The 144,179-nt window shown below is 38.0% G+C and overlaps 3 protein-coding genes across 35 annotated transcripts in view; 1 reads left to right on the top strand and 2 right to left on the bottom strand.

Moving 5' to 3' along the window:
• Positions 1-18,402, bottom strand: part of Pur-alpha (Purine-rich binding protein-alpha) — a 341,292-nt gene extending 322,890 nt beyond the window's left edge. For 2 of the 4 annotated variants that reach the window (XM_067126415.1, XM_067126418.1), the window contains exon 1: positions 18,251-18,402. In XM_067126415.1, the coding sequence (XP_066982516.1) occupies positions 18,251-18,302 (52 nt within the window). In that variant the 5' untranslated portion in view covers positions 18,303-18,402. The remainder of the gene's footprint in view (positions 1-18,250) is intronic. The other 2 variants (XM_067126417.1, XM_067126419.1) reach the window with 1 other exon arrangement.
• Positions 18,403-25,302: 6,900 nt separating this feature from the next.
• LOC136851982 (broad-complex core protein isoforms 1/2/3/4/5-like) lies at positions 25,303-136,418 on the top strand. 30 transcript variants are annotated; one of them, XR_010857024.1, is made up of 6 exons: positions 25,303-25,405; positions 28,814-28,904; positions 30,405-31,133; positions 34,723-34,902; positions 86,387-87,024; positions 87,187-87,325. XR_010857024.1 is itself a non-coding variant. In XM_067126402.1 (6 exons), coding segments are annotated over exons 1-5 (1,347 nt in total). In that variant the 5' UTR covers positions 25,303-25,403; the 3' UTR covers positions 128,295-128,320; positions 128,467-129,978. The 30 variants fall into 30 exon arrangements, 27 of the variants coding, with proteins under 27 accessions (XP_066982503.1, XP_066982481.1, XP_066982489.1 ...); XR_010857026.1 differs by lacking the exons at positions 86,387-87,024; positions 87,187-87,325 and adding exons at positions 80,581-81,014; positions 81,276-83,581; XR_010857025.1 differs by lacking the exons at positions 86,387-87,024; positions 87,187-87,325 and adding exons at positions 76,980-77,514; positions 78,428-79,997.
• Positions 136,419-144,069: 7,651 nt separating this feature from the next.
• The window catches only part of LOC136851985 (uncharacterized protein F54F2.9), a 14,051-nt gene continuing 13,941 nt past the window's right edge, over positions 144,070-144,179 (bottom strand). Inside the window, 1 exon segment of the mRNA XM_067126409.1 lies at positions 144,070-144,179. This exon segment is cut by the window's right edge and continues 3,342 nt beyond it. The gene's annotated coding sequence lies outside the window, so the exon portion shown is untranslated.

Genomic DNA, 144,179 nt, shown 5'->3' with positions numbered 1-144,179 from the left:
AACACTGTCTCATAAGTGAATCCAATCTACACTTTGGACATACCTTAAGCTAACTATTCCAGTTAGGTCTGCATCAGTTATATCTTATTTTTCAGAAATGATGAATAACCTCATTACTCAAGGTGCCACTACAGTACTGACCAGTGATATTTTGTGTTTTGAGAGAACAATCTTACAACACATTGCAAGGGGACTTGCACAGGGTCCATTAAAAAATAAAGCTGGACTTGCCTCAATATGATCCAGCACTTTAGTCCATATTTCATAACACCTAACTTCAATATTTCACAAACTAAGAAACTTGAGAGTTTGCCATAATTGGTACAGCTGAATGCTGTCAATGTAATCCACTTTTCCAGAACAAACTCAACTCAATAACAAAGACAACCGACTCTCCTTCCATACTAAGGGGGTATACTCCACTAACCTAATCAGGATACTACTGCCCAGATTTAAACTGAAATGTATTGCTCTCAGGTTTCTCAAAAACAATAGAGGAACTTTTATCCGTGCACGAGGCTTTTGTCAATAGTGACTGTACCTACTGAGAGAGAATGTTTGTATATTTCTTTTAAACTAATCCTTTATACCTAACCCACACAAAACCAGCAATAACATAGCATGCCGATCTCCCATCAAATGGTGACCAATGTAGATTAACACTTACAAGCCAGGCTATAATATACATTAAGAACACCCCTAGACTGGGCAAACTTTAAGGTTGGCTAATAGAAAAAAAAAAAAAAAAAAAGCATATCAGTGGAAAGAGGAAGATATGCAAATTCTAGAACAAATTCTAAAAAATGTTCTGTACCTTCCATTGGGAAGTTGAAAGTGAATATTTCCAACCCTGTGGAGGCCCTCTTTTCCAAGACACTTGTAAATATATGCTACTTTTATCAAGTTATACATGTTATTTCTAATAATCTTTTTTATTTTGTAAAATTACAATTACAGCTCACATAATATCATAACAGATAAGAATTAAAATCAGTAACAAGCTCTGAGTTTATTTATAGTAAAATATTTATGCTGAGATGGGGAGATACAGTGCCTTTTAGTGAGTTATACAAGTTTTCCTTATATTTCTTTGTACTTTAGTTCGTAAAAGATAAGAAATAAAACCACCAGCAATCCCTGAGCATATTTGTCGGCAAATATATACAAAATGTCCTGGGAGGGGGAGATGTGCATTCCCCAATGAAATCTCTCAAGTCTCACTAATCTATCGGGTATCCTGGACTGAGGTGTTATGTGTTGCCATAAGAGTAGCCATAAGTCATTTACGGTCCATTCAAGTGATATGAACGTTTTCGCGCAAAATGTTTAAATATCATGGAGCAAAATAACAGTACTTATATGACCCAAATCGGGGAGTTTGATATGCAATTATGAGGGTAAAATGAGCCTATCCATCCAGTAAGGGTTAAGCTTCTGATTTCTTGTTAGGTAAATAATTGGCTTGTTATAAATGTTTATATCAGTTTTTCCCCTTTGTGGATTTGGATGCAAAATGCATTCTCCCAACTGTCACTGCTTTGTGAACTTTCTGCCTGAACTCCCATTAGATCTACCTCTTCATCTATCCAAATTCTCCACGATTTCTTAGGCTTCCCTAGAGACCTTTGTCCACCTGCTTCCATACCTACTGCTTTCTTGACAAAATGTCCTTCATAACATGACCAAACCACCTCTCTCTCTCTCTTTGAAATTTCAAGCCTTTTTTCCAGCCTTCTGACCTACACCTCTCTACCAATTTCTCATTGATAACACTGTCTTCCTACAACACACCTGCCATGACCGTTAACATTATGGTCTCACATTTTCAATAATGCTTCCATTTTCCTTGTCACTTCCCATGTTTCTGCAGCATATGTTACAATACAGGCTTTATGTACCCATTATGAGGCTTATTCTCTCTTCACATATCAATATGACTAGCACCTCCCAGGTCCAAACTACAGTTCGCACTATTAGCTCAAAACTTGAACTCCAAACCCAAAAATTATATCACCTTTCTGCAATGACAGTGAAAAGAAGAAATTAAAGAGGTTATACAGCAAGATGAAGAAAAGGTAACTAAATTAAATGAAAACCCAAAAGTGAACCACATAACATTGCTGGACAGCAAGCTGGAAGAGGGCTAATAAATATAGACCTGGAGAAAATAATTATGATTACAGGGGAAACAATACTACTGGCTCCTTATTAAGCCAAAAGCCATCAGGCATCAGACCCATCTATTGGCCTCGAAGCCCTCCTCATAAGAAGAAGGGTGCCAGTACCTTAGCAGGAACCTAAAGAAGATTATCTGTTTGGCTGGCTGGCTGCAATGAGCATAGACCTTGTGTTCTAGGTTGGTAAGAACCTCACTTCTCAAATGTCTACACTCTTGTTAGAAAACTATTTCACCTACTTTTCTGATTCATACCGGATCTCTACGTCCCTCAAGTAGCTGGAAGCAAATACAGAGCTACACCACTGTGCTGCCAAGACCAGACAGTCTAGTGAGAGGTGCTGGTGAAAACTAACAGATGTAGCCGCTGCTCTGACGTCGTGTGGTTTCACCTTCAAAAGGGGACAAACCTCTAGAGAGACTGCATGATGTGCCTCCAGAATTAAGGACTTAATCAAGAAAGCCATGGCATTCTTAGACATGGGAACCTCAGGCTTCCTTACAGGTTTAAGACAGGACGTACAATACTTAAGAGCTCTAACAGGGCAAAAAACCAGCTCTCATTCTTCAGGAGTTATCTAGGAGAGCTTCAGCCTTAACATCATTCTTGGCACGAAAGGAAGCCGGAAAGGATAATTCTGCTCCAGTATGTGAAAACCCTACTAAAGATGATATTGCATGCAATTCACTTATTCTTTTGGCCAAAGTCAAGGCCACCAAAAACTGGGTTTGCAAAGAAAGAATCACGGGCTCAAAAGGAGGGCCTCTTAGGTGTCGTAAGACAACATCTAGGCTCCATAAAAAGAGGTTTCTGAAAAACCTTCGGCATTAACAGTTGAAAAGAGCAAACAGCTTCATGTAAGTCAACATCCTTTGAAATATCCAATCCAGTATGCCTTAAAACAAAAGCCAGCATGGATTTATAGCCTTTGATGGAAGCAACAGACAAACTTTTAGGATATCTTAAGAATCAGAGAAACTTGATTACATTACCAATGCAGATGCAAGGACATGAAATGCCCCTGGACTTGCACCATGGAAAAAGGGGACAGTTGGACATAGAGGTTGAGCTTCGAAATGCCCAAGAGAGGCCTCCAACCTCCCGTTGCCTTTGGAACTAGAAATAGCCTGTTGTAAAAACCTGGTGAAGTAGCTGGTATTTCCTCTATAGTTGCCTTCTCTAACAGACAAGAGACTTCCTGAATCAAGACCCTTCTCTTCTCTGGGCTGCCTTTGTAAGACCGAAAGGCTATGGGCTGGTCTGATAGAGGAGGCAAATTCCTGACACGAATGCAATAGCCTTCCAAAAGTACTTTCGCTACCAAAGTGTCTACCCCTAAGCATTCCCTCACTTGAGCGAAGAGGCCTACCCTGGGCCCCCCAGGTACCTGAGGGCTCCAGGAGCTACTCTTTATTAGGCTTTAGATTCTTGTTATAATAGAGGAGATAAACTTCCCTCCCGTTGCAGAATGGGATTTAGAACTTTGCTGGCAAAAGGATGCTTTCCTCCTTCCAGCACTTGGGAAGGAAGACCTAGTAAAGGAGGTAGCATTACCCAAAGGATGTTTAAAAGAAGAAGAGAAAGACACAGGAGGCTTCCCTTTAGAAGCCTGGGACTGATGGATAAAAGATCTATTCTCTGTCTTCTTGGTCTCCGAGGCTATAGAGACACAGTTTTTCGTCAATAATCTTCCCAAAAGGAAGTGCTGAAATTAAAGACTGTTTGCTAAGGGGGAAACTAAAGGAACCAGCAGAGAGCAAAGCTGCTCTCTTCTACGAACTTTAAGGTTGCTCACGACATGGGATAGCTCGCCTATCACATCAAGAAATGCCTTGTCTAGGGAAGCAAAAAACCCTAAGGCCTTTACAAAAGGATCCTTGGCCAAGGAAGGAAGAAGTTCACCAAACTCCTTCAAACACTGTTCAACTGTGTTCAGTACAATTTCACTAAAAGAGAAAGCTTCGATACCATTAGTCAAACTCTTATACACATTCTCAGCCTCTGGAATAGAGAAATGCAACCTCCCCAACGCAATACTATACCAGCTTTCTTAGTCGGAAAATCCAAGAACAAAAAAGCGCCATCCACTACAGGATCAGAAGAAAAGAGGAGAAACTAACCTGTCTGATACACTAGTGACTTCCTAGCATGAAGGAAGAGACATAAGAGACAGTCCTTTGGAGGAGATCTTCCTAGGCAAAGCACTCTGGCTACGTAACAGGCATATCTTGCTCTGATGAAAACCCACATGTTGTGACCTTTTGACAAAGGCAACCTCTAGAGCCAGGCCTCTAAACCCAGGGGGAATTTCAGACAGGGGGAGGAATTGTGACCACGGATTGGCAAGCTCAAACTGGCTCTGAACCACACTATATAGAGGTCACGCTGGACTTTCTCTCCCCTAGCTTGTGTGTCTGTGTTAGTATTTTGTTGCATATTATTTGGAATGCATCTTTTGAGGCAATTTTGGAAAAGGAGGGATAACATTCTGACATATGGTGAAAGTGTGCATTGAAAAAAAAAAAAAAAAAGTTGAGAACCACTGCTACTGGCAACTGCAAACAGTCTCATGGAGACAACAGGATGTTCTATGGGGTAAAATCTTATATTTACCTCTTTTGGGCTTAGCAACTACAAGCTGGGATCCCTCCTCTTCTAAGACTGTCAAGATCTTGTTCACAAGGTTCCCTTCTTATTCACAGCCAAGTGGTTTTTTGCTAAATAACAACTCGCAGTTCCCTGCCCGTAGCTGTTGCATCGCTGCTCTGCTAAGTTACAGCTGTATGTCTTTCCCAGTGGTGCAGACACTTTCTGCAAACTTTTCTCAAAGGGATAATTTTACATCACCTGGATAAGTTAGATTTACCTTAAGGTAACAAGATAAAAATGGTTCCTAAAAAAAATGCTCCTTTGAATTTTAAAGTATATAGAGATAGACAAACAACTCAAGGTGCTTGTGCATGAGTATTCAAGACATTGCTTGGGGTTGTCCTTTTGGTATGACTTGTTATCTGAGGTGTGATTTATCCTTGTTCATCTTCGCAAGATATTATAAACAGGTTTATGACTGCCACATCATGATGCTTTCAACAATGTTTTTCTTGGTGATGATGTTCCAACTCTGCAATGGGCATGAAACATCAGCAGTCTTAAATAACTTGTACCTGGTCATCCATTGACCCTTGCCATTAAAAGAACAAGGTCCCAAAGGGTGAACCTCACTGTTAGGCCTAATGAAGTGGTTAGCCTACATTCCAAAAGCAGAATTATCATGTTTTTCCAAGGCACAACTCATCACTACATTGTTTCTACATCTGATGGACATATGGGATGGCCTCCCTTCAATGTTAGTAAGACTCAAGAATATCCATTGGCTCAACAAGACATCTCAATGCAACAAACTATACAGCATTTGTACCTGGACGAAAGATGTAGGGGAGGACTACAAATCTGAAGCTTAGAGATTTCAACTTAAGAGGAACTGGGTCTGGAAATAATCAGGCACAGGCAAACAGATGGGTGTTGCATATGTGATTCACATATAAGCATCATATGAATAAAAAGGAGATAAAAATATGGAGAAAAACAAGAAGAAAAACATGGGGCAAGCAATGGATGTTTTGCCTCAAAACTTGCTTCTCACCTGGAGATGGGACCACCTGTGTATCAACCATGCTTTCAGCTGTATTGGTGCCAGACCTATCACTTTACTGGGATTGTTAGTCTGTCAATGCAAACCATCCTCAGGCAGCCCTCTCTGCCTTCCACTACAAAACCCTTTTCAGAAAAAGAAGAGAATCACATGGAGTTTGCAGACCCAGTCTCATTTTTATATGCAAGAGGAAGCTGTTAGCAGTATAGCACATCCTAATGCTTACGCACTTTCTTCCATTCCTCTCTTGGAAGAGACTGGTGTTTTATCCCTGAGTAATCACAAGGAAGTCACTCTTCATAACTTCCCTGGAAGACGGCACATCCAGAAAGACAGAATTCTTGACCTAGACTCTGCTTCCAGTAGCTAGGTAGGCCTTTGTCGTTTCATATTCTAAGTTTACTTTCAATGGTTCAAATCATCAAAGACATGAACTGTCAGTAATTAGCCACCTACAATTATGACCTCTTAATTTTACTGCACGCACAGGGTTTCAACTTAACAGTCACAACTCTCAGTCCTTTAGACTATTACGTTCTTTGCTTATATCAAGTCTATGCACTTTCAGTCAAGCCCTTCCTTCCAACTGGCTAATTCTGGAAGTGTCTTTATGTTGTCTTGATAGGTTTGTTCAAGAAAATAATTTAATTTTCTGTAAAACAAAACTGATTTTTCTAATACAAACCCCTTCACTTACAATTAGGGTCGCACGTACCAACCTTTCATTTCTCAGAGCCATGAGATGACAAATTTTTAAATCAGTTTGTATTTTCATAAGTAACAAATCTGCAGTCTTAACATAAGGGGCAAAAATTCTCCAGCGCCAGCTGGAGTCCAGTTAAAAAAAGTTACAAGGCATTGGTGGCATCGGGAGATGGCCATGATGTCGATGAGGAGGAGCCAACCTCCCATACCATCTCTGAAGCATCGTGTCAGTTTTCTCTAGCCCAGGTACAATATGAGGGGTTGGCTTGAGATGGGCTGTATATGGTAAGACCACAGGTTTGTTAGTTATAAAAAATACAAATTGATTTAAAAATTTACCATTTGTTCATACACAGAACAAACCTTTGGTTTTTACATAAGATAGACTTACTCTTGAAGGGAGGATAAAGAAGCCTCAGAACTGACTGGAGGTCCAGCTCACTTGGGCTGTCTTCCAGGCCAAATAGGGACATAGGGAGGAGTCACATGCCTCTGAACTGTAAAGTAAAGGGTTACTTTCCAGCCAGACATCTGGGTTCAGAGATAATGTGGAATTCCTGTTACACTGTGTCTTGTAGTGAAAGAAAGAACTTTAACTGTTGGAGACAACAAAATTACGTTAGCCACCAGCCTTGTTTGTTGTCATTTCCTCTCTCCCCTTGTAAGAGAGAGGAAGAGACTTGCTTACTTGCTTCCAAAATAGTTTGTATTGTGTATGAACAATCAAGTAAAACTAATGGAAAGGAACACTACAATCTCAAGTATCTGACTAATTCCAGCTCATGATGGATAATTTCTCTCCGCTGTCCACCAGTAGAGGAGAAAAAAGCAAGGAAGAGGAAGAAGACCAGTCAACCCATTCCCTCTCACTTTCAAAACCAACTTCTTAGCAAAGATACAAAGTGTCCCGCTACAGCAGCCACCACCAGCCCCAAGGAAAAGTGTCCAAGAACCTGTGGGCAACGTCCTGCAGAGAGAAAGATGTAAAGGTGGTATGGCGTAGCCATGTACCAGCCTTTCAGATCCTTTGAACCTACTGGTTCTTTTGGAAGGTGATGGAAGGGCCTTGCACGTACTGAATTGGCTTCTGGTTTTGGAGAAGTAGAATAAGCTTGTTTGATTACTTCTCGAAGCCATAAGGAGACTGTATTCTTGGACACTTCCTTCTTGATTTGGCCTGTACTAACAAAAAGTCTTAGACAACCCAGTCTGAGGTGCTGAGTCCATTTTAGGTAGTTACACAGTGCCCTAACAGGGCATAAAAGTAACTCATCAGGGTCATTACCAACAAAATCTGAAAACAAAGGGATAGAGTAAGACTCGAATTCGTCGTCGTGAACAGAGGGATTTTGAGTCTTGGCCATGAATTCCGGGACAAATTTGAAGGCTACTGACCACAACCCTCATGTGTTTAACGTCAAATGATAGTCAGTGTAGTTCACTTACTCTCTTGGAAAATGCTAAGGCTAAAAGGAAAACCGTCTTGAGAGTTAAATTCCTGTCTGAAGGAGCTCTCAAGAGTTCGTATGGACTATGTGTCAGACTGCTAAAGGCCAGTGTTAGGTCCCATCATACCCAGGTAAAGTCTCTGACTTGGAGTGAGGTTTGACTTTTCCACATTTATCACGATGCCTAAGTCGTGACAAAAGTGAAAGCGGTCCCTGTGTAGGATCAACTTCACCAGAGAATCTGCTAGCACCAGCCAGTCATCGAGGTATCTAAGATCCATATTCCTTGAGAATGTGCCCATGTCAAAATTAAGGCGAAGACTCTGGAGACGACTTGTGGAGCAGTCGAAAGACCAAAGCAAAGAACTTTGAACTGGTAAACTATCTCTCCCAGACTGAAGCGAAGATACTTCCGGAAGGATTGACGTATTAAAATCTGGAAATACGCAGCCTTCAGATCTACTGTGAGCATGAAATCATTCTCCCTGGGAATTGACTTTCCTGGCTTTATAAGACCTAAAAACTGGTAATTATATCAATAATAATGGGTTTGTATTCCCATGGATTAGGGTCAGCTACCATAGGGAAATTCCTTCAAGTGTCTAAACACGACAAATTTTTCAAGTGATTTGTATTTTTCCTAACATACAAACCTGAGGTCTTGACATATGGGAGAGATACTTTGTGTCTCAAAGCATCAACCAAAGGAAATTCACATACACTTGAAGAGGTTAGGTTTAGGTAAGTTGGGTACTTAACCTAACTTAGCCTAGCCTGACTAGTTCTGGGCTAACGTTACCACCTGCATTTCAATATCCTGGAACCACTTCTCTAATGGCATCAATCATGAGGTATGTAGTTTCTTACCTCTACAAGGGACTGGGTTGGGTACTTTCCCTAGCTTAACCCTACCAGTCCTGGGACATCTGGTTTAAAGGGTCTGGGTTCGGTTAGGTTAGGTTGGGTACTTACCTAACCTAGCCTAGCCTAAATTAAACCTAGTGTCATTCATTGGACAGCCATATACACTTTAGTAAGCTAAAAGGGCGCTCCTTTTGAATAATGGGAAGACTGACAGCAGGAATGCCATTTGTCAGAGAGCAAGGATTAACAGCTGCAAATGCCTTATATAAATGGACCATTATAAAACCACTACCATTTCAAAGTTTTTCGTCATTTTCCTTATACTATCATTAAGAAAATAAGCCCGATCTCAAGAGTTCCTGACCTAAAAGATCTTTTATTTCAAGTGGTGCTGTATTCCATGTGCACTTCCTACAGTATATTTATTGTAACCAATATGCAAATTTATTAATATAACTGTACTAGAGATTATACTCCCTCCATGATCCAAATGTTTGGCCCATACAATGCAGACCACTGTAAGACTTGTTTTCAACTAGAAAATAAAAGTCTCTACTCAAATGCTGATCCATCCTCTATTTCTCTTAGTGGTCCTTAGTCAATGGAACAAGAACTTGCAAAACTTACCTGAAATTAAAATAAAATAAATTAGAGACTGCGAAATAAAAAAAAATCTTGCATTCAGTACCATGCTACAACAGAGATTACATGAATTTGAGTAATTTATTGCTATAAAAAATCAGAACACAACGTTATTTCATAAAATACAATGGTATAGCCTACTAATGCCATAAGAAATGTGTGAAGTGGTTAACATAAAATACTGAAACATATCACGTTTTAATCCTATACATATTTATATACACATATAAAATAGTAACAATAATGGCAAATATAAATAAATTATTCTATGACTCTAACCTCTTCATCTCTCAGCTTAAGAACTGACACACACTTTCTCACAGACCAATGCTCTATTAAATCATAATTAGCTTTTGCAAACAAGTTGCAAATGAGCAATCAAGCTGCTAAGGCATATAACTAAAACTTATATGCAGGAAATTCAAAGGTATTAAATTAATAGTATGAACCATCTGGAAAAGCAGTAGTTAATGAAAACTTTTACTTATACACTTTTATACACTTCAATATATCAAGAAATAAGACTGGAATAACAGTAAAACTGTTACAGTATATCTATATGAAAGAATCCTGATTACACCAGATGGATGCTCCTTTGTTAGAATCTTTGAATATCCAAGACACCTAAGTCTTCTGTCTAAAAAGCAGAAAAAGTTAAGTATACTTTAGTTTTACCAGACCACTGAGGAGCTGATTAACAGCTCTCCTAGGGCTGGCCCGAAGGATTAGACTTATTTTACGTGGCTAAGAACCAACTGGTTACCTAGCAACGGGACCTACAGCTTATTGTGGAATCCAACCACATTATGACGAGAAACGAATTTCTGTCACCAGAAATAAATTCCTCTGATTCTTCATTGGCCGGTCGGAGAGTCGAACGCTGGGCCAACAGCGTGCTAGCTGAGAGCTCTACCCACCCCGCCTCCAATGAAGAACTTCTAATGAGCAGAGGAGCAAAAGAAGTACTGTACTACATGTCCCATCTGGTTCAAAGCAGGTTACCAACTGCAAGGTCAGGACAAACCTATCACTCATATACAGCCTACATCACTAATATAGTAACGTTTGGGCTGTTGAACATGACCTGTAGGATCCCTGGAGAAAACTTGGGGATTAAGACAGTGAAGGGACCTGAGTCTCTGGCCAGCATATGGGATTAAACAAAAGAGGGAGAGCTACTGTGTGAGTAGCCTAAAATAATGACTACCATATACATTAAACAGTAATGCCCACAACACAGGAATTCTACGTCTCTAATAACGTTATAAATGAAGGGATTTAAAAGTTAGAAAGAAGATTCCATTAAACGTAGTCCTCTATCAAAGCTGATAACTACCCTGCTGTTATTGCCAGTACTCAGTAATAAGTATTCGTCCATTTTTTATCACATCCCTAAAATGAGAATCAGTAAAGTTGACCGGCACCTTTAGGTGAACCCTCTTAAAAAGCACTGACTAAAGATGTGAAGAGAGACCTGTGCAGCATCCTCATCAAACCTGTTGCTACTGGACACTGGGTCTCATCACAAAATGAAGATTGTCCTAATCACTTGAGTAGGAAGCACGGGATGGAGAAGTGTACTGTGGGACAGCCCTGACTATCTGGAGTTGTCTTTCCTACAAAGACAGTTTCCAAAGACAACCTAATGACACTTTATAGATCTTAGTATCTCTCTCCCTGAGAAAGTGTGAGTCACACTAACCCATTTACAAGGCACAGAGACCACAAAGAAAATCTGTATAAGATTCAATAAATGTATAATGAAAGGGTTCATATGATGGCTTGGTAAGGGTCCCGAAAACTAGACACAAATCCCAGTTGGGAAAGTTGGGAGGCAACCGCAGAACTTCCTCCTCATCATGAGGAGTCACTCTTCCAAAGTCAGCTGACAAAGTCAGGAACCAACTTGTTTCTGCTACAACACAATTTCAATCCACTATCTAAATTAGAGGATGTTTTGACATAGTGGGCTGGTACAGTCCTGGCTCTGCACCTGACATCTCAATCTTCGGTTTCTGCTACAACACACCCAATCCACATCTTTTTGTTAGTAAGCTGGTTGGGGATGTAGTGAAACAATCATTAAATCTATCCCAAAATCATGTTTCATTCACTAGCAGAAACATATGACCTTCGAAGGATATATAAAATGACGTCACAGCATAAAATTGTGATATTTTGGGCAAAAATCACCATACTGACTGATACTTATGCCTAATAGTTGTTGTTATGGAAAGGTTCCATGCATGCACAAGTCAAGGGATTGGCTAAGGAATCCTATTATAAAAGGAACTATGCTAACCTAACGTACCCTAACCTAACCTAACCTAACCTAGCAGGTCGTGTTACCTAGCCAGGGGGCAAAGCTCCCAGATGCCCCAGTGAAGGAAACTCCACTTTTTACCAAAACTTCCCCTATAATGCTGAACATGCCTGATAGCATTCCAGGATTGATTGACTGATTGATTATGAAATTTAGGTCTTGAAGACCAAGCGCTGGAACCCATCAGGATTATTCAGCGCCATAATGAAGATGAAATATATATAAGTTAATGATATGACTGATAATGAATAGGTGAATGATGACAGGACCAGCAACAAAAACATATCAGTCCTTATGTTAATTACAGGTTAACTATAGTCAACTGCCAAAAAATAACAGTAAATTGTTAATAAGCAACCAAATTCCTACTGGAAAAGTCAATTTCCGAGGTAATGCCCGATGCGGAGCAACCCTATAGTTCTACTGACCCTTCTTAACTTCTGGAAAAGGTACTACGCTAGCATATCACAGAGTGCCCAAAAAGGATTAAGTTGTATTTTAAATCTATATCTTGGAGATAAGGTTGTTACAGTTCAGGAACTTATAATCATAAAAAAAAAAAAAAACTGATTCTGATTAGATATAAGGTAACTTCCATTTCTAAGGGCAGGTAAACATCATGTGTCAAAATATGGGTTGTGTTTCCCTCCAATGATTTCACCCACTCCTTCTTCATGGGATATAATGGATTCTGTGGACAACTCTTTTCTAGCTTAACTCAAGAAGAAGGTTAGCTCTGTTTTCCAAAACCAGTTCTTGGCAGTGGCCGATTCATCCATGGGCGAGTTAACTGCACCCTTGTTACCCACTGTCTCGCTGTCCATGTCTGCAATTGCAGTTGCTTCAGTGGCATCTGCTAAGTACTGTACCTGCCTTCTGTAGTCTCAACTGCTCCCACGTACTTTACTTTTCCTCCGTACACAACTACTCCTGTACAGGCCACTGCAATTAAAATAACCACCAATCTTGTAGTGGACATGGCCCTACAAGAAAAGTTCAACTGCTTATTATTCACTAGAATGATGAATGCAGTTATGACAAAATGAAAATAAGAAAATATAATACCAACTTCTAATGTCAAAAGTGAGGCACAAGAAAAGCCCTTTAGGAAGGAAAATGATGAAAGCTCCTTAAAATTCCTGATGCTGCAATAAATAAGTACAGTAATAGAGTACACTACAATGGCAGAGATTTCCTTTTTCCAGCAGATTTCACCAAATGCATGCAAGCAGTGCTCATTTCTTTTGCATTTACCATGCATTGTGACAAAGTAAAAAGTTTGTATGTTGTATGATCCATCACAGTTAAATGTCTACCACATAAGCTGATCATGTGCTCAAAATATTACCACAGAACCAAAATTTCAGTAAAATTGGGAATTAAAATTACATTTTCAAGTACTAGGCTACGTTCAGGTACAATTCAATACACTAGTATACTCAAATTCTTACAATAATGAATTATCAAAGAACGAACAAAATAAATCAGACAGGCTAAATGCTTCTCCCTGTTGATAAGTGTTATTGTCACCTCTATTCACTGTGCCACTGCAACAGATATGCAAGTTCATCAATATATTTCTAATTACGCTGTTCCCATAAATATGTAAATCAACTATAGCACCAACTGGTAAATACATAAAAGAACACAATAAGAGTGGGAATTGTGAAATATAATGCTGACCCCTTTGCAACAAATTGCATCAGATTTTAGCTTCTTCCAATTCACGGCAAGCTACCAAAATCCAGGCTCATAACCCAGCTGACAGCACTTGCCGAAATGTAAATAACACCAGCACAGTAACATAATTCAAGACAATAATCTATTTCAATGTGGAACTTCCATCAGCTTCTATTGGGCATTTACATGATATGTCATAAAACTCAGTGCAGAGCAAAGTTTTCCATTCAATCTACTGCAAAATTGTGGAATGGCCTTTTGACAGTATCTTCAATATCTATGTTCATAAATTTAAGAAAAAAGCTGTAATGCTGTTTTAAAATAACAAAGTTAAGTGCACAGTGAGAATCTATTAAGGCCTGAGGTGGACTCAAACTTGGGACCACCCTTGCGGAAAGTTGTTAGTGATATCACAACAGTAAATATTTTTTTTCATCTACCAGAACACTTTAGGTAGCTGAGCCCTTTATGAAAATACTATGGAGGAAACAGAAAGTGATGAATAACATCACAAGATGAGACAGACCACACTGTCAATAAAGAATATAACAAACAGGAAAACAAGGACAATTATCTTAATAGGGCAAACCATTTCTAAGACATTGACAGATCAGAACAAACCTAACTTTTTGGGAGGCTGGTAAAAAGCTGTGAAAAATAATAGCCATAAATCAACGAAAGCTAAAAACATCAACCTATGAGAGAAACAGTCACAACCAACGCATAAGGAAAGTTTCCATTCAACCCCATGTTACAAAGAATACAATACATGAAAACACAGAAACGTACTGTACTGAATACTTTGAATCTTTACAATTCCAAGCCATTAATAAATAATTCTGCATATCTACCTTCAAACCTATAATATACATCTTCACTTAGCCTAACCTGGGAAGCCTTGGCCCAAATTCCCCAACTGACCTTCATAAACATACTGTGAAATCAATAAATGCTAACCTACCCTAAGAGGCCACAACTAGACCTTCTCCCCAACCAAAAGCAATAAATATGCTTTGAAACCAATGCATCTTGCCTTCCCAAAGGATGTTACCTAACAGATAAGGAAAGGAAATGTTCCCTAATCACCCAAGCCCTTTGCATTCTTGCTCTTAACCCATTCCTGGTCTTTAAATCTTCTCTTGTAAACTAAGGACTGGCAGAATAATCTGCTTATAAAAAATACTCAAGTTCCTGACCTCACCATACTCAGCAAAATCATTTGCTAGGTTACCCGGGCTGCTAAACAAATTTGCCGCTATCTTTTGAATATTAACTGTGCCTAAATTATGCCTAAGCCTATGACAGCGAGCAGCCTACTGTACAATTTGCATGTATGCATTATTCAAGTATTTACAAGTGAGTACAGTACTTGCGGATGACAAAGACTTGTTTGGTGCTCTCATTTCTAAACATCAGATCAGGAAAAATACCTGTACTAATTCTTCACACTTTTCATGCATCCTGATGTCAATTCAACACCTCTGAACCAATAGCAAAACTACTCTTCATCTATGCCATGAACCAATAGCCAAAAAAAAAAAAAAAGTTGTGCAAAAGATTTGAGACACGATATAACGGAACAAAATTCAGCGAGTGGTCATTAGCCTGGAGTAAAAGTTACAACGTTCTCTGAAACCAAGTCTATATGAATCAAAAGCAATGTTCCACAAGTGTCAGCTGTAGTTTTTATCCGCCCTGACTGCTGAGTGCTATCACGAGTTCACCGCATTACGTCCTCCCACAGATATGTAGCCTAGCCCAGTCCTGGTCGTTTCAGCCGTAACATCCAGAACAACATAAAATGGTATGTTTATGGTATTTACGGTCATTATTTTATGTTTTACGTACGTCCCCAAGAGGCTGGTGCTAAACGCAGCGCCCATTTTGCACGTAAACGTGCTTACGGCCAAAATGGCCCATACTCGCCCAGCCTAGCACTGCTATTCCAAAATAAAAGCACAATACTAAGTTTTAATTTATATACATTCATAATCTGACATATATATCATGTTTATAAATAATAAACATAACATCAGAACTGCAAAAATTCACCAAACAAGACAATTATTTCCTTTGGTGAACCACTAAGCCAAATTAAATCTTGGAAATTTTTTATTATCACTTCTTACGATGAAAAAATCAAAACCTACGACAATAAATTTCAAACATCATATAATCAGGTTAGTTTGGTAGCCACCTGGCGCAATCACTATTCCACCTTAATTTCTCGTACCCAGCGTCTCTGACAAACGCACTTAAACACTTTGTTTATATATAAAAATTCCTGCAATAACGTCAACTGTCTTCTACAGATCGTCATTCGTAAACCAAATCTCGCTCTACCGTTTATTACAAATTAGCCAAAGAGATTCACAGTTTTTCAACCCTTTATGTTAACTGGGGAAGCATCACAACTAATCTAGCTGACAATAGCTAATCTATCACAAAAAAACCTTAAAAAATTGAAAATCGCACGCAGTAGTCCAACGCAAAAGTTCGTTTCCGGTCTGAACTCCAATTCCAGACGACAAAATTATTTTTTCGACAGTTTTCTTGCTGTTTTCAACTGTCCCTTTCAAGACTTCAACCAGAAATCATTTGTTACAAGTATATTTGTGCAAAATGGGCACCGTGTTTAGTACCAGGCCCTTGGGGTGTACATAAAACATAAAATAACAACAGTAAATACCATAAAATAGTGACGGTATATACCATAAAATTATGATGATAAATACCTTAACATAATGATGGTAAATACCATAAAACAATGACGGTAAATACCATAAAATAATGGAAGTAAAAACCATAAAATAATGATGGTAAATATCATAAAGTAATGATGGTAAATACCATAAAATAATGGGGGTAAATACCATAAAATAATAATGGTATATACCATAAAAAAATGACGGTAAATACCATAAATATAAGAGTAAATACCATAAAGTCTTCCATAGTTTTGGATATTACGGCCTTCATGACTTACAGCCAAAACGACCAGGACCGAGTACTTGATGGTACAGAGTACAGAGTACTTGACGGTACAGAGTATAGAGTACTTGAAGGGAAGTTCAGACCAGAAACAAACATTACCTTACACTTACAACACAGGCCTAAACAAACGTTCATGACCAAGTACTAGCCTACATATTCAAACCCTAACCTAACCTAAATACACTTGGAAATGACCTTAACCTAACCTCATATGCAATCGATCGAGAGTTCGGCATAGTAGGCCTTGGCAGAAGAAACCCTACATAGGCCTATTCACGAGAACACCAACGGCGGGTTTTTCGCAGCATCCCTATGGGGTCTCGACCCCCTAAACCTTCCGAAAAATTTTACTTAGGTCCATTTTCATCTCTAATTTATAAAAAAATCTTTGGAACACGTTCCATCTGGCTTGTAAAAGCAATAAAACAGCGTCTGCATAGGCCTAGTCACCCATTACAACATCATGTGGCCTGTACAACATCATGTGGCCTACGGCATGAGCAAAAAACAGGGATACTGAAGTGAACTGGCGCTGTTATGACTTTTAGCCCCCTTCAGGCTACTAGGGAGGGTTAAAATTCATTTCTTTATCAGGCCCACCTTGATTTTTTAGGCCTAACCCAACGGGTACTAGCCTAGGCTATGCCCAGGCCTATGCTCTGGCATTACATGCCCAGCAAATGACACAAACTGATTGATTTATAGAAAAAACATTATTATTTATATTAAATGATATAAAATAACATTTTATATGCCCATGCCACATAGGCCTAGGCCTAGGCTGCACCCATGCCTGCATGACCTTGGGCACCAGGTGGGTATATGTTTGAGGGGCATTTAGAGATGTCTTGCGGCGAGATACATACTAAAATAATTTAATGGTTAATTTTTGGTATATATAATTGACCTTTGACCTTACAATCACCCTGGGTCAGTCGACACCCGTCCGATGTGGCCCTATGCCCCAGTCTAGCCTGACGTGAATTGCCCGTGAAAACACCCCGGGGCACACGCGCCCCTTCGCTCCTACATTGCCCCACTGCCCGAAATACCCTTGGAAAAGCCTAGGCCTCTGTCAGTGTGGATCCTAGTGCCCAATTGGACTTGACCCGAGTGGAAATACCCCCTTGACATACGTGCCCCTCCGGCCACCTTCGGAGGGCCAAAAAAAATTCACTGCTTCCCATTTCGGGTGCCCCAGAACTGACAGGGTCAGTGTTGGTGCCCCTTAGTGCCTGCGTCAAGCACGTGAGCAACAACGAGCAACGTCGAGAGAGAGAGAGGGAGAGAGAGTGAGGGAGAGAGAGAGAGAGAAGGCGGCGCACGCCCAAAAGGAAAGAGGAAGGCACAGTGGTCAATCTGCCATTAGAGAAATGGGTGAGAGAGTGAGAGTGTGAGAGGGAGAATGAGAGAGAAAGAGAGAGAGAGAGAGAGACAAGAAGGTGATTCTCCCTCACTCTCACACACTCACTCTCTCTCTCTCTCTCTCCCTGTGGCCTCTCTCTCTCTCTGCCATCTTGGCTCCCGAAGAGGCTGTGAGGGCGAGGAGGCCCTTCCTTCAAGGAGGAGCCTCAACCTCCTCAAACCTCAACCTCAACCCCAGCCTCAACCTCCTCCTCGTCCTCTCCGAGAGGCCCTCGCCCGAGAGACATCATCATCATCGGCGGCCTCGCCGAGGGAGAAGAGACGTGCGAGGAGGCCTCGGGAGGCCTCCTCGCACCCCCTCGGCCGAATTCAAATTCGGGTATTCCTGCGTGACACGTACTTGGCTGACCAGCAGCAGGCTGTGGGTTATCCTCCGCTTCTCTGTCAGCCATTTTTCCTCTCTTAAGCTTTTCACACTCGCAGACACACTACACTATTCCCCCAAAACTCAACTCTCGGTATTCCTCCGCCGACCGCATCATAAATCGTCTAGACAATACGGTGCGCGAGGCGAACGAGTCTCCCAGCGCCCCCGAAACGCCGAATTTTCCCCCCTCAGCCCCCCGAACGGGGTCGCCGAGAGGTCATTCGTGCCCCAAATCGCCCAGGGCGGTCGTCCCCCGTCGACCCCGGTCGGAAATCGTTCGGGCGATTTATTTTAGCCCGCTTCCCCCCGACGGCAGAAATGCGTGACGTCATCTGGCGACATAAACAAATCTCCACGTGGTCAGCGTGACCTCTATAAAGTGACCATGTGACACGTGTTTCGTGTCAAATCGGGTGCAGGTGGCACCTTGACACCCGTCGTCTTCGGTCACGCAAGTGTGACTTGTCGAAGCGAAGGGCTTCGTAATGACTACGCCCGTTCCCCCGTCGCAGTTACTGCACTGCCCATTATGAAAGCCTGCTTGCGTCAAAACCAGTTTTTTTTGTGGGTGTTATTGGGCTTTCAGGAAAGCGTCTTTACGGGCATGTCATTCGTTTCCGTTCTGAATGGTGCCGTCGGACACCCTGACGCCGACGGACACCTGAAAAACGTTTTCGTAAACGAAAGGGCGAAGTCCGGCGCTAATTGCTTTCGTTCATGACTGCTGCCGTGAAAGGAGGTGAATATTGTTAAGGTGAAAAACAAATCAATTCCGTCCCAGTTCCCCCAGTCATGCGTTTGCATCTTAACACGAAACGTTCGAACGCAAGAGCTGGAAAAGAAAATCAGGAAACGACGTACGTCATTCCACTGAGAATGACTGACGTAGTCTGAGAGAGAGAGAGAGATGGTTTTAAAAAGACAGGGAAACGTTTGCGTATTACGTAACCGCGTGCATCTACGTGCGTGCTATCTCGCATTGGGTCCAACGTCTTTCCTCCCGTTTGTGGGGCACAGAGAAACGTTTCCCTTCGAGATGCTCGTGTTAGCTCGTTCTCCGTTGTGATGAGAATGAAAGATGCAGGAAAGATGACATATACTGACACGCAGGAAACGAATCGTGCTCGTAATTGAAATGCACTTGAACTGACACTTATTATTAGACTAATTTTGGGTGCCTTCGTTTCACTCGACATTCTAAAGGCAGGTTTCCGGTGTTGTAGAGAGTACGCAGTGTTCTATATCCGTTTCGAAGGCTGTTTGTTGTAGCTTTACCACACAATCGATCGATATAGATAGGTAGTGGGTCCTGGGTAGATGTCTGGGTATGAGGACAAAAGGTTCGTTCGTCATATACCAAATTGTTTTTATTATTATTATTATTATTATTATTATTATTATTATTATTGAAATAAAAACTAACCTAAGTTCAGTGTCCAACACATACTAAACATAGTTCATCTCTCTCTCTCTCTCTCTCTCTCTCTCTCTCTCTCTCTCTCTCTCTCTCTCTCTCTCTCTCTCTTCCAGGAATCGTTTTAATCCTTGTTTTATACTTGTTCTTGGTAGTAATGCCTTGTTATTATTATTGTTATTATTATTATTATGACTAAACTAATTCAGTGTCCAGCACATACTAAATATAGTCCATCTCTCTCTCTCTCTCTCTCTCTCTCTCTTCCAGGAATCGTTTTAATCCTTGTTTTATGCTTGTTCTTAGTAGTAATGCCTTGTTGTTATTATTGTTATTATTATTATTATGACTAAACTAATTCAGTATCCAGCACATACTAAATATAGTCCATCTCTCTCTCTCTCTCTCTCTCTCTCTCTCTCTCTCTCTCTCTCTCTCTCTCTCTCTCTCTCTCTCTCTCTCTCTTCCAAGAATTGTTTTAGTCCTTGTTTAATACTTGTTCTTAGTAGTAATGCCTTATTATTAGTATTATTTTTATTGAGACTATTCACAAATTCAAAAGGACCATGTCTTGCTGTGGTAGATTCCGCAGAAGAGAAGAATGAGATTTGAAAATAAAAAGCTAAAACAAATATAATGAGTAATGACGGCTAAAGACAGACAAAAATAATGAAACAAAAAGCCATATGCTTTTAAATGCAAAATACCAGAGAAATGTCAGAAAATGAAAGTGAAAAGGGATGACACTTCCAGAATTCAATAAATCATCAGACATTTTTTTTTCAACATAGAAAACTCACGCAATGCCATGGGCATTCGAGCGTTGGGTGATTACGTAAGGTTCAAAATAGCGCGTAGGAACGGAAGAGGTAATCGATAATCATTGGAAAAACCGGTTTTAATTGAATTTCCGTTGCTCTCTCGTGCAAAGTACAATATCAGTATGAATCATGAGAGAACTAGATGTGTTTGTGAAACCTGTTGCCTCCTAGTAGGTTTGCGTTTGACCCTTGACTTTTCAAGCTTGACCTTGACCTAAGGGGTGAAAGAAAACAATTTAACTGGGTAAACAGGACATTAGGCCTATACTATATGCCCCGTACGGTAATCTGGGTCATAAAGAGAGTGTGACCTATAAAAAGGTCACAAATTCAACGATTAACTGGTCTGATCAGTCCTTTAATAAAATTCATTTTCAGGATGTTGAATTCTGCGCCTTCCTAAGTAATTCATGAATCATAACATAGCCACTTTTCAAGCAGGGGTTTGTTTTAAGGCACAAAAGCCCTCCTCGGATAAGATTAAAACCAAGAAAGTGCTGTTGGGTCTGCCCCAGTCGTTATACACTAAAAATGTATAAAAAAAAAACAGATATATTTGGAAGCGCATACAGTTTGGGAGCTCCGTGCTCCCTCCCCAGTGTGGAGCATGTCTCCACACTGAAGAGGAAGCATGGCTCTCCGAGACTGTATGTGCTTCTTAATGTTTCTGTATTCTTGTTTGTGGTGTTTTCGTTAAATTTCAAAGGTCGATACTGATTTGTTACCATCTTTTTACATTAACCTTTTATGCTTCTTCCTCTACCATCCGTCCAATACCATTTTTTCCAGCTTTGCTACAACAAGAAGCCCCTGGTAAGAGAGTAGCGCCGCGCCGTCAGAGCACCTCACGGGGTGCCCTAAAGGTTCTAGGCAGCGTCCCTTCGGCCTCTAGCTGCAACTCCTTTCGTTCCTTTTACTGTACCTCCATTCATACTTTCAGCCACGGTCTGGCGGTGGCCTGTGTTGTTGGTATCTATATCAGTACCAGAAGTATGATTATGGCTAATTTTAACCTTAAACAAGCAAAAAACTACTGAGGCTAAATGGCTGCAGTTTGGTGTGTTTGACGGCTGGAGGGTGGATGATCAACATACCAGTTTGCAACTCTCTAGCCTCAGTATTGTTTTTGAGATCTGAGGGCGGACAGAAAAAGTGCGGACGGACAGACAAAGCCGGCACAATAGTTTTCTGTAGCAGAAAACTAAAAACACACACGCACCCAACTGATGGTTTGCAAGTGAATGTCAAAGTGATATGGACGATTGAGTCACCAACAAAAACACGAGCATGACAATAATATTCATTATAGCGAAATGCAAACTAGGTCAGCCTGAAATGATTTTACAGGAGGGAGTTATGCTGTACCATCAGCTCTCAAGAGATACCAAGAGTGGGATTCGAAGAGTGTTACATTCTAGAGATAGGAGGACCAATATATGAACGAAGTACAACAGAACATTTCTAGCGGTCCTCGCTTCTTGGAGGACGTTAGGCTAATGGCCTGAAAAAGAGTTAGAGGGAAAGACATTTGGAAAAATTTATTTTTATTTTTACAAGATGTGAAAACAGCATGAGGTAATACGAAGGGCATTAACAATCAATTTTTTTATGGGCTAAATCATTTATTGTCACAAAGACGAAGGATTGATGACAGACCTACGAATCGCATGAAAAGAATATGGCATTGTACTATTACCCTAGATTCCACGAAAAAATGTATAAAAATTATGTCCTTTTAAGCATTTCAGTTCGTTTGATGTTTTGGTTACCACAAATTTTATAGCAAACACTTTCTACATTGATGTTCAATGCAGTCAGCTGACAAACTTGTTGTATAGTGTCTACTTTATACTATGTTGCTGTTATCAAATTGCTGACTTGTCTGTCATCTATTAACTATTATTCATCTCAGTTTTACAGACTCAAAAGCTGAGCAATTCATCTTCAGTTCCTCAGGTGCTTTGTCAAGAACAGAGACAAGTATTTGTCAGCTCGTCTTAACAGAATTCCACTTTCTGTCGAAGAACTGGGACAGTTTTGACCACACGCATTCCTGAAATATAGTGTAATAGGCCTATACTCGACATCAGTGACGGAAGTGCGGTCTGTCCAGAGATTCAAATGAAAATTTGCCAAATACCTCACATGGCCTAGTCCTTTCAGCCAGTGTTGCCTAGTGAAGAGCAATTATTTTAAAGTAAACTTCCTTTAGGTTGCACGTTTTCTTGTTTTTAATTTGTGTCACTATTTGATTGTTGCATTGCTGCTTTGTGGAAAAAATGCAAGAATTATAACCTAAATTACCTATTCATTGTGTATTGATGGATGTCGAGAAATAAAAAATTTATAGGTCTAATTGTCAGTCAAGCGTTAACTGTAATTTTTTTTTCATATCTGCAATCAAAGAGAGAGAGAGAGAGAGAGTAGGCCTATGTATTCAAGCAGACCTCCGTGCTTGAGAAGACACATGGGCCGGGGTACGGGGTACGGGGTACGGTAGTGCCCAAAAGTCAGGCTGCCCGGCTTAAAGTTGGATTAGTTAACTTACAGCCATACTTATGACCCATTTAGGTCCTATCCTAGCCATTTCAGGTGGACCACATCCACCACAACTCTCAATATTATTTACAATACAAAATCTTCGACTTCATAGCTTTCAGTTTCGCCATTTTATATTCTGAATATGGTTCACTTTGCTGATTCTAAAGGGCTACCAAATTCAGAGCTAGAAATGGAGAATGAAGAAACTAAACTTGATGTAGGCCAAGTTGAGAGTGGTGGCCTACTAGAGGTGTGGAGTGAACTTTGGCTGAGTCAAGCTATTATTATTATTATTATTATATTATTATTATTATTATTATTATTCAGAAGGCTTTGTTGGGTGAGTCGGTAGAGCTGCGGACTGTCACTCGATGGGCCGGAGTTCAATTCCCCGGCCGGCTAATGAAGAGTTAGAGGAATTTATTTCTGGTGATAGAAATTCATTTCTCGCTATACTGTGGTTCGGATTCCACAATAAGCTGTAGGTCCCGTTGCTAAGTAACCAATTGGTTCTTAGCCACGTAAAATAAGCCTAATCCTTCGGGCCAGCGCTAGGAGAGCTGTTAATCAGCTCAGTGGTCTGGTAAAACTAAGATATACTTAACTTTATTCAGAAGGCGTGAATCAGGCAATAAGTAAATGGGATGTAAATAAAATTAGTGCATCTCAGTGCTATGAGACTAATAGGAGAAACTAGCGTTTTGTAATAGGCCCCATTTTTTTTATAGCAGTGACCTATTAAAGGATCAGGCTGAAAATGTTCAACATTATATTTTTTTTAATTAGAAGCTGACTGATTCTTGCTTTCAGGAAAAAAGACATTGCATTGTTCCTCACTCTTATTTTTTCTTTAGGAAGGTTTTGTGACTACTGATTCATCAACAGGGGTCAGGTGAGCAGGGGTGTTTGGGATAAGCTCATATATATATATATATATATATATATATATATATATATATATATATATATATATATATATATATATATATATATATATTATATATATATATATATATATATATATATATATATATATATATATATATATATATATATATATATATATATATATATATATATATATATATATTAAGTGTTGTTAACCGGTGACAGCACTTTGTCTTCTTTTTTTCTACTGAGATATAAATGAAAAGTTCTTTATTAGCTGGTGTTTTTTATATAAAAAAAATGCTTTATTTCTGCAATTAATAAAAGTAAGTGCCGCCGCAGATATTATCATTGATAGTTGAAGAGATATAACAGTGAAGAATGAATAACATGTAAAAAATAAACTGAAATGAACTTCCTGAACCAGAGCAAGAAAAAACCAAATAAAGAGTTGTCTGCATAGTTGCTATGACTGAATAATTTTAAAACCAAGATAGCTTAGTCAAGATTGTTATTTGAAATGACCAGATAGCGCACATGTTACTTTGAAGCATGAATTATCAAAATGACAGAAGTTAAATTTAAACAATTAGTTCGTAAATCCAGCTGTTTGTGAGATATTCCCCAAAACATTTTCCTTTCCATTTTCGATCTAAAGGACCATAGCCTGCCTATAATTAGATATTTTTTTCTGTTCATGCGCACACGATAGCGCAAAGTGACTAAGAAACACATTGCGCCTTGCGTTGTCAGATTTTGTAAACAAGGTTAAATAGCCAAATCAAATTCAATCATAGAAATAGGCCTAGACTCAATGGATAACAGCGAAGACTATTATTTATATATTTCCCATATATATGAAATTTGATTGTGGATAAGACCACGGACATTCCGAAGTGTTTCAAAAGAAAGATCGAATGATCATATTTTTCACACTGTGATTTAAGTCAAAGAGAAACTTACTAAAGAATGAAACACTCCATACAATGTTTTGATAATTTTTATAATAGATTAATGTTCGATCTTTCAGCATCATCTTTCTCCACCAAGACTGAGGGATCTATGTACAGGTTTTATAAATCATCTGAAGAAATGGTTACCGCATCCGTTAGTGATAAAATATAGCTTCGTTGGAATGCGACATCTTTTCGAGGAATCATGAAATAATCAAGTTAATTATGATATTTATGGGGATTTATGGTTTAATATGGTTACTGGAGATACTGAATGTTTACTGACACATCAAATCAAGCCTGTCGAGCGAATATGAAAGTCGAATTTCACAGCATCCGAACGTAAGCCAGCCTCACAACGACGTCATCGCGTCACGTGACCGAAAAGGTTCCCTTTATTGACCAATCAGCTTTAAGGTTCTGGAGCGGCATCAGTCGGGAGAGAAGCGCAGTCGACGCTGTGGTGTCCTAGTGCTTGGAAGATGTAGTCCGCGAAACCCGGAAAGTAAATGTAAGTTCGCCCTAATTGCCTCGCGGGAATCGCGTAATGGCTGCATTTAACCCCGGTGGTTCAGCTGGTACAGAAGTGGCCGTCCTCCTCTGATTCCGTCGTGACGTTTTCCGTCGAAATGAGCGACGTTGTTACGCGCAGCTTGGTCGGGGGGGGGAGGAGGAGGGGGGCATTCTTAAAAGACACCTATGGACGCCATGTTTGCAGATTGATCGCGTTTGCTTGCCGCAAGAAATGGCCTTTTAATCCGTCGGCACATTTGCTGACAAGCGCAAGCACTAGACGGTGATTTGCTCTCGGTGACGGCGAGCAATGGGACCGCTTTTCCTTTCGTTGACAGGGCTGAGGACTAGACCTGTGGGCCGAGGCTTATTAGGTGCCGCATCCTTGTGTGTGTTGTTTAGTATAGGTTGGAAGCCCATCTGTCAAAAGGCGTCTTGTCATATCTTCCGTAATACTCATTTAGGGTTTAAGTTATTTACTTTGTCTAATGCTCCTTCCTTTAAGGCTGGTTAATGTCGTTTGTTTGGACGTGCCGCACGTAAGACAGGTTTATAAAGCGTGAATGTGTTTTTCGGATTTGACAAAAAGGAGGCGTACCGTAGGTCTTAACGTCCCAATCCTTTTGCGTTGCCTGATATTTAAGCATTGGGGTCATCCTACAATTTAGGGGTCCAAATTCACTTCTCCCTTGTGTCTATGTATTTAAGTTTTCCTATTTTCAATTTCTTCTTTCGACAGATCTGCAAGCAGAAGTATATCTGCTAAAAAATGACCAGTTTATCTGCCTACAGAAGCAGAGATTTACGATCTAATCAAAATTCTATTTTGGGGGGGGGGTCCGTAGCCCCTAAGACATGTTTTTGTTTATATTTACACTCCCCCCCTTCATTCCCTTTGTGTGTTTATATTTTTACAATCCATAAGCAGATAAATTGCTCATTTTTTCATTGTTTTCTAAGATTCAGTAAATATTTTTGATAAATGTGTGTGCTGATCTTGACTTTATGTAATGCTGTAAATTTGGACCCCTAAACTGTAGGATTACCGGCCTATTGTACGCAAACCTCTATTTGGGGTCCAAATTCACTGCATTAAGCGAAGTCATGATCAGCACAGATTTATTAAATATTCATTGAATCATGGAAAGCAACAAAAAAAAAAAAAAGTTTTTCTGTTTACAGAACCAGAGATTATAAAAAAAATGGAATAAAGTGGGAACGTAAATAAACAGAAACATGCCTTAGGGATACGGAACCCCCATAGAATTTTGAGAAAATCGTATATCGCCGCTTATGTAAGCAGGTAAACTGCTCAGTTTTTCACATTTATCAAAAAGTGGCTGCTGAAGAGCAAGAGCCCATGCCAAGTTCCTACGTGGGGTCTGGTTCCTTTATAAGTGCTCACTCCACAAACATGGTTGCAGGCACATTACATTATATGTGTGAGGTTCAGGGCTTTGTTCCCTTCGTTTTTTTTTACAATCCCTGCTTCTATAAGCAGATAAACTGCTCATTTTTTAGCAGATGTACTTCTATTTGCAGATCTGTCGAAAGAAGAAATTGAAAATAGGAAAGAAAACCGTAGGATTACTGAAACTTGTGCTTGAGTCTATCGCAAATTTACCGTTAAGCCCACTGGGATAGTTTACCTATGGGAAAGATGGTAAATCTCCCGGTAGCGTAACAGTAAATTTGCGATTGGTTTCGTATGAATTTTTTAAATATAGTAAGGAGACTTTGAAGTATAGCCTAGTATTAAGACTCCAGTATTGAGGTGTAATAATAAAATCAAATAAATAAGGAATTTTAATGTATTTTACACTGAAGTGTAGGTTTGTAAATTATTTTATTCTATGTAAGTACAAATAAATTGAAATAACTACAAGTGAATAGAATGTAATGTAGAGTTCAAGAAACACTTCTTTAGCTCCTCATTTCCATGTCAGTTGGCTGTGTGCATAATAGATATTAAACAATATACAGTACCAACACCTTTACGGTGACAACTTGTCTAATGATGCCCATTTTGTACATTTAATTCATGTTTATCTTTTATATGACCACAATTATTTATAAGAAGTGACAACACACTAGGCTCTATATATACATATTCATGGCTTTGTCCTGTCTGCTTGTACCTTGCCACTTTCTGTGTTGTTTTAATGTTAGATTACCTTTTAACAGAGGTACGTATTTGATGAGGTCTCTCTACCCTTAATCACATTTTGCACAAATTATCCTTTTGTCTGAGTCATCTCCAACACCGAGTGTTTTCTCATTGGTCTGTGTTCTGCCATGTTTTTAACTACATCTAAACAGATGTTCCATTCCACGTACACCACGACCATCAAAATTGCATTTCAACATCTGAACACATTTTTCATAAACTTCTAATCAATGAAAAAAATAATTGCATTACAAGTTAGGGATAGGCCGCAGTATTTTTGAGTCACTTCCTGACAGTTTCTTCATTTTAATTTAGTAGTATCTCTATATATCCATCGAGCAACAAAGCACAGGAATTGTGATGTGTACCAGTGGTATATTTTTGTTTATAAGTTCACCCTTCTGTCTCACTCCATTTTTACTTCCTAAAAAAGTGAGCATATACAAGACTTGAATTGTTTTACTTCCTTTGGATTCAGATGCATTGAAATGGGATGCTAAGCATGACAGTGGGAGTTTTAGGTAAGGTGGTATTTCAGTGTTATTTTAAGAATACGAAGGTTTTTTGCATAGGCAAAAATTTTGAATAAAATACATGAGCAATCACTAATGGAATTTCAACAATCACAGAAGAAATTATATAGCACAACCCAGGGTCATACGGCAAAGAACGCTTAGTATTACTCCAAAATTGATGAGGGCTATATAATTAGATTACCCATGTACAGGCTCTCCCCGGTTATCGGTGGGATTCCGCTCCTGATGGCGTGACGATGACCGATTGCTGATAACAGTGCCGATCGCTGGTTATTTGCGCCGATAACTGCGGATCAGCACCGATGTTGAGTGGGGATCTGCGCCGATAACCAGAGATTTGATGCATATCGGCCCTGAAATTCCAGTTCTCATTGTTACTAGACAAGCATCGTAAAACTGGATCACCGATAACTGGGACTGCCTGTAATGTGAACATGACATTAGAAGATAGGTCACCTCTTAACCTTGACCAGGGCAGAACTTACACAGTGTCAAGTTCTGGTTAGGGTATTTTCAACTTAGCTAGTCTGAAGGGGAACCGGAATGGCGATCAGGCATAACATATATGAAAGAATATTTAATCCAGTAGGGAGTAGTGTATTAATTTAGTTTGTTTCTTATACTGTGTTGTTGATTATTGAAGGAAGAAGCTCTCTCTCAAATTGAAGGGTTCCTGAATTCATTGTATGTGTTTTGATTGCAGGTGTGGCAAGATGGCAGAAGAGCTTCTCTCCTTGAAATGGAATAATCACCAGGCCCACTTTGTGGACATCCTTACTTTCCTGCGGGAACAGGTTAGTTTATACGTGGGCAGCGTCATTAGCATTGTTCATATTTGTCAAGTGTATGTTAGCATTTATCATATATCTCAGATGTCTGTCAGCATTTTGGTAAAATTTCATTTCTAACTATTATCACATTTTTGACTTGAAAGTATTTTCCAATGTTTTAACGTGTGCTTTAAACATTTCTGACGTTCCTTTCACTGTAAAATTTTGTACAGTATCAGCACCACTCCCGTGGGTCCCCATTGGAGTAAATGGTTTAACATGAAAGACTAAATATCTCATTAACTAAATTTGTAATCGATTTTAGCATGAATTTCGTACTAATCTTGTTAAGGAAACTTATGATCACAGCATGAAAACTTCAGTATCAAGTAATGGTTTAAAGTAAAATAAAACCAGCATTTTTAGTTTAAGTTTTTAGTTAGCCATAATCGTACTTCTGGCACCGCTATAGGTGCCAGCAACGCAGGCCATTGCCAGACCGTGGCTGCATTTCATGGGTCGCAGCTAAGATTTGATGGGCCGTGGCTAAAAGTTTTGTACAGCATTATATGATGAACAGAAAAGTTGATTGTGCCGAAGAAACTTCTGTGCATTTTTTACTTGTTTGTATTGAAAGTTGGGTTACAAAGCATAGATATTGTCAGCATCCTCAAAGCAAATGATAGGCTTTATTATATATATATATTTTTTTATGGACTTGAAGTAGTGGCATTGAAGTTAAAATTTTGCCGTAGAGGAAAGGAGACATAATAAATCGAAGTGTTCGCAGGGTTGCTGGACTCCCTAAACTAAATGTGGAATGTGGTGTTTAGCAAGGTGTCCTTAGGGCAGCCAATTTTCTCCAAAGAAACAGATCAGTGGGTTAGAATAAAGTGGTATTTAGAGACGACAAAACCACCGTGTAGAGGAGAGAGAATAATGAGAGTAGTAGTAAAGCCAATGTAAAGATTTGTCATTATTATTATTATTATTACTGTATTCAGGGGCCATTGACGTGAAATTCAAGCTGCTGAAGAATTTTATGTTCATCAGGATAGATAAAAATGTATTAAAATACTTGGAGTCGCTGTCACTATCTTTTGACTGAGTATGAGTCTGGTCATTTGTATTGCATTTGCAAAGAGACCATAGGTTATTTTTGTTAGATTAATATGCTTAACTTTCAAAAAAGAAAACGGCAGTACTTGACAGTAGTTATATTACTATACACAAAGGGAGCATTGCAGGATAACGGGGGTTCGAAGTAAGTTTTATAAGTCTGAAGACCATTAATGTTGGAAATTGTGATAGCAGGTCTATATAAATTTTCAAGTATTTTTTAAATATTTTTCGATTAATGTGGAATTTTTCCATTAATGTGGAATTTTTAAACATTTTTCCGTTAATATACAGTATGGAATAGTAAAGAGTCTTGAATGTGGAATTTTTAAATATATTGATTGTATTTAAGTTTGGATCTTTCGATTCGGTATTTTTACTACAGCGCGTATTTTTTCTTTTCAGGAAATTTTTGTCGATGCCACATTGGCCTGTGGTGGGAAGCTGTATGCCGCACACAAATTTGTACTAAGTACCTGTAGTGATTACTTTAAGCAAATGTTTACAAGGTCGCCAAGTAAACATCCTATAGTGTATATGAAAGATGTTACTGCGAGGGACCTTGAAGCCCTTTTAGACTTCATGTACAATGGTGAAGTGAATGTTCCTCAGTCTAGTCTAGGATCTCTAATTAAAACTGCAGAGGGATTGCAAATTAAGGGCTTAGCAGTGCCCGATGACCCCCCTGCCCCCAAAAGAGAACGTGATAGAGAAAAAGAGCGCGACCACAAAGTGCATTTGGAACACAGTCCCCCTGCTAAGAGACCAAGGCCTCGCGAAAGGTCTCCTCCCCACCCCGCGCCTCCGTCTCTTCCGCAAACACCCTCAGTGCCCAGAACTCGTTCGCCCCCCCACCCCCCAACCCCGTCTGGTGCTTCTCAAGTTAGCATGCCCCCCGTGGAGGCGACGTTAGACGAGGACAGCAGAACCAGTGTACATAGTGCCAATAGTACCTTTAGTGAAAACAATTCAGCGCCTAGTCTTAGTTCTAAACAGCCTAATAGTGGGCAGGGATCCTCTGGGGATACCACGCCCCATCAAGATCAGTTACCAAGTACCAATTCTGCGGAAGAACCCTCGCCCGGTCCCTCTGGAATACAGAACCCTCATCAGTCAAAACAAGAACCTGAGGTTGTAAGTATTTCTTTTCAAGGACGTAGTGATGTGCTGTGATTTTTTGTTTGTTGTGAAGCAGAAGCTTGACAATGTAGAGCCGTGTTGGTATATGTCGGTCTTGTTATCTCTCTCTCTCTCTCTCTCTCTCATTATGTTAATGCCTCTTCCTGTCTGCACTTACTTATTTGCTTTCTTTGCTCCTTATAGTTTTTTTTATATTTTGGCTTTAGTGCTTTTGAACACATTTGTTAAAGTTTATCTTATGATTTTTGTCTCGGCAGTGAATTGCTAAAGCAGTGTTCCTGGCATGTTTCTTATAGTTTTTAATTCCCACAGAAGTGCTTGTCAAAATCCGTCTCATTTTTTCTGAAATTAATGTTGCGGATCTCATGTTTTATGATAATTTTTCATTTTGGTTTTCACAAGAACAATACTAGGAATTTCATGGCTTTATTGCAACATTTTTAAACCTCAGTGGATAAAGTTAAGTTCTCGAAACTGTATGCAACCTGATTAGAAGGGTCCAGCTTTGAGCACTGCATTTTTTATGATATATGATTTTACTGTGCCAGTAAGTACTGTATCCAGTCTGTGCAGTTATATTGTGTAAGACTTTATATTGCTGTTCCCATGAGATTGGATCTTGAATGGTTATTGTACAGTACAGTATAATGAATACGTCATTATACTTACTCAGAAGCAAGCCTACTAGTGTGTAGACATTTGAGGTTGTTAAAGGTAATGGAATTGGGGGCCAGCTCAAACCAGAACCATCCCAACGAGTCTTTTGGGTGTTGTAATTACTCTGTCTTGCCAGGTTGACAGACTTGCCATTGTGGGCAAGATAAAGAGGGTGCACTCAGGAGAGAGGGATATTCAGGATGACAAGCAGATGTTAATTGGTGAGGTTTGGGTTCAGTGTATCCTAAGAAAACCTCTAAAGTTCCAGGTTCCTACCTGTTATGTTGAAATGTGAAGCGAAGCACAGTGGTAGGGTCAGGCCTTCTCAGTTCGCATGCGACCGTAGGCCTAACCGTTAGAATGAAGTTTTTGGGGAAGATTCAAAGCACGCTGAGTGCGAGTACTCCCATATATGAAAGCATAGGTTTGTATGTTATGAAAAGTATAAATTACCTCAGAATTTGGTATTTTTAAATCTAGATTGGAGGATGGCACATCTCATGTGGAGGCTTTGCAATTTGACAACAGCTCTGTAATCCTTCTTAAAGTCTCTGGTAGGAAAAAGAGTAAAGTTACAATAAAATAAGTTGCAGAATAAACAACCCGTTCAGGGTAATTATAAAAACTGGTTACTATAGCTTTAGAAATGCTTGTCATCATCATCATCACTGCCAGTTGCCATGAGAGTGCAGCTGATACTATCACATATTATTCTCTTACGGGAGATATGAAGGTCATGTTTAAACTTCCATCATTACACGTATCACATTTAAAACTATTCTCAAGTTGACAAAACCGATTTTTGTATAGGTTAATTTTACTTTCATATTGAAAGTCAGTTTATTTTTCTTTTTCCAAAATCTTACTCAGCCTTCCTGTTGTTTAATTTGAAAAAATATTTTGAACTAGATACCACTTTAAGAGAACCTATACAGTATTGGGTATCATTGTTCTCAGGTATTTGAAAGAAATACTGCAATACTGAAACATGGTCAAATGTTTGCATAATGGAGAAAGGCAAAAGCAAGGAAGAGTGATGTCTTCAATGCAGTGTATTAAACATTTCTGCAGATTAATGGAGGTTTTTTTTATTATGTATTGGAAATTTTGCCTAACTTCTAAATATATGTAATGTAACATACAGTAAACCTCCCCCGTATTCGCGGACTCGGCTATTTGCGGATTTTTCTGTGGAACGTATATACACATTATTTGCGGAAAATTCGCCCAATTGCTGTATTTTTCACTGAGAATCTTCACTAATTACTGTATTTTCGTATTGTTTTCATGACTAAATGCACTTTTTGTGATAAAACTATTAAAATACGCGGGTATAAGCACTTTTAGTGTTTTTTTTGTGTGTGTTTGAACTGTCAAAATAGGCAGTTCTAAGTGTTTTTAGAGGGGTTTTAAGTATTCGCAGATTTTAGCTATTCATGGGGGGGCTGTGGTATGCGTCCCCCACAACTACAGGGGTTTACTGTAATTTGAATAAAATTCATGGGACTTGGAAGAAATTTTTGAGCTGTTAGTAGCTCTGGCGGTGTACAGCATTTTGGTAAATATGGCAAGAGGTTTCCCCTAATTAGTGGACTTAATGCCAACCCACCAACACGTGCACTTTTGAATGATGTTAATTGGATTCACGACTTCTGTGAAATTATTAACACTTGGTAGATATTCCAACTTGTTAGTGTCACCCACATTCTAGGTGATCACGTTTACTAAATTAGAGGCATTACTAGAATAATCGCTTTAGATTTGAAGCTACTAGATCAAGGACATAACTAAGATTTTAAAAAAAGTGTGTGGGAGAAACAGAGTATGCACTATATTTGATGGCACATCAGAGCCCCACCCAGCCACCCTCAGAAAGGAAAAATAAAAAAAAAATGTTTGGTGCTTACGTGTATTATAATAAGATTTGCCGTACATGTAGTTTGAAGATGTGGACATGCTTGGGTTTTTCCATGTAAAGATTTGTAAGCCCATCCTAAGCTATATCATAAGTTTGTGGATGTATGAATCGCATTAGGGGAACTAGAGACGTAGTGCCTGTGTCTTTCCCTATGGTACAGTATTTTCATTGACGCTGATCGAATTCTGGACAAATTATACTTTATAACAGTGATGTAATGTTACGTATTTTTCAGTCTATATGTACACACATGAATCATGTTATGGGAATATATAAAAGGCAGATAAAACCCTCTATAACAGTTGGAACATGTTTATTTTCCAAAATTTAACTAATGGTAATTGTTTTGGAATAAAGTTTAAGGAAACTTGATCAGAATCTTCAGTATTTTCAGTTGATCCAGGCATTAACTCTGTGTGTGTGTGTGTGTTTTTAATGATCTTATTCTTATTTTTATAGAGAAACACTTCTGGGCCAACTGAATTTGCTGAGAAATTTGATGTGATTGGGTTGTCTAATGTTGGCCTTTTGCTATTAACTTTTTTTGGGGGCTTTCTGTTAGGGTAATTTTCATGAAATTTTCATGGCTATGTAAATTAAACCTATCCATTTAACATTTTTATTGTAATTGTTATGGTTTTGTATGTTATGACTGGTTCTTTGTGAAACTATGACTCATTCAAGTTCAGTTAATTTTGGAGTGGTAATTACCCTTGATGCAGTGTTCAGTAGGTGGATTCCTAAAGAACCAAGGCACCATATGTGGTTGTTGTACAGTAGTAGCTTTGGACATTAAATTCTTTTAGAATCTTAAGTTCTTTATCAGAGACCTTTTGTACTTTACCACATTTGTCAGTATTTGACCTTCATACGTACATTGCAGTGTTCACATCTTCTGCACACTTCCAGAATGTTTAGTGGATATGATTCAGTGTTAGTGAATGTAGTCTGAATTTTCAAGGTTGGAGAAATTTTGGGTGTGCCCATAATTTTTTGTTTTCTTTCCAGGACATTAAACAGGAGGATGTAGTTGACCTTGGTGAAGAGGATGAGGGTGACTGGAATTTGGAGGGCGATGGGGGTGGGGGCGGTGATGCCTCCTTAGGAGGGTCTGAGAATCCTAATTTTCCAGAAGTTATGTTACCGCATGCAGACGGTTCTGTGCCAACAAGTGGGGATCCAGCAATGGTGAGTGTTAAGCTTCACAGAATTACTTGTTTTTGTGTGTAAGCAGGAAGCAAATGTCTTATTCATTACAAGGGAAGGCTTGAGATAGTTAACGACCTTCCAAAAATGAGAGATTATGATGCACCATGTGGGTTCTGCTTCTTACTTGAGAAGGAGGTTTGGGAACGTGAAAAAATAACTTAGTTGAAACTGCCTTTAAAATTTTATTATTTTGACACTTAGCAATACTTTATTCTGGTGTGATTTTTACAAGTGAAAAACTAGATACTGTATAGTCATATTAAATACACTAATTTCTCAGTGAGCCATTTTGCTGAAATATGATTTACTGCCCCCATAAAACATAAATCAATTGAGCTTTGCTTGTGGGGGGGTAGTCCATGTAATGGGTTAGGAGTTGTCATGCTCTTTCAGTGTCTGGTCTGTAGCTACTTTACATTTGTTTCCATTTGATTGGTTGGGCGTGTGCATTCTTAGAAAACAATCTAGAAAAGGCATTTATTATCCAGGCAGACTTGCAGTAAATAGAATTAGAACATATCATTAAAAACATGGAGTCATGATTACTGTAGTAAAACCAAAGGGCTGGACACTGAAATAGCCTTAGAATCTCTTATAAACATATGAGCATCAACATTTGTAAGCCTGCCTGGAAGGCTGTTACTCAGTTGTATGTAGAAGGAATATCTTCACTTCAGCCCCCTCAATCGTATAACGCTCTACTTCTTGCAACAAAACCTACCTGTAGTGGCTTAGGATTTAGAGGGGCCCTGCTGCTTATGCTCAAACCCCACACATTATTTTGCCTTACTCCTTACTTTTGTGTATGATTTGAGTAAGTTTCTCCTATTTTTTTTTACCTTTCTTTTCTGTAGGGGGATATTCACATAATAACTAACATGATTGATGAAATTGACAGACATAATTATAAAAGTGTGAAAAATGCCTGATTTAAATTGTCAAATCCATGTCAGCGCACCTGGCTAGTTTAGGATGTGATGTTTTGTGGTGTCCTTTATTTGCAGAAAGAGAACTTTTGATTCTGCAGAAAACTGGGGAACACTGCAGTCACTGGGTTAGCAGCATTGGCTGGATGAAGACCATATTCATTGCACCAGTTGGCAAATTGTGCCCACTTCCTTCGTTGTAGATTGTTAGTTACAGGTCATTAGGACCTTGTGGTGGCCACAGCAGTGATTTCAGAATATTCTTGCTTTACAAATTCTATAAGGTGTAGTAGACTGTGTCACCCAGCAACCACTCTTGAGGTGAGAATTTACAATAAGCTCAAGGAGTCTGCTATGATGTGAGTACCTAGGATAAGTCTCGCTACCAACATCACATCCTGCCCCAGACGAAAGCTTATAAAGCCAGGGTACGGGCCATGGTGTGAGTGTCTCCTTGATGTGTGAGTCATGACAAATGCTTTGAAGCTGAAGAAAATAGCCCTAAACTCCAAAAAATTTATATAATGATGACGCTTCTCCTGAGAGTAACACTCATGCTTTGAGACCCATGGGGTGAGCACTCTTCACAGAGATCAAAGGCATCCATGAACATCAGATCTCTGGAATTGGTAGGAAGGTTATCTGTTTTCTGCTATCACTCAAGGTCTTAGAACCACTTCCAAAGTGAACTGAGCAATCCTCAGGCATGGTTTGTACTACCATGTGGCAAGTTGGAGGGATTGGCTCATGAACTTGCTGTGAGGAACTAGCTTCTCAAAGTACGGCAAGTGACCTGCGAGGAATATACGTGACAGTGCTTTTTGACGATTTTGTCATTAAAAGGACAAATTGTCTACCTCTTCATGTTGTTGACCTTGCTGCAATAAGTCAAGAGTGTGAGTGGTGGTTAGTCCAACTAATTGATCTGGAGACCTAAGGTATGGCAGAGCTCGAAGAGCATGGACATGTTTTTACAGTTCATCTTTGGAGGGCCCTTGATTAACACGTCATTGAGTAGCTGACATGGGTAGATCCTAAGTATGTCAGCCCAAACCACAGGGGACATGATTTGAGTGAATACACGTAGAGTAGATCTGGACCAGTTATGCCTTCTCTTTTGCAATGAACCAAAGGTACTGCCTTGAGACATGAGGAATTACTGTAGACTGTGGAAATTCGTCTCTATTGTCCAGGAGCAGGAAATAACTTATTCTGTTGGACCATGTCACCAACTTATCTCTATCTTGACTGGATTCAGGGGAAGAAGTGCATTGAGCCAGCATCCAGTCTCAAAACATTTCCGAGTCTTTAGAATATAATGGAAAGGTTGCTCATTGCTTTAATAAGGGGGCCCCACTTGTGTCTGGAAAGAGCAGGTGCTGTCCATTTAAAAAACCTATATAGCCCATGGTTGTAATGGAGGATTTGCCTGAACATGAGGGAGATTGTTCTTATCTCTGACTACCCGTGGTGAAATTCTTTAAAGGCAGACAGCCTCCTCTTTCTATATGGAAGGAGGAGTGGGACATCATCCTTAGAACTGCCTTCTTTATACGATTTGTAAAAGACTTCTCTTGGAAGCCGTATTGAGGCCTCTGATTGGCACTGAGGGAGAAGGGATCTACCCCGGACAAACTCTTCATAGATGCAGTTTGGGATGAGGTGACAGGGAAGACAGTGAAGGTCCCTTGCTAAAAGTGTGGCAATGTTTACGGCTGTGAACACATTTGTCCTCCAATTCCCTCAGAGTCCACCTGTGCCAAATCAAGTTATTGAGGATGTTGCTACAAAATCCCTCATTAGGTCAGTGTCAGCCAAGGAGGTTCAGCAGTCTTGGAAAGGCGACCAGGACAATCTTCATGACAAGCGTCAATGGCAACTGATAGATGATATGGTGTGGAGAACAGTCGTTAGTCCTGTAGAAACCGTGCAGTTATTGATCAGACTGAAAAATGCGACTCCCATGGGTTTGATTGTAATCTGTACATGTGCCTTGAATCTGTGTGTGAAACCTGATTTCCATTGAGATTGTAATGATGAGCTCGGCCCTGTCTATGTCAGAGCTTTGTGAAAGATGTGCCCTTATCATTTGGCTGTAATTTTTACTGAAGCCTCCTTCAGAGGTTGAGAAAAATATTGCGAACCCTGTCCAAGATTGCTGAAAACAAAGCTTCTACCTGTATATCTTGCAAGACCTGTAGACCTTGGTGGACCATCCAGCATCACTCAGAATCACACAAACAAAAAAGAAAGAAAAAACCAGAACACCGAGGCGAAATACGGGCAGGAAGTGCATGTAGCAAGAGAGAGTAGCAGCTAGCTAGAAGCTAGAGAGCTAGCTAGCTAGCTAGCTCTCTCTCTCTCTCTCTCTCTCTCTCTCTCTCTCTCTCTCTCTCTCTCTCTCTCTCTCTCTCTCTCTCTCTCTCTCTCTCTCTCTCTCTCTCTCTCTCTCTCTCTCTCTCTCTCTCTTTCTTTTATTAACAAAAAGAGCAGTGTGGGCTAGCTCAACAATTACTAGGTATATACAGCAAAACCATGAGAAAACTTTTCTTGACGGCAAAAATAAGTCGAGTACAGAAGTATGTATAACTGACATTAATGGTGCTAATTAGATTTAACATGCTAGAATTCATCAGTTACTGCATGGTAGTAGGCCTTCTATTTGGTATTGTTATTTTATATTATTAGTCTCTTCCCTACCTGTTTTCTCTGGTTTGGTGAAACTTGGTAAGTAGGTACCTTTGGCATTGGTGATTATTTTCCTGCAAGCTTCCTATCATAAGCATTTCAAGTAATGTAGTTGAAACAAAGAGTTATTCCTTTACAGTTGGCTCACTCAGCTTAGGTTTTCTGCAGGCGTTCAGTATTGAGTCATCTTGAAACTATGCAGACACCATCAGATTAGAAATGCCTACCTTGGTGATTGCTGAACCCCCATCTTCCTTATTTGTTGAGGTAGTGCTGTAGAAAGGAGTTTCTTGAATCACCATCTCCTTTTTGTTCATTTTATGTTTTATCCTTTCATTATCTTGGGCATTGAAGATTTGAGTTGGTTTATTCTTTCATTATTTCAGTTGATGGTGTGTTTGTTTACTACTAAAGCATACAGTAACTATTTTTGTGTCATTTGGGTGGTATAATCCTAATTTTGCATCATAATCATGTATATCTCTCTGTACAGTTAAGTGCGTGTGTATCGTATATAATTGCTTCCTGTTAACACATTTAATTTCTCCTTAAATTATTGTTCATCTGTTCTTTCTTCAAAATATTCAAGAAAGCATTGCCTTGATCAGTGTCAAATATTATTTGTCTCGCATTCATTCAGTACATTATTGAAGGATAATGAGAACATCCATAGATTGATGGAAAATAGGCAAATTTGGAAATATTTTAAATGTACAGCTAGCCAAAACTAGTTGTCTGGGAATTGGCTCTCAAAAGAAATGGCTATTGGAGAATTTTAATCATTTATGAAAAGCAAAGTCATTTAGGGACCGGCAAAATAGTAGTTTCATCCAACCCGTTACTCATATAGCCCACATTTGTAGCCTTCAAATGTCTCAGGACACTGCAAACTTTCGTCCAAAAAGGTAGAACTTGTAGTATCACCTACTGCACAGGATTCACGTGGAGCCTTCATAGTATCATGTACTGCACAGGATTCATGTGGAGCCTTCATAGTAACTCCTGCACACAGGATTCACGTGGAGCCTTCAGTCGTAAGCACTTGGACATTTAATTTTATGTGGTTACAGTGCTGCTCCCAAGTTTGTTTCCTCACTGTTGGATTGCCTTTCAATCATCAGTGTATTTTTGCATTATTTTGTGGCCTTAATTTATTCATGTTACCATTTTATTTTTGGATATTAGTGCTCAGTTATCAGGTAGTGCTGTCTTCTTCAGCATCTTTAGTAATTATATGTCTTTATGCTTAATTTTTAATCTCTATGTTATGTTCAGCCGCATTGTGGAAGTCTCTAGTTCTTGGTGAGCTCAGCTACGATAGCAGTTTTCAAAAGGATCCATCAGACAGTCATAAGGTATTCCAATCGAATTTTGGGATATGTCAGTGGGTCATAATTATCCAAAGGATTTAGGACTACCAGCCTTTGGATGGTATGTTAGAGGGTCAACCAGATGTTGCTTCTACTTATGCTGACTGTCATGGTTACCATTCCCATCTTAACCACCAATGTCCTTCCACCCCACCCACCTGTTGTTGTCCTTCTGGACTTATTGTTGTAATACAGAAGCCGCTTGTATCTCATGAATCCATTATTATTTTCTGTGCTAGATGCTCTTAGATAGTTGGGTAACATGACTATACATGGCTCTCCACTACAACATCCAAGTTTTTAGGTGTGCCCTTGATTTGAAAATATATTCTGTTCCCAGATGGTGGGGATCTCCTTTTCCTTGACTCTCAAACTCAGATCACCATTCGGTAGTTTTGCACAAGCCTGTTAGTGAAGCTTTAAGGTACACCCTGCTTTTGCAACCTCTACTCTGGGTGTACTGCTAGCTCAGTCACTGACCCTGGAAGGCATTGCAGTTTTTCGGATGACTATTCAGGCCAATAGTAGTCTGCTCCATGCAGCCCTGTTAGTGATCAAGTTCAAGATAGCGACTGGAATTGTGGACTAGAAGCCATGCTCTTTTCTCATTAAAGAAAAAGGGGTGCGCCAATTGTGTCCAAGCTGATGTCATTTTGACATTTTGTCTCTCAAACTGTTGACATATGTAAGTGCCAACAATTCTTTGTTAGCTAAGAAGTAATCTTTATTGGGAGAGATTGCTTGATGAGAAAAGCAGGGCTTACTACATCTTTGTGTTGATTCCTGGTCATAAGATGACAACTGCTAGCTTGGTGTTTTAATGTGTCATCTTTCCTTCCAAAGGAAGAGACCACATTCTTCCACTTCCTCCTTGCCTTTCTTTAGTGAGGGTCCTTTTTTAGAATTATGGAAACTCATGCTTTTTCACCTGAGGTTAGGATGGCTTCTGTCACCTTTGACAGGAAACCACCTAATCATGTTGGGGTGACAGTGAGGTGGTTGCAGCCTAGCCACTCAAGGTGAGACCTGTTTTGCCAGTTTTAGATAGGTTTGTAGTATTTTTGGTCTTCGGTGGCAGTTAAACGTAAGGTTGAGACCAGGAAAAACCCATCCTGAGATGACCCAACCAGTTGTGTGTGCGTGTGTGGCTTTTTTTTTTTTTTTTAATATGAACACTGTAAATGACACTGCATCTGATGTAAAAATTGCAAGGTGGAAAGAAGAACTGTTATCAAGGGCTGCAAATGGCTGGTTGGCACACCACATCTCTTCTTACCAGGCCACCATAGCAAAAATTCTTCTGGGTGCAGGCCTACCCTTCACAGGTATGTCATCCACCTTCTACTGTTGTATCTATTTTGATTATGCTCTCGCTCTCAGAGGCTGACTTTTCGAGCATCGTCTATATGAATTCTTTCCCATTGCCAGCCAGGAGTGGATGTTTGGTGCTGTTACTTATTTAAGGAAGGACCCCAATCTTCAGAGGTTATCTGGAGGCCCAAGAAGCTGGACGGAAAAGAGGGATGGTGTTGCAAGGGAATTTTCCAGCCTTTTGACTTCTGGCATTAGAACCTGATTGTTTCCACATTTGGAAAGAGCATGGGAAGTGGTGACCTTCTTTCGAAGAGTATTAATAAGTCTAAGGACGTTTGTCGTTTCCACAAGAGTGTAACATATTGAAACAGTGAACAAGACATGCTTTACCAATCACCATAAAAATGAAAAGGGCCAGCCTAAAGTTTATAGGTGAAGTTGTCTACTGAAGGAAATTAGATGTGGAAATTAAAAAAAAATTGAAATTCATCCCAGAAAATGCAGCATGCTTTGTGAATGTGCCAAATTGGTGCATTCAACATATATAGGTCGGGATATACAATTGGAATAGGAATATGCATAAAAATGGAAGAAAATATGGTAAAAGAAAAATAAGGGGAAAATCAATCAGAACTTGGGGTGCATGACCTTAGCACTTCTATCTTACCACAATTCTGGTGAGAAGCCTTTGGTATCCCTTTGGACTCAGGAAAGGTAGTCGACTTACAGTGAGATCCTTTGCTGGGAAAGGCAGAAGAATGTGAATGAGAGGACTCCGAGATGGGGATTTCCTCCTTTGTAGGGGCTAAGTCATTTTAAATTGTTTATATTGTGGAACGAGTTAGGAGTTGAATATTGGGTGTTGGAATTTGCCAGGTTTGGCTGTTGTTTTCCTTTCTTAGAGACAAGCCTTCCTTTCATCATGGCTTATGAACTAATTGCATAGTTGAGAGTCGTTAGGGTTTCCAGGCTGATGTTGCAGAAGCAGGTAGTAGAGGATTCACTGGACAAGTCACTGGGTCTTTTACAGTTGACTCTTTTTAGGCCTTTGTACACAGGGCTGCTGTGGTGCTTAATTATCATCCTTATTTCACTGAATGGTATTGCTGTAAACCTACACTGCTGTGTTCCAGATTTCAAGTCCCACTCAAGGCTTGATAACATTTTTTTTTACTGTGTACAAGAATACCTGTAAAACCTCAGCGCCATGTGATGGGCATCCTGCTGTCCCATGCATTTTGAGAGGGTCCTTTGGTGATTGTGTGTATGTGTGTTTGATCTTTAGGACATCATGTGTGCAGTGACCTGTCCTTGACTTACAGATAGTTGGTATACAGTATTTTACTTTCTAATGGGATTCATCATTACAGTAGACATCCCTCTTTCAGTCTTAATTGGTTCCTGAGCTATTCTGTCAACAAGGGCTCTCGTGAATCTTCCATTCCTTAGTGATCATTACAACAGCAAGATCTTCCAGTTAAATTGCAGTTCTGGTTGTGTGAGTGATGGGGGTTGGATGAAAAACAAACTTCTTAAATAATAAGATTAGTTTTTTCATACAAATAAACCCATCACTTATATATGGAATTCACTCCTCCTAGGACTTCAGTTTCACATTTTTATCCAGATTCCGTGAAGTGACTCCAGTGATTGATAACTGAAGGTTTGAAGTGTCAGTTGCGCAGTATTTGACTCTACTGTTGCTATGCTCTGGACCAAAGTTTGTAGTTTCTCGGGACATTTGAAGACCATTAGTGTTGGTTGTAAGAGTGATGGGCTTGTATAAATATAACTTGGTATTCAAAAAAATTCCATTTTGATACCTGTGTATTGTATAGTAAAGAGTTGTAGTGTATTAGTATGGTTTGAAAAAATGATTGTAGATGAAGAGCGCAAGGTGAGAACTAGTTTGCAGGATGTGTCTGTGGTTACATGATGTGGTCCACCATTGAAGTTTAGCAAGAGGCATTCAGAACTGTTAGTGTTGCTGGTATTAGTGGGGTACATTATTGATCACTATTAAATATCATGGACATTATAATGGTCAGTGTTTTATTTTACTGTGCCAGCAAATGAAAAATAGATTTTGGGGTCTTGCCGCAGAATGAATTTAGAATATAATATTACCAGTTCAGAAACTAAAATGTTGAATTGAAATTTCGAATATAATATTACCAGTTCATTAACTAAAATGTTGACATGCTTTAAGGGGTCAGTTTTTAAGTATTTAAGGAAAGTCTTCAGATAAATTTGTAAGTAAATTTTCAAGTATGTATGTAATGCATTGCACGGTTCATGGTTGTCTTGTTAAGCAGTATTACAGTACTGTATGTGTACAATTGTCCCTCAAAATTCACGGGTTTCAGTTTTGCACACATCATTAATTGTGGATCAGTCATCAATAATTAAATGAGTTATTTTAGGAGTTTTGTGGTTTTCTGTGCACACCTGCAGATGAGAGAACGAAAATACGGTAGTCAGCAGGGCGCAAATGCTTAAAATGTGTATGCATTCGTTAATTTGGTCTGTAAAATATACATACATCTAGCTTAAAAATTTTAAAAACAAATCATAGATGATGAGTTGATGACAGCAGTTGCGACAAAATGTAAACCAAACGGGAGGGATTGATCCAGGACTATTCAGTGAAAGGCAAGGTCACAACCACCTGAACCACAAAGGTTATACAAGGAGTTGAACTTAAGTATGTATACTCTGTACCTGGGCAGGCTGCACACCAGCATGCCAGTGAATTTTGCCGTACTTCCTTACCTTCCAGTTACTAAGTTGATAGCATTCCATTCAGTACTTAGGTTCCAGTATCTTTATGGCTTGTTGTTCAGGAGGACCTTTTGCCTTTCAGTTGAAAGTCATGGGATTGATCCGATTGATTTAAAAAACTTTGTATCGCACATGATTGTATGATATCTAATGCGAGGTGATGTTGCAATTCATATTCACCTAAAACAAATTGTGATTGATAATGAAGTAGGTCTGATTTATAGTTTACCTGTAAATTTACCTATGAATTACGCACAAATAAATGATAACTATTAGAAATATTTTACAACAGTTGCATCAATATTATTTGGCATGGTATACACAAATTTGCAGTGTATCACTAAATAATGTTGGTATATATATTTTGTAAAATATCTTTGATAGTCCAAATTTTCTTATTAATGATATAATTTATGGTGGTGAACAGTAAAATCTGTTGGAAACACGAATCTTATGTTATTTTACCTTACATCTTTGTGTTACTGCTTAGGCCGATGGTCTCCTATTAAGGGAAAAGTGACGGAAAAGCAATGATTAATGCCTAAAAAATCCATTGACACAAGCTCCTGGTCAGTTGAAAACAAGAAATATATCACTCATAAAAATATGTTGGCTGAAGAGCCTCTTTTAAGCATGCAATATATTGAAGGTGATAGCTGCATCAACTGCATATGATTTATATAGATTTTTCTCTGTCGTACTGATGATTGTATTTTCGGGGTTACTGCATTCTGCCAGTAACTAGCTGATGTTTGTCATTCATGGAGAGGAAAGCAGTTGCAAATTTGGGTTGTTTTATGTCGGACGAATGCAGTACAGTTAAACCCCCCCTGTATTTGCAGTCTCACTATTCATGGGCTCAAGTATTCACCGATTTCTCTGTGGAACATATCTACCCATTATTCGTTTAAAATTCGCCCAGCCGCAGTATTTTTCACAGAAATATTCACTGATTACTGTATTTTCATATTTTTATGACTAAATGAACTTTTTGTAATAAAACTATGAAAATACTGAGGTATAAGCATTTTTATAGGGTTTTTTCATGTTTAAACTATCAAAATAGGCAGTTCTAAGTGTTTTTAGAGGGGTGTTAAGTCTTCGTGGATTTTAGCTATCCCCCGCAAATATGGGGAGTTTACTGCATATCAGTTACAGAGTAACAATGGCGGTTAGCTGTAACTGAAATTTTTTGAAGTTCATATTCCGTGGAGTTGTCCTTCTTCAGGAGAAATCTTCATCAGCGTTGACCTAGGCAGTGTTTCACTCAGGCTGCGGTGAGCTTGATCACGTCAAAAGACAGGCGAAGACTCATTCATGGTGGAATCTGGCCCTTTATATACGAGATGGTCAGCAGGGGGTCAAATGTATGCTAACCACTGGTTGGCTGAGGAGGAAATGAATGCCGTTGATTAACAGCAGTGAGACCATGAACCATAAGTTTTTGGCCTACGAGGAAATCTTACCAGCTAATCAACGGTGTGCTTTTCCTCCTCAGCCAATCAGCGGTTAGCACACATTTGACTCCCTGCTGACCATCTCATATATAATAAGCAAAGCTCACCATGAATGACAGTCTTCTCCTGTCTTATGGCTTGATCATGCTGAGTGGGGCCTGAGTGAAACATGGCCTAGATCAGCACTGATGAAGATTTTCTCCTGAAGAACAAATTCACAGAGGATGAACCCCAGATTTCAGTTAGCATTATTGTTACTCAGTAACTGATGTGGTGTATTCGTCTGAAATAAAATCACCCAAATTTGCAACTGCTTTCCTCTCCAAGAATGGCAAACGTTAGTGAGTTACACGCAAAATGCAATAGCTGAAAAAAAAAAAGACCAGAAAGATAGGGAAGGCTGATGTATCTGTCACTTTCAACCTGAAAAATCATTGATAAGTAAGTGCCAAGTCTGAAAAACCTGTGAACCACCCACCATTACTGAGAGCGTGGTGACCCCAAGAAACTAATAAGCTGTGTGGCTCAGAAATCTGCATTTTTTTTTTTTTACTTTTAGTTTAAAAAATTTCAACCAACATACTCTCAGTTAATCTTGTATTGTATTATATATAATTTAATATTGATCTTAACACCTACAACTACTTTCCTTTAATATATATCAGTTTGCTAGCATTATTGCTCCACTGTCATTTTTATTATTACTGTAAGTATAATCAGCAATATTGAAAGAGTTACTTGCATTGAATTAGTGTCAGTACATATATACATAACAGGTAGTATTACTGTCAGCCAATGTAACTCACAAGTGGAAACCTTTGGAGAGCTGATTGACCAGGCCATATGCATAGACACTTGATGTAGCAAGATGATTTGCACCAGTGTTAAAAACTGTGTGAATACATAATAAAAAAGAAGGGCTTTGATGTTGCCTGCTGTAAAAAGATGGCACTGGTAGAAACTGTCAAAGACCTGGTTATTTTCCACAAGGGTAAACATGAAATAATGAAGGTATTTCCTTTTAAAAATAGGGCTTAAAAAATTTTTCCTCAAAGACAATGGGGTGGCAATGACAACCTGTCCCTATAGTTCCGAGAATGCTAGTGAAAGCACTAACCCACACGTTAGTTAAGTTTAAGCACTAACCCACACGTTAGTTAAGTTTAAGCACTAACCCGCATGTTAGTAAGTTTCCAAAATAGATTAATCAGAAACAGGCACAATAGTTAACAAAGACAACTTTGTAACCACTGACCACACCACATCTTTGTTACCCTCACGGACTATACCTGGGAAAAATTGCGTTTTAGATTTCACTTGATACATACGAGGCTATTATTATACTTCCCACCTATGCACCATCTACCAACACCACAGCCACATAAGCTTCCATTTGTTGTGCAATATCAACAAAGGCAAGTACGTATATTGTCAGAGGGTCATAAAAATTGCATAAGGTTCAGGCACACACTCACTCACTCTTTGTTTGCCTTATGCCCTCATACTTACCCTTTTCCTCCCCCTCCTCATCCTTTTTCTCCTCCTCAACCCACAATCCTCATAATTCCCTCTTGCCTCCCCTTGGTCATCATCAAAGCAGTCTTCTCCTCCTCCCCCTCCTCTCAGTATCATGACAAAGTTAAGTACACCTTAGTGTTACCAGACCACTGAGCTGATTAACAGCTCTCCTAGGGCTGGCCCGAAGGATTAGACTTATTTTTACGTGGCTAAGAACAAATTGGTTACCTAGCAACGGGACCTACAGCTTATTGTTGAATCCGAACCACATTATAGCGAGAAATGAGTTCCTATCACCAGAAATAAATTCCTCTGATTCCTCATTAGCCGGCCGAGGAATCAAACTCGGGCCCAGCGAGTGCTAGGCGACAACTCTACTGACTCGCCCAATGAGGAACTTAGAAGAGCAGCAGTGACAAAGGAACATCAACACCTAGTGGTACCACATCTACTACCCACAAGCCATTCAGACCCCCTTGAGAAATTTTCCAACATTCGCTCCCAACCTGCTCATGCCTTCTTCCCTGCCCCTAACCTGCTTGTGTGGCCCGCCACCATCACAACTACCCCTTCTGGTCCCTTACCCACCCCTGTAACACCCTTCCATGTGCACATGCAACACCACTTTGCAGCACCTCATGGCAGTGCTATTAGACATAGTAATGGTAACTAGGAGCAGCTCAGCCCCAACTCCTTGTTATTTGCGGGATTGCAAAAATACCTGATTTGAATTACGGTTTACAGAAAAGAAAATTGATGTACCTTTCCTTCACTGAGAGCCACCTGTATGTAATGGCAAAAGAGGCTTAATTCTTCATGGAATGTTATTCGTACAATGTCAGATTGTGTTGACTGACAAAAATTTGTGGTCATTTTTTATTTTAGACAAAACTATATGCGTAGAGAATATTAAATACAAAGAACACCATATGCTTTTTTCCATGCAATCCATGTGATAGAACTAAATTACCATCTTGTAGCATATTGCTCCAGCTGCATTTTAGCATAGATTATCTCCTTTCTGCCATTAGACCAGTCCCAGGAACATAGTCAGAAATTAGCTTGACTCCCACATCCAGACGTAATGATACAGGCAGTCCCCGGTTATCGGTGGCCCCAGTTATCGGGGATCTGGATTAATGGCACTTGTCTAGTGACGACGATAACTGGATTTTTGGCACCAATATGCGCCAATCTCTGCTCATCCCCACTTGACAGCAGCGCAGATCCCCGGTTGTTGGCGGCGATAATCGCTGTTATTGCCGATTTTCAGTTATCGTCACACTGTCGGGAACGGAACTCCTGCCGATAACCAGGGACTGCCTATACTGTGTGACTTTCAATTTTCTAATGCAACATGGAGAGGAGAAGTTAGGGTCTCATTGCATGAATTGCCCAAAACTGTGATACTAAACTGCTTGTGTGGCTTTAAATCGAGGATTCCTTCAATCAGCTAATTGGCGTGAATTACTAAGTAACAGATCAGACACTGAAATCCTCCAAGTTATATCAAAGATGTATGAAACATTAGACAAACTGGCTTATTTATAAGATTCCTCCAAGAAGGATACACTGTAAAATCTGGAGAGACCATTAAATTTGATTTGAACAGAAGTAGAAACTGAAAACTTCAAGGTTTACTACCAAACTCTGATCAAGCCCTGAGAATAATAGCTGAAGTACTTAAGATTGAACAACAAAGTTAAAAAAAAAAAATATGGCATTTGAGAATGTGAGAAATGCCCCAAAGTAGTTGTGTCCTTATAAGCATGCAAACATCAAAAAGTGAGTACTTAGTAGAATTGGCCCTCTGAAAGTAAATGATCCCTTATCATATCATGTGAACAAATTTGTGAGTGCTTTTCCGAGCAATACTTATCCTTATGTTCTGACCCAGTCTTCTTCAACCAAAGTGGTAATAGAGATCTGAGAAAATCATAAGGAAAGCAGTTGTTAAATGTCTGACTGGTAATGATCTTCCCATCAACCAAAATGACTTTATATTGGAGAGATCTCAGGTATCACAGGTAATTAGCCAAACACAGTATATAATCAGGGCCCTAGAATCGGTCACCAAAATTGACACTGTTTTGTTTTGAGAACGATCTCAACAATATTTATTTCACTTTGAGAAAAGTTTGAACACTGTGCTAATATCACTTCACAGTATTAAGATGACAAGACTAAATGGTGTAGCAGAGTTCCTTACCATTGCATGTGTTTGTACAAAGTTCTTTGCAGAACATTGCATTATTATAGCCTGTTACAGCAAAGCCCCATTTATCTGATATTTCTTTTGCAGTACCTTAAGATTATAATCAGCCAAAATTGAAGTAGATAAATATGAAATAACAATGACAATTCTTGAGAAGAAAATAGGATTAAGAAGTGACTTGGTAAAAATGTTGTCTTTAACTACAACAGTTATGTTTTCTCTGCTATTCAGGCACAACTGTTCTCTCGTTAGTTATTCCGTATACAGTGGTCACCATGTGGTTCTTCTCTTAAGTGCTTAGGCCATCAAGATCTGCATGCCTTTACTTCACCTTGTCTTGTATGGGCCCTCAGCTATATAATTTTGAACTAGAATCACTCCCTTCCTGCTTAACATAAGGAGAGGGACTGCTTACTAAGTCCTGCAGCCCGGACCAGTCAGATGCAGCGAACGAGATACCGACTGTAACCCCTACCGATATTTAGTAGACGACTTGTAAACGGTGAAACTTACTGTCTGCCGAAAATATATGGGTGGGTTACTTAACAAGCACCACTAATTGCTTGTTAGATTTTGGGTCTAGATCCAGTATATGAGATACCAGATGAAACTAATATATAATATACCCTTGGAGTCTCCTGATTATAGAATGACCAGTGACAGACACACTAGAGGGTGGGTTCCCCCTGACAGACACACTGAAAAGGGGGTGTTAATTGGATCTAGATCCAACTTAGGAGATACCAAGTAAAATTTGCACTACAATAGCACTGCACATCCTAGAATACTATGGTGGTAATGACAGACATTTTAATGGGTGGTTACCCCATGACAGACACACCCTAACGGGTGGGGAGAGGGAAGGGCAAGCCCTGATAATTAATTATATAGACTACGTACAGTAGGCTGCTATTCACCAGTAATATACGTTATCGTGATATATTAATAAATCTTTTTTCTCCTTTCCATATACTTTGTATTTATTTTATACGAATATTATTTGTTTGTTTCATATAAATAACATTCATCTGTAGGCTTTTAATAATTCGGTCACATTATTTTGTCAAGCAAGCAACTGACTGCAGTTACATTACTCGCGTTATGTTATCTTTGTTTACGAGATGAACATTAAAGCAGAATGTAAGTTCTTATTATTCGATTTATTGCTATAAAATGTCTATGTACATAACGCTTGTTAAATAGAGTAATACGCAACTATTGAATAGACAGTAATGCATATGTAAGATATACGCTGTAGTCAGAGTACAAATCATAATAATTGCACTATCGCCTACTCAGCCTGTTTTATCGAAGTAGGAATACCTTCTTTTGGTTTCAGCTGACTTGTATACTAATGAACTCGTGGATACATCTAAGTTGTGTATTATCAGTTTTAGGAATGAATATCGTTATTACCATAATCGATTTTTTTTTTTTTTTTTGGCTGGCATAGAACTCGTCAAGCATGATACACCTGGCTGAGGAAGGACACAGATGGTCTTTATTTCATAAAAAATCAATTTCTCCACACACAAAGTTATTCCGAACATTTCCATTCTCTCGAGAAGATTATGAATAAATATAAGAGCAGACTAGACCAAAAAATTAATCGCCTAACACAAATGTAAAGAAAACAAGGGAAATGAAAAATGAGAACATAAACAAGTCAGGGAAGTTAGCCTACTCTGCTTACTGGAGGTCTTGCACGCAGCTGACAGATTTGCGCATTCTGTTGTCCGATTTTTATGACTGCGTTGGAGACGGATTATAAATCATATTAGCAGTGGTAAATACACTGAGCAGATGTGAGAATGTAATATGATGTTAGTGACTGCCTACAGGATATAACGAAGAGTGAAAAAAAATATATCGCTAGGGAGAAAGTTAAATGAATAATGGTCGTCAAAGCCAGCATCGATAGCATGTATCGAAACACATTGCATAGGCTGGCTGTGGTGCGTGCCGGCGGGAAGTTATGCAGATTAAAAAGGTAGATGGGGTAGGGTAATAGTGGGAGAAAAAGGAAAAATCATGTGTTATCCCATTGTATTCGTTTGTATTCCTGGTAGGCCTATAACTTATAATAGGATAATAGGTTTATGTAAAAAGTTTGTCCATCTCATGCTGGATCATATCAGGGTTGTATCGACATTAATGTATCATATATTCTTTACTTTTAATTTTGCACATGCAGGTTCATAGACCAGTTTTGTATTATAATGCAATCTGTTTGGAACTAACTGGCATTCTGCAAATGACCAGTTCATGACTTATTAATGTTTATGTTGGGATGTGGAGATGTTCATTGCAGTGACGCTGCCAAGAACAAAATTGATGACTGGTCTTAAGTCACTGTTACTGCAAGGAGAGTCAAATATCATAAGTCTAAGGAAGGCTGCAGATCAATATTAGAAGCTGCTCAAAAAAAAAAAAATTACCATCGTAAATATATTAAGGCTTCAGAAATATTCCATAAAGTAGAGCAAAAATCAGTGAAACATATCCATGCAGAAATTTTCCGGATCATCTGCGACTATGTGCAGCACCATGTGATTGATAAAAAGGAAGTAATTCTGTCAACATCCCTGTTTGATTTATATGCTATAGAGTTCATGTCCAGGAGTGGTTCTCAAGAAGACATTGATTGGTACACTGTTTATTCACTGCTATGTAAAATTAAAGAGGCCTATTCGAAAGAGACACGTACATTATGTATTACTTAATAGTCGGGTAGGAAATCTCATTCATAGCTCATCCATGTCTGAGCCAGATGGTAGAGCAGCATTTGTTGACAAACACCAGTCATTCAAGCAGTATGAACAAGTACGTGCTGTTGCTATGTATCTACGTAGCATTATCCTATCTATGCCTCAATCCAAATCTCCTAGTCCAACATCAGTTCATACTCTGACACAGACTTCCCCAATGCTTCCAGAACCACTAGGATTCTTTTTTCGAACACTTTATTGTGGTCTTCTTTCAGACACTAATCTGGTTCGTAAGGAAAATATTGAATGACGAGTGATGTCAAGTGCATCTGACGCTGTGTTTATTACATCAAGAGGTTGAGTGCGCCCCTTCACTTAATAAAAGGAGATTAAGAGGTGCAGATAATGATACTAGATTTACAATCACCGGACGAGAACAAATTCCAAGACAAAGAGGCTCCCAGTTATTGACAAATGGAAATTTCAAAGATGAACCAGCAAAATTCCTTCTCGTGGAATGGTGTAAGAATCACTATGGTCCAATCATTGGAGGTAAGATTTTAGTAGTGTCACATGGTGGTTACTGCTTGAAGTGTTCCTTTAACAGTGAACAAGAGTATATGATCACTGATCAACCAGAAAATCTCCAAGGTTGTCATGAGGAGGCAGGAACTTTGGTTGCCCTTCGTGTATCCAAAGTGCATGGGAATATAATTGTTAGAGGTTCAGATACTGACATTGTAGTAATTCTATTAGGTTTACTGGGAAAGGTGAGCGAAGAAGAGCAAGAAAAGCGAAGTTATCATAATGGACTGTGGATATGGAAACAATCGCAGATATATGAACATCAATGAGCTGTTTCATGTTTTGGAATTAAAAAGAGCTGGAATATCCAGCATTCCACGCCTTCACAGGCTCAGAAATCACAGCAGCATTTTACAGGAAAGGAAAAATCAGACCATTTAACATCATGGCAAACAATGAAACAGGAAAATTTGTACAAAGTTTTCCAGGACCTCTCATCCACTCAGGATCCAGATGTAGAGTCTTTGTCTTCCTTTGTATGTGCTCTTTATGGCCATCCACACCTTAGTGACCTTAACGAAGCCAGGTATGTCATGTTCAGTAAAATGACTGGATCTGTTAAACAAGAAATCCTCTAGCGAATGTGAAGCATATCAGCTGTGCACTCCTGTCACCTCCTACCGCAACTCTCAAAAGGAAAATTCAGCGTGTTCAGTATCGTAGCATTCTTTGGGACCGAGCCAATAAGCAAAATCCCGGTCATGGATTAGTCCCAACTCAGTTTAGTTGGAATAAAGATGATCGAGCTTTTATTCCAGAATGGTTTGAGGGAAGCTCGTTGCCAATGGTCCTCATCCAGAACACTACTAATGTGGCAGAAACTGATACCTGCACTGATATTGATCATGATGAAAGTGATGACCAATGGACAGAGGATGGAAGTGCAAGTGATGATGGCACATATTAAATACAGATATTTTCAAGATGTATTTTTCCAGATTTTTATCATGATGATGCCATGATAATATAAGTATAAATACATCATGAACGTTATAGGTTTTGATGCGTAATTTGTATTTATTTATTTTATTTTACTTTTACAAAGCAGTGGACAGTAATAACTGGTAATGAAATTTGTTTGTTATATGTTAATCTGAGGTAAATGTATATGACTATTTTTTTTTGTGTATACCTTTAATGATATTGTGCACATATTTATTTGCATTATACATTTGTTTACACTTTCTAAAAGAGATCGTTATCAAATGTTACAGATTTCTTATTTTCCTACATGTTAATCCGTAATACATTTGAAAGTACCATCAAGTTGGTATGTACTGTTATGAATAAATACTGTTTATTATTCCCATTTCTATGTGGAAGTGAGACAAACATCTTGAAATGCAGAAATTTATTTGGTATATATACTGTTATGAATAATCATAGACTTTTTATTCTTCCTCTTTTATATTCGAGTGAGACAGACAAACTTGAAATGTAGACATTCAGTAAGGCATTTTGTTTTATAAATTTTTTACTGTGGTTAAAATATGAGATTATACACTTACACATGTAAATATGGACAGATTGTTTTCATGAATGATTTATATTTATTTTCAAATAGAATTGGTCAGTAAGTGTTAAGGAAACGTATTTGTGCTATTAATTAAATCAGTGGGTAAGGCATAAGAAACTATAATACCTTCATGTATGTTAAATCTGCAGTGAACGTGTATAGGAGCACTTGTGTCGATATTATGCTCAAAGTTCATATGTTAGTTTTTTCCACTTTCTTTTTCAAGAATATTTTCATTAAATGTTGCTGATAAATGATTTTCCAAGGTCAGATTTCTGACAATACAACAGTACTTGCAAAATGCACACATCGCATACAAGTTTGTTTTTCCCTTTCTTTTTCAAAAGTAATTCCAATAAATATTACGGGTGCCTGATTCTTCCAAAGCAAACCTCTGACAATGCAGTGGAACTGTGCTTGTACGTATGTACATAACATACAAATAATTTTATTTGTGATTTTTTGTTTTTGAGAATCAGATATAAGTGATTGTTGTAATGGGGCTATAGTTAGTACTTGGATGTAAGGTATATTTCGTTAATAGTGATTATATCTTGGGAGTTTTCTTGCATGGTGGAGACGTACATCCGAAATATGTTCGAAGTCACTGGACCTAGTATAGCCTATGTGAATAATTAATCATATGAAATATTTTTGCCTTTTAAATTTTATCTGGCTCACGAATTGCAGAAAATTGCCATTTTCTCGTTGAATACTTTTAATATTAATATCGCCTAAGATACATATAGAATCATTTCAAGGTGCCCCATCTCTCACCTCCAATCGTTGGTTATGTCTGTCCGGGGGTAACCACCCATTAAAATGTCTGTCATGACCACCATAGTACTCTAGGATGTGCCGTGCTATTGTAGTACAAATTTTACTTGATATCTCCTAAGTTGGATCTAGATCCAATTAACCCCCCTTTTCAGTGTGTCTGTCAGGGGGAACCCACCCTCAAGTATGTCTTGTCAGGGGGAACCCACCCTCTAGTGTGTCTGTCACTGGTCATTCTATGATCAGGAAAGTCTAAGGATATATATATATTAGTTTCATCTGGTATCTCATATACTGGATCTAGACCCAAAATCTAACAAGCAGTTAGTGGTGCTTGTTAAGTAAGCCACCCATATATTTTCAGCAGACGGTCAGTTTCACTGTTTACAAGTCTACTACTAAATATCGGTAGGGGTTACAGTTGGTATCTCGTTCGTTGGATCTGAATGGTCCAGGCTGCCGCTCTATGCATGACTGATCCTTGAGGTTCGCAAGAGATATCCCATCATTTAAGTATACGAGGCTTAGGTCTGTAGAGGAATGGGTTTTATAAGTGTGATCATTATTTTTTCGTGTTAACTGATGAGAAACTGACTTACCAGAAGTCTAGCAGTCTCTTTTGATTTCATCCATTTTTAGTACTTTCATCTTTTTCTTTGCTGTGAATGCCAGCTTCACAATCCACAATGTTGTCTGATTATTAGAAATGCTTTTCATGACAATTTTTGGATGTTAATTTCCATTAGGTAGCCCAAAACATGCTGCTGATCAAATAGGCAAACCTCTCAAGTATTTAGTCACTTGCTAATACAATACCAGTCAGGAATGATTGTTTATGATCATCATTCTGGCATGTATAAGATCAAAAATATAAACTTGCTATAAAGATTCACATGATAGATATCTAAGGTGACCTGAATATTGCCTGAGGGTTTCTTTGGATATCAGACAAGGTCAGTCTCTTAAGAGCACCCTTTCTCTCTGGTTGAGAGAGCCCAATAGTGAATGTCATGTGAAAATGATGTAGAATGTCATGTGAAAATAGTACATCAAGAAACTTGTCATTATAAGTACTAGCGAAACATTTTTGTTTTGGCAAGTTGGACATCTGGTTAATCAGAGTATTTCATCAGTGCACAGCAAAATCCATAACTTGCATAAAACGTGTATTACTCAACACAGCAGAAGAGAATGCAGGAGATGTAGTGCATTTTGAGGTGGTGTGACCATAAAGTATCTTTGGTTAAGCGTTTATAGTGATTGATGAAAATTGCGGTTACAGGCTGTCCTTGGTTATCGGCAACCCAGTCTTACAGCGCTTGTATAGGGATGAATATTGGCAAATTTGGCACTGATACATACCTAACAGAGGCGCTGATCTCCAGTTATTGGCGCCAATACCCGGTTATCAGCGCCAGTTCTCGGTTATCAGTGCCAATAAGCGCCAAAATCAGCAATTTTCGGTTATCAGCAATTTTCGTGTATTGTCAGACCGCCAATAACTGGGGATTTCTTGTACTTTGTTTCTGCTGGTTATCTTAGGACGTAAAAAAAAAATGCAGACGTCAAGTTTTTTGTCTTCATGTTGTTTTTAGAAAAGGAAATTGCTTCAAAACGTTAGATTATTGCGTAAGGTTTGGTAAAAGTTAAAAGAGAGACTAAAGGCAAACTATGCTTTCTTAGTTTTAGAATGAACTTAGAAATGAATTTGGGGGGAGCCAGTGTACTAGTTACCACCTGTGACTGAGTACTATCTTTTGTCAGTAGCATCCATTACAGTGGACTGGTGAGCCATATTTTGAGCACTTGTCAACACAACTGGTCCTTGCAAGAGCTGATTTAAGTTCTAATTAGGTATTTTATATATAGCGCATTTTGCCTTACAGCTTCCATTGGCAATTTATTGGGATTTGAATTTTTGACATTGCTTAGTTGCATAAAGGTATCCTGTGCTGAATTTTAATAATTGGTTAGAGACTTACTAATGATAATAGAATTAAAGGGCATAGGATAAAGGTGGAGGGTTTTTAGACCCCAAAAAACGGGCAAATGTTTTTGTAGGGGGGTAGCATGCCAGAGTTGCACTTTTGCAAAATCAAATTAACTAGAAAAGAATTGAATGCTTAAATTAACTAACTAGAAGATGCGATGGTTTTGGGTGGTTATGGACTGCACGTGAAAGAGTGTTGCATGCAGAGTGAGAGAACAAAAGATAATGGAGTTTACTGTTGACCTTAAGTGCTTTTGGTTCTGCGCTGAAAGATATTCAGTACTGCAATGGTAAAAAGATTGTAATATCAGAATTTTTCATCCTGACTTCATGAACCATATGTTGCCATATTTTCATTGATGTGTAATTCCAGTGTCACCAAATTAACTTAGTTAAAATAATAAAAGTTCATGCTCATGTGCTATCATACTGGTCAAATTAAGAAAAATTCCTACTGCTCAAGTGCTGTTATACTGGAACTTCATAGTCAGATGATTGGGTTTCTTGGGATTGCCTTTAATATACAGCAAGTACCTGTATTTCATTGTATACAATTCATGAAATAGGTATAATGCCAGGATTTGTTCTGCAGCACTAAACCTCATTACAGGCAGTCTCTGCTTACCGGCAACATCAGTTAATGGCTATCCAGTTAACAGCGCTGTTAAGCTGGTTGTTAGTGCTATTATCGCTAATTTTCAGTTAGCGGCACTCGGTCGGGAACAGAACCCCCGCCATTAACTGGGGACTGCCTACATACTTTTGGACAGGGAGACATAGATCTTCCCACTGGAGTGATTACAAAATGTTGAGGCCTGCAAGGCACTTAGTCATTTGGAGAGATTGTCTATGGTTCATCATTTTACCATGACCCTGAACAACAAAGGTCGATGTGATCCCAGTGCAGCTCAGCCGAAGGATAGGTATAATGCATTAACAGGGGTATAGCCTAGATGTGCACCCATTTCCATCCTTTGGAATGCTTTGGCAGGCCCTGGTAAAACTTCAGGAATTTACCAACACCAGGATGATTTTGATAACTCCCCAGTAACCTCAGCAGGATTGGTTCATGGACTGTGAGTTATTAACTTTTGTTCAAGAACACTACTGTGGTGGAAGAGATCACTTGAACAACTTCCCTGTCACTTGTTTTGTGATTATCTGGAGGTGTTACATCTTCATGTGTGGAGGTTATCCTGTTTAAAAGATTAATGAGGTACTTCATAGTCACAGCAACAACCATTGCAAGGTATTGCAAAATTTCAACAACTAACATTTACTTAAGAAAGTGGTTTAGGTTGGATACTTAGTGGGGTAAGATATATCTTGATCCAGTCAGTGCCACTAGCTAGATTTGCTTTTGCTGTCCTTTTGGATTATGAAAAATCACCTGTTTATTATTAAGGATTGTAGGGCAGCTCTCAGTTTCATGATTAGCACCTCATAGACTTGAGTGCCGACAAGAGGTTGACAGACTCAAGATATTTTGGGAGCTCAGTACTGCAAGTCCCCCACAGTCCCTGTTTTGGGATCTTGTGTTGATACTTCAGTGTACCTTAAAATCTCCCTATGAGCTGTTATATAAAGCTTCAAAATGGTATTTCTTTTGTTACTGGCTTTTCAGAAAGTGTTTGGGAATGACTCCAACAAGAGAATTGGTCCTCTTTGTTGGGACATCTTTTTACATGATATTGCCAAAACTGTGAGCCCAGGTACCATTGTATCTCCACAGAATCACTTGCAGTGAAGAAAACCTTAGAATTAAAGTTTACAGACTTCATAAGTAATTGAGGACATGTTCCAAATTTTTGGAGTAAGAGGCAGGGAAATTCAAAGCATCCGGGGTATTAAGTTGGGACTTGATAGGCAGGGCATTGTATGTGCAGTGGGAATGCTTCTGAATCTTGACTTAAGACTTTAGTTTAATTGGACTGGAATTACTATGTCCAAGGAAATAAGGCATTGTATTATTAATGTGTTTGTATGAAATACTTCCTTTTGTTATAAATGCAGTGTTTGGTATTTATATAAAAGACTGAGCTTTAAAAAGCTATTTCAGTACATTCAATTTCTAGCCAAGACAATTCTTTTGAGCAATTCCCAGTATTGTATGTGGTCATTATTTGTTTCGATGTTAATTTGTCGGAGTGATGTGATTTCAGGCTTGCTTTAGAGGAAAGTACAGACTCATCACCATTAAAGTAAAGTGTTGGAAAATATGCTGTTTATTTTCCTTTTTGTTTATAGATTTCTGTATGTGTGGCAATGGGTTATTTTTGGTATTTTATCTGCCAACACCTGAAGTAGTAAATTACCTTCAATCCTCCATGCTTGTCAGTACGGTGTGATGCATTTTTGACTTCATATATCAAAATTGTAGGTCCCAAAGGATTGTTCATTTTTGGCCACAGATGTGCTTCCAATGAATGCAGCAAAAAACTATATTGCACCTTTAATATCAAGACAACCATTTGTAAGATAGTTGCATAGTTTAATGGTTTACAGGTACTATACATAATTTTATAGTCAGCTTTGTATGAAGATGGGTAAAGTATCTTTGGTTATGCCATAATCTTTTGGTTAGCAGGGGAGACAGTGTGGGTTACTACATTTGTCCTTTTGGAAAACAGATTGGAGTCATTAAGGGATCATTTTTATTGCAAAGTAGGGTAGTTTTACCAGAATACTTGAGTGTAGTGTAATTTCTGTTCTCTTATGGGGCTGGCCTAAGGACATGGTCTTTAAAAGGGCAAAGTTTTTGAGCAAGAAATGGAAGTTGTGCATTGCAATCTTGAATGCAGTAGAATCTAAACTATATAGGCAGTGTAACCTCATAAAACACCTTGAAATTATTGGGGTGGTGTTGCAGGCACCACATTACGAGTGGTGCCAGTTCATTCAAGTCAGCGTTCCTTGGGCGTAGCCTGCACATTCCTGAATTGACAATCATACCTGAAGGGTTTAGGCTTGTTACTAAAATGACTTGTTACTAATTGGAACCAGTCTACGCAGACAACTAGATGCTTTGGTAGCCATTTGCATTGTGCAGTTATAATGTTGATGTGTAGTGAATCAAAGATACTTTAATGCTGACATATAAATCGTTTAATTTTTTGTACAGTACAGTATCTCCCATTTGGAAGATAGCAGACCCAATATTATATAGTGCAGTATAGGTTTACATATTTTGTATAGTTGCAGCATATGGTAACATTTCTTTTATTTGACTTACTGTATAAATATTAGGAGAATACAGAGGTGATGTAGTGAGTGATTGTCAATAAATAGTTTGCACCTCAAGTTATTGACTATAGACTGAAGTACTTGTGGTTTTTGGCGAGATTAGGGCACAGTATGCAATTTGCCCATAATTAATATAGGTTTTAATGTGAGGTGATTGCATTATGATTGCCTGTAAGTTTTTTGTATAGTTTTGTAGCCGCAGGTGAATTTTTTACTAAAATTTACAGTAGTTCTTTACCTTGTTAGGTTCTTATTTTAGTTCTTTTTCATCTAGCATTTACACCACTAAAATATAAACTGTGAAACACATGAATGGCAACACCCTTGATATATTTGTACTATAAACTTTCTTTTATTTTATGAAAAAAAATGAATGGCTAAATAGGCTAATTGAAGGTCAGGATTAAAATACCATTTTATAGATTGACCTCTAAACTTTTTATGGATGGGCAGGTCAGTACTGAAGTAAAATACATAATGTTCATTTTATATTGTATTTGATTTGTGCTTACCAGACAAGCATATTACTAACCGAAACATGCTAGCAAGTTTACTTAGTAAGAAGAGCAAAGACTGATGTTTCAAAGATTGTTGGTAGAAAGCGAGATTTAAAATATTCAGATGCCACTTACTGCACATTTAGAATGCAAGACACTTCTCTGCTACTTACAGTTATGCATGCACAGCTTTACAACCTTACTACAACATGTCTTATTTGTTTTAAACATTTTATGAGCAAATTGCAATACTTTTTATTCCTTTGGGTGCAGGGGGAGGGGGTTGCAGTTCAGTTTTACTGAAATTGGTGTTCCCAAAAGCTTTTAGAATGGTAATTAGTTTGTATAAAATTTACAAATCGCAATGTTAGAGCCTTTTTTTTATAATAATTTTATTGGAAGGCAGTTTAAACCAAATCGTAGAGCTGTGGTTCAAAGTTCATTATGGATGGTGGCAGTTCGGAAATAAGTAATGAAATGGCAACAGGAAAGCTTCACTATCAAGTTAGAAGAAGCTGGAAGCAAACGTTCGAAAAACTAACAGGTGTTATTTTGGGCTGCTGGAACAGCAAAGGTTCCTTTAGCTTTTTGTCAAGAAGTTATCCAAGTACTGATAAGCTGAGGTAGGTATTTGCTCTTCCTCCTGGCAATGGCTGATAGCATCCCAAAAGTAGACGGTTTTATTGACACTGCATACACACATACATATGCCCTTTATGCATAGTTTTATATACAGTATGGATAAAATGTGAACTGTATTTTTGCATTGTTCGTTTACTCAGTAGTACATGTTCAGATATTTAAGGAGAAATTAATTAATTGTCTGATGCATACCTCATTTGACAAAACTGAAAAATACTGTAGTAAATTTCTTGGTACAGTAACTTAAATATATACTTTCTAAATCTTTCTTACTTCTGTGGAGTCATTATTGTGTAACAGTTCTGTGAGGTATGCACTGTAATGTTTATTATATATAAGGTTTTCCAATTTTACTTCTTTGGAAGGAATTTCACTTAATCTCTCTCAAAATGCCGTAAGTTGGTTACCAGGTGTGTCGAGTAAGTTTGCAATCACTTCATTTATTGCTGTGCAGTAGTCAACAGTGAAATTCTTTCCTCTCATTTCTGTGATATATTTGTAGTTGGTGCAGGGAATGTTTTTGGTAATTTGTAGAGATGGACTCACAGGTCTCTTTTATATGAAATTTGAAATCTGGGAAGCTGGTGAAAGTTTGAATCAGTGAGATGAGTTAGGTAGGTAGGCCACAGTAGAGTTCTGGTTGGGTTTTCATTTTTTAATATTCTTGCTAGTGCATTATTTTGCAAGTGATGGCAAGTTGGAGTTTTGATATTTTTCCAGGGGAGGCGAGGTTTTTAGTATGTCTTAATTTTCGTTTAAGAAAAGTGTCCCCTCACCTTTTCCTTCCATATTTGCTTAAAAGAAAAAAAAAATACTGATACATAAACAAAAAAAAAACACCTGCACCCAAAACTAGATCAGAGAGTGGCCTGACACAAGATGTCTCTCTCCCTTTTCCAGTTGGACCAAAAATCCTTTGTGGCAGCTTCTTCCCTTGACCTTCTGGAGTCCCATAAGAGCTTTCTCTCTCTCTCAACTGCGTATCAACCCGGAACTCACTCATTTGACGGAACAGGAGGAGAAGGGAAAGGGTACCACTCCTCCGCAACAGCTTCCTCGCTAGTAGGAGTGCCCGCCAGGGCCTCCGATAGCTTCTTTGAGCATCCTCTCCTGAATAGGGGAAGGTACCGACAGGATAGGATCAGGGCACATCTCGGCGTGATACAGGCCGAGATGGCGTCCTTGGAGAGAGTTCTCGAGTCGGGAGTTCTCGGACCTCTCGAGATTGAAAACATTAGGAACAAAATAAACCAGCAGAAAACTTGCGCTGATGGTTTGCAAAAGGAGCTCGAGAGGCTTATCAGTGGACAGATGCGGCAAAGAAAGTTTCGCGAGCGAATGAAGAAGAAAATGGAGGAACACATTAAAAGCCAGTACGAAAGAAGTTCGACCTGTTGACTGTGAAACGCAGTGACACTGAAAATACGCAGGTACTACATCATGTTGTGATAAACAATAGCAGAGTTCTCGGTTTATTCAGTTTTGTAGTGAAGGTTCGTTGAGCTTTCTGTTATAGTGAATTCAGATGATTTTTAGCTCGACTGATTTTTCAGACGGATTTGAAAATAGAGGACAAAAAAATGCTGTGCAATGTAGTGTGGTGTGATCTAGTTTGTGTACAGTAGGGCATATAATGCCATCTTGAGATTTCAGTTGCTCCAAGAGTTATGATGAGAAATTGTGCCAATAACAAACTGCCATTGTACAGAATAGTACATACATCAGTCTGGTGATCAAATGCATCATCCATTCTGACAAAGCATAGAAGGCCAACTGCTTCCTTTCTACCACTCCCTTGTTATGAAGTATGTATTTTCAGTACTAAAATGATAGAAAATGATGTGTGTAGAAAATATGTGTTTCATCAGCTTCATTTATGTCGGACTTTGCTTTAGGTGTCCTGGGAGTTGAGAGGGCTTTCCGTAGATAGATATTTGTATTAAATGTAGTTTTTGTTTATGCAGCATGTTCAACGTGCTGAGGTGCCATAAAGCAAGTGTTTACCCGTTGAAATTAGAGAAACATATTGCATTGTGAAAATTGTACAAGTGACCTCGCAAAGTGTCTACAAAGTTTTAAGTATGTAAAGATAAAAATCACATTTACATTTTGAAAGCTCTCTTATGCTTTGAGTTCAATTTATTTGCAAGGTAATGTAAGTTTACCAGTACGTAGAGATTGTTAAATTTCTGTTCATTGACATATGTCTCCGTGTTAATAATATTTTATCAGTGCTTTTATATTTAAATAGGTAGAGTATTTGTTTTTATAGAAACAGTGCTATCAATAAAACATGGTATATAATTGTTGAAGTGGTTTGTGATCATTTCCTATGGTTTAATCAGTTTTCTTAAACATTTCATTAAATACACAAAATAACAAACTTAAGCAGATTGATACTGTATACTGTAATGCATTCACGCTACTTTTTCAGTCAGTTATGATGAGCAAATTTACTTCATTGGTGACGATGAGCAAATTGCCTGTTTAAAGTCAGCCATATTAGTGACATTCTTATGCTCTGTGGGAAATGTCAAAATGAAACTATTTTATGGCATAGGTCTTCATTTGAGTCTTGTCTGGTGGCTAGTGTTGTAATTTGTATTTCTGAAGGTGGATTACAGATTCATATTTTGTTGGAAATATGTCACGATTGCCGCACGTTTAAGATCAGTGTTACTTGAGCCAGGTGTGGTTGTTTAGTAACAGCTAATTTTCAATGGTAGAATTTTGGGGAGAGAATGCCTACAGGACGGCTCTTCCCATCTGTGTTGCTTGATTATCGTCTCTGAGGTCGTCAGCTTAGTCGTGTTGGTCACTTTGAAGTGGTTGTTGAAAGTGTCAGGTCTGTTTGTGGAATTGCATATGATGTTCCAGTTAGTTTCAGTTATGACTTGCATTAGGATTGCTGAACTGAATACAGTAGTAGCAGTACATCTTGATTCATTTACAGTGAGACCCAAAACTTTTCTAACTTTCAACATATCTGCGCAGGTTTATTAGAGACTGATGGCGTGCTCCATGATTTTAGTAGAGGTAATGTATCACTTAAGTATGAAATGCTTTTCAATCTTAACATCTTGCAGGAACAGTAGACTTGTTAGACCATATCAAATCTTTCTTTGCTAGAAAAAATGTATGCAGCTGTGGCTTTGCAAAGGAAAGGTTTACGCCTTCTCTTGAAGAGGAAAGGTTCAAGCATGGTAAAATTAATAAGTAAGAATGACCATCAGCAAATGCCACAGATGTCCTAATTTTTAAAAGCAAAATCTCAGTCCTATATAGTAGTCCTTATATAACATATCTAACAAAACATGCAAAAGCAATAAAATAATTTATAAAATGTGCCAAATATATAATAACATTGGAAATAATCAAAATTTCCATAATTGGTGTCCAGATGTGTCTTACTTTATAAAGTCGTCCCCCGACAATTCGTGGCTCAGGATTCGTGCAAAATTTTATGTTGGACACAACTCCAAGTAATTTGCGGAAAAATCACCTTTTCGCAGATTTTTTCGTGGACCATATCTTAAACTATTCGCTCATTTTCATTTTATTTTTGTGACTAAATACATTTTTTATGATAAATAATTTACTGATTTTCAAATAATATTAATGTTAACACAGCAAAATACCAATAAAATGTAATTTTTCTTTCTTAAAAAATGTTCGCCAAACAATGTACCAGTGTTACCCCTATCTACGTTAAAAGACAACAGTAAGGCTTGAATACTGTATAAAAGAAAATTTGCGTGCCTGATTGATGGGGGTAACTCACTTAGTTTTTCCCTTGGTAAGAGTAACAGTTGCAGGAGTGTTCATGCATAGCTTAAAGCTATACAGGCAGTCTGAGGTTATCGGTGATCTGGTTTCATGGCGTGATACATACCTAACAGAGTTGCTGATATCTGGTTATCGGTGCCGAAATTTGCAGATTTTCAGTTATTGGAGATTTTCGCTTATCGTCATGCCATCAGAACAGAACCCCTGCCGTTAACCGTTCACTGCCTGTATATTTTTAAGGTTAATGTTGTAAGATGATTGAAAGACACTAAACTGTTTAAGGATGATAGTTTAAGGTATGTTTGGTATTTTGAACTATTAAAATAGGCAGTCATAAGCAATTTTAGGATGATAGTTTAAGGTATATTTGTTGTTTGAACTATTAAAATAGGCTGTTATAAACGTTTTGAGAGGGGGGTCTCAAGTATTCGCGAATTTCAGCAATTTGTTGTGGTCCCTAACCCATAAATTCTGGGGTCCACCGTAGTTTATCTGAAATTTTTATTACCTTTGTTTTCTTTTTTTTATAGTTTCTTCTTTGCGTTTCCCTTTTTATTATTTATTCTTTAATAATCTCTTTTTCAGCGTAACAATCATCTTTCATAACATATACATTTCAGTTTCTTTTTCTGTAATTGGCTGCTTTCCTTATTTTTAGGTCCCTGGGCTTGTAGCATTATGCCTTTCCAAGTAGGGTTGCATCTTGGCTTGTAATAATAATATAATAATAATAAATAATAATAATAATAATGATAATGATCATACTAATAATAATCCTGTAAGGAAATTAAATGGGAATCCGACGTTATCTTTGAATAAAGACGCTGGATTATTAGCAATGTTCATTTTTGTATATTTCAAGCTTGCATTTTCATGCTGTGTAATGAAAAAATACTTGAGGAAAACGTACATTACATTAGGAGAGAGAGAGAGAGAGAGAGCATTGAAATATGGATAGAATTAATTGACTGAATCTCATGGTGTGCATGATACAAAAAATCACACAAAAGTGTTAAGTGAATGTAGACATCCGTAACATGCAGTATTTGCAGTATAAAAAATAGTAAAAAATGTGCCAAAGTTTCTTTGGCCCAGTTGAGTTTTCTGTACATCATATAAGGCCACTGAAAATAGATCTATCATTGGTGGTCTCAGTATAATGCTGTATGAGCCACGGCCCGTGAAACTAACCACGTCCCAGTGTGGCCTGTCCTATGTTGTTGCCAGACACACGATTATGGCTAACTTTGTAACAATAAATAAAATAAGAACTACTGGGGCTAGAGGTTTGCAAATTTGCTATGTTTTTGATGATTGGAGGGTGGATGATCATCATACCAATTTGCAGCCTTCTAGCCTCAGTAGTTTTTAAGATCTGAAGGCGGACAGAAAAAGTGCAGACGAACAGACAAAGCCAGCACAATAGTTTTCTTTTCTTTGTGAAAAGTTTTTCTCATCTTATCTTTGGACGTAATTCACTTTCGGGAGCAGAGGGGAACAAAAGCCTGTATATACTCTTCTCCCTTCCCCTCTAAAAACAGCTGGATGACCAGTTTTGCTATGAATGAGATGAGAAAAGTGGGAAACACAAAGGAATCGGTAAAATGAAGGTACTAAATGAATTGAATGAAACATGAATAAATGATGAGAGATTGGAAAAGACAAGTAAAAGTGTCTGTGATTGAAATTTAGAAGAAAAAAATCAACCCCTTATCCACTTCCTTACAACTGACACCTGGTAAGAACTAGGTACAAGAAGAAGATTGGAAATGAAGGCATGAAAGGAAAGAAGTAAAAATAGATGATATAGAAAGATGGAACAGAAAAAGTGATTTAAATGTCAGTAAGGAAGTGTTTTTGTTCTTTCTCTTTTGTCATTTGTTTAGTATTTATTTTTATTGAATTGCTAGTGTGTGTGTGTGTGTGTGTTGGAATTGAATATGAAGGCAAGAACACCTGGTGATATTAACACCTGCTAACTCAAGTGTGTATAAACAAAAGTAAGGCAGATCAGTTGGATCGAATGAATGATGTTCTCTCTCTCTCTCTCTCTCTCTCTCTCTCTCTCTCTCTCTCTCTCTCTCTCTCTCTCTCTCTCTCTCTCTCTCTCTCTCTCTCTCTCTTTTTAAGAACAAGTAAAGAGTTGTAACTTCCTTTTACTATTAGTACATAAGATTAATTAAGCTCATTAATATTTTTATCCCCTCAAAAAGTATAATGTTATCACAGGTACAAACATATCTGGCATAAAAAAAAAAATGACCAGCAGATTCCAAATTCATATTTCGGCCTAAAAAGCAATTAAAGATTAAACTGTACTATGATGGGTCTATTCCAGTCTTAGTAAACATCTGAATATGATAGACTGTGTATGTATGAGCATGAATAGACTTGTACAGTCCGACCTGAAAACCGGCACGCCTGGGACCAGGCCATAGCGAGGCCACAGAAAATCCCGGATTTTAGAAATTACCAATAAAAAACCTCTATGTAAACAGTCTTGCCAGCTCATTTCACATATATAGTACTGTGTTATCAAAAGTAGAACAAAGCTCGTGAAGAATAACTGTCATTTGTTAGGTTTCTCTCTGGAAATGCTTGCACACTGTCAAATTCCGATCTCCTCACTTGTCTTTCAGCACTTCAAACTTTTATGGTTATCATTTTCAGAGAGATAAGTTATGAACATAGCAAACATGCATCATTTGCATTCTGCTAATGTTGACATTCTTAAAATCACCAGCTGATTGCATTTTGCCGACATCATCACAGTGATTAGTTGCTAAATGAAGCGCATTTCGGAGATTCGTTGATATGTAATTATCAAAGCAGAGTTGAAAAATGCAACTAACTTCATTTTCAAATGAAGTAAAGGTGTGGTTTTGGCAGTATCGGATGCTGCTTTTGCCTCTTTCAAAATGCTTTGTGGCCTGTACATTAACATTCGTTTCTTCTGCCAGAGCTACAACCGTAAATTTAGTGGCATACTTTAACATTTTCTTTTCCATTGAGTGAAGAATGAATAAGAATTGACAACTGTAACGTAACTCTTAATAAATGTGTTTTAGTTAGGGTAACTGACATCGGCTAACAGCTGTTTCTCGATTCGGTTGTGTATGTCATTACTTGCTGTTGTTCAAGCCAGTGTCATGCACGCAATAATAAGTGGTTGTTAATTATAAGAAGTACAGTTGCCCCCGGATTTGTGGGCTCATGATTCGCAGAGTTCTGTACACATTATTCGCAGAAAATTCACCCATTCACAGTATTTCTCATAGAGAAATATTCACAAATTACTGTATTTTCATATTTTTGTGACTAAATGCACTTTTTTGTGATAAAACTATTAAATTATTCAGATGTAAGCATTTTTAGAGGATTTTTGGTGTTTTGAACTATCAGAATAGGCAGTTGTAAGCGTTTTTAGACGAGTTTCTAGTATTCGCGGATCTGAGCTATTCGTGGGGTGTAGTGGTACGCATCCCCCGTGAATACCAGAGGTCAACTCTATTGATAAATTCGTAGGCAAGTCACAATGTTGGTAAGCCTGAAGATTTGCATTTAACCTAATGAACTTTGGCTTCTAGGCATATTTATTTGTTAAAAGCTAACTTGGATATCATATGCATTATCAGTTGCATCTACCAAAACCGAGACAGACATAGATAGCCCATCCTAGTGTAATCTCCTGTACATACACCTCGCACTATACTGTTCATGATGTATATGATGAAATCATGTTTTTGGACAAAATTTTTTTGAGTGCATAATACACAATATCGGAATATACATGAGTACTGTATGTTCACAAATTACGGTATCCTGCCTATTTTTGAGTTTCACAGAAAGTTTTTGTTGGAAATGAACTGTGCTTGTGTATTTATGGAGCAAGGTTTAATTCCAAAATCCAAAAAAATCCAAATATTGAAATGTGCGGCACCAATCTCAGCCACCCAAGAACTAGTGGCGGCTGATTCAAAAATGTCCCGGAATATGGGCGTTCCAGGACCACGGAATTCCAGATTTTGGAGGTCGTACTGTACCTTTCTTCTTTCTGATATTCTGGATGCGGGGTTGAATTTCCCCCAGGTTTCAGGATTTCTTCGTTCGTTTGTTCATTTGGATCTTGGGATTTGTAGTGGCAAGCGTATCAGAATTGAGGAAATGAAAAGCTAAGACAAGATTGTGATTATTACACTTGCGTAACTGGTAAAAGAAAATGGCTGGAGCTACTAATTGTATTTCAGCATGAAAAGCATTCAGCGATTGAGCACTTGTTTATGGTGGTGAAGTTGGGTCTATTCCTGCTCTAATATATGTAACAGAATTTGACTGATATATGTAAGTATGAGCGGGAAGAGATTTATACCTTTCTTCATCGTCTGGTGGATATCATTACGGTAAACCCCCCGTATTTGTGGGGCTGTGTACCGCACCCCCCTGCGAATAGCTGAAATCCGCGAATGCTTAAAACCCCTCTAAAAATACTTAGAAGTGCCTATTTTGATAGTTTAAACAAGAAAAACCCTCTAAAAATGCTTATACCCGAGTATTTCAATAGTTTTAGCACAAAAAGTGCATTTAATCATGAAAATGATGTGAAAATACAGTAATTAGTGAATATTTCTTAGTGAAAAATACCGCGATTGGGTGAATTTTCCGTGAATAATGGGTAGATACGTTCCATAGAGAAATCTGCGAATACGTGAGTCCACAAATCGTGAGAACGCGAATCCTGGGGTTTTTTGTTTACTGTACAGTACCTTATTTTGAAATTCCAGATGCAGGTTTGAATCATACCCGGGCATCAGAACCATTTCATTGGGTTCTTGGACCTCATGCTTTGTACAGTAGTGTCAAGTGCATCCAGAATGTGAAGAAATTGAGAAGTAAAAAGAAAATTGTGGTTATTTTACTAACATATTGAAACATGTTTAAAAATCAGTTTTAATATTACAAAAGTTTATTACATGTACTTTTAAAAAGTTCTGTTTTTTATATTTTGATTAGTTTGTGAAAGAGTGGAGAGTGATTTTGCATCTGAGGATATGTGGTGATAGTAGTTTGTTGTTCCTTCATTTGCAGAGGGTCGCTTTTGAGACGGGAGGTGGAGTAGGTCAGTTATACCTTCCTTCTGCTGGGATTGAGGATGGGGTCAGGCAAGGTGATATGGCATTTTGGCAAGTGGGCACAACGCCACCTTGCCCCTCTTTGACCTCCACAACCATAGCTAGCCAGCCAGTAAAAGAGTCAAGGTCAGATCTCAGACCTTACGTGTGTCGTTTTTGTTTTCAGAAGTTTAAGCGAAAGGATCACTTAACTGACCATGAGCGCCTTCATACTGGGGAACGCCCTTACCTCTGTCAGTATTGTGGGAGGGGCTTTGCTCAAAGGAGTAATTGTAAAAAACATTCTTTGTTATGTAAAGTATCAAAAGGCTACAGTTGATTTTTAGAGTCCTTACAGTTACATTAAGTTTATTTTGTAGATCTAGCTGTAAAACAGTTGTTTTTGTGTTAGTTTTATAATGAGAGTGGAATTTTTCTTTTGCATCAGTTTTGTAAAGAAATTAAACAATGCATGCAAAATGCTCACATCCTGTTGTAAGCAGTTGCATTTTACAGAAAAGGTTCCGCAAGTCTTTTCAAATTGTTCAATAGTAGTATGCTTTTTGGTACTCAGCTACGTAAAGTTGATTAGCTGCTGTTACAGTGTTAGTTTAAAATAATAACAGATTATTTTATTTGAATGACTTTATGTTGTTAGGGATGTTGAGATTTATGATGAGAATTACACTGTAATGGTGGGGAATTGAATAAAGTAACGAGGAGGCGCTGTAGTAATGCATAAGAAAATAAATGGCCCAGTGAAAAGGTAATTTCTTTTTCATAACCTATGAGTTTCTCCTCTTGTCTTGAAAGTAGACCTTTGCTTCGTAACAGCTAAGTTTACAAACAATGGTCAGGTAATGAACTGGTTAGTTTTCTGATGACCAGAATCTTTATCAGTGCTAGGTAATGTTACAGTATGTCTATTTACTCATCTATTATTTTAATGGACAAGCTTTTGTAATGGGAAGGTATGTTATTTTTAGTCACTAAAATCTGGAGAACGAAACAACAAAACCCACAATAGTACTAGAGTATGCAGGTAAGCCCAAAGTTACTGGTTCCTAACCAATTTTGCAGTGTTGATCTTTTGACTTCATTTGAGACCAGGACAGCTATATAAATAGCATCTTTTAGGCCGGAAGTTAGGGCTAGGGGATGTGAAATTTCATGTGCAAAAGATGCACAGTGGCTACTTTAAAATTTCTGGATGACCCTTTAGTCCATGGGTAGGACTAGCAAGGTAATATTTACTAGTTCATCAGCTTGAGGAAGGGGACAACAGTTGCCCAGTTTGAGGACAGCCTTTAGAGTCTGCGAGAAAACCCTCCCTCTATTATGTGACTATCATTGGATTCAAAGACAACATACATATATTAACACAGAATATCATGGAAGTCTTTACATATTTGGATAAAGTAGGGATGATACACGTAAGAAAGGGTAGATGCAGTCATCCAGGAACTCCTTTGTGCATCGCACTACCTTGGCAAATTCTGGAGATTTTTCAGTGCCTTCAGGTTCTGAAATTCGCCAACAATAAACAGTTTTAATTTACGAGTTCGGAAGGTACTAGTACGCACACAACACATTCTTTGTTCCCCTTGAAGCCTTCAGTAGCCTTTCCCCAGCCCCTTCCAAAAATCTTTCAGAGATGTCCTTATAAAATAATCCCCTCTCATCTAATTATATATATATAGTAAATCTGGTTTGGATCCAGGTCTCACTGAAATGTGAGCTGTGTCAAGGTCTAACTGTAGTACTTGGCAATTAGCATTGGTAGGCATATATTCACCATTGATGGGAATATATGCTAAGTTCTCTAGCCACCCATCTGAGCAAGTGCACAACCCTGTAATCTTTGTTTCTTGGTAGAAAATCTTTCCTTTGTATGATATGTTAGCTTAGGATGAGCTATCTCTTGGCACGTGAAGTAAAGTGGTTAAGCACTTTATCCAGATTGGATAACTTATTTTTTTCCCGTGGTTTTTCTGCTCAGATTTGGTTGAAATTCCAATGCCTTTGAAAGCAGAGCGTGGGAATGAATGAAATGATTGTTCCATGGGACAAAATACAAAAAACACAAGATTTGTAGATTACTGAAATAGAAGACACAACAGTGAACTGAATAAAGGGCTGTAAAAAGCACAGATAAAAGTGACAGATTGAAATATCAGAACATCAGATTAGTCAAAGGTGGCTGTTAAGTTTGTCAGTTATGGTGAAAGCATAGTTTGTTGCTGTTAAGGTCATATGATTACCATATAGCATAACCAGAAGGAATGGCCAATGACTGAATATGCAGCAGATGCATCAATGCAAGAACTGTTTCTGCCTGTATGTACAGATGGTTTTAAATTTTGTGGTGGTCTCTTAAAGCTTGAAGCTTTCACAACAAATACTGTACTTAGTAGTGGTTGACACATCCAATTTAAATTTGTTCCTCTGCACCATGTTATTTAAGAGCATTATGAAAAAAAATTAACAATAGTATAAGTATTTTGATGATATTGTATGTAATTAACAGTGCAGTTTAATCATCAAGAAGAATGGCATTTCCAGCCCTAACAAAAGTAGTTTTTGGTATTGTATTACTCAGCCATGGGATGCTAAAGAATGGTGACATTAGATTCATCAGCTTTGGGCTTATGATGGTTAACTGACTAACCCTTAACTATAACTACTGAATGATGCGTCAGGACTTGAACCATTATTTTCTTCACCAGTCCAAGAGCTAGGTGAGAGAGTGGTTATTTCAGTGTGTTCATATTTGAATGATGTCTGCTGGAACTAGCAGGTGCCCTTGAAAGTTTAGCCCAGACCAGAATGATAAAAATCTGATCCAAAGTAATTGGACCTTAATGTTAAGAAGTGCAAGAAGTTGGGAAAAGAGAATTTCATTACCAACAACGAATATCACATTTGAGCACTTGGAGGATTGCATGAAAAGTAGCACACTAAACTGCTTAGACAGCCAATGTGTAATGTACCTGTAATAGAGAATGAAAGAAGATTTTCCTAGTTGTAGGAAAATCTACAAGTACGGATAGTCCCCGGGTTAAGTCGGACTTGGCTTACGTCGTTCCGAGGTTACGTCGCTCTTCAAATATATTCATCAAAAATTATTTCCCTGGTTACAGCGCATGTTCCAGGTTTACGCTGCCAGTCCAGCGGAAGACAGGAACTTTAATATAGCTCCAAAATGGCGGAAAGGTCAAAATTAGTTTTTTCTTTATGAAAACCTTAGTCAAAATGCAGGTTACGTCGTTCTCAAGACACCCAAAGGATTAAGAATAAGGTTTTCGTATGATTTTCAATGATGTCTCGGGTTACACCATTTTTCTGCTTACACATTGCAGCGTGAGAATGAAACCCCGATGTAACCTGGGGACCGGCCTGTACTATATAGTGCCTGTTGACAACATTTTTAAATTTCAGTCTCATATATGTCCCTCCTGGTTAAGGAGAGATGATTGTGTTGGTCTTGATCTTTGAACATTTGGCATGAACTGAGAGAGAAAGAGAGAGAGTTATATTTGCCATCATATCATACAGTACAGTACTACAATTAATTTTGATTCTGAGAGACAGATTAACAAAATTCTAATACATTTAATTCACTAAATCATTACCTTCATCTGCCATTATTGCTGGCTGGTATTTTGTTATACAGTGTTAGCGTACTTGATTTTAGCAGTTCATAATAGTTGTGCACTTTGTTTTAGTTAGTTGTGTTTACTAATAGTACATATGTACTTGGTATGGGCTATGTCAGTACTATAAGGGCAACAGGTGTGATTAATAAAAAAAAAATAAAAATGTTAACCAGAATATAGGAAACATCACGTACACAGTAGGTCAGTGTATTTTTTTTCCTCTTGCAATAAACTGTTTCCTCTAAAAAAAAAGGGTAGGTTCAGAAAAAAAAACATAACAGTCTGTTATGTTCATCTTTAACTGCTCTGCTCAGTTAAGGATAAACTGTTTGTATAAAACTATCATCAGCATAAAACTAACACAGAATTAGCTGCTTGGTATAGCTACAATCTCTCTCTCTCTCTCTCTCTCTCTCTCTCTCTCTCTCTCTCTCTCTCTCTCTCTCTCTCTCTCTCTCTCTCTCTCTCTCTCTCTCTCTCTCTCTCTCTCCCTTTCACTTTTTAGATCTTCTCTCTCATCCTTTTCTCAACCTCTCATCTCCTATGCACCTCTCTTGGCCAGTGCTTGATTCACCTGTACTAAACCTTTTTACTACAGCAATTTATATTTCCTCAAATAGCTCACCCTATCAATTTTTCTTACTCGATATATATTGTAATTTGCTATAAATGTTTGTATTTTGCAATAAATATTGGCCAATAGGCTGTCTTTTCTTCCACTTTATATTCAGACACATATTTCACAATCTTTTTATATATTGTATCTTTCGATATCATAGCCTTTCTTTTCCAGACATTTTGAGATCTTGAAGCCTCAAGAGATTCACCTCTTCTCACATCCATTACATTTTCTCCCACCCACTTTCATTTGTCTATCATCCAGACAGCACATGTTGCTCCATTTTCTTGGTTTCCTTTCAACACTATATCGTATGCAAACAGAAGCCACTCCACTCTTCATTCACAAGCCCTTTTCTATGGCAAACTTCCACCTGCAGTTCTGTCTTTCTCATACATATCTGAATCACCTCCACTAGATAGTCCACTATTACATCAAGCTAGTCATTCACTTGGCTAAAATAAAAGGGCTAATGTAGACTTGAGATGCGGATATGGCAAGGGTTAATGTAGATTTTAGAATTCTTGTGGAGGTGATTTTTGGTGGTGTAATGGAAAAAGAAAGAATTTGAAATGAAGAAGATTACAAGGTAGATACGAAAGTTTGGTGGTGGTGGTTGTGTTCGGTGGATAACTAGATTATGCGATTCGTCTGGTTTCAAAGGAATGGCTGAGAGGCGTTATTTTTTCCTCTTGTGGTTGTAAGAATTAGTCTGATGCAGAATGTGTATGTATGTTGTAGTTTGAGGAAGTAAATCAGTTAATTTTGGATAAGGAGTTTTTGGAACTGTTGTAGGAGAGTTTTGAGAGTAAAGGGAATTGCTGTACTGTATTTTGGCATACATGAATCCAGTATGTAGTCTGATGAAAGTAATTTTTTTAAAGGCAATCAAAAAGTGTTTTTTGACGGGAGTGAAACAAACACAGTTGATGGATTGGCCAGTAGCTCACTGGAAATATCAAACTTGTTGGTGGTGGACAGTCTGCTTCAAATGCTAGTTCACTTGTATTTATGAGTAATACTGTAATGGGCATTGTTATTCTTGTTCTGTTTCTAAGTTTCTTTGGTTTTATAAAGAATGTGGCTGCCAGAATAAGTACTGCTATTATGCGCCAAAGGGCCTTTTTGTTATAGTGAAATCAGTTTCGTGAAAGGTGTGACTGCATATAGTGTGTGAAAGTGTGCATCATCTGAAAAATCGACACTTACAAAATAGAATGGTTATGGGGTGTCAAGCCTTTAAAATGCTGTAGTAGTGGTTACAAGTCAGGAGATGAGAATTTTTCTCTCTGAGCATCAAGAATACCCTTTTCAAATATGGCACACTACCATTTAGTTGGTTCTTTGTTTACTGAATCAAAATTATATTGGTACTGTTTATCTGACACATTTGAGACTTGCTCGGTTAAAGGTTCAGGAAAATTTGACAAGCTTTTCTTTTGGTTGGAAATAACAACAAAATCTTAAATTGTTGGCAGCTAACTGGGAAAATTTTAAGTATTCTGAAGGATTTAATTTTTACAAATGATGAAAGTGTATTGGATACATAATGTATTAGTCATATTGGTTGGCAGGTTTTTTTGAGTAATTACACAAAGTTGTCATTTTTAAAACCTGAATGCTTGTATAAATTTGGAAGGGTTGGTATTTTTCAAAATTTTCTAGATTGGAAGAAAATGTAGTTTTGGAGAGATTTTGCCATTCAGTATGATTGATAATTCAAAGTCTTCCAGGTCATAGCTGAGAAAAAATGTTCTCCTTATATAGAATAGAGTATCATCCATAAACATCTTAGGTTGAAATTCTTTAATTATTTGGCTTGCTGGTATTTGACATCATAACTTGTATAATAACAGTACTCATTTCTTGGTGTTGTAGGCATATCTATCATTAAACATGAAGTATACAGTATATTTCAGTGGTTTGGCATTGTGTGTGTGTGTGTGTTGTTTACAATTCCTGGCCGTGCCATTGCTTGACTTATGAAAGAAGTGTTAGAGTTGTGTAGATAGAATAAAATGTACCTTTAAATGCAATGGTTAAGAGAACTGGTGAGACATAGATAAATAGAATGACCTGTGGGGATCCACTTGTTTCTCTCTCTCTCTCTCTCTCTCTCTCTCTCTCTCTCTCTCTCTCTCATTTAAAGTTTCTGATATTGTAAATGTTGTTCAAAACCTAGTTATAAATGAGGCATAGCAGTATGGTTGTGGTGTCTTTACAGTGGCTGGTAGCGAGTGTGTCAGGGGCAAGCGGCCTTAGTGGGGTGGCAGGGGAGCTGCTGCAGGAGCGGAAACATCCTTGCGGATATTGCGGCAAGATGTTCATACGCCGTGCCCACGCCCGTCAGCACGAACGTCAGCACACTGGGGATCTACCTTACCACTGTATTGTTTGCAACAAGAAATTTGTCAACAAATCTCACTATGATTACCACATGTCACGCAGCCTCGAGCATCAGACCAATCTGAGAGGCGTCTCTTGTAACATCATGGGCTATGGTGGTTCAGGGCTGCAGTTTTAGTTATGGAAAGTAAATTGACAAGAAAAAAAAAAAAACAATGTGTACCTTTTGCATGGAAGTACAGTATACACACAGTATTAATAAAGTTCCTTCTCTGCTTAGCCATAGTGAGTGATGTGAAGCTTTTTTGTTGCAGGGGGGTTGTGGTGGTGGTGGTGGTAGTGGTGGTGGTATGGGTGTAGACTATGGTGATGATGATGTTGTAAGGGCTCTGATGGACAAGTCATTTTGTTTGTTGCCACTGTCATCGTCGTCACCATCATCGTTCCCATACCAAGACCATTACCCTCCATCCAGCAGCAGTAGTGGCCCCTGTCATGCCAGCGGTACCCCCCAGCAGGTAGGCTACAAATGCCATGTATGTGGACAGATCGTTCAGAGGAAAGATAATTATCGAAGACATCTGCGGCTCCATTCCGGATTGTTGCCGTTTCAGTGTCACCTCTGCCCCCGTCGCTTTAATACCAGATACCACCTTCAGTACCACCTGAAACGCAGCAGCGTCCATGCAGATGCGTCTGCGGGCAGTGGATCTGCTGTAGCCCTGACAGCGGAAGAATTAGGTGATCAGTAACAGGGCTTAGCTTTTGTGGAAATGTAAAATAGGAGGTGAACACGATGCATTCTAGTGTCCGTTGACGAAATGGATTTGACCGGAGAGGCTGAATGAGGTGTGTGCAATTAGTATAGCATGACAGACATTAGTGGTTGTAATTTTTCAATTCAGTTGGTCATCTCTTGTGCAGTTACTACCCGTATTTCTATTGCTTGAGTAATTTGATTGTGAATCTTTTTTTTATGGTATTTGTTGTGGGAATTTGTCATAAATATAATACTCTTCACATTTGACTTGAATTTTATAACATACTGACAAAAAACTAAATATGTATATGTATCAGTAGGAAATGAGTTAAATGCTGCAGCAATCAGAGAGAATGCTACATTGACCAGAAGAAACGAAGGCTCGGCAAAAGAAAAGTCAAGCTTTTGAATATGCATGTAGGTGATAAGTTTTTATAAGTTGCAAGATGTGTATGTTCAGCCCACATCTGGGATGGAGTGGAGAGGAAAAGCCCATGAACATTCAGTGTGTGAGAAGATGTCTCAGCCAAGCCTGTGCTTGCCCATCTTGGAAAGCACACACTGGAAAGACCACTCGCGAGTCCTCTTTGTGGTCTTGGATACATGACCAAAGCAGATTTATTCTACCAATTTAAGCATATCCAAGACATTAGGAAAGCTGCATCCCATCGCCTAACCCCTTTCCAAGTAGAAACTATCACTACCAGTCATGTAGAGCATAGTCGAGAGCATGCAAATCACCGCCCAATCCCTGCTCAGCTAGAATCATCCAAAACCCATTCATACACAAAGGCAGTGTTTTTACACGTGACAAAAGTACTGTAGCGGGAAAGACACCTTACCTTATGTTGTACTGTATCTGTAAAGGTAACTTATGTCAGGATGTTTTTCTTTTTTGCTTTGAAACGGGTGGGTGAACGGGGTGTGCTACCGTCGTAGCTGCTAGAGCCGCTGCTGCTGTAGAGATGCTGGCTAAGGCGGGTCTCCTCTCATTTATTACAGGGTGCGTGGCAAGCTTCCTCATGTTACTTGGAATGGCTCAGGGATCCAGCAAGTAGCATCAGCAGCCGCCCATTTGTGTGCATCTACTGCAGGAAAGCCTTCAAGCGGAAAGATCACCTGTTGATTCACGAGAAGGTGCACACAGGCGACAAGCCCTTTGTGTGCGAGGTGTGTGGCCGCCGCTTCGCTCAAAAGACTCACCTGCGGAACCACCTCACCAAACATTCTGAGGTTCGCGCTCATGCTTGCCTAGTTTGTGGTAAGCGGTTCAAAAGGAAAGACTCCCTGAAAATTCACGAAAAAATACACCATGACGAGAGTAACACATGTGCGGTCTGTGGACTGGTCTTAGATACCCGTGATGGCTGGCGCGCTCACTTATCTACACACTATCAAGTGTAATGATTAGTAAATATCCCGTGGGAGAATAGCTGTACACTACATGACGAATCGTAAACAATGTATAGAGTATCAAATTTGAAAAGGTTGTAAGCCTCAGATTGAAGTCTTTCTGTAAATCATTCCAAAAACGTAAGAAATTGTACTTGGAAAGAGATTGTGTTTAGGGACGAATGTTTAAGGGATTGTGTGTTGGGTAGAGCAGCCTTTGGTGATCATGCTAAGCAGCTCTCCTCTGCTTTGTTCCAGGGGCTGATGGCTGCCCACAACTACTGTGGATACTCAGAGGACGAGGAGGCGTTCAGGCCACACCCGTGTGCGTACTGTGGCCGCCGCTTTAAGCGTAAAGATCACCGCATCGAGCATGAAAGGATCCACACGGGCGAGCGGCCCTTTGCCTGTCGTCTCTGTGGCCGTGCTTTCGTACAGAAGCACCAGCTCATAAGTCACACGCGGCGAAAGCACGCCACGGAAGTCGGCGTGCCCCTCCGTTTCTTGCCTCCGGGCACAATTCTTACTGCGCCCCCTTCGCCACGACATGACAGAGGTGGGGCTGAACGGCACTCTGACTATCCATCTTAATCATTTTCACTGGAAATATGTACATTTTTTAGTCATTTTGTTGGTTTTGTTATGAAAATTTGGCCATGTGAATTTTGTATGTAAAATTTCCCAACTGTATATATTTATGTATGTGTATACAGTTTATGTATATATGCATACACACATGGAAAAGTTGTGTATGCCCATAATTACTTCACGTAAGTCTACACAGCTGTATAGTGTACATATGCCGTGTAAAGAGTGTAGGAATATGAAGCTGGTTATTATAATAGTTATTCCTTTATATACTGTGATTATTTCATTGCTTTGCTCAGAGAAGTTTAATTTTGGATTGTATTTAAAGTTTATTAACCAATATATGTATACAGCCTGCCACATTGTGCCTAGGCCTTTGCAGGGCATATATCTTAAGTATCAGTGGTGGTATACAGGTTTAGTTCTTGGTATGGTAGCTTTGTACATTGTCAGCTTCTGAGGACAAATTGAAATACTGTTATGGATCTAGATATTCCTCGTGTTTCTTAACTTTATAACTGCACAGCAATTACTCAATGCTCAATAATGTCAGTGTCATGTAGCATTTTGGGAATAAAAGTATGTGATATAACGATATATTTTTATCTCCTTAACATTCAAAGTATGTGGTACAGTATTACTTTATTTTTATTGCCTTAACAGATGCATAAACTTTAAAAAACCAGTCACATTACCAAATCACCACCGTGCAATTCCTCTCATCCTGTGGTTTGTTAGCCTCATTCATTAAAATTGTCCTTTGGGTAGTTATCTTTCAGAAATATAAATCTGTCTTGTTTACTCATGCATACTACATATTTGCCGAGATCACAAAAAAAATCAAGTGGGACTAGTTCAGTACTGAAATTGAATGTAAATCTTTGGAATTTGTTTAATACAACCATTTAGCATTTTCATCAGAAGTGAAGGGGATTGTATATGTAGAAAAGGATTTCATGAAATGTCTCTGAAAGTTTTAGGTTCTTGATACACAGTTAATCTCATGGTAAAGATCTTGTCTGTAGTCATTTGGCATGTTAACCAGAGACAGTACAATATTTTTGGTAGAGAGAAAGAGAGAGAGAGAGAGAGAGAAAGAGAGTTAGAGAGTGAAAGGATTGATTAGTTTTTGAATGGTGTCTCATGGACTAAGTGAGGCTGTTTCTCCCTTGCAGGAGCATGTGGGTTGGCCCAGTTCGTTAAGACACTGCTCACTTGAGGCTCAGAATTCCAACATTGGAAGGGGAGGGGTTCCTGGTGGCCCATCCTTCTTGCACAAGCCCCTTCATCATTACAGCTCCCTTATCAAAATTGGGGTCCAGCCCAGCAGCAATGATTTTGTTCGACCATTCTCTTGTTCTTATTGCGACAATCGCTTCAAGACCCGTCAACACCTGATACAGCACCAGAGGCTTCACACGGGAGAAAAGCCCTACTGTTGCTCTCATTGCCTCGCGCGCTTTACTCAAATGACACCGCTTAAGCGGCACATGTTAAAGATGCATCCTGATGCCCCTGTTGACCTTCATAAAAGAAAAGTCTAACATTTGCTTTTAGATAGATAAGGCCTGACAGGACTACAGTACCGGCAGGACATTCCTTTGATAATGTGAGCAGCAAGTACTGAATGCTTTCTTTGTACAGGAATGTGCAACGTTCAGATGTAGAAAGAAATTTATGAAAAATTGTTTTGTTTTGGAATTTGCATAATTTGGAACTAATCTCATCATCTCTTTTTTTTCCCTTGAGAGGTCATGACACAATTTTGAAATACAGTAATAGTTTTTAGTGTGTGTGACTGTAGAGATTTATGTGTATGTAGTGAAGCTTGTTTGCTTTTTCCTCTAAAGTAGGTCTCCTCTTGTTGCAGGGTGCCATGGTGCAAGCCAAGGACATATTGGCCTTTCCACCCTTGCAAGATATTATGGGACGCATTCCTGAAGGCGACTTGTCTCTTAGAATGAGGTCGATAGCAAGTGCGGTAGATGAGGGTTCTAGGTGGGGGGTTCTGGAGGGTGACACCATGCACAAGGATTTGTACCATGGACACTCTTGGACTAATAGCGGCAGCAACGGCAGCGGCACCAATTGTGGTAGTAACAATATTAGTAGGGCACCTAGGGATCACTTGGACCCAGAGAGTAGACCCTTTCCTTGTCCGTACTGTCCATTCAGTTTTAAGCGGCGATATACGCTGCAGGAGCACGTTCGGATTCACATTGGATTTCGACCTTATGCATGTAGGTCGTGCGGGAAAACGTTCACGCAGCGGAGCTCCCTGATCAAGCACGTCCGCGTGCGTGTCTGCCAGAAGCATGCCGCTCATGTGGCATAGAACTTTCAGTACGTGAGGAGTATGGTATTGTATACACTTATGTTCGTAGAAAGTCAAAATCAGTGGTTACTGTGCTGTAAATTAAGAAATTAAGGTTAAAAGCTGAAGGATCTTGACTCAGTGGTTCAGCTAATTACAAAATAATAATAATAATGGGAATAAAAATAGAATAACAGGGGTATTAGGATTTTTTTTTTTTTTTTTTTTTTTCTCAAGTAAGTAAACAGTCTCAAATTCTTGCTGTTATTTTATTTTTCCTTGCAATGTACGACCAGAGAACAGTTTTATTGCTGTCCAATTTATATTGAGAGTAATGTACACAAGATATTTTGGAATGGCCTCTTTCATGCATTGAATTTATTTCAGTTAGATGCTGGGGTTATGTGGAATGGACCAGAGTAAACTAGGGGTAACATTTATGTAAATTACCTGAATATGTTGTCCACTGAGAATGTGATTTTTCATGTGGAAGTGTTGACTCTTCTATATAAGATCTGAAAATATCCCAAAAACCTGTGTTGTATATTTGTAGTGTAATTTTTCATTTAAGGCTAAAAAAAAGTCACCTAATTCAGTTTTGGTTAGAGAGTAGCTCATAGAAGTAGAGGTGGTTTATTTTCTTTTTTTGGACAATAAAAGTTGATGATTCTTTCAGAAAATTTTAAAAAGTGTTTGTATGTTAAATGGTACATTTTATCTCAACAGCAATATAGTTTTAATCATGGCAAAGGTACTGATTGTATTAAATATTAAAACTTATTTTAATATCCAAGAAATCTGTATATTGTATAGAACTATTAATAGCAAATTAGCTTCTTGCTTTCAATCCTTTTGTGGAACCGTAAAATTGATCCACGTAAGAAATTCAGCTGCCTATAACCACTGCCTGGATCTTATAATTTATATGATTGAATATATGTTTGTCTCTTAGATGAATGTGGATTCTTAAAATATAGGGCTCCATAGAAATATTACATTATGCATGAAGATAAAATTATTTATAGGTAACAGATTTATTGTCAGTATAAGTTTTGCAGGACTCTTGTTTACAATTAATAAGAACTGATTGGCTTTTGACATTACAGTATTATACCCTGAAAATTTAGGTGTTTGAAGTAACAGGGATAGAGAATTATATTATATATGTGCTGTGTTATGTGAAAATTGAAAATTTTACAATTCTCTGACTTGTTTTTGCACATACAGTATGTATTTACAGTTGACTTGTGTGACAAGGCCAATTCTTAGAACCTCATACCGGTAACCGAAATTTTGGTATAATACTTTACATCACGTACATGCGGTCATCCCTTGGAACACAAAAGGAAATGAAAGTGTAGATACTCTTGTAAAAAACTTTCGTGAAACCTTGGATTTTATGTCTGAAAAAATGGTCTTGCAGTCTGTAATTGCTTTTTTTTTTTTTTTTCAAATATTTCACAAGGAAATATGAGAAGAGTTATGGAAAAGGTTTTCATGGACTGCATTTTGTTAAAATTGAGCAATTTAGTTGTGAGTAGATGTACAGTAGTGTAGTATACCTTATGTTTAGGCATATTTCTATAGTTTTGTATTTTTTTAATCTTTTGAATAATTGGCAACCAGTATGTGAAGTTTTATTTAATTTTTACAGTATATGGGGACTCTAGATAAGGTTCAAGCTTGTTATTAGTGCTTGGGATCAAGGCTTGAGTGCTTATTCTTTAAGCTCATCGACATATAAATACTACAGTATACTGTAAAGTTATTCACATAGTTTTATAGACCAAAATATATTTGTATAGGTCGTGAAGTTGTAAATAATAAGCTCTAGACTAAGATTAAAAGATATGATTTGAAAAGTGACGTTTTATTGGATTCCTTTTAATGGTAGGTTTATGAACACTTTGTTTTCGTAGAATACATACATGCGGGATTGCCATATTTTCGTTTTGCACATCATGTTTTTGATAGACTGTTACGTTGGACCCCTGGGATACGTGGACTCAGCAATTCGTGGAATTTTTCTGTGGAACATATATACACATTATTCATGGAAAATTTGTCTATTTGCAGTATTTATCTTAGAGAAATAGTCACAGATTACTGTATTTTCATATTTTCTTGACATGCAGTTTTTGTGATAAAACTATTAAAATATTCAGGTATAAGCATGTTCAGAGTTTTTTTGTTTTGTTTTTCGAGCTATCAAAATAGACAGCTATAAGCATTTTTAGAGGGGTTTTAAGTATTCACGGATTTGAGCTATTCGTGGGGATGTGGTATGCAACCCCACAAATCGGAGGGGTTGACTGTATACATAATTAATTAGGATAGGTAAATACAGTATTAAGGAAAGCAAGAGTCACATTACTACATACAGTATGCTACACTAATGGCTCAGTCCTGCGATGGTTTCAACAAAAAATGGCTACAGTATGGGAAGAAAAATGCAGTCAAAAATTTTGATGGAACTATGTTGTATATACTGCTTAGAAAAATGCATAGAATGGAATTTATTTATATAGTTAAACTGCAGTTGTTTGATATGCCAATATATTTTTATTTTAATTAGCCAATGCTCCTGCGAAGTACGGCTTTAAGTTTTGGATAATGAGAAGTTTGGCAGTAAAGTCTCTTTGCTGGATTTTCATACTACGGAAGTAATAGCTTCTGTATTGTTGTTCTAAGTCAGAAATACTACTGAACATACACTACCTTATCAAACTTTTTACCTTTCCAGCAGATAGGCAAGTTTTATCATTACCCCTGATATTATCAATGAAAAATCTTCACCATCATTACACTGTTAAAGCACATATGTTAATATATATATATATATATATATATATATATATATATATTTATTATATATATATATATATATAATATATATTATATATATATATATATATATATATATATATATATATATATATATATATATATATATATATATATAAATAAAGACAAAATCCACGAAGGAAAGAGAAACAATGGAGTGCTGCAAGGCCTTACGACTTACCATCCAGAGTCTGCTAAGTAAAGGACGATAAGTCGAAAGGCCTTTCAGCACTCCATTGTTTCTCGTTCCTTCGTGGATTTTGTCTTATTTATATATTCATCACGTTCCATATTTTCGTAACTCAGCCATACACAGTTGTATATATGTATGTATACTGTACAAATTTTTATATAGAATTAACCTAAGATATAGAGATGTGAGGAGTACTGCTTGAATGGTGCGCCAGGCGCCAAACAATGACAACTACTGTATATGTTCAAATGCATTCAATTGCTGCTCTATTGCTGCTGCTGCCGGGCACTAAAGTACTGGTGTCGGTCTCTTCCAGAGTGGTGGTGAACCCTTGCTCTGCACGAGGCGTGACATCAAGAGAGACCCTGACCAAGCTGCAGATGCGAAGAGTGAGCCCGATGTAACCTCGGCCTTGAAGACTGATCCACACCTGTCCACAAATGTTCCAGGCTTTGGGCCGCGCTTAAACCCAAACTTCTTTCCCGCAGCAGCAGCAGCAGCAGTAGTCACTGCTGCAGCCACAATGGGCGATGGAGAGTGTGGCTTGTATCAGACGCTGGTAGACGTCGCCAGTTCGTGCATTGCGGGAAACAGAGCCGATATGAAGTGCTCCATGTCGTTGAATCCGATAGGTTGTACGTCGAAGGGGGATTTTAAGTCTGCCAATCCTCTTGTCACGCCGGCTTCTGTCTCTGGGTTAGAAGATAACATTGAGCGGCCATATCCCTGTCAGTTTTGTGATTCACGATTCAAGAAGAAACAGCATTTGCAAAATCATGAACGTATCCACACTGGTGAAAAGTACGTATGTCATGTTTGTGGTCAGGCATTTAGTCGAATGCACATTTTGAAACATCACATGGAAAGAAAACACGCACTGGAATCTTCAATGATGTTCATAAACTAGATCAAAGAAATGAATGACCTCACGACCTTCGTGATTAATTCCGATAATATAATGTGATTTCAAGGTTGTAGAAATATAGAATAAATGAAGAGAAATGTGAAGTGGCTTCAGTTTTATTGATTAAAGGTAGCTCCATTTAGCTTTGTTATATATTTTGAAAGGATAGGTACAATATTTGCAGTTCTGGGAATGAATGTGATTCTGCTGATGTGAGTCTTAGGTCCATAACCGGTTTTATTTTATTGTTAAGCAGCAACACTTGCCTTTCTTTATAAACTTTTAGAAGAAATGTGATATTATTACCTGTTATGTATTTTAAAAACAAGATTATTGTGATTTGAATTATATTTTGTTGAACTAGTATGGGTAGTCGTAACGTTATGTAAATTGATTATATTCGAGAACAAATAAAAGTGAAATATATGTGGTTTTGTGGTTTGGTATTTTAATGCCTGATTTCTTTGGAGTTGATACAAGGTGAATATATTACCATGCACAGTATGTATCCCTTTTGAGTCAGTAACAAAATTATTTATGAAATAGTGGGATTTATCAGTGGTTATAAGAAATTTTGACACTCGCAGGCATTGAACTTATAATTGTTTATGAGTGATGCAAAAAGTTGGAACATTTACATGGTTCAGGAGGCCTGTAGGATTTTTATTTGAAGAGGGCAAGTGTATGTAGGCATCTTCTAAGCATTGCCCTTTTTGTTTGTTGCAGAATGTGTTTGATTCACTTTCAAGCCTACATTCATCACTTGGCATGGATCCCCCCCTACACAGCTCCAGCCAGGAAGACCTGTTCCGACCTTATGTCTGTCAGATATGTGGAAAACGTTTCAAGCTCAATCACCATCTGAAGCAACACCACAGAATCCACACTGGAGAACGACCGTTTTCTTGCCAGCACTGTGGTAAAACCTTCACTCAGCAAAGTAGCTTTCACTACCACTTGAGGAAAAATCTTTGTTGCCAGAAGCTGAATTTCAAAGCTAATTCAGTGACTTCCAGTGGACCTTCGGCAGTCAGTCAGCCTCATGTTGATTACACGTTTGGAACTCAGTCTGGTGCAAATTTCCAGTATGGAAAATTGTTGGACATGGTAGAAAAAAATTCGTCAGTGTTAGACATATTTTCAGCTGGCTTGGAGCCTTCTATAGGGCTACCCAGTCATCTGGGTTACGTTGGCGAGAAGTCTGACAGTGACGAGACAAACGCCAATCCCGCTAACACAGCAGCACCAACTGCTATTCTAGGTTTAAATGAAAATGAGGACAGGCATCACTCCATGAATTAATTGTAATGACTTTGTATATCATGTGTTTCGATTGTCTGAGGAGGAGGGATGATACTGCTAAGGTAATGCTCCTGTTAAGTTGAATTTAATTTGATATGACATCTCTACTTGTCATGTTATTTTGTTTATTTAGACAGTCTATGATTAAGCAAGATGTGCATCATATTTTTACGTATTTTCTTCTGCAAAGCATGGAAAGTGAAGTTGGGTTTTCTTGTCCTCAGGCATGGGATGTCAGTGTCCTTTCGAGAACCTTTGATGTCCAAGAAGCTCAAATGAAAGGCTCGGTAGTTGACCGGTTAGTCTACAACCCTGTGATGCCAATCAAAGTAGCAAGAAAGGAAGGTATTAGTAGTTCTTTTGTCAAGGTTCACAATTGCTGTTTCTGTGGCAAGCAGTTCCGGCGCAAAGACTACCTAATACAGCACGTCCGCATCCACACAGGTGAAAAACCGTATGTGTGTCCGCATTGTGGCAGGAGTTTTAACCAACGAAGCCCGATGGTGAACCACTTGAAGATATGTCATGGACGTTCTCTCAACGTGAAATAGTATTTTTATCACAAGAAGCCAGTACTGATGTTATTTGGGTGTCTGGGTTAGAGCTTTGTAGATTTTTGGCCTTTTAGATATGTATACGTAAATTAGTCTCTGGGTAATATTATTCTTAAAGGGAAAATCGTGTGTCAGACCTGTGACAGATTACCTGCAGCTTGAAGAAATGTGAAAAAACTTTTAATTAGTCCTTTTGAGGTTGATTTTGCATTACACTAAGGCTAATTTGGACAGACAAAGGTTGAAAACATTCTTATGCAAACTACTTTTATATGTTAATAAAAATGTTAGACTCTTGTTTGTCAGGAGTGATTATTAGACTTTTCCTGGAAAAACTGAATGCGTTTTGATTTTCACATGCTTACAGGTACTAAAAGAAATTGGCATATGTAACCAAAAGGAATATTAATTTAATTTTTTTTTTAGTTTATTGCATCAAAGTTGGGATTGATGGTTATGAAGTGATTGATGTAAGTTATTCAGACTGTTTGTGTTATGAAATGGAAGTGTATTATAAGTTTGAAATGCTAATGATTTCAAGGTAATTCCACGATATAGATCATTTCTGTAAGAAGGAAAATTGTAGTCTATAGACTTTAGGTCAAAATATGGCCTGAAATTATTCTTGTGTAAAACTTATTGGAGATTGTTTTTTTAGACATCTGAAGACATTGAAATCGTCATTTTGTTAGGTATACAGGCATCAGAAATGTTGGTACTTTTTTGTTGTATCATAATATAATCAGAATTTTTACCTTATTTATTCCTGAGGAAATTTACAGTCCATACTGTATTGTTACGAAGCACATGGAAATTATTTACTGGTATATGGTATTACTGATGAGGAGTGAGTTAGAGTCTTTGTAAAAAAATGTAGAAGTTGGTTTTACTTTAGCCCACAGTTTTAAGTTATGGCGTAGAACTGAAAATATCGTACTACACAGATATAATTGGGATATTTGGGGGTTCTATAAAATCTGGATTTGTTTGACATGGCTATTATGGACCACCCATTAACAGTGTCTGTAATTTTTATGATATTGACTGCTCTAAGTCTATGGGGTGTTACATGGCTTTGGCGTGTGTTGCAGGGTGACGCAGACGTGGATGGAGGGGCTGTGGAACATCCCCACTTTTGGCTTGTGGGCAGTTCCGCGTCAGCAGGTATAGGTGGTGCAGGAGCACAGCACTCTCCATCTTTGCTGGCTCAACAGCAACATCACCAACAGTCACAGCAACATCAGCAGCAGGGACTCGCAGACCCAAGGCCTTATGCCTGTGTCTTCTGCGGCCGCCGATTTAAGCGCTCTGACCACAGGCGTCAGCACGAGCGATTGCACACTGGGGAGAAACCGTATGGGTGTCCGAAGTGTGGTGCTAAGTTTGCCCAGCAGAGCGGTCTTCACTACCATAGGTTAAATGCTTGCCGTGAGGAACAGCACAATCGCGTTCCTGTTTAAATACACTTGGTGTTGCTGTTGCAGTTGAACCGCCATTGCTGTGTTAAAGATTTAGGTAATATGTAGACTGTAATGAAGCTTTGAAGTTTGCAATAACCAGAGTTACGAGTTATTTATCCGTTTTAGAAATCTCACTTCCTTCCTTTCATAAGCTGTAGGTTGTTACATTGAAAAGTAATGGTACTCAAATAGTAACTGATATGGAAGGTATTTTTACTGTGTTGTCCAAAATTATTGTAAAATTATCCTAAGTTAGAATTTGCCTGTAGTTACAATCTTGTGTAAGTAGTGTATGTGGGCAAATTTATTCTCAGTATTGTATACTGTATTCAGAAATGTTACACATGTATTGAGCATATATTGATGTAAAGTTGCAGTAAACAAGAGAACGTTTTGTGAAAAGTTGCAGATAATAAAATTTATAGAATGCATTATCCTCAGTGTACTTGTTTTGAAGCCTAATGATTCCCTTAGCATTCCAATGTGTATATTTTGAAATTTCGTTTTATTTTCAGTAAGTCAGAATGCATTTGTGTGATGCATATCAAATGTTTATACTGTACATATATATAAATATATATACATTACAGTATAATCAGGTAGGTTTGGCTAGGAATTTTAATTCTGCCATTTCTGACGATCTCATTGTAGGCTGTGTTTTCCTGGCTATGTGTGCTTATGTTATTTTTCTTTTTTATACATTTTTGATAAATACTTCATATATATACATATGAACACACCTTAAAAATCTCTTTAGAGATGAATACAGTACCAACGGCCTTATAAGAACCTAGCAGTTTTGGAGTTAGTTGCTATGACCTTTTACATCTGAGATGAATTTGATTGCAATTATATTTTTGATCAAGCCACCTACTGTTGTATGAAATGTTTGTTTGTCTATCATTTGAAATTCTTTTTCAGTTCTAGTAATGTAATAATAAATATAGTAATTAAAGTAATGTTCCAGTAACTCTTTAACAAATTTGTAAGTTGCCAGAATCATTTATTGGTTGCAGTAAAAAAAAAAAAAAAAAAAAAAAAAGGATATGTCCTTGAACTTACCAGACAAGGTTGTTGCAGTGAAACATATTTTTCAGTAGTTCAGTGCAGAAAATGAAGTTATTAAAGTTCAAGAAAGCCATGAGATTTGTATTTACTAGCATACTATCAAGTTATTGAGCACAGTCGCAATGCAGGCAGTCCCTGGTTTATGACGGGTTCCGTTCTAACACCACGGCTAAGCCAAAAATCAATGTAAACTGGGACATCGTCAAAAATCGTAAGAAAACCTTACTTTTAATCCTTTGGGTGTCTTGAAAACGACATAACCTGCATTTTTATTGAGCTTATCATAAAAAATACTCCAAATTTTAACCATTCTCCTGTTTTGGAGTCATATTTCTTCCATCGGATTGGCATCGTAGACCCAGAACATGCGTTGTGACCCGGAAATAATTTTTGACGAATATATTTGAAGAATGTCGTGACCTCGGAAAGGTGAAAGCCAAGTCCGGCGTAACTCAGGGACTGCCTTTATTATATGTGACTGCCCAGTTTTGATGACATTTAATGCTTTCAAGTACTAATACTGTAGTTGTAAGTGGTTGGAATATTATATGCTTCTCACAGTGCTAGTGAAGCTAGTTAATAATCCATTATTATGAACAGAGATTAAATTGTTATTTTTGCATAATTATCTATCATCAGTGACAGTTGTTGTAATGAATGAATAATAGATCCATTTTTATGAATCTGTAATAATAAAATCAGATGTAATCTATTAGCATTCACTTTGGGAGAAATTCTAGTTGAATACAGTATAAAAAGGTCTAATGTTGACCTTATATCAGATTCAGTGAGAGTCTGAATAATTCAAGTTCTTCCTTCCCATGCAGTTCATGAATGAACCATCTTACATCGTAACACTTTGTAGTATGGTAACGGAAAAATACAAGAAAATGAGTCCTGTAAAGTTTTTGAATGAGAACCCAGTCATGTGTCTTGACGTGTATGACTCGAATGTGGAATTGTGTTGAGTGACAGGCTAGATTGAAGGGGTTGTTCTCAGTGAGGAGTTAGGTGGAGGGATTTATTCCTAAACGATGGGCAGGGATTACAGGGAAGTTGGAAGGAGAGTAATTTGAGAGGAGCAAAGGTATCATACAAATGGAGAGAGAAAAAGTAAAATCTTAAGAACTGGTGCTGCAAACCCAAACTGTAATGTTGGTAGCAGCTTATTAGCTTCAACAAGTCTACAAAGATATATAGAGCAGCTTCTCAAAAACCTTAGGTAAGATGGAGTTAATTGAAATTGGTCTGTGTTCAAAGGGACAAGAGTTTTTCTACTAAGTAGTCTTAAGGAAAATCTAATCTGTGTGATAAGATGGATTCCAAGTTTGTAGCCAAAGGAATGATGATTTGCCCATATGTCTGAAGCCTACTGGTGTTTTAACACAACCCCATTAATCATATACACCTTAATTCCATGGTGCCCAATTCCTAGTCTCAGCAGTTGTGTGTCAGAGAAGTATCCTGAAGATTAACTGCTTGGTGGCTTGTAACTACTGAAAGTCTTTATACGCAACACATTGGTTCCGTTTTCCTTCTTAGCAGCCGTGCTTACTATTCATGCCTTCATATTATATTCCATCAGAGTCATCTTTCCAAGCATTTTTAACTTCAGTTTTTGTTCTGAATTGTGGATAGTGTTTAAGTTGTCATCTTTGACAAAAAATTGTTTTAGGGGAATTTTTAAAAATTTATATTCTTAATTTTAGTTTCTGCGTTTCATTTTGACATGCTTTGCTCTACGTGCCTATTTTTGGCCTTGTTTTCATGTTTTCTCAGTAACTTTTATTTATATCAAAATATAATTTCTGTGGTCTTTATTTCTCTTGGTCATATGTTACCTTGTGAATTTTTGGGCTATCAGTAGTGTGACTTCTGTGCCATGATTCAGTGTTTTTTGAGGGCTTTAAAGTAATAATAATAATGATGATAATAATAATAACTGTCTCTCTCCATTACCCTCATCATAACCTCTGCTTTTTACATAAGAGATCAAGAAGGTAATTTAAGTAAAAGTAGAGACAGTGATGGATTGCAATAATCAGTAAGGAGATAAGAGGTGTAAGCCATTACTGCACATTATTTACATCCATATTTACATTCCTCTTTCTTACATCTCAGTGCCTTCTTTAACAGCTGAAAGAGCAGAATGGGTTTCAGTATGAATGGTGAAATAAATTACTACCTTAAATTATCTGAAAGTGCACAAAATTGTACTCAAATGAATATAAAACACAAGCAGTCAGTTCATACAAAAGATAAACTATATTACCAACTAGCCATCCCAGTTTATATAGGACAGACAGCTGTGGACCATTAAAATTCATTTGTGCATTTTAACTCTGTGCGTTTATTGTTCAGATGATTGTAATTGGTGGATTGCCAATTAGACACATTTCATATTTTATTTGAGCCACAAAATCGGCTATTATTCTTTACAAAAACAAAAGCAGGTCACTTTAATTGTTTTTACTAGAATAATTGTATTCTTTTTAAAATTATAGCTTTCAGAATAACTGAAATATATTCTAAACAATTAGCTGATAAGAGAATATGGATAACTGTGGGATGGTGGCTTATAGTTTGCATGCTTGCAATTCATTTGTCTGTGACTGAATCTGTCTTGTGTCATCATTTCTGGTTTCCAGAACATTCCATACAGCTCTATACAGTATGATATTGTTCCAGTAATTGTGGAATTACTTCAGTATTTGTTTAGTATCAGAATTACTTCAGTATTTGTTTAGCATCACTAAATTCTGCACACCGAGTCATCACCTTTGGGTATCAGCGTTTTCATAAGCATCCTTCTAGAACAATTCCAGTGTTGGTATTATTCTCTGTAACTTCACTTTAAACAATTACCGTACCTAAATATTTAGGAATTATCCAGCATATATAACAGTATCCAGTTAACCAACTACACTTATCATATTAACATAAAGATAGCCTGACAGCAAAAGCTGTAATTTTGTATAGCTCATAATTAAAGCCTGACATCACCAATGCTATTTGAAATGATAGGCTCTAACAAAAAACTAATTCAAATCAACTAAAAGCTTTAGTTCCCTATCAAAGTTTAAAGTGATTTTTTGTACTGGATTTCTATAGAAATTTCTTAGGCAGTCAGGTTTGAAAGCCATGGGATTACTCGGCAAATACCCATGGTCAAGACAGTGTAACCAGTTTGAAAATTGGATATGATTTCATTGTGTAGTTGTGTTTAGAATGAACACCACAAGCCAGCAGTTGATGCAATTTGTTATTGCTGAGTTCATTATCCCACAGTGCCAGCCATTTACTGAAAATGATGTGTTTTCATCATCATCAACCTCCCTAATGCCATGTGATGCAAAGGGCCTCTGTCACGTTCCACCACTCATATCTTTCCTATGCTTTTATCTTCCACAAATTTTCACACCTCTCCAGTCCTTTTTTCTTATCCAAGTAGGTCTGGGTCATCCAACTCTTCTGGTACCCACAGGAACCCAGCTAACACTATCATCAACTATTCTCCCAGAGTTGTGCAAAGGCCATGTCCAAGCCATCTCCATCTCTTCTTCATTATTATTTCATTTACTGTACTTGTGAAGCTTCCAAAATATCCCGTATAGTATCATTTTCAACCCTCTTGCCATCTGACTCTCGGTATTTTCTTCTTAAAGCGTTATTCTCAAATCTGCAAAATCTGGTAGACATAGTTTCATTGTCAGCCTGTGATTTATGCCCTTATAGTAATGCATATTGCAATATACATGCATAATCTTACTTCTGTATGCTATTTCAGTGTACTTTATTGGAGTCTTATGCAGCCCACCCATTGTTTCATTTGCCTTCTGTAGTCTTCCACTGAATTTCAACTTGAGAGAACATCTACTAGATATTGTTCCTAAAACGTTTGAAAGATTTAAGTTCTCTCTTTCTCCATTTAATTTGATATCAACCTTTGTATATATTGTCTTTTGTTTTTCTCGCATTTAATGTTAAGCCCATGTGTCTAGATATATGATGTACTCTATTAAGCCGGCTCTGTAAATCATGATTTGTAGAATAAGGAAATGGGAATGGTTAGCTTCAGAAAAATCAAATATGGGGTTCTTCCATCGTGGGTTTTCCACCTACCTTATTACTATAACAAATATTACAGTGGATAATATCTCAGTTAGGCTAGATGGGTGATTTAGCATCAGGCTTACTAATGTGCACGAATCAGTGACGTTTGAAAGTTGCTTTCAAAATAGGTGAACCCTTTTATAAAGTTGGATCCATATTTTCACAACATTGTGTTGTGTGAACTACACCAGACTTTCTACATTTTTCTGCTCTTTGAGATTAACTCTTTAGTTTTCTGTAAAAGAAAACTATTGAGATGGCTTTGTCTGCCCGTCCGCACTTTATTCTGTCCACACTTTTTCTGTCTGCCCTTAAATCTTGAAGACTACTGAGACTAGAGGGCTGCAAATTAGTGTGTTTATGTTTTGCCCTCCAATCATCAAACATACCAAATTGCAGCCCTGTACCCTGTGTAGTTTTTATTTTATTTAAGGTTAAAGTTAGCCATAATCGTGTTTCTGGCAATGATATAGGATAGGCTACCACCGGCCCGTGGTTAAAGTTTCATGGGCCATGACTGATACAGCATTATACCGAGACCACCGACAGATAGAACCAATTTTGGTGGCCTTGATTATACGCTGTAGTGGCTGCACAGAAAACTTGATTGCGCTGAAGAAACCTTGGCACATTTTTTACTGTTTGTCATTATTCTTGGGTGATCTGGGCATTTCCTGTTAGGCTAATATTCTCATGAATGACTATAATATATCTTTATTGGATAATAAAGTATCTTTCTTTAGTTGAGTTACATAGCAGATTATTTGTGAATAATGTATTCTGTTTGGAAAGTGACTGTGATAAATACTGTACCATAATTCTCATTCATATAAAATTTATTAGGTTTTCTTATAAAATATCACAAGGCAATTAGAGCATCTGTGAGTTTTAGATTCATTTTTTACTAAGGGTAGCTGTACAAGTGTTCCAGAAATTGGCTACACTAACATATTAAGCAGGGAAGGATGTAACATATATATGATTTCCAGTTTGACAGTACAATCGTTAAGGAAAGGTATTGAATATGTGACGGCAGTGTCATGGTTAAGTACAGAAAATCAAAGTCGAGTCAGGTTTCCTGAAGTTTTAACGACTGCCTTAATAAATCAGTTTTACTGGAGAACCGTTCATGGCCAGTTTTAAAAAGTTACTGTTTGACAGACAGCAGTGGAAAGTTGATTTCTTTCTGTCTTTGTGTTTTGATGGGTGATGGATGATGGGCATCAGTAACAGTAGCCTCTTATTTGTTGCAGACTGGCCATGGGGTCGTGGCGTGTAGGTGGCAGCAGGTGGGTGAGGGCGGGCCTTGGGAGGGTGGCCACCAGGGTTGGGTGGTGCCTGGCAGGCCTGCTGGGTCAGGGGAACGCAGGTTTGTCTGTAACGTGTGTGGTCGAAGTTACAAACGTCGAGACAATCTTAGTCAGCATCAACGCAGTCATACTGGGGAAAGGCCTTATGTTTGTCCACAGTGTGGTGCAAGTTTTTCTCAACGTTGGGCATTACATTACCATAAATTAAAGGGTTGTGGACTGCCAAATTGAGATTTAGTTTGTTAGTATTAGTTTCAAAATTTGAGTGACCTTTCTTAATGCCAACCGAGCATATTTCTAAATTTAGAAATTTGGTTGTTTTATGAAACCAGACATTGGACTCTTCATTTGACAAAGTGTGTTGTGTTGCAGGCATGGCTGTGGCCTGAACAGGGGTTTCATAGGGAAGTGTTTGCAGTAGGAGAGGGAATACGGCCTCCAACTTGTCCTCACTGCTGTCGGTCCTTCACACGTCATGATTCTCTAAAGCAGCACATGAGGATTCATACTGGAGAACGTCCATATAAGTGCGGTAACTGCGGCCATTCGTTTCAGTACAGGATGTCTTTTAGCCGCCACAAAAGTAAATGTCCCCAGATGTCTGTTCCAAATCAGTCTCAGTGGAAGCCATTTTAGAGAATGTTCCTTAGTAACTCCTACACAATGTTGTAAAGGTTGTTTCTGCTGTGACTTACCTTTCAATGTTGTAAAGTTGTTGCCGCTCTGACTTCACCCTCTGCATTATATAATAAGATAATGTAAAGGTTATGCCAAAGACTGTTGAAATTCCTTATATTTTTCAACCAAGGTTCTCACCTGATGCCATATTTTGTTCTTTGTTGTCAGAGGTAGGGCATTTGTTGATTATATTGTAATGATATGATTATATTTGTGTATATGTGTATATATATATGCATGTGCCCATCCAAGTACATATAGCATTCAGATACATATACAACCTATATGCTCACTTTCATACATTTGTATAGCATATTTTTTGCCTGACTTTCAGTCCTGGAAAGCGGTTTTATATTTTTATAATCTGTTTACCAGTAACTAAGCGAGGTAGTATTCCTCTCCCAGGTATCCAGTTTATTAGCTAGGTGACCAAATATCATAAATGAAATGCTGCAGAAATTTTGGATGATAATTTCTATGATAGTTTGGAGCTCTGTGGTAATGGTTAATTGGTCTTCAAATGACAGTAGTTAGTGTGTTGATCGCAGTGTCAAAAATTAAACCCCTATTTCAGTGTAAAGTGAAAAATCCTCAAAAAAAGCTCAAGGAGAGACTTGTTTTCTAAGTTGTCAAAAGAAGGCATCAGTCAACATTCACTCATCAGTTTTCTCTTTATACTTCTGGCTGTTTGGTTAGAAGATATTTCCAAATACTAGGTCCATGATGGAAAGTAAATATAATCTTAGCACTGAGGCCATTTTGATTGGCATGATGTCGATAGACTCAGTTCCACACATGCAAAAGGGTAGAGCTATTAGGCTGTCTTGATCAGCATAACTTTAGGAAGATCAGATCTAAAAAATAATAATAATTGTGGTGAGTCCTGATTGATGCATCTTTGTATCCCTGTTATGTCACGACTAGCTTCAGCATGGCAGCTCTGGGGCTAGCAGAGGTAATTTTTGGAAAATGGATGAGAAACAAATGGCACTTTTACCAACAGTATTCTTCCCGGACTCATAGCTTCTTACTGTTTTGTGGGAGTTTTTAAATGAACTCCTTTGACTAAAATGATGCAGCAGAGCTTATCAATTTCTAGACACTTTCACGTAAATAGTTCCTCGAAACTAGTGAGCTACTTTTTCGTATTGAACTTTAGATAATGACGTATGTGCTGCTTTGAATATGATTTGAATCACTTATAAAACATGGAAGAGGGTGTGGTTGGGTACCACGACTCTGCTCACTTAGGATTCAAGTAGCTGATATGGGCAAGAAAAGTGAAAGTATAATGCCAAGCTCTACTTGGATGGGGTCTGATCTTGACGAACAGACAAATGTCAAGGCACCAGGAGCATTACTTATACAGTATCCAGGGATAGGCCCTAAGGGAGTCTGTAAGAAAGGGATCCATTTGTCTTTTTAAGTGTAGCTTCATGGGAGACATAGGATAGTACATGGACAAATTATGATAACCAAAGTTCAGTTAAGAAACAGATGACCAAAACATAGAATGGACACTTCATCAGCTCCTGTACGAGAGTGAAGTTCAACTAGACACTTCTCATAGTCGTGCAAATTTAAAACCTAAAAAAGAGAAGGAAAATTCAGACAAGACTCCACCTTGATTCATTTTGATTCTTATTTTGGATTGAAAATGGTCATAATTTGTGATATTAGGAATGGAACAAAAATATTGTAGTTGAAAGCTGAACAATTTTTATGAAGGTTTGTTGAAACTACCACCAAAATTCCATCAGAAAGCTATTGTTCAGTTAAACTGTAGGCAACATAAGTATCAGATTGGAAGGTTTTGTTATACCATATTGCCTTACAATGAAGATGAACTAATAGATGAAAAGACCATAGTATACTGTCATCAAAAGAAATAACGTAGAAGACTTAAATGTGTAAAATTTCCAGTAAGAAAACAAAGATTTCCAATAAAAATGGTAAAGATTAAATTAAAATCCTAAGTAAAAAAAGAGAGCTGAAGTCTTATGCATCTAAATTTCTTTCAGCACAAATATTGTATTGTATTAAATTAGGGTGCTACCAAAGATGTAATAGTGACAAGTGTAAATATATTACATATTGTGGATCCATTTATCATGCAATGTAGTCAGGCAGTCGCAGCATTGGGGATTAAAGCAATGCAATCACTGGATAATTCCTAGAAAAATAATACTCAAACTAAAATTTCAGAAAAAAAAATCTCATCTGACAATATACATGAAATCCCTAATTCTTTACAGTTTAAGGATTCTACAAACTATGAAAAAACTGAAGAGATGAATTGTGAGGAAAATGGTAATAAATGACGACGAAAAACAAACTGTCACCTCAAGAAAACAGTGACTACACATCCAGTCTTAAATCCAAGACTGAGGAACAGTCAACTTCAACCCTGAGCAAATCAGCCAGTGAAGGAAATGAAATGGACATGGTAGCAATAAAAGCAAATGGAATTAAAATAAATTCTCCATCTCGTCAAGTTGACAAGGCGTTCAGTTAGCACCTCATGAAAATAAAGTCATTAGAATTCTGCTACAGCCTTCAATATGGATGCCATAAGTGTTTTGTACAAGGTGCACTTCTCAATATCAGTGAGCTTTCATTAATGACAGAACAGTAGAAAGCCACCAAACAAATTGCTAATGAGCAGTAATTCTAAAACAGAAATACAAAGTTTGTCAAACTGACACCCAAGAAATGATAAATATTTGAATTAATACACTATAGAAAAGCAAAACACAACACAATAGTAAAAAAAAACTTTCTAACTGGAATAGATTAATTAAAAATGAAAGAGAAAATCAATTCGTCACAATAACTTGGCAGCTTTTACCTAAATTTTTAATCCTTATACATAGTACATTCAGTTGAATGTGAACAAAATTCACACTGCAATCCAATTAAGCAAACTGCAAAGGCTGAAATCTGAATAGTATAACCCTGCTTCATGCATATCTTAGCAAGACACATGCGGTAGTGTGGAAAAAACTCAAAAACAATCACATGAAAAAGTGTTTGTGTGATGGATATAATGTACAGTACTGTATAATTTCTTTAGGTACACCTACACTAGATAATGTAAAGTATCTTGGGTAAAACTAAGAAAATGGAGAACATGAGTCTAGCTAGTGAAAGATCTCTGTGGCCAGTTGTTATATGCCCGACTCTTAAGATCTTTTGAATGTTTCTGGACTTTAAGTATTTGGATGAGGCTGACCACCCCGTGGCCATAACCCCAAAAGCATCATGGGAGCATGTGCACTAATAGGTCTGTTGTTTATTGATGGTCATCAGTTTCAAGTATATTACATTCATCATAGTAAAAAAAAAAAGACAGAACTTGGTGGAACCTCATCATTTTGAAGAATCTGCTAATAAGTAAAATAGGGTTACAGATATATTCAGGTAAATATGGAGGATTCAGATGAAAAAACAATCTCAGACTAGAATCAAATAGTAACCCAGACGAGAACGTACGTAGTAGATGTTATCATTGGGATGCAGGTTAATATATGTAAAGGCAAACTGAAATATGCTCCCTCAGTGTTTCATCTTTGATGTTTGGTTGCTCTGCACAGTAATAAGGATGCCAGAGTAATTGGTATTACTTTCCCAAGCTGATAGTCAGTGTATGGACAGAAATACATGTAATAGTTTATGTTTATTTGATTTTACAGTGAGTGAGAGTTCGTAATAATGCTTCTTGTAATTACAGTCCTTTCATACAAATCTTTTCTTAGAGAACTGTTGTGCCATTGAATATTTTGTTATTTCATCTTGATGAGATTTGGGTTTTATGGAATGTATTGTTTTTGTGAGAGAAATTTATAATACCAATAAATTATTTAAGTGATAAATTGAATTTTATAACACCTTTTAAACTGGCTGAGTCATTCTGTGGTACCTTATTTCATTTTGATCGTAGAGAACCCACTGTGTTAAAAATTGCATGGCCATTTTTTGTCACAGGTGGGGACAAGGTTTCCCTTTTTGTTGGGATCATCAGATTTTCATTGAGGTGTGATTATGGCACATGGCAAATGTGTGCACTATCATAATTCAAGCATTTTCTCCTGTAAAGAAAGAACAGAAACACAGTATTGTAGTTTTTAGCTTAATTATTACTGGTCAGATCATGATTTGAAATCATTGGGTTCAGATTTGTTATGAAGGATAAACTACAGTGGACCCCTGCCTATTCATAGTTCCGGATTCGCGGCTTCATAGAGAAATATTCACAAATTACTGCATTTTCATATTTTTGTGATAAATGCACTTTTTGTGATAAAACTAATAAAATATTTGGTGTTTTGAACTATCAAAATAGGCAGTTACTGTATAAGCATTTTTAGAAGAGTTTTAAGTATTCGCGGACTTGAACTATTCGCGGGGTGGGTAGTGGTACGCGTCCCCTGCGGATACTGGGTGTCAACTATATTTCTAGAATACCTGGAGAGGGAAGTGCTTAAATAGCCCAGTTATAAAGATGCTAGCCTCACTAGTGAGAGTGCTTGGGGTCAAATCCAAGCACGGAGGTTACAACGTGGGGATGTTTCGTTAAAATCGGCCTTGTGTCTGTTGACCGCAGCCTTGGAATAGGTGTTTGGTAGTGAGTGATTTATTTTTTGAGCTGCAGTACTGTATACAGTATTAGAAAACTCACGTTCTCGATACTTCGCTTTAATTTCCTCGCCATCATGATATCTCGGTGAATGTTGGACTTGCGAGCCACTTACTTGTATGTGCTGTAAGGACTTGTTCCTTTGAATATAAGGATACATAATTTGTGATCAACTGTCTTCCTCAAATACCTTGACCCTGTCAAGGTAGTGAAAGTCCAAAGGAAACAAACATCAGTTAAATAAAAAATCCCATACCTGGGTGGCTTCAAGAATAGTAAAACCTTGGGGAGAGAGAAACTTTTTGTTTTCGTCTACCGAATACGGGAAACAGGAAAACTTCCCAAGATATTGGCACATGTGTAATACTTTTTAGGGAGTGCAGTGAGTCTTGTGTGAGTTTCACGGGAAAAAGTATTTCCCAAGAAAAATTGAACACTAATTGGTAGAGTATGCATTCTGAAATTTTTAAGCAAAATCAGCCATACCTTTTTGTACCCTGTTTTCAAGATGACCGCTCTTTATCCTCTGGGCTTAGCGTAAACCAAACAGACTTAGTATCCCTTAATTGCCTGACTTTGAGAAATGCCATATATAATAGTTCTGTGTGCAGCATTAACAAAACCATTATTGTTCATGCAGGGATGGAGACTCTACCCAGAATATAACTTGTTCTCATTTTTCTTTTATGAATATGAGCATTTCCTTTTACCTGTTTTGACAGTTTTTATCAAAAGAAAATTTCCACATTAGCCTCTTCCTACATCTAAAGAGAAGGCTCATCACAGCTCCTTACACAGTTGCACCTTTCACCTCTTAACGCACATTCACTTAGACTGTAGATGGTTAAAGAAGTATATATGTTTGGAATTTACCAATAGTTGCCCATCCAAGCAATAAATGAAGCACATGTTCAGTTTCACTGATCAGAGAGCAAGCTTGATGGCATTCTTTTCCAGAGATGTAGATCATTACCAGTATTTCTCAGGAAAATTAAACTCAGCTACACTTCCTATTTAGAAAAGAATAGTCTCTCTACTAAAGGAAACTTAAACCTTTGACCAAGACATTTTGAATCTTAAAGTCTTTGTGTTTTTGCCCAAAATTCATGAACTTTATCTTTCTTTTTTCTTTCATTTCTCACCTTTAGTAATTTTGGTCCTGGAAGGGAATTGGGGTAACTTTCCAGTCAGCTTTGGTTTGGCTTGTTTAATGTGGTACTGTATTTATAAGCTGTGAGTGTGCATGATCCAAATATGCCGTAATTGCTAAGATGTAACTATGGGATGAATGTTTATTTGAATTGTAGGGAACCAGAATTGTTGAATGGGTGGAACCTTTTTTGAGATATGCCTCATTTCTTATTATAGAACATTTCTTTTCATTTAAGATCTTTATCTGCTGAATCTTTAACGTGTTGAAATGACAGTGGAAGGCTCATAAATGATTTTGGACTTAGCATCCTATACAGTATTTAGACAGCTGTACCTCTGTTGCTCCATTCATAAGATAAAAGTTCTATTTTTCAATGTATTTCCTCTTTCCTTCAAAATATTTTAGTAAACCCCCAACATTCTCCAAAGATTGGAATGATAAACAGGAGTACGTAACCTCTGCAACAAGTTACATGCCATTTTAATATATTTTATTGTATCAATGAACTTTGTTTTTTTTCTACAAATGGCACCAAACTATATTATGGTTCTTTTATTGTTGTATTTTCAATTGAGCAAACTATCATTTTGTTGCTTAAATATCTGTAATGCAAGGGCAAAGAGAATTTTGAGTGACATGCTGAGAAAAGACAAGAGAATGCAGTAGTCTTTAGTAATGGATGAATCCATTCATTTGCTGTAAACAAAAACCCTGACCAGTATAGGGGTATAATTTCTTACTTTTCTGTAAGTTTTTTTTTCTACAAAAACATCTTGTGGTTTTGAGATCAGGTTGCAGAATCTCATTTATAAATCTCCAAGCAACCTGGAACTTTCAGGTCAGTCCAACTTTCCTTTTGAATATGACGTGGAGGAAGGTTAATGTCATGTGTTTGAATGCACCTTCATTTTAAAGGAAATTCACATACAGTACTACAAGATTGCTACAAATCATGAATAACAGACCAAACAAGAGCAGTTGCTACGTAGTTTGATAATAAGTTGCTGTCATGTAGAGAATAAAACAGTATACTGAACTACTTAGCAGTCACGTACAATCAGCATTTCAGTTGGCAAACAGAATTGAGAGGACAAATATATCCAAACAGCTGATAGTTACCATTTAAACTAATATATTTAATTTTATATTTTTTCTAGAGTAGTAAATCATTAAATTTAACTCCAGACAGATATTTTGTTGAGTCTTTCATTGCATTACAATATGTATATGCTGTTCATTTGAATGGTTGCAGATTATATACAGTAAAAAAATTTACAGATCAAATTTGGAATACTGTTTGCTATATTTTCAGAAATGATGACTGAATTTAGAAGTAATTTAGAGAAAAAAAATTGATGAAGACTGGATGTTATTTTTTTTTTTTTTATTTAACCAGTTCTTTTAGTAAGCCTTTATTTTTAATTTTTTTTTATTATATAGGATTTTACTGGAACTTCCATCTATCACAGCTGGATTTACGGGAGTGATTTCAACACAGATTTTTGTATAGCTTTGGTTGACTCTTTTGCAATACTTAAGTGAGCTTTCAAACTGCAGATTTTATTAGTTTATTTGGATAGTTTAGAGGCACATTGTCAAGAGGCTATAATTTCATGGTACAGTAGTTATTTTGGCATGATTTTGGGGTAAAGCTGATACCTTAGGCATATTTTAGATTCCAAACAGGAGTTTTTGTAATGAGTAGGTCTGAGGCATGTGATGGATTTTTTTTATCCTTGTTTTTAGTTGTAGGAGGTTCGCTGACTTTAGTGGGTTTGTTGGTGGTGTGCTTTAAGTGGTGGTGTTTGTTGCAGGGGCAGGCACAAGGGATGGATGCAGCGTACTTTGCCTTGGGTGGGCGGACCCATCGTGGCTCATATGATGCCAGTCGACCTCACCACTGCTCATTCTGTGGCAAGCGCTTCCTCAACACCAGTCACCTCCGAGATCATCTGAGACTCCATACTGGAGAGCGCCCTTTCACCTGCAGGCAGTGTGGCCGCTCGTTTGTGCAGCGGCAACACCTGCGGCAACACGAACGCACTGCCAAGTGTTCTGCGCCTGTGTGCCTCACCTGCAACCAGACTTTTGCTAACAGGGATGCGCTAACTTTGCACATGAGACTGCACCTCCTGCCACCTACCACTACTTCAAGCACAACCACCACTACCATACCATTTCCTCATCAGTAGTAGTGACTGTGTGTCTTTTTGTAAGACTAGTTTAATCATTAGTTATTGTGGTGGCCGTGTGAGCTTTAAAGTGAAAGCCAACCAAAAAATGGTCTGACATTTGTTTGTATATTGTTACAGACGATGCGGTTAATACTTGGGGAGTTGGGTGAGGCTGGTGGTGGGGCGCCACTCTTGGACGGGGGCAACTCTTATTCCCTGCGGCGTAATCAACCATCTACCTCTACTGCAACTACTGCTACCACTTCAGCATCATCCCCTGCTGCTGCTTCTGCTACGTCTGCCGGAGGTGAAAATATTGCATCATCCGTACCTCCTCCCCCTCCCCCAGACCTAGACATCTTAGAATATTGCCTCAATGATGCCGTGGGTGACCAGTTGCCGGGTGAACCGAGGTCCCCTCGTCTTGCTACCTCCACAACCCCTGCCACATCCACACGAGGGTCAGGAACAACATCTGGTAGTGGGAGTGGTGGTGGAGGTGGAGGTGGAGGTGGAGGTGGTGGCGATCAAGCTGTCATGGCTGGAGCTTTACTTTACCAGTGTAGGCCATTTGCTTGTAGATATTGTGCCAAGCGATTCAAGAGAAAAGACCATTTGGTAGAGCACGAGCGCACGCACACGGGGGAAAGGCCTTATGTTTGCACTGTGTGTGGAAAAAGTTTTGCAAAGAAGACCAATTTGAATACTCACTCCAGAAGTCATCATCAACAACAGCAACAATTTTGCCACTTACATGCTTCCTAAGCTCCTTCACTAAATTTTTTTAATTCTCTCTCTCTCTCTCTCTCTCTCTCTCTCTCTCTCTCTCTCTCTCTCTCTCTCTCTCTCTCTCTCTCTCTCTCTCTCTCTCTCTCTCTCTCACAGACACATGCATAACTTTTTTACTTTTTTATTTGACTGAGGTCAATAATTCTTCAATCAAAAGTAAGATTTTATTTGTATTGTACATTCTGTATATATATACATATATTTTTCTCTGCGAATCAAGTTATTTATGGATGATTATTATATGTCAATTTTGTGAATTCTCACGTCAGTGTGATTAGCTTTCTGGTTACTCTGTAAATTACAGATAAGTTGTAAAGCTGTGAATAAATGAGAAGAAATAATGAGGAATTAAACTGTTGTTTCAAAACCTAAACTGATATTTATGCTTGAAAAAAAAAAAAAAAGTCAGTTCTACATGGTATCATTGACTGCAATAGACCACCATTTAAGAAAATTATTGCACACAGTATGTATGTACATGGAAACAGGTAATGCTTTTTACTTTATAATTTGATTCATTTGCTTCTTTTTACTCAATATGCTGTTGATATTTGGTGGAGTGAGCTGTTGACATTTTCAGCTGAGACTGAAAAGGTATGAGAAGGGCGTTAGTAATGGAAGGGTACTGTTGGCTTTTGCAGGGGTTGTTGGATACGTCACCCTTTGCGAACGTTGGGCTGAGAGGTCTGGCCGAGCATGAGATGATCGTGAGCATGGCTGTGGTAGGGGAGGGTGGAGGAATAGGAGGAGGAGGAAGAGGCCAAAGTGAGAGAAGGTATGCTTGTGCAGTGTGTGGGCGTTCCTTCAAGAAGAAGGATCACGTAAAGGAGCATCTTCGAATGCACACGGGAGAGAAGCCTTTCATGTGCCCCCTTTGTCTGAAGCGGTTTACCAGGGCACGCACACTCAAGACGCACATTGCCATTGCCCACCCTCAAGCTTACATTTAAACTGGGATCTGAGGAGACTTGGGCCAAAAGCTGTTCAAAGTTATCATCTTAAGTAGAGCTTAGGTATATATAAAATTAATTGGCAAATTATATATTGCAGGCTTCACTGATACAGGCAACTACAGTTTTTGTGTGCTGTGATGACGAAGTTGGAGTGTCGTAGTTTTTCTTATCACATTTAGTTGTCAACCCTATTCATATTATGGTTAAATTCCTATAAGAATTCCTTGTTGCCAGTTAATGTTATGTTTGAGAATTACAGACGTGTATAGTTAAATGAAAGATAACTTTTCAAGTTCAGCTTTTCCAATGGCAATTGCTTTTTAACTGAACATCATAACAGTATCAATTGTTATTTTGACTGATTAGTACCTTCACACTATAATGGCAGGAAAAGTTTGTACATGTACTGTATTGAAATTACAGCAATTTACTCCTTTATTTTTGTCTAATGAAGTTTTATTTGATTGAATTTAATGTTTATGACAGATTGGTTTTAGGTTGTATAAATAACACTGTGCAAATCTTCCACAAAGATTTTGAGAGAATTCTAAATAAAATGGTTTACTTGCGATGGACTTTGCATCTTCTATCCCTAAGGATTTACCATAAGTTTTTCAGTTAGCTAGGAAGGAAGCCATATGGAAGAAAGTAATTTATCATGATTTTAAATTTCATCCTCCCAGAATTCTCTTTGCATTGAGAGGCTTTAGTACAACCTGATGTACTGAAATCATATTGCAGTATAAAAGTGCTTGTAACCGATGTGATAATACATTGTGTTTCTCAGCAAAATTTAAAAAAATATTTGACCAGTTGGAGAATGTTAATTTAGTTGTGTGGTTGAACTTTATTAGAAATTATTACAGTTACTAGCTTACTACTGTAAATCTGACAAAGTTAAGATGCTCAAGACAGAGTGTCAGTGATTTACTATTCGTTTCTTGCTGCAAATGTTTATTTTTTCTTATAAAGTCCATTAAAAAAATTGTTTAGACCAAGAAAAACCGATTTGAATGTCAACAAGGCCTACCCAATGTAGTGTCTGCCTGAGTTATCTAATTTGACTACTAATCATAAGAAGGGTATGTCCAAGAAGTGGTCCATAGTGAAAATATTACAAAGAGATTTTTGTGTTAGACAGTTTCATGTATAAGAGAATAAAGAATTACTTAATATTGCTTACAAAGGTCTGTGTTGTAATTAGCCTTGCTTTTGTACAAATTTAATGTGATCATAGAGACAGAATAACTTTCAAATTAACATAATGAGTTGACAGCCACCAACCTGCCTGATGAATTACGGTTCTCAGTAAGTTTGAAGGGTACTTCTTGAAGATATTGGTTCTCGTGGGCTGTTTTGTCCACACATTGGGCTTTAAACTATGTCCAGAGTGAAGCCTCTTAGAATAACATTCATATACTGTACTGTAATGCTATATGGTAATTGGACCACTGTGATTAGTTTTATTTGCTGCTTACATCTTTCTTAAGTTATAATATTTTCATACTGTGCAAAGTTGTCATATCTTAGATTCAGTCTGATGATTAGATCTTGTTCCTTTTACAAGGACAAACCACTTGGGCCAGCTATGTGTGAATCAAAATTTTTTTACCAGGCAGGGGTGGTTAAGCTATTTTTTACAAGTACTAACGACCTATAGGATTCATGTCTGGTGTTGGGAACTTTTTCTTGATTAGGTGGAAGCTCTGTAACTATGGTACAGTACTACATAATACAGTAAGAGTGTTTTAATACCCTGTGGGAATAATAATTACCCCTTGGACAAATCACTGCTGTTTAGAGATATTCCAGCTGCTGGAAAATGTGTCATCATAATGAACCCACCTCTTCGTCAGCTCAGTGGTCTGGCTAAACTACTTTGATAATAATAATCTTCTTCAGCTGGAAGTATTTTGTAATTGGTACGAGTGGATTGAAAAAAGTCTGATATTATAGTGCAAAAACACCATTTTTTTATTTACTACTGCAGCTCACTGGCATTTCTCATTGCAGAGCTATTTTGCTTTTTGTTTCTTTAATTAAGTGTGGTGACAGAGTTGCAACTAACTTCTTTGAACTGACTACAGTATTTCCTGAAACAGAAGGATGGAAACTGACTTAATTCTGTTCCATTGTAAGAGATGGAATTTGAAAATATTCTGTGTACTTTCCTATAAAACGCTCAGCCTTGTGCAGATAGAGTTCTTTCTACTCTACTTAGCAAATGTTCTGCTTACTTTCCTATCATAAATTAATCTATGCGTATATAAAAATGTTAATTTTGGAATTTGGTGATCATCATCATTTACCTTTTTTTTTTTTTTTTATAAATGGACCTCAGCTTTACATACATGTTTTTAATTACTGTTTAGTGGCAATTTTAGTACAACTTGAGAGGCAGTTGGCACCTTAACTTTTAAGTACTGGACTAGCATTTGAAGACCATAGCACATTTCAGGTGTCACCATCAGCTAGTTTTTTGTTTTTTTAAATTTTGGACTTAGCTTAATTTTCAATTTTTATATTAGAATTTGGTACCGGACACCAGTGTGTATTCTTGTCAAGATGGTGGGGTTAGTTGGTTGGCCAAATTCTGTAGCCTAACCTATGCCAGATGAAAACATAATAAAATATGGGGATAGTAGAAAAGTGATGCCTAGCCCTACAGATAGGCCTGTTTCTTCAAAGGTGATTCTGGGAATGAAGGAAAACTGATGTTTGAAAAAATGTCAAAATCTAATTAATATAAATATTGGTGATTTCCTCAGAATAATGTGCAAAAGTAACAGCCTGGTAGGTATCAAAATTGTTTTAAATAGACAAGGAATCCCTCCTCTTAGCTCAACAGAACAGTGACCAAGGTTTTATATTTAGGGAAATTACATCGATGGAGCAGAAAGGAGTCTTAGAGAGGCAAGGGACTGGTAGCAAATAAAGTGAATTGCCTCATTATTTAGCCATATTCAGGGGGTGGGAATCAAGGAGCTTTGAAAATGAGGACAGTTTTGCATATTGAGATGGATTAGATTAAAATAATGCTGCAATAACATGGGTAAAAAAAATTTTTTTAACTGTGATCTCTCTCCAAGAAGTTTTGAATAACCTGAACATATTAAGTATTGATGGGAGTGAGGGGTACATTTTCACCAGACAGAAAATGCACTGAAGAGTTGATGGGAGAGGATGTGCAGAAATTGTGTCTTGGTCCCAGTGAACTTGAAGTAATGGGATCCTCTTGAAGACTTTCTCACACTTTATTCCAGAGAATTGTGCCTGAACACTCCACATTTCTCCATCCTTCATCTCTCACTCATCTTCTGTTACTTTCCCTCAGTCTCCAATTGCCTTTTCTACATTCATGAGCAATTAGAGATTGATGGCAGGTGACAGAAAATGAGTACAAGATGAAGGAGGAATGTGCATAAGCCACAATAACAGTGTTCAGAAAATCTAAGATAAAGTTTGTTTTGTAGGAGTAGCTGGAAAGAGTAAAGAAAATACTAGTAGAGTTTATATTTGTAGTAGTAGATGGAAAGAGTAAAGAAAATACTAGTGCATTTAGGAAAATATGCTAGATGTTGAACAATTTGTTCCATTATATCAGTAATAATGCCTTCATAATCATTACCTTCCACTTCAGTTTGGGTGGAAAGAAATCAGCAAAACCCACAGAATTTTGGGAACAAGAGAAAAAGCAGATTATGCTGTAATACTGTATTTAGTAAAGCCTGGAAGAAGACTTGTCATCCAGATGAACCTGTAGACAAAACATTGAGGACCATAGTTTTGGTGTGGCTCCAGTATAAGACACACCCACCTTTAATCAGGAAACATGAGTTCAGTCTGTAGTGAGATATCTTGAAGAAGTCAAGAGGAAATAGTACTTAACACCTTTTAGTCTTTCCTTCTATCTGGTGGCATAAGTTTGGGTCCTCTGTATGCCATAACTCCCCTGAGAGGTTACTCACGCTCAGATATCTGCATGGTCTCTGGCTCAGGTACAAAAGTTGGCCAGTCTCTTCCGCCTCATGGATTCTAGCCTAGTTCTGAAAGGAAACAATTAACCCACCTCTGAAAATTTAGCAAAGCATTGGAAGTAAGGGAGCAAAATCTTGGAGAGAATTTAAAACTCTGACCAGTAGCAAAGGAAAAGAAAAATTCATCAAACTAATTCATCTGAGAATACCTGAGCTCTGTAGAATAATGCCTGTACTGTATTAGCAGGTATTAAATGGCTGCCCAAGTTTGTGTAAAAGTGAACAAGATTCTACAGCTAGAAAAAAGGGCATAATGGTCACCATCTGGCAAATAGGAAGGTGATCAAGAGAGGAGGTAAGTGCACGGTCAAAGATAAATCAAGAGCTTTTTGATTCAAAAGGGCTGAGAAGGGAACTGAGCAAGCCATACCCATAAAACTACATGTTAAAGCACAATACAGTATAGGACAGTATTTAGAAATTTTATAGTTAACAAAAGTCAGTTTTTGCATAGTAAGGTGTACATTAATTATTGATATATGTCAGTTGTTACATAATATTTTAAGTGTTGAAGTGTAAATTATAGGTGGAATATGGTAACCATCAAATGCATTTAGGAAACTAATTCTAAATCAGTAAACTTGGAAGACATATACCCATAAAAAGTTGCCAATAACATGCAAGGCAGTGACATCTTCCTTTCTTTGTAACTTAACATAACTGGTAAATTCTTCCTTTGCACTCATGCCCTTGAATTTCATTGGTCATATCGTTAATCCTTATCACATTTTGTGGTATGGTGCAACTTATTTTGTCTTCCCTGTAGTCAGTGGAATTCCTTTCCTATTGCTCTCAACATAACACTTGAACAAAAAAAAAAAAGGGTACCTGTATTACATCATTAAGAAAATGCATAGGGAGAATTTCAAAATTAGAAATGGTTAGACTTAGACTTCACAATTTTCATGATGTGTTTGTGGAAATGTTGAGCCTGAAGCATACAAGAGTGACCAAGAAAGTGGCTGAGGAATCTAGTGAGGCTGTTCTGAATAGCTTCCCCAGTCCCAGGATTGACCTGTATGGCCCTGATTTCATTCTGTCATTCATTTTTACATTAATATAGTATAGCTGGTCCTCACAGCAGCCCCCAAAAGTAATACTGTATCAGTAGTACAGTGTATTCAGGGAATTACAACTTTCAACTGGATTGAGAACACAGAAAGAAGTTACACCTCCAATATAGGAACTACACTATATAAGGGTAATAAAATCCCAAATAGCATTGGGTAACTCTTCTGAGAACTTGCATATGGCAGCTAAAAGAAAACCCAGCATTTTTCAGGTAGACTTAGTCAGGCTCAGGAAATGGTCTTTGTAGACATATTTTTCCAGAAATTTTAAGAACCAACTACTGATAGGCTTTCAGAGTTGAATTTCCACAATGCTAAATGTTTTCAGAAAGTTTCCACTCTTAGAGAAAGAGAGGAAGGAAATTTATTCTCAAAATGTTGAACTGGGTTAAGCTTTGGTTTTGGCTGCCTTGGAGATACTATCCAAATTCACATTAATTGCATCCAGTGATTGTGGGAAGGATGGAGGAAGAGATTCAGGTAAAGGCTGAAAAGGAAGAGAATTTGTAACCAAAAGTGAATGCATGGATAGGGTGAAAGGAAAGAGAGAAGCAAATAGAGAAAAGAATGGTGCGTCACCGACTTACAGCAACAGCGATTTACGGCAGATTTGATCTTACGGAGCCTTTTCAGTGCCGTTAATGGCGTTTTACAGCGCCGTAACTTGATGTTTGCTGTAAGCGCCATTGACGGAGCTAACAGCAAGAATAGGCATTATGTTAACGGTGTTTATGGTGCTGTAACTTGATGCAGCATCAAGTTAGGGTGCCATAAGCGCTGTTAACAGCGAAAAACCAACTTACGGCAGAAATCAACTTACAGCGCGGCGCTGGACGGATACCCCGCTGTAAGTCAGTGACGCACTATATAACCAGGAATTACTGCTTGTTTAACTTTATCATGCACCATCCATTGCCAAAAGACCTTCAGTATGGATAACCAGACTGAAATAAGACTTGATAGCAAACCAGTGGCCTCATATTGTAATAAGGAACTCCTACTCCTAACTACTACATGGTAGTGAGACCCCATTAACCTTAAAATGTATGAATTGAATAGTTTTATTGACTGCAAATGTAATAGGGGAAGCATGATATTGCAATGGTTAAATTTGTCACCTTTGTGTGGAACTGCTTGAACAAATACATACTTCTGAACTTAAGCTTAAATACCCATGTTTAAAACCAAACAGAAGCGTACAACTGGATTATGTTTCCTTGGGTAAAGAAAACATATTATGTAATGCTTTTTTTTATGATTTCATTACATATTTTACAGTGCCTCTTATCTGCTACAGTATTTGATTTTATCAATCCATTAACTCAGTAAAGACAGTTGAATTGCCAACATGCCATTACTTTTAATTAAGCTTGTTTAATTGAGGGCACCATTCTCACTGTACCACCATCATTATTTTGTATTTTTATTATAGTTTTCTTGTTATGATCTGAGTGGTGGGCCATTCAGGAAGTCATCCAGTAGACTGGTTTCCATTCATTAAAAACTGAAGTAAATTATACAAAATTGATGTCAGATGTTGTACTTTCTCTACGGTAGCAAATAATGGTCTTGTGTTGGGTTCATGTTGGAGAAGGAAGAAGTGAGGAACGACTCAGCACGGCTAACAGTGGCTGTGTGTGTGTTTCAGGTAGGCGGCGCGAGTGTCGATGGCCGAAGATTGATGTCAATGATGATGCCATTACCTGTCAACCCTCGTTGGCAGTCCACAACTACGCCACCTTCAGTTGATGTTGGCCTCTGGCATGGTCGTCCAGGAAATGGTGGCGGCTGCGGTAGTCTGAGGGGTGCGGGAGAACGTCGCCACTCTTGCGCTATCTGTGGGAAAGCATTCAAACTGAAGCACCATTTGGTTGAGCACATGGTTGTGCATCGAGCTGAGAAACCATACGGATGTCCTGTGTGTCCCGCAACATTCAAAAGGTCCAAGCAAGTCAGGTACCACATGAGACTTCATCACAATCCACAGTTGACCTCGTCCTCGCTAATTGCTGCCACAGACTCAAGTTCCTCAGATATGATATTGTCTCACAATCGTCAGCCTTCTTCCACAAGTTCTTCCAACTCTTCCCATTTAAGGCAGTAAGGTTGTAGAGCAGTTGTAAGGGAGCCGCTTTCCATAGTTGGATTTCAGGTTACTGTGTATTGTATCAGGATATCTTTCCATTCTTAGATTGTTTTACCTTTGTAATGTAGTACAGTAGTTGAGATTAATTTAAAGCACTGAAGCAGGAGAACATTTATATTTTACTTAAATATTGTGAAATAGATGTGTCAGTAAGGAACAAGTAAAATTTGTCTTGAATTATTACTTGTTTTATTAGTATTCCAAGAGTTTAGATATTCCTGTGACATCTAACAGCTTCATCTGCCTCAAAATATTTATAAGTAATTCACAGATTGTATGTTCTAGCTTACTGACATAGTAAGTGGTACAGAAAAGGAAGGAAAAACTATTTGTTGATTTAAATAGTGTGCTGTATTCCATAAAACATAAATTCATTTATGACTGGGGTATTATAAGTGAAGCACTTGTATCAAAATAGAATGGATATTGGTTTACAAAAATATTCTAAAGCAATGAAGATAGTACCACTTTGTGGGTGATGTAAAATTGTCAGGATTGAGCTTTAAAACAATGCAATAATGAGCCAGAGGTAATAGAGAGGCATGCCTAAGTTTAGTTTCCCTGCGAAAGGTAAGATTCAAAACCTGCAGCATTGAGTTCCAAAAATTTGCACGTTTCATATAAAATAAAACTAATGAATGATGAAATGGAAGTGTTTGTATTAAGAAACTGGATTATCCTTTCCTTTTAAATTGTTTGCTTTGATGCTAAATCTGCTCAGGTGAGCAACTTGAGAGGCTCCCAGAAATCAGATTTACAGAGGCTGCTTAATAGAAAATGACCTTCCTTTCATTTTCAGCTGTAGCCGAAACTCATCCTCCATCTCGCTAGAGCCACTGGGAATCCCTAAATGCGAAAGCATAAATATTGAATTATCTATAATAATAAAATCCCAGTGGATCTTTCTTGTTTGTCCAGCCCGGGTAGAGGCGGGGTAGGTAGGGGATTGGAAGGGTAGGGGAGACACGATACGTCCACCCTCCTCTTGCAAACCTATTTGTCCGCCCCTTGGGGTGTGGGGTAAGGTAGGGTATCGGGAGGGTAGGGGAGACGTAACAGGCAGCTCTGGGTTCCAGCGCAGCGTAGTGCACACCATCAAGCTCGCTATTTAGTATGAGATTACTTTGGAATACTTCTTTGCCTGGAGAAATAGTCTGGATGCAGATTCAATAAATGAGTTTAGTATTGTAATAGGTAGTTTGGTTAGGACACAGTTTGTCACACTTATACACATAATGTTGTTTTGCTTTTGTTTTCCGATTATATTATGCCACAAAGAATGAAAACTGGGAGGCGTCTCCAAAAGGGAAAAACCAATGGAGGAAAAAGGAGACAGGAGAGGGAGAATAGGGAGAAGCAGAGGAATGAAAGCAGAAGTAATTGATTTGGAGAAAATGAAAAAGAGAAAATATAGGCTGAGGGGTAAAAAGTAGAGAAGGAAGAAAAAGGAAAGGAGACCACAAGGGACAGAGAAAGGAAGAAAGGAGGAAAGAATCAAGGGAAGAGGAAGTGAAGGACTGGTAGGCGATAGAAGGAAAATTAAAAGGAGGAGAAGGAGAAGAGGTGGAGGAGGAGTGACAGTAAGGAAGCAAGAAATGAAAATGAAGAGTTTGTAAGGAAAAATGGAGGAAAAGGGAAAGGAAGGATAAAGTTAAGAGATGGAGGAAAAAAGAGGGGAAAAAGGATAATGGGTGGAAATGCTAAGGGGCAAAAGAAAAAGGATGAGCACTAAACAGTGAACCCCCGTATTCGCGGGGGATGCGTCCCGCACCCCCGCGCAAATAGCTAAAATCCGCGAATACTTAAAACCCCTCTAAAAACACTTAGAACTGCCCATTTTGACAGTTTGAACACAGAAAAACCCTATAAAAATGCATATACCTGAGTATTTTAATAGTTTTATCACAAAAAGTGCATTTATTCATGAAAATGATATGAAAATACAGTAATTAGTGAATATTTTTCAGTGAAAAAATACAGCAAATGGGCGAATTTTCCGCGAATAATGGCTAGATATGTTCCACAGAGAAACCCGCGATTGCGTGAGTCCGCGAATCATGAGAACACAAATACGGGGGTTTACTGTACAGACATGGAAGGAAAGCAGAATGAGAAAGATAAGGGGGCTAGGAGAAGGAGGAAAAATAGAATGGGGAACAATGAAAGGAGGAGAAAAATGTTGAAGACAAAAAATGAAAGAGGAAGGAAGATGAGTGAAGAAGTGAGGAGAAAGGAGACAGGCTAAGGATAATAGAAAGCAGAGAAGATTAAAAAGAGGAAAGAGTAAAAAAAAAAAGATGAAGGGAGATAATAAAGAAAATTGGAAAAGATTAAAAAATATGAAACTGAGGAAACAGAGTGGTACATATGTGTATATCTGTAAAGATTGAATTTTCACTGATATATTTTTACTGCTGTTAAGGTTGTTGGCAAAACTGATAATTTAGCCATTCACATTTCCCAGACCAGGGATTTTAACTGAGATTTACTCAGTTCCTTTAAAGGTCTAAACTAATTTCTTGTAATGTGTTAATTTCAATCATGCACAGCAATTGGTGTGCGAGTTGGCTGTGTGTTACTGGATCACAGTGGACTAATAGTGTGAGCGTTGTGACCATGATCTTGACAGACATTTTGTTTGCTGAAGTACCATGCTTATGGGTAGATCTTAAGGAAAATGTGTTTATAGGATTGTATTCATACACAAGTTCTATACAGTCGACCCCTGGTATTTTGGGGGGATGAGTACCACAACCCCCCCCGGGAATAGCTAAAATCAGCCAATACTTAAAACCCCTCTAAAAATGTTTAGAACTACCTATCTTGATAGTTCAAACACAAAAAATGCTTATAACTGAATATTTGAACAGTTTTATCACAAAAAGTGCATTTAGTCATGAAAATGATACAAAAAAACAGTAATTAGTGAATATTTCTCAGTGAAAACTACTGTGAATAGGCGAATTTTCCTCAAGTAATATGTATATATGTTCCACAGAGAAATTCGCAAATCGGTGAGTCCATGAATCTGGAACTGCAAATAGTGGGGCATCGACTATACTGTTCTTGCTCTGTGGGTTCTTTAGGTTTTATGGACCTTACGTGTGTGTTTGAAAAGGGTAGGCTAAGAGAAATAGGTTAGGCTAATCTTTTATGTAGCCCAGCATAAGCAAAAGGTAAGACTAAGCCCAGTCTGGCCTTTTCTGAGTTGCTCCTGACCTCTCTTCGGATCAATTATGATGAATCTCCAAATGTTCATTGTCTGTATTATTATTTTTTTTATTCTAGTGGATAATTAACAAGCAATGTCATTTATTACTAATGTGAACAGTTTGCAACTGGAAAGTGAAGGGTAGGAAGAAGGAATAAAAACAAGTAAGTGTTGGGATGTGAAAAATTAAGCTTTAGTAAAAAAATAAGATTGGGTTTGAAATTACGTGACTTATGAGAAGATCTTGCACAGGTATACAAGAGCATGGATAAGGTAGTTGAGAGAAAGAGAGAAAAAGACAGGAAGTACTGGAAATAGAAGGGTGAATGTGATTTAGTATCATAGGGGTAGGTATTTGCTCTATAGGGCTGTTAATGCAGTGAGGAAATTACTGAAAATGCAGCCTTAGATTGATAGAATGAATATTTCGAAGATAATTTTGTCCAGTATCATGGATACAAGAGAGGCAGAGTTGACTGATGTGAGGGTGGAAGGGGTTAATGTAAGTGTGATACTACTTATAGAAGTGACAACTGAGGATGTAAGAATGGTAATCAATAGGGTGAAAAATGAAATGACAGCGGCATTTTGTGATAAAAGTGTGTTTGAGGAATGAACTAGGGCAGCTAAGGTATGTCATCAAGATGAGGGAAAAGTTGCAGAGGAATAGGCAAGATGAATAATTCTTGTATGGACAAGGTTAAAGGTGTTACGAGATTCTGTAAGAAGTAAAGGGGCGTTCCACTACTTAGTACACCAGCGAATGTTTATGTTGGGAGTGCGAAAGGAAGACCTATAACAGAAGGACTGATTAGGAAAGAAGAGTGTGTTTAGACAAGTAAGAGAATGTGTGCATCAATTGTATGTTATGAAACAGTTATTTGAGGTCGAGAGTACAGGGAATAGCTGTAAGAGGCACCTGTGGATCTAGAGAAACAAGTTATTTTCCTAAAAGAGGCCCTCTGTCTAATTGGATTTGTAAGTTAAGGTCAGGAAAAGTTACTGAAAATCCCAGTGTCGGTGCCACTTAAGACATTTCACTCAAAGCCTCGAGAGTAGCACATGATATCCTCCCAAGTATAATGAACATCTCACATCATGGCATCATTTTTAACATCAGGTCAGTCAATCAAATTATTTATAATAGTCTTGTGCATCCCTGATGCTAGATTTATTTTTCCAAGGCTTACCACACTTAGTTACTTCAAAACATTCTTAGTCTACTGCAGCATTCTTCTGGACTAGTTTGTCACAAACCATGCCTCCTGTATTCATCGTGTCGTTTATGTTAGCTTTGTACAAAAGTCTTTGGATGAGAGAGAGAGAGAGAGAGAGAGAGAGAGAGAGAGAGAGAGAGAGAGGAATGGAATGGCATATAAGAGTTTAGGCCAAAGGCCAAGCACTGGGACCTACCTATGAGGTCATTCAGCGCTGGAAAGAAAATTGAGAGTAGGTAGGTTGAAAGGTGTAACAGGAGAAAAACCTTGCAGTTGAACTTTGAAATAATCGCTAGGGGAGGGTGGATAGCAAGATGGAAGAAAGATATATGAAAGGAGGTACAGTAAAAGGAATGAAAAGGGGTTGCAACTCGGGGCCAAAGGGACGCTGCAAAGAACCTTTAGTAATGCTTACAGTGCACCTTGTGAGGTGCACTGACAGCACTACCCCCCTACGGGGCAGAGAGGGAGAGAGAGAGAGAGCTGCGAAAGCATGAACGTTCAATGCAGGGTATGTATCAGTAGTTGCAATTCAGCAGTTTGATGTAGCAATTAGTCACATGGTATCATGGCCTATGAGGTTTAAGTTTTGATTGTCTGTGAACTTGAACAGTTGACTTAATTAATGATTTTCATTGAGGTTTCCTATCCAAACATAAGACATCTAATTACTTTATAACAAATGTAGATACCATTAAGAAGACGTGATCTCTTATATGCTATGATTGATTATTTGCCTCTGATGTTATAAACTGCAGCTGGAAATAACATATAAAAAAATTCCATTGTATAGTGCTAAAATTCAGTACAAATCACTGATATTAAAAAAAAACTGCTTAATTTTGGAATAGTGAATGCATAGAGGCGGTGTCAGAGGGGCGCATTTTGCTGTTTCTTGTAGCATCCAGGTAACCAATACTTTTTTTCTCTATTACTATCCATTTCAGGGACCGCTAGTCATCCTTTTTCTCAGTTATCTTTCAAACTAATTATTTAATCAAAATGGTACTTTGACACAGTGTACAAGACACCTCCCACTAATTTTTGGTAATATAGTGCATTGTCAAATGGTTTTAGTTAAGGTGTTTACTCCTGGCTTACATGGTGTTGCCAAGCATCGCCAAACTATGCATTCGAACACCCTTTATCCCTGTCCTGTCCCTCCCCTCCTTCCTTCCCTTCCTCAACCCACTGTCCTGGCCTCCCCATCTCCACCCCCCTTTCCTGTCTATGGGGGATAATGGACGTTCAATTGCGTAGATTAGTCCTGCTGACTCATGCGACTTTGCCTTTAAAAGTCAAGAGTAAACGCCTTAACTAACGCCATTTGACAATGCACTATATTACCAAAAATTAGTGGGAGGTGTCTTGTACACTGTCAAAGTACCGCTTCAATCAAATAATTAGTTTGAATGATATTTGAGAAAAATGATGACTTGCAATCCCTGAAATGGATAGTAGTACGAAGTTTAAGTCAAAGGTGTTTGTTAAGGAGACATCACGTAATAACGAACATACGGGACTTTAATTTTGAAAAAAGGAGAAATAAAAATCATTGGCTGCCTGGTGCCCCCTTTTCTTAGCGACATGTTAAAAGACACCTGTGTGACACCGCCTTGAAATGTGCATGTGTTTTCTAGAGTATTTAATAACCTGTTATGCTTAGGGGACTCTGCCCAGCGACCAGTGACACCACGTGTTGTTGTTGCAGGTGTCTCCGCTGGAGCAGCTCCTCCAGGATTCCTCCTCGCGCTCTCCGACGCCGCAAATTAAGGTCGAGCCAGTTGCTGCAGCAGCTGCGGAAGGTGGAAACACCTGCGACGGCGAAAGCAGCAACGACCCGCTGAAGGTCAGCGCCTCGAACCTAGAGCAGGCTCGTCAGCAGTTGCTCGTCGTTCAGCAGCAGTTTCCAACTCTGGCGAAACTGTCTGGGAACCTGAGCCTAGTCCGATTTGGTTCGCCCTCGCCAGCGGCGCCGAGCTTAGCACCGACCGGGAACGCGAGTAATCCCGGTGGGTTAGTCGGCGTCCTCATGGCGGCTACTGCTCCCAGGCCGCAGAGACGGGCGAACAATCCACTGACCTGTCCTGTGTGTGGTAGGATCGTCCTATTCCGTTCTGAGTACGAGAAGCACATGAGGACACATACTGGAGAGAAGCCGTTCGTGTGCCATTTGTGTTCTTATAGGTCAGCCCAGCGTTCCAATTTGAACGTGCACTTGAAGTCAGTCCACAAAGTCTTTGTCACCTCCGGCGGAAGTTCGAGTTCAGGCCAGTTTCCCACCTGGGGAAATGGGAACCCGGAGGGAGGGTTCATTGGATGAATTTCTTGTCATGCTAGTCACAAGTCGTGAGTGAGTGAGCCATCCTAGTTGAGGTCCATTGGAGTTTTTAAAAAAGTGTGATCTTTATAAACTGAATTTAATATATAAGCAGTTAAAAGTATGCCTGACTAGTGTTATTCCCTGTAAATATGGAGATTACAGTACCAGCTTTTTATAGGTTGTAAATGATACTATATATCTATAAAGGGGAGCATAATTATAAAAGTCTTTAACTTTGTTGTATATATATCACATGTAAAAAGCTATCTTTTCTCTGTACATACTGCATGCTTCAATCCCTTGCAGTCAGTCCTGAATTTTGCCAAGTGTCACTGTGAGATTTCACATTGTTCTGTTTGTCATATTTTATGTAGGTTTTTGTAAAGTTTGGTGACGTTGCCAGACATGATTTTAATTGCAGACTGAGTTTGTAACAGTATTTGTCAATATTTTATCATAATCAGTGGAGTAAAGAACAGTGGTGTAGCTGTCATTCCATCAGTGGGGGGAGGGCCTAGGTGGTGCCAAGATATTTTTTGGGGGCCCCAAAGAAAATTACACAAAACTAATGTACCAATTCTGTAATTAGTAAAATATATTATTCTCGAATGTGGTATATATCCTTGTGAATGAAGGAAAATCAGAGTATTAGTATTTAGTAAACCTGTACTTTAAATTATAGAGCTCAATTTTTAATTAATGTCCAACACTTACTTTATTCAAGTGTATCAAATATTGTAAGGATTAAAGCTTAGCTACAGAGGGAATTTCACCTGAGAGGGGGCCAAGCATCTGACTGGGGGCCTGGCCCCCCCTCCCCTTAGCAACGCCACTGGTAAAGAATGAGCACAAATTGGTCTACCTCCCCCAAAAATGTCAAAATCTCTGCAAGCTTTCAAGGTATGAGGGACAGAAAATAATTACTATTGTAATGAGTATGAGAATTTTATCATAAAGTTATTGTTATCCAAGAGAAATTTATATGAGTTTATGATGAGTGTTCGATAAACCTGAATCTGTTTTACGGGGTCCCCGAGGAAGAAGAGCCCTTGATTGCATAAGGCCAGCTCCAGTGTAGAACTACACAAACGTGGATCAGTTTGCAGTGCTGCTGTTCAAGAACTCTGTATATGATCAGCTGACATGTGTTTTTGTAAATACAAATTGTTTTAAGGTACGATGTAAATATCAATTGATTTATGCTCTTGTAAACGAGAAATATCTAAAGATGCAAAATGAATAGGATGCCATTACAACAGCATCTGTTTAATTTCATGTATAAGTGTAATTTAAGTTAATCCATTTATACATACAGTACATGTGTATATGTGTGTGTGTGTATATATATATATATATATATATATATATATATATATATATATATATATATATATATATATATATATATATATATTATATATGTATATATATATATATTATATGTATATATATATATATATATATATATATATATATATATATATATATATATATATATATATATATATATATATATATATATATATATATATATATATATATATATATATATATATATATATATTGTGTGTGTGTCATTATGCCTGCAGGTTAATAAAGACAACAAGCCAAAATTTACACATTTATCCTTTTTTTTTATTTTCTTAACATTTTGGTGCGTAGGAGGCCGTGTTTAAAGTTCCTGAATGAAAGTTACACCTCAGATTACTGCAGTTAATATCAACGAATCACAACACATATATATGTTATGATCATATTGTAATGAATGTTTGCTGTCATTTCTCTGATGTGTTCATCTGAACATGCAATAGGAGTAAACACTTAATATAATTTAGCAAATTATTACATTATATGAAAGAGAAAGTAACTATTATTTACAGTATACATTTTTATTATATCAATCGGGTGAAGATTATTTTGCTTTATATATATATATATATATATATATATATATATATATATATATATATATATATATATATATATTTTTGAGACACACTGGGATTTTCTTACAATTATTCATGTCTACAAAAATAAAAGCGTGGGCTCCAAAAATGGAAGAAAATGGTACAAAAAATAAAAAAAAACATATTTCTTTTTTTGTAGTGCTTCTTTCCATGTTTGATGCCCACGCTTTTATTTTTGTAGACATGATTAATTGTAAGAAAATCCTGGTTTCTCAAAAAATTATTTTTTACTTTTGAGTGCATTTTAATAAAAGCGTTTTTCAAAATTTTTTGACAAATTGTAACCGAATATTGATTGTATTTAACGAAATTGAACACGTTATCCTGTCGAGCCAAAGAAGGTTTGAAAAATCCGTAGAGTTATTAACTTATATACAGTACTGCCAAGTCAAAGAAGGTATGAAAAATCCAGAGTTTTATACAAATCCAGAGATACTGGAAAAGGTTACTGTGGGGTCACTAGAGGTCACTGCTGACCTACTGATCAAGTAAGGTTGTATTGTCACCGGGATTGAGTAACCATGCAAAATTTCAAGTCCATCAGACGATGAGAACAGGTCGAAAATTTAGTTACAAGATTTGACCCGAACAGATGGACAGGCGTGGAAGTCAAGTTAAATAAAAGCATGTAAGAAGAATGTTCATTGAACCAATAGTTACAAGAGAAGTAAAAGAAAGAAGAGAGTGAATTGTGTACATTAAGGTGAGGGGCCCAATATGATCAATAATCTTCATCATATTATAGCCTGCGCTTCACTTTACCTCTTGAGTTTTTTTTTTTTTGGGGGGGGAGATACCATTTGGAACAATATAGGTTTCGTTAACGCTGTCTTATTTTTAGAGAATACAGTTTTTTTTGGAGAGATATGACAGAATTTGATACACATTTTATCTTATTTGGTATTTAATATATATATTCAAACTTCAGTGCAGTGGCATAGCTGGTGTTCCATCAGTGGGATGGCCTAGGTGGGGCCAAGAAATTTTTTGGGGGGTCCCAAAGAAAATTACACAAAACTAATGTACCAGTTTTGTAATTAGTAAAATATACTATTCTTGAATGTATTTATATCCATGTGAATGAATGAAAATAAAAGTATTACAGTAGTAATTAGTAAACCTGTATTTGAAATGATAGAGCTCAATTTTCAAGGAATTTTCAACTCATATTATATGCAATTGTATCAAAGACTGTAAGGGTTAAAGTTTAGCTACAAAGGGAATTTCAACTGGGGTGTGCCAAGCATCTGACTGGGGTGGCCCTGGACGCCCCCATAGCGACGCCACAGCTTCAGTGTCTAATTAAATTTATTTTGGCACAGTGACAGTACCACTGTTTATTTTCTTAGATCCTTTGTTGCAGTGACACAAATTCAATCTAAATAGCCCGGGCGCATTTTCCTGAGGCGTAACCGATCAAACCAAGTACTGGGACCTTTCCCTGAATAAAGCGAGATGCCATATCTTAAAAACTAACCATAGAATTTTCTTGAAAATAATCTCATTACGTTTCCCACACCCAAATTACTCTAAAGGTAGTACTCTAACCTAACCTAACCTAACCCAATCCTACCTAACCTAACCTAACCTAACCGGGGCTAGTGCAATACTAGCATACATCTCAGGAATTTGCAGCCCAGTTTTCTAACAGCTTGTATTATCATTATTATATATAACCAGTTGAAAACTCTACATCCATGTGAGTGTTGTAGATAGAAATAGATTGATGATATAACCTCTTTGAATCGAAGTTTGACTGTGTCGTCTATTCTTTATTATTTTTATTATTTATGGAAATTTGTGTGATCACGATGCACTTCAATTATGGATTCAGCTGTCATGAAAATAGGAATATGAAGTGGAATTTTGTATTTCTGATTAACATACAGATATGCAGATATTTTAACTATTATCATTCAGCAATGCAGTAATGACTACTTAAATTGTTTTTATGATGACATTGATTACTATGCCAAAATGCAACACATCATGAAGTGAAACACATTATATGTATGCCACGTCTTCTAAAGGGATGAGGTCCATTGCTAATATGAAATTTTTAAAAATTCTTATGTTTTTGTCAGTCTGGAATGAAATAGTATGATCCATCACATGTGTGTAAATTATTTAGAGAAATATATTGCATCAAGAAATATTAATCATGCATTTTCTTACCTTTTTTGTTTCTTGGTTTAATTGTAGGGCCACATAGGGAGGTATCCCATAGGGGGGTAGTGCTGTCAGTACATCTCTCACGCGGCGCACTGTAGGCGTTACTTAAGGTTCTTTGCAGCGTCCCTTCCGTAGACCCCTAGCGGCAACCCGCTTCATTCCTTTTACTGCACCTCCTTTTATATTCATTCTTCCATCTTACATTCCACCCTCTTCAAACAGTTGTTTCATAGTGCAGTTGCAAGGTTTTCCTCCTGTTACACCTTTCAAACCTTTCAGTTCAATTCTTTCTGAATGAATTGGTCCCAGTACTTGGAGTTGGCATTATTTACATTTCTCTTATCAATCCCAGGCAAGTAGAATGAAGAGGACCAAGGAAGAACTATAGACCTGCTTCCTAGAAGAAAAAAATGTTTAGGTCTCAGGGAAAACAGAATAGGAAAGAGAATTCCATGGCTAGCAGCGGAGGGAAAGAAACAGTCCCTGAAGGAAGCACTGCATTGATTGATAGTGCCAAGTTGTTGATTGGCTGCCTTTCTCAGAAGAGCAATAGCAGTTATTGTACTGGACATATGAGAGAGAGAGAGAGAGAGAATGGGAAGACTGTCTAATAACAAAGAAAAGAGGGTATGGAGAAGAGAAGGGGTATATCTACGGGCTGCTTTATGAGCAAGAGCCCGTGCTGGCATTAAAGTCAGGTTAACAAAAACAAGTTAAAAAAATGCGCCGAAGTTTCTTCGGCGCAATCGAGTAGTTTTCTGTACGGCCGCTACAGCGTGTACTCAAGGCCAACGAAAATAGATCTCTCTTTTGCTGGTCTTGGTACAATGCTGTATGGGCCGCGGCCCATAAAACTTCAACCATGGACCGGTGGTGGCCTATCCTTTATCGTTGCCAGAAGCACGATCATGGCTAACTTTAACCTTAAATAAAATAAAAACTACTGGGGCTGGAGGGCTGCAATTTGGTATGTTTGATGATTGGAGGGTGGATGATAAACATACCAATTTAAAGCCCTCTAGCCCCAGTAGTTTTTAAGATCTGAGGGCGGACAGTGCCACTGAGCAGATGTCTTGCCTTTCATTCTTTTGTCAATTAGGTAACCCCAATCTGAGGTAATCCAGGCACGGGCCGCATGGCGGCTCTGTTCTATCCAGAGCGCTTTTTATACTCCGGTGGACCAGGCCTTCTATTTCCCTTACGTGCCTAAGTGTTTTAGTAGGTGGGAAAGAGAGGGCTTCACTAATAATAATAATAATAATAATAATAATAATAATAATAATAATAATAATATCTTGAAAAAAAACATTGATATAAGTAGTTAACATTTGCGATGCTACAAAATATCTTGATTGCTATTAAGTGAAGGCTTCCCTATATTTGTCGCTGGCTTCCCCAAGAAGACTGAGATTATTATTATTATTATTATTATTATTATTATTATTATGCAGAGTCAACAGGCATTCATAAGGAAAAAGCCCACGATGCCACTAACTTGCAAATTGAGCTTCCGCTGAATAGAATTCCCGTAGGAACAATCAATGGGTTATAAATCGACAGACGAACGAACAGACATCAATACATAAGCATGCAATATATAGTCAGAAAACCAAAGACACTGATACGTGATACTTTGAAATAAAATAATAGTATTTTAGAGTGATCGAGAACTGTAAAAAGCTCTCTCTCCTTGACGACCTTTTTATTTTGCTCCCGCTAAGTGGCTTCTTTGTTGTTGAAGTCTCTGGGAGATCATTTTTGGCTCCGGTCCAGATGTGAAGCTTATATAGTTGGGAGGGCTTTTGTGGTGGGGGGGGGGGGGGATACGACGTTCTAGGTAGGGTGTAGAAGGCTTTGACTCAGTCTTTGTTCCATGGAATGAAGGGTACTGTATGCCTAGAAAATATTCTCTAGACCATGGTATAGGCTATAGGTCTAGAGAATATTCTCTAGACCTTAATTGGTAAGGCCATAGATCCATAGAATATTCTTTAGTGATTTAGGCTGTACTGATGTAATAGCCTTGTGTCGAAATATCTTGCTTGGTAATTTGGAATGTTTGATTTTCCATTACAAAAGTAGTACTGGTGTTTGTTATACAATGTGTTACATTAGATTAGTGATTATAAAATTTTCCATTCACCCCCAACGCTCCCTCAAGCGCTCTCCAACAATATTTGTCATTTGTGTTACAGTGCGAAGACTGTACTTTACAATATGCTTTATATAGATTAACTTTGTAAATTATATTATCTTTATGGGTTCAAAATTATATATATATATATATATATATATATATATATATATATATATATATATATATATATATATATATATATATATATATATATATATCGTTCGTCACTTGATAATAAATTGGAAAAGGAAGGGCATTTTCATTTCCTCAGAATATGACCCACCCAAATTAGGGGGCATCGTAGTACATGCCGGCAGATACGGTAGTTTTAGCACCGAACTTAGTACTTTCAAGATATGCAAGTCTTGAAATGGCCTTTGTTGGATTTTAAAAATTTAATTAAAAACTGATAGAATGACCAAGTTTGTATCTTTTATTAGATTTTGAATTGAGTTCACAGAAGTGCATATAACTTCTTCTTTAGTTTCCAAACTGCTAATTTGTGGTAACTAGATTTCATCAAAATATCTTTATGTACTTTAAAAGTAAGCCTTGTACAATAACTTTCATTGTGAGGTAAAATTTTCAAGTGAGTGCTGCATCCCAACCCCTGGTTTTAGTTCATTTTAATTAGCCCCGAAATAGTTTTTTTTTTTTTTTTTTCAAGTAAATAAACTAAATCAAATCCCAGCTTTCGAGGTACTGAGGTAGTGTTATCTCTTTGCAGTGGATGGGACCACCTGCTTATGCTCCTGGAGGGACAAGTATGAGCAATGAAGAGCAAGTATTAGGTGCGAGCGAAGCCGAGCGCTTGCACTGGGCTCAAACCCTAGGCAGTAGGCAGATTTGGATATGTCCCGTGTGTCACAAACAGTTTGGGCTGCGCTACTACTATGAGCGTCACCTTAAATGTCACCAGAAAGAGAAGGACCACTCGTGCCCTTACTGCGAATTCTCATGCTCTTACAAATGGAACCTGAAGTCCCACGTGCGAAATAAGCATCGGAATAAGCCCCCACCGCCATAATAAGATTATGACGTACTTTTCCCGTTTTCATTTCCCTTTTACATAGCTCTATAAAACTGTGAGTGGTGTGCATGATGGCGTTGGTCTTCTTCAGAAAACATTCTCATACACTGCTAATCTTACTTCTGAGTTTAGGCTAATTGGAAAAAAAACCGTTAAAATAAAATAAAAAAAAGAGTTTGTAGTGGAAGCTTCAAGAGTTGGTTTCTCTCGTTTTACAGGGCATGCTGCCCCCCCATCATCACCATCGCCTCGAGTACTACGAGAACTATCAGGCTGTAACTGGCATAGAGGCGCAGTATGGATGCGCCTGGTGCGGCAAAGTCTCAGCTTCTCGTTACGATCACGATAAACACGTTCGTACTCATACGGGAGAGAAGCCGTTTTCGTGCACGACGTGCGGCTTTCGTACCGGAGATCGGTCGAGTCTGGCGAGGCACATCCGTCGGCAACATCAGCTCAGCAGCGTCTTGCCGAGGCAAAGTCGACCCCTTCCCTACGATCATTAATAACATTGTGATCGTAAAAAAAAAAAAAAAAACTGGTTTTGTGACTCTTAGTGTTGTCAAAGTATGTGAATTTAGTGAAGTTGGGAAACTTGGCTTCCGAACTCTATAACTTTGTGCTTGTGTGGAAGGAAATGACATTTTGGATAAGCAGTGTATTTTTGTGTGACCTGTTGACTGGTTTTGATTTTGTTGAGATGAACGAGAGTTTAAAGACTTCCGTTTGATGATGTGTCTAAAGCTTTGTAAACTGTATTATTCAAGAATGCCTGTCGTCTTGTTTCAGGCTTGGAGAAGCCTGGACGTTCGAAGGCACAGCTTGGAGGAGACCGCGGGCTTAGCCAACATGGCGGTGGAAGTCCCGGGACTGCCTTGCCCCCTTTGTGGCCGACCACAACAAACGCACGAAAAATTCCGAAACCACCTGGGATACTGCCGCCGAGCCACCAACCCTCAGTATACTTGTCAGTTTTGTCACAAGTCTTTTGCCTACCGCAAGGACATGGAAAAACACACACGAACACACACTGGCGAAAGGCCGTACCCTTGTTATCACTGTTCATATCGCTTTGCTGACCGTAGCAGTTTGGTGAAGCACCAACGTCGATGTCATCCCGCCAGTGCTTGGTGATGATAATCCCCCGTTCCTCATGAAAGGTGAATCTGTTGTTATGAAAATAGTGTGAAAAGTCTTGGTCATTTTTGATATGGTTTTGAGTGGAGAGGTTTAGGTGAGAGATAGAGATAGATAGAGAGAGGGAGAGAGAGTAACGCCATTTTAAGATGCTATTGTTTTCTTGCAGGGTGGGACATTGGCAGAAGTGGTTCGAGATTTTCCCCTGAATTCCTCTCGTAGAAGCAGAGAAGCTACTTCGCACTGGTATGAAGTCAGTCAGCATCCCAACTACTTTTATTCGGAAAGAAGAAGAGCAAACCAGCTTGAATTTTTCCACGAAAAGTCTGATATCACGAGTCGCGCGCAGCAGCAAAGCCGCTTGGGCAGTGATGACGAGTGGACGTGTCCCCTGTGCAAGAAGATTTTCAGGAACGTGCATAGATACAAAAGACATCTGGGCTACCATCGGTCTGCGTCGAACCCCCAGCACGTCTGCAGTTATTGCGGGAAGCATTTCACTTTCAGAACTGATCTCCAGAAGCATTTCAGGACGCACACGGGAGAAAAGCCCTTCAAATGTTCGAAATGTAATTTCTGTACGGGCGATCGTAGCCACTTGTCGCGTCACGTTCGTAGTCTTCATTCATAAATTTACACTCAAGGTAAAGATAGAAACAAAAAAAGACACTGAATGGGCGATAGTTGCTTGAAATTAGATTTACTTCCACCATCAATCACATTAGCTTAATTATAATTTACGATACTTCTTGTATATTTGTTTTAATCTGTAGATATATAATTTTTGTCAGAAGTTATAATACCAAGGCCTTATCACTCACGGCGCTGAACTTGGAAGATTGTATTTGATATTAATTTTATTTTTTTTATGCACGTTCAGTTGCATTGAAGTATTTTGATTGAACAAGTGAATAAAGGAAGTATGTTATATATATATATATATATATATATATATATATATATATATATATATATATATATATATATGCTTGTGTTCTTTTTCTTATATATGAACGTAAGCACTTATACATACTATACATTCTTCAAATTTAAGAATGCCTTGTAATGTATTTGCACAGTATTTCATTTTTACTGACTTTCACATTTTCATTAAAGACAGTACGAAAGTAGCATTTTTGGTTCAAAGTATTCTACCAAATGTTTATTAAAACTTTGTCCTGAAATGATTCTGTCGAACAATAAAATATGAAGTATTCTCTAAAATGTCCGTTTTTGTAATTAGATGATGCCTTGAATTTAATCATCAATGTCATACAGGCCTTCCTTCTTATAGGTGAGATTGTTACTTGCAAAGATTCTCAAGGAAATTTAATTTGCATATGGAATGAAGCTGTGTTCTTTAACATTGCATTTTCCTTTGTAATATGAGAGTAATGCAAAGATGAATAAGGATAATATATATTTTTTCAAGTCCTTTGGAAGAAGGATGCGCCCATGGGTATGTAGTAGTTGTAAAATTTTACATTTTGATTACTGAGTTACGTAGATTTTTGTAAAATCATCAATTTGTAATTTGGATTATTTTTCTGTCGTGTTATAAGTTTCTTTATGCCACTGGTTTGAGAATGAGTTGTAGAACACTTTGAATGTACTGGGAAGAACATATATTGTCTGGGTAGAAAAAAAATATGCTGTTAATATAAATATAAATAGCACTGGCCTTTATCTTTTATTACTGTTAGCAAACACCTTTCTTGTGACAGCAGATATTTGCGCGCACTCGCAAAAAAAAAAAAAAAAAAAAAAAAAAACTTTGACCGAAAACCTATATTTCCCCTTGCTATGGTAAGTATTATTAACTTTATTGTATATATGCCCCCCTTGCAGATTTAAAGGAAAATAAAAAAAAAGAGAAAAAGGGGTGTTTTTATTCTTTTGGGAATGAATCAGTGAGATACTTGACACTGCTTCTTAGCGACTCATGTTAAGAGAATAACGAATATAATTAGAGAATTTTTAACTTTTCCCTAGGGCTCCCCCCCCGCCTTGGGAATTGCTAACGCCCCCCAGGTTGAGAACCACTGTTTTAGAAGGTATGAATCCGTTGATTATATTGACAGAAATCTGCAAGGTAAGACAACAGCGAATAATGATCGCGATGTAAAAACTCTTGCTTTACCAGTACTAACCTTTTCATGCGATTGTTAAGATGGAGTTATCGCTTTCTTGAGGTTAATTCCATACTGAAGTCCAAGATATTTTTGGGGGGTGCCAAAGAAAAATACATAAGACTAATGTACGTATTCTGTAATTAGTAAAATATACTATTCCCGAATGTGTATTTCCATGTGAATGAAGGAAAATGAAAGTATTAATAATTAGTAAGCCTGTATTTGAAATTATAGAGCTCATTTTTCAGTTAATGTGCAACTCTTTCTATATGCAAATGTATCAAATACTGTATAAGGGTTAAAGTTTAGCTATAAAGGGAATTCAACTGGGGGGGGCCAAGCATCTGACTGGGAGGGCCCGGGCGCCCCTTGGCCCCCCATAGCGACGCCACTGGCTGAAGTTTATCCAGACGAAAAGGACTTAATTTAAATAAGCAGTAAAATGATGATGACAAACCAAAATGACATACACACATACTACGATTTGAGAGCATTTGTTGCACGTCAAGAGGAGGCTTTTCGTGAGAATTTCCACAACTGCTTTTCCCTTTCTTAAAAATTTGCCATAGTAATGAAAACTGACCCGCATTAAAACTTGCCTGAAGTGGAGCACGCCAGTATATACTGCCCTGAAATGGAAGACTGCAGTATCTGCAAAAATACAAAACTGAGAAAAATGGTAGATATTCCCTTGCTTTACTACTGATTTTGCAGATACTGCAAATGAGACCCCCTAAATACTCGTGGAAAGCATTGAAGAATTATTCTGAAACTGCAGTCACTTGTGTATCAGTGTTTCTCGCGCCCAATCTCAAGTTCGAAAATTTTGCAGATACTACAGTTTTCCATTTTAGGGCAGTGTTGCTCTGAGGCATTGTCAGAGATCTAAGTAGCACATTCTAAGTGCCCACTCATAGCTTGCAGTGTGGTTCCATTTAACCTTTTCCAACCTCACTTACGCTATTAGGAGATGGCTTGGATCGTCTTCACCATTAGCAATATGAAAAATTGTTATTTCTTTGTTGCAGTCGGGGCTATGATGTCATCCATATTGTTCTGTTTCCATGGGGTGCCTAGGACGGGTATAGGGAATAGCAAAAATAACAAAATACGCAGGTTTATGTTTATTATGATTATTATTATTATTGTTATTATAATTATTATTATTATTATTAGTAGTAGTAGTAGTAGTAGGAGATAAGAAAAAGCATGCATGAGCAGCAGAGGGAGGAGAAACTAGAAATGACTGATGTCTTATGGCCAATAGTTTCTTAACTGCATAGGTCAGGAGTGGGTCCAATCAGACAGAGGCAAGAAGAAGAGGAAATCACGATAAAAGATGGGACAAATACCTCAGTTAGGAGACCTTTTTGGTATCTATTACCACGAAATACGGATTCCAGGTACCCGGGCAACAATCCTTCTATGGAAATACGGGTTCCAAGTACCAAAGCAACAATCCTTCTATGGAAAAACGGGTTCCAGTTACCAAAACAACAATCCTTCTGTGGAAATGTGGGTTCCAAGTACCAAAGCAACAATCTTTCTATGGAAATTCGTGTTCCAAGTACCAAAGCAACAATCCTTTTATGGAAATACGGGTTCCAGGTAACAAAGCAACAATCCTTCTATGGAAATACGGGTTCCAAGTACCAAAGCAACAATCCTTCTATGGAAATACGGGTTCCAAGTACCAAAGCAACAATCCTTCTATGGAAATACGGGTTCCAAGTACCAAAGCAACAATCCTTCTATGGAAATACGGGTTCCTTCAATGGAAATACGGGATCCAAGTACCAAGCAATCCTTTTATGGAAATACAGGTTCCAAGTCCATGGAAATACGGGTTCCAAGTACCAAAGTAACAATCCTTTTATGGAAATACGGGTTCCAAGTACCAAAGCAACAATCCTTCTATGGAAAATGATGGGGAAAAAGGTCTTTTGTGTAGGCTATATATGAAGAATATTTATAGTCTAACTTTATGAAATTCTTTTTTTTATACCTATGAGGTTTTTTTCTATAAAAGAACGAATGACGTATTCCATTAACATAATCCACTGAAAAATTCTGCCTTAATATACAATCGATTGTGAAAATCAGAGTAATTGTATTTTTAGTTACATGTAGGTAAAATGTTTTGACTATCAAAGGGGTTTTGATCCTGAGTAAAAATTTTGGGAAAGTGTTCCATGATTCTTCAGAGACAGGACCAAGGAAGATGGGACTAATATAAATGTTTCTTGTTTATGTTTTCACTGAATTATAATGCAAAATGTTTTAGTCCTCTCTCTCTCTCTCTCTCTCTCTCTCTCTCTCTTAAACATGCAATATATATATACATATATATGTATATATATATATATATATATATATGTATATATATATATATATATATATATATATATATATATATATATATATATATATACTAATGAATTAAATTTTTGCAAAAAGACTTACATTGAAAAGAATTCATTTAGGTCATTTTAAAAACTGCAAAGAACTTCATGCACCAGTACGTGCTGTTGACATTGTTAAAAAAGTGAAAAAAAAAAACCATTTCCTGCAAACAATCACTTTTCTTATAATATAATGAGACCCACAGGAAAAACTGCCATTGTGTTGACGCATCATGTTTGTGTAATTACTGCAGCCTTACATTTAAGTTTGAAGCCACTTGAAGAAGGGAGAAATAAATGAAAAATATTTTCTGGTATTGCAGGGAGTGACTGGCCTCTTTACTAACATGATACTGGGCGTGGACAGTGGAGGGCGGCAGGCGTGGGCTGGGGCGTGGGATGAAACCCGTCAGGTGATGTGGGTGGCGGACGAGGTGAAACGGTCTTCTCCCAGGACGTCGTGTCACATCTGCGGTTCCTCCGTCAGCCGCGCCAATTTGAGGAGGCACATTCGCACGCACACCGGCGAGAAGCTGTACGGCTGTTCGCACTGCAGTTACCGCACTGGCGACCGCTCGAATTTGAGGCGCCACCACACGAGCGTTCATCCAGATCAGCCGTCTCTCCAGATGTAGCACAGGACTTGAATGGTGGTGGTGATGATCCCGTTGGAGACTGGAAAGAAGCTTATAAAAACTCCCTGTGATGACTGATGAAATACTTCGTTTCCTTCATTCTACCGTCCTGCTGTTGTTATGATCTTCTACAGAATTTTTTTGTTTGCCTCTGGAGCCGATGTAAAAGTGGCGTTCTGCCCTAAAATGGAAGACTGCAGTATCTGCAAAAATACATAACTGAGGCATATCTCAATTTCGAAAAATTTTGCAGATACTGCAGTTTTCCATTTTAGGGCAGTGTTGTTCTATGCACTGTTGTCAGATTCGTGAGAAGTTCGTAGACGCATTGTACACTTGTCTTGTCCATTCATCTGTGCTTGAGTGGGAGATGTTGTGATTAGTGCACTGAATGTCAAAGGTTCATTTCTAATTTAAGTTTAGAATAAGCGATGCACTCTCTTCAGGTTCTTTATTCAAGGTTGCTGATCTATGCAGTATTTAGATGAAGTGCAGTCACTGGAATAAAGTAATGGATATGTGAAAATGCAGTTTTATTATCTGATGTACGTTGTAGTACCATACCTCTGTTGCGCTATAGTAATTTTTTATTATAAATATACCATGCTACTTTTGTTGACACGAAGCTATAGTCAACGAAAGAAACAGAATCGGTTTCCAAACAAGCTGTAATTCCGTGGCGTGGACCTACAAGAAGGGGAGGGCTTAAGATTCTGCAAAGTGTCTGAGAGAGGATGACCTTATACGAGTAAAGAAGAATGGGAGATCACCTCTCGATCTTGCATTACATAGGCCTAATCCATCCTGAGTTCGGAAGGACCAAGAAGAAGAAGAAAACCTTTTAAACATTCTGTACAAGAGCATGTTTGGAAGAAGCAGGGTAATTATCCCTCTGTAGGTTAGGTAAATATCAGTGGCATAGCAAAAGATGTGTTTTTCAGTCTATCCTTATACCAGCACGGGCTCTTGCTCTTGGGCAACCACTAGTTATAATAAGTTAAGGGATGGGCAGGTTTATCTGCCAACTCTCTGAGGACCTGGGGAAGGATGCCATCAGGCCTGTAAACTTTTCATTTTGTTTATTTTTGCAAAGACTTGAATTCCCCATGTATAGATAACGAGAGACTGCCAATGTTAAAATAATTACGAGGAACAGTCTTTATCTAAACTCTAAAACAATCAGTATGAAATCCTCATTATACCACTTCTTTGTTAGAAGCAGAAATATTGGACCATTACAGTTGAAAGGGAGCAAGTAAGCCTTGTGAGGTCGGAAGGCTTTTCCACCGACCTCACAGTTCGTTCTTGCAGCTTCTTCTTAGTTTGTTGTATCCGTCACTGGATATTCTGCGTTTCTGGTTGTTCATATCCTCTTTTAGACTCAACGCAGCTCCGTATATTACTCGACAGGTTCCTTCATTTACTGTATTACCATATATATTACGTAATAGACTCACAGACCATAAATATAGGGGAAGGTATATGGTTGATAAAAAGCTGTCAAGAGCTAGCTACTGTGGAATCATGTGAAGATGAGTTTAAGGAGAATGACAAGCCAAGCAGGTTGGATCTTTATTGTTTTTTTTTAGGAAAGGTGTGGGTGTAGTACTAGGTAGGGGCAAAATCAGAGAATTATTTAGTATTATGAAGAGGTAAGGAAACTCTTGGGAGACAAAGCCAAACTATTATATTTCCTTGCTGCAAAGAAGTTCGTAGTCCCACGAAGTTCGCCTTTGCAGTTATTTTGCGCATCTTGAAATGTAGCTAAAGTGTGCCTTCCCCCTCTCTCTCCTTATACCAATTAGATCCTTAATCAGCAAAAAAATAAGGAGGGATTATAACCAACATTAACGATAAGTTAACAACTCATGTGACATACATACAAACGGTAGATCACAGAGTAAGTTAATTAAGACGTTTTAGTTATGAAATGCAGTTAATAGACCATATGACGCGCGTGTGAGCTCAGCGCGAAATACTTTTCTGTTGTTACCTTTACAAATTTCTTTGTCCCTAAGCTTTTCATACTTTAATTTTCCTTTCCTTTGTCGTTATATTTTAATTCTCTCCTAGTTTTTAGTTTCAGGCTCCTCTTAATTACTGAAAAATGACTGATTTTAAAATTCAACTTTCGCTGTTTATGTTTCACCTTTCTTTTAAAAACAAAGAAAGAATAAAGACTTCTGGAGAGCCCTGTGAGGTTTTAAAAATGCGTCTTAATGGTCTTGTTAAACTGCATAATAATAATAATAATAATAATAATAATAATAATAATAATAATAAAGAAAGACCAGAATTTTAATTTTTTTCGTACATCAGCTTCAACTTTATAAAAGACCTTGCAGATGAAGAAGAATGTTGTATTTGTTTTGTTTTCCTTATTATTTTAGGCGAGCAACGATTCACACTCCTTTTGCTTCGTTTCAGATGTTGTATTGTGCAACTCTTCCCGGCAGAAGCGCCCAAGACGTCGACACGGCGCTTGGTGACCAAAGTCGGACCATAGCCGGAGCTGCAGCGAGGGATTCCGGTCCAGGCCGAAGGGTTGCATGCCCCATCTGTGGTAACGTCACCGCACGCACATACCTGGCCACGCACTTGCGCACCCACACGGGAGAGAAACCGTTCGCGTGTCCCCATTGCTCGTACAGGACCGGGGACAGGTCGAATTTGAATCACCACATGTTGAGGCATCGTCAGTTACCTTCGCTCCGAGGCAGAGCTTCTTCGAGCCTCAGGGACCAATCACACCCTGCGTTGTCTCAACAGGCAGCTGATGTCTGGGACGAGGCGTCTTTATAAGTTTACGCACAAACGCTGATAATTCTGTGTTACCAGAGAGTACTAGTCTCATAGCATTGTAAGAAGACATATCGCGTTAGAAGATTTAATATTTGGCATTTGTTGTTGTTGTTCAGTTGTCTGGGCATTTAGATGAAAGATCTCAGTATTTCAAGTATTTTTATTTTCCCTCGCGAACGTTTTGCTCTTATCTATATCTAACGCATACTCTGATAAATATGTTTTATCAAGTTGTATGTAGCACAATGTATATGCTAATTCCAACTACTATAGATATTATAGAAAAGGAAAAAAAATTATCGTTGGATCTTTGAGATGGGAACAAAAGAGGTGAGAAATAGCTTAAATCTGGAATACCCCGCAGGGGGTTAGTGCCGTCAGTGCACCTCATGTGGTACACTGTAGGCATTACTTAAGGGTCTTTGCAGCGTCCCTTCATCCCCTAGCTGCAACCTCTTTCATTCCCTTTAATGTACCATCGTTTATATTCCCTTCCTTCCTTCTGACTTTCCACCCTCTCTAACAATTGTTTCAAAGTGCAACTGCGAGGTTTTCCTCCCGTTACATCTTTCAAACCTTCTTATTGTCAACTTCCCTTTCAGCGCTGAATGATCTCGTAGGTTCCAGCGCTTGGCCTTTGGCCTAAATTCTATACTCTATTCTCTAAATCTGGAATAATATAATTTGAACTAAACAGTAACTTGCTAACTCTGCCCTTCTCAGTTCTCTTTGAAGTGTATCCCATCTTTTCTGTTGTCTGAGGACTAATAGAAGGTTAAGGAGATAATTCATTTTCTTATCATATTGATATGAAATATATACGCTTGTATGCAGATTCTTCATTCGTTTCGAGTTTCTTTGCAGATAATTTTTCCCGGAATGATGGGCTGTTATGATATTGCGGCATCAGAGTTAAGTAGGCCTATAATTAATTGTTTTTTTGGGGAATGGCTCACTTACTAAAATTTCATTGACTTGATTGTTAAGTTTTGCTAATAAAGTTATTCTTGTTAAGCAATTTCAGTCATTTTATCAATCACTGGACGTACCGTAGATATTTCTAAAATTTTTATGATATTTGACCATTTTTATCTGTTAACGATTATTATTGTTTACTTTATCAGTTTATCTTGTGATTTTTAGGGGAGAGAGGTGATGATTCGGACAGTGGGAAGGTCCGGACCAAGGGCAAAAGAAAGAGAACGTCTGCTCAGTTCCCCCTCCAAAAAAAATCCTTATTGCGTCAGCAGGTGCATTGCCAAAATGAGCGGGTAGTACCTCTAAGGTAAGTCATCGCCCACATAGTTACCCCAGGTGGGAGGCGACTCCACCCAGTTGGGTAGACTTTGTCTCTCTCTAGGACTTGGTCTGGACCGCATTTTCTCAAGATGTAACAGAGTGCCGGGACTTTTCCCTGAAAAAAGCAGGACGCCATATCTTAAAAACTAACCATAGAATTTTTTTGAAAATAATCTCATTATGTTTCCCACACCCAAATGACGTTTGATATATAAAATTGACCTAATCTAACCTGGGTCATGGCAAAAAAAAAAAAAAAAAAACGTTGCCGGTGCAATACTAGCATACATCTCAGGATTTGCAGTACATTTCCTGGAAAACGTAAGGGGCTTCAGCGCCGAGAAATCACGTGAAATCGCGAGACTCGGCGAGAGTTTGTTTACTATTGTGTTGACAGTTGACACATGGACTGTGGTACATGAAGATAGCGCATGGACTGTGGCACATGAAGGACGCGCACTGTAGTATAGAGGTTAGTTTTTGCGTTTTTGTCATTTCCTATGCAATTGTTTCCTTTTGAATCATGAGCTGTGGTATAGTGAATATGATAAGGGCGTTGATTATCAGTTTTAGGTGTAAATTTGTAATGTATGACGATGTAGCTATTACCCGCCTGTAATCTCGAAGGACTTGGAGCAGAGGGTGTCGTCAAATAGGCTAGTTTTGATATATGGGGGATGATTCGGACAATCTAGGATCCCTCCCAGCACACCTTGACTGACTATGAATTCCTACAAAGAAACAAAAGGTTTTCAGTAACAATATTTAATGTTAAGTTATATTTTGTGTATATGCATTCATTAACCCCTCATTTTACCTTATAAGGCACGGTTATTTTTCTGAAGACTCCATCCACCTCCCACATAATGTGTATGTTTCTTGGGTAAAACACATCAAAACAAATAATTTCCTTTCAATACTTAACCTTCGCAAATGCTTAATAACAGAGAAAAATAATTAATCAAATTACGACTTATCAAATTACGACAGTACAGTACCGGCCCCCGACCCCCTCCATAGCTAATACAACAAAATTGTAACACTAAACACCCCTAGGTGGGTATTTTTAGGTTCTTTTAGTGCCCTGTCATTTCCTAGCCATTTTTGCATTAGAAACACAAAATGGTTTTTCATGCAAAAATGGCTAGCTGGAGTCTTTTGAAATGGCTGGCTGGATTCTTCCAAAAAATTACCTTATACAGCACTTCTTAAACCCGTAATAGGTAGAACCCTCATTGCAAAGAAAAATGGCTTATCTTTGGTTTCAGATTGATTATAGTTCCTTTGGCCCATCATGGGGTGAAAGCATAAGAAGAAAACCAATAGGGAAAGGAATGCTGCTGCTATAAAAAATGCACATCAGGAGTTTACAGAAAGGGTGGTTTAGTCAGAACAATTGCTGCTAAGTTTGGAATCCCTCGGAGCACATTTCATGAGGCAGGGTTGACCAGGAGGGTTTTCAGTTGCCTTCTTACTCAGTTAGGCAAGTCCTAAGTGCCCACATGGAAGGAGGATTAGCTGATTATCTGGAACAGTGCTCTGCTATTTTTCACAGACTATCAACTAAAATAACAAGGAAGCTGGTATATGAGTATGCAATTGCCAACAAAACACCAGGGCCAGAATCATGCGATAAGGAAAAATCTGCTTGAAAAGACTGGCCAACTGGTTTCCTGAAAAGGCAGAATGATCTCTCGTTAAGAAGTCCAGAGACAAAAAGTCTAGCTCGGATGACATGCTTTAATAAAACAAACCTTGCTGTTTTCCTGACTAAACTAGAAGAGATTTTACAGCGCTGTCAGTTTTCTGCAGCCTGGATAGACGACCTGAATGAAACTGGGTGCACGACTGTTCAGAAACTACTTAAAATAATTGCACAGAAGGTTGTCCATCAAGTTGGGCAGGTAACTTCACGTGAGCATGGAGAACTAATGACCATGGTCGGAATCATCCATGCCAGCAGGAATGCCACACCATTTTGTGTGAGGTTTGCTGAAGCTCGCATGATGCACGGAGCTGCACCATCATGCAAAGGACTCGTTCATCAAAGTGGATGTATGACAAGCAAGAATTTTATTCAGGTTTTGCAGCATTTTGTCCTTAATTCTAGGTGTGGTCCAGATCTGCAAAGTTCTCCTTATAATGGGTAACCATGAGTCACATCTCTCTTTAGAAGACATTAACAGGATTGTCATTCTAGTCTTGCCTCCACACACATCATATAAGCTCCAACCCCTTGACAGAGCCAACTTTGGTCCATTTAAAACTTATATTACAATCAAGGGGTCAATGCATGGATGCTTGAGAATCCAGGGTGTCCCACAACAATCTATGATTTGGCTCCAGTCATAAGCACTGCTTGGGACAGAGCAATAACACCTGTGAATATCAAATCAAGATTCCGTTTCACTGGCATTCACCCATATTACACTAATGTTTTTCAAGACAGAGACTTTGCTGGGGCATTTGTGACTGATAGGCCAGAGCTGAATCCTACACCACCTACAAGCACAACAATCTCATGAAGTAACACCACAGCCACACCCTACACCATCATCACAACAACAGTTATCTTCTGAGAATATTGACCATTCCCAAAAGCTGGAGAGAGGAAGGGGCACAGCTAAAGGGAGAAAGTGGGTAAGATGCATGTTTGCAACAGACACTCCAGAAAAGCTTGGACCTGAACAGAAAGAACTGAAGAAGCCAAAAAACCCAGCCAAGAAGGAAGTAAAATTTGGAAATGTTAGCTCAAGAACATCAAGAAGCAAGAAAAATACAAAAAATTAGACACAGAGGACCAAACCAGTGATGAAGACCTTCATCACCTTGAATATCTCTTGACAGCCGAGCTTAACGACAGTTCTTTTGACATCTCAGAGGAGGAGATCGAAGACACAGAAGTTGGTTTCTTTGAAAATGTCTCATAGTAGGTTAGGTTTTGTTCTTGTTGGGATAGATCCATTAAAAGATAGCAAAGTCTATTAGGTAAATTAATCAGCAACTTAGACGAGGATGATGAATTTCAAGTTTCTTATTTAAGAAAATCACAGAAATTTGCTACTATTAGTAGTTTTAAATTTCCAGAAATTGAGGATGAAGCAACTATTGGTAAAGAGGCAGTAATTGTAGTGCTTCCAAACCCAGTTCAACAGAGTATTAAAAGAAAGCAGGGGTATTTCAAATATTGTTTTTGTTGTGCAGGATACAATATTCGTTAGGTCAACTTTAACATTTAGGCACAACAAATGTCATGTATTTGAGTTACATTTTGTGTTTGGTTTTTACTCACGGAGAGCATAATTTCAAGTAAATTTTGGTTATATAAAAATTTGATGGCAAGGACATTTCAAATTTAGTTTTTATTTTGAAGGATACAATATTCTTTAAGCCTACTTTGACATTTATTCTCAGCAAACATCATGGATTTGAGTTATGTTTTTTGTGTACCATTCACCAAGGGAGAGAATGATCTTTTCAGTTGATTTTGATGATTTCAGTAATACATTTCGTATGGTATTTATGTTTCATTTATCATCTGACTAAGTTAATATCAATCATAATAACTGTCCAAATCATCACCATAGGTAAGTATGATTCGGACATTTTGGAAACTTGTATTTGAAGATAAATAGCTTCAATTATAGTAAAGTATACGACTTGCCACATTTGCTCATAAATGTAGGATGATGAGGCTACACATTGACATGCCAAGGATATAACTGCTCCTTAAACCATCACTGCTCTTCCCTACATTACGTCTGGTCAATTAAAATGTATATGAAAAGATTTTGTTTATTTGTAATTAAAAGCAAGACTTGAATAAAATTTATATGCGGCCTTTTCAATATGATCTGCTAGTTGATTTAAGTATCTGATTGCAATGTTGATTTTGCAGATGGAAGCTGCAGTGACGACGCTATGACCAGAACAATGACACAATGGAAGGTGCTGGAAAAAATTTGGTAACTGTAACAAAAAATTCTGTACTGGGGAGAACAATGTAGCTGATGCATTAGTTGGCAGTATCTGTTCAACTCAGTCAGTCCATGATGAAAAGGAGAAAATAATCCTGATATTGAAGCAATTGCTGTAGGTGGGACTGCCCCCATTATTCTAACAGGTGATCCTGGAATTTGAGGGATTTTGAAGTGTAAATATAACAATAGAGAATTCTTCAGATTTTGAGGGCCTCAGTTCCCTTGTCAGAAGGAATGTGGGAAGGATTACTCCTGAGACTGTATATAAGCTGTTTCCTTTTAGATCTCACCAGACGTCCATTTTTCGTCAACATCAAAGGAACTCTTGTGGGGTTTTTACTCGGATGGGTACGTATGACTTGCATGATAAATGTTATTTGCAGACCTGCCTATGTCGTCAGTTGTATAGTTATACTGTATTGGTTATATTGGGAGGAAGTGGAAGGTAAATACTGTATAACTATAAAGTTTGTTATCACTGCTCTGGTAATCATGCAAATGAAGACTGTAATTTGGATTTGTACTGTATAATCTGTGTAAGTCAGAGCAGACAAGATACTGAACTTAAAGTGACTTTGAGAAGTTGCAAAGCTTTAGGTATGGAAACAAAGTGTAGCCACAAATATTTACTGACATGTTTGTAAGTAAATGTATCATTTATATTGATTCCCTTCAAACTTCAAGAAGACAGCTTATTATAGAAATAGTAATATACTTAATATCCATCTCATAAATAAATCTGTCGGTAAGAACATGATGGTATAAACTGCTAAAAAAAGTTCTAGCCATACTAAAATTAATACCTATCGTGTTACAGCTAAATAATTGAAGGGATTCTTTCCTAGGATAGTTTATACAATATAACTAAAAAGAAACGATATAGTTAATTCAGCTTCTAACAAGGGACATACTGGATAGGAAAGGACATACTTTGGGTCTCCATGTCATTTCAGGTATGTCATTTGATTTTTTTTTCAAACTTGCTCTGAGAAGGATTTTTCAAGTTAAATGTCCATCACCCCATATGCCGGGAGTCTTTTGTATGTAATCTACAATCTTTCACAGTAGAGTATGTAGTCATTTTGTACTTTCTGTTGTCTTGCCAAGATATGCAAATGGCACTTATAGACTTGGGTGATCATCACTTATTCAAACATTCAAGTTTATTTCAATAACTGAGTGAGTTATAGGTCACTGCTAGGCTGATAGATTTGGATTTGTGCACAAGGTAATTGTATAAAACAATTTCTCCCCAAACACATGAAACACGTTTATGTCTGACATTTTTCACTATCATTGCTGGTGACAACCACTCATTTGGGTGTTTCCCCAACCCTTGGGTAGATGTAACAATAATGAGGGTACCACAGTAAAAAAAATAAGAAAGAAATTGCATAGGGGAAGCTTCAACCAAGTAAAATGCTCATCAATTGGTCAATGGAAAAATCTCTGGTTCATGAAAGTTTTGTAGCAAGGGATGAAAATGTGCCACTGTTACCTGTAATAATAGGAGCAGTATCTCCAAACCTAACTTAACAAAGAATGTTAAGCTGCAATGTGGGAGAAAAGAATGAATAAATAAATAATCCATTAGTAGTACAATACATTGTGTGCTCAACTGCCCCCTTTAGTCGACTGTAGTGTTGTAATCCCTATCACAGAGCTGTTGATGAAATTGCTACAGTATTTATATGTTTATTTTTCATAAATCCCCCACCCCCATTTAAAGCTCTTGTGCACTGCCCTGTTAACTCAGGATGTTAAGTGGTGTTGGCTGGGGTTTGGCAAGGCCCTGGATTCCCCTTAACCTTTGAAAAAAATGTTCAATGGTACTTGCAGGATGCACCTAAAGTAACCTAACCTCAGATACCACATCCTACCAGGACAGGGGACCTTTGGATCTACAACCTTCCTTACAGTTGTTGCTTACAGTATTTTTTTTTTTTTTTATAGAATACCCATTTTTTTGGGATGTCTAAATATTAAATGAGGCTCTATGGATTTTGGTATCAAGGTGAGTAAAGCAGGGTCACTCATCACCATAGTTTGCATTCTTACAAATTTCACTTGAAGGAAGTTGTAGTTCAGTCATTAGTTGTGAATTTCTTGAAGTACCTTTTCAGTTTTTCACATTCAGTGGACATTATATGTCGAGCATTAAATCCATCTGCAAAAATGTAGGCAGTCCCTGGTTATGGGTGATCCGGTTTTATGGCGCTTGTCTGGCGACGACAATAACTGGATTTTCGGCGCCAGTATGTGCTGATATCTGCTTATCGGTGCCAATAGCCACCTAACAGAGGCGCTGATATTCGTTAAGGTCCCTCACCACTGACAATCTCAAGAGAGACCATAAGAACTTTTGAGCTTTTATCTTTTCTTGAGTGTCATGTACTACGGCAGGCCCGAACTGCTAAGTGAGAGTTGAAAGTATTGTGTAAAACATCATGGCTTGTCTAAAATGTAATCTTGAGAAATAAATATCAAAGCAACTTTAACTGCTGAGGACCTTAACACACAACTTTACAGGTGATAGCATTAAAATGAATGATATATATTTACTTATCAGCATATACATGATTTTATATATCGTCAAATATTCAAGAGGTTAAAAGTAAAAATTTCAAAGAAT

This window comes from Macrobrachium rosenbergii, chromosome 24 (genome assembly GCF_040412425.1).
Source record: "Macrobrachium rosenbergii isolate ZJJX-2024 chromosome 24, ASM4041242v1, whole genome shotgun sequence".
NCBI classification, from domain to species: Eukaryota; Metazoa; Arthropoda; class Malacostraca; order Decapoda; family Palaemonidae; genus Macrobrachium; species Macrobrachium rosenbergii.
The sequence above is the reverse complement of the archived record's forward strand: the minus strand, read 5'-3'. Positions and strand labels throughout refer to the sequence as shown.

What these genes read in the sequence shown, in the direction of transcription:
- LOC136851982 (XM_067126379.1), top strand. An exon ending in TTACTTTCCTGCGGGAACAG is followed by an intron (nt 28,905 to 30,404) that starts GTTAGTTTATAC and finishes TTTTCTTTTCAG; the next exon opens with GAAATTTTTGTCGATGCCAC. An exon ending in CAAAACAAGAACCTGAGGTT is followed by an intron (nt 31,134 to 34,722) that starts GTAAGTATTTCT and finishes TTTTCTTTCCAG; the next exon opens with GACATTAAACAGGAGGATGT.